Source organism: Lasioglossum baleicum, unplaced genomic scaffold, assembly GCF_051020765.1.
Source record: "Lasioglossum baleicum unplaced genomic scaffold, iyLasBale1 scaffold0029, whole genome shotgun sequence".
NCBI lineage: Eukaryota > Metazoa > Arthropoda > Insecta > Hymenoptera > Halictidae > Lasioglossum > Lasioglossum baleicum.
The window spans coordinates 1,460,786-1,604,964 of NW_027469089.1; positions in this window are offsets into that span (position 1 = coordinate 1,460,786).

The following is a 144,179-nucleotide window of genomic DNA, read 5'->3' on the forward strand; positions in this document are numbered from 1 at the left end:
TACGCTGGAAGAATGTCCAGCGTGGTCGGCACCGCGCAGAGACCTAAGGGGCGTTATTGGGATGGATCTCCCGTTGCCGGTCGTGGTCGACCACATGATCGGCAGCGAGAGGTCAAGAGCAGCGATTGCCTCCTTCTGCGAGATTGTGATAACGCAGAAGGAGGCAGCGGAGAGGGAGAGGGAAGCCGACCCGCTCTCCGACAGGAGGCTAGCATCGGCGGGGCAACCCCCACGAGGCCGACGGCCCTCGTAATGGGCCTCAGACGTAATGGCGGCGGTGGTACTACTTAGTACTTCCACCGCCGCCAAGGGGGGCTGGCCGTTATGGCGCCCCCGAGGTGGACAGGTCGCGGGGGGCGTGGTGGAGCAATAATCCCCTCCCCCCCTCTACAAAGATGCGACCTGCCGGTCGAACCCCCTCCTTTTATTTTATAATATTTCATTTTACTCTATATTATAAATTTTATCTTTATCTTTTATTCCCCTTTATTTTGGCCCCCCTTCTTATGTTTGTTGTGTTTTGTCCATTGTATTTATTTACTTGTTATTATTTATTTATTTATTGACTTTTATTTTATCTATACACCTTTTCATTTACTGATTTTATCTTTTATTTGATCATATTTTTAAGTTTTATGCGGGTTGACCAGGGGGGTGGGACGGGGGGAGGGGGCAGACGCGAGCCGGAACTCGCCTCTGTCCCCTCCTTGTCGCGTGCGGAAAAAATGCAATGCAGCGTGTACGAGTATTTGCACATGTATAAAAATCGGATGGCGCGGTAACAAAAATTCTAAATTATACAGCGCAAGTTGCAGCAATGCATGCGCATAAGTTAAATTACCTGCATACAGCCGTTTCCTCATACAGTGTGTTCATAACTGGCACTAGGAGGATCGCAGTGCCACCACTGCGAGGAGGCCCAGGACTCTGCGCGGCATACGCTGGAAGAATGTCCAGCGTGGTCGGCACCGCGCAGAGACCTAAGGGGCGTTATTGGGATGGATCTCCCGTTGCCGGTCGTGGTCGACCACATGATCGGCAGCGAGAGGTCAAGAGCAGCGATTGCCTCCTTCTGCGAGATTGTGATAACGCAGAAGGAGGCAGCGGAGAGGGAGAGGGAAGCCGACCCGCTCTCCGACAGGAGGCTAGCATCGGCGGGGCAACCCCCACGAGGCCGACGGCCCTCGTAATGGGCCTCAGACGTAATGGCGGCGGTGGTACTACTTAGTACTTCCACCGCCGCCAAGGGGGGCTGGCCGTTATGGCGCCCCCGAGGTGGACAGGTCGCGGGGGGCGTGGTGGAGCAATAATCCCCTCCCCCCCTCTACAAAGATGCGACCTGCCGGTCGAACCCCCTCCTTTTATTTTATAATATTTCATTTTACTCTATATTATAAATTTTATCTTTATCTTTTATTCCCCTTTATTTTGGCCCCCCTTCTTATGTTTGTTGTGTTTTGTCCATTGTATTTATTTACTTGTTATTATTTATTTATTTATTGACTTTTATTTTATCTATACACCTTTTCATTTACTGATTTTATCTTTTATTTGATCATATTTTTAAGTTTTATGCGGGTTGACCAGGGGGGTGGGACGGGGGGAGGGGGCAGACGCGAGCCGGTACTCGCCTCTGTCCCCTCCTTGTCGCGTGCGGAAAAAATGCAATGCAGCGTGTACGAGTATTTGCACATGTATAAAAATCGGATGGCGCGGTAACAAAAATTCTAAATTATACAGCGCAAGTTGCAGCAATGCATGCGCATAAGTTAAATTACCTGCATACAGCCGTTTCCTCATACAGTGTGTTCATAACTGGCACTAGGAGGATCGCAGTGCCACCACTGCGAGGAGGCCCAGGACTCTGCGCGGCATACGCTGGAAGAATGTCCAGCGTGGTCGGCACCGCGCAGAGACCTAAGGGGCGTTATTGGGATGGATCTCCCGTTGCCGGTCGTGGTCGACCACATGATCGGCAGCGAGAGGTCAAGAGCAGCGATTGCCTCCTTCTGCGAGATTGTGATAACGCAGAAGGAGGCAGCGGAGAGGGAGAGGGAAGCCGACCCGCTCTCCGACAGGAGGCTAGCATCGGCGGGGCAACCCCCACGAGGCCGACGGCCCTCGTAATGGGCCTCAGACGTAATGGCGGCGGTGGTACTACTTAGTACTTCCACCGCCGCCAAGGGGGGCTGGCCGTTATGGCGCCCCCGAGGTGGACAGGTCGCGGGGGGCGTGGTGGAGCAATAATCCCCTCCCCCCCCTCTACAAAGATGCGACCTGCCGGTCGAACCCCCTCCTTTTGTTTTATAATATTTCATTTTACTCTATATTATAAATTTTATCTTTATCTTTTATTCCCCTTTATTTTGGCCCCCCTTCTTATGTTTGTTGTGTTTTGTCCATTGTATTTATTTACTTGTTATTATTTATTTATTTATTGACTTTTTTTTTATCTATACACCTTTTCATTTACTGATTTTATCTTTTATTTGATCATATTTTTAAGTTTTATGCGGGTTGACCAGGGGGGTGGGACGGGGGGAGGGGGCAGACGCGAGCCGGAACTCGCCTCTGTCCCCTCCTTGTCGCGTGCGGAAAAAATGCAATGCAGCGTGTACGAGTATTTGCACATGTATAAAAATCGGATGGCGCGGTAACAAAAATTCTAAATTATACAGCGCAAGTTGCAGCAATGCATGCGCATAAGTTAAATTACCTGCATACAGCCGTTTCCTCATACAGTGTGTTCATAACTGGCACTAGGAGGATCGCAGTGCCACCACTGCGAGGAGGCCCAGGACTCTGCGCGGCATACGCTGGAAGAATGTCCAGCGTGGTCGGCACCGCGCAGAGACCTAAGGGGCGTTATTGGGATGGATCTCCCGTTGCCGGTCGTGGTCGACCACATGATCGGCAGCGAGAGGTCAAGAGCAGCGATTGCCTCCTTCTGCGAGATTGTGATAACGCAGAAGGAGGCAGCGGAGAGGGAGAGGGAAGCCGACCCGCTCTCCGACAGGAGGCTAGCATCGGCGGGGCAACCCCCACGAGGCCGACGGCCCTCGTAATGGGCCTCAGACGTAATGGCGGCGGTGGTACTACTTAGTACTTCCACCGCCGCCAAGGGGGGCTGGCCGTTATGGCGCCCCCGAGGTGGACAGGTCGCGGGGGGCGTGGTGGAGCAATAATCCCCTCCCCCCCTCTACAAAGATGCGACCTGCCGGTCGAACCCCCTCCTTTTATTTTATAATATTTCATTTTACTCTATATTATAAATTTTATCTTTATCTTTTATTCCCCTTTATTTTGGCCCCCCTTCTTATGTTTGTTGTGTTTTGTCCATTGTATTTATTTACTTGTTATTATTTATTTATTTATTGACTTTTATTTTATCTATACACCTTTTCATTTACTGATTTTATCATTTATTTGATCATATTTTTAAGTTTTATGCGGGTTGACCAGGGGGGTGGGACGGGGGGAGGGGGCAGACGCGAGCCGGAACTCGCCTCTGTCCCCTCCTTGTCGCGTGCGGAAAAAATGCAATGCAGCGTGTACGAGTATTTGCACATGTATAAAAATCGGATGGCGCGGTAACAAAAATTCTAAATTATACAGCGCAAGTTGCAGCAATGCATGCGCATAAGTTAAATTACCTGCATACAGCCGTTTCCTCATACAGTGTGTTCATAACTGGCACTAGGAGGATCGCAGTGCCACCACTGCGAGGAGGCCCAGGACTCTGCGCGGCATACGCTGGAAGAATGTCCAGCGTGGTCGGCACCGCGCAGAGACCTAAGGGGCGTTATTGGGATGGATCTCCCGTTGCCGGTCGTGGTCGACCACATGATCGGCAGCGAGAGGTCAAGAGCAGCGATTGCCTCCTTCTGCGAGATTGTGATAACGCAGAAGGAGGCAGCGGAGAGGGAGAGGGAAGCCGACCCGCTCTCCGACAGGAGGCTAGCATCGGCGGGGCAACCCCCACGAGGCCGACGGCCCTCGTAATGGGCCTCAGACGTAATGGCGGCGGTGGTACTACTTAGTACTTCCACCGCCGCCAAGGGGGGCTGGCCGTTATGGCGCCCCCGAGGTGGACAGGTCGCGGGGGGCGTGGTGGAGCAATAATCCCCTCCCCCCTCTACAAAGATGCGACCTGCCGGTCGATCCCCCTCCTTTTGTTTTATAATATTTCATTTTACTCTATATTATAAATTTTATCTTTATCTTTTATTCCCCTTTATTCTGGCCCCCCTTCTTATGTTTGTTGTGTTTTGTCCATTGTATTTATTTACTTGTTATTATTTATTTATTTATTGACTTTTATTTTATCTATACACCTTTTCATTTACTGATTTTATCTTTTATTTTATCATATTTTTAAGTTTTATGCGGGTTGACCAGGGGGGTGGGACGGGGGGAGGGGGCAGACGCGAGCCGGAACTCGCCTCTGTCCCCTCCTTGTCGCGTGCGGAAAAATGCAATGCAGCGTGTACGAGTATTTGCACATGTATAAAAATCGGATGGCGTGGTAACAAAAATTCTAAATTATACAGCACAAGTTGCAGCAATGCATGCGCATAAGTGAAATTACCTGCATACCGCCGTTTCCTCAAACTGTGTGTTCATAACTGGCACTAGGAGGATCGCAGTGCCACCACTGCGAGGAGGCCCAGGACTCTGCGCGGCATACGCTGGAAGAATGTCCAGCGTGGTCGGCACCGCGCAGAGACCTAAGGGGCGTTATTGGGATGGATCTCCCGTTGCCGGTCGTGGTCGACCACATGATCGGCAGCGAGAGGTCAAGAGCAGCGATTGCCTCCTTCTGCGAGATTGTGATAACGCAGAAGGAGGCAGCGGAGAGGGAGAGGGAAGCCGACCCGCTCTCCGACAGGAGGCTAGCATCGGCGGGGCAACCCCCACGAGGCCGACGGCCCTCGTAATGGGCCTCAGACGTAATGGCGGCGGTGGCACTACTTAGTACTTCCACCGCCGCCAAGGGGGGCTGGCCGTTATGGCGCCCCCGAGGTGGACAGGTCGCGGGGGGCGTGGTGGAGCAATAATCCCCTCCCCCCCTCTACAAAGATGCGACCTGCCGGTCGAACCCCCTCCTTTTATTTTATAATATTTCATTTTACTCTATATTATAAATTTTATCTTTATCTTTTATTCCCCTTTATGTTGGCCCCCCTTCTTATGTTTGTTGTGTTTTGTCCATTGTATTTATTTACTTGTTATTATTTATTTATTTATTGACTTTTATTTTATCTATACACCTTTTCATTTACTGATTTTATCTTTTATTTTATCATATTTTTAAGTTTTATGCGGGTTGACCAGGGGGGTGGGACGGGGGGAGGGGGCAGACGCGAGCCGGAACTCGCCTCTGTCCCCTCCTTGTCGCGTGCGGAAAAAATGCAATGCAGCGTGTACGAGTATTTGCACATGTATAAAAATCGGATGGCGCGGTAACAAAAATTCTAAATTATACAGCGCAAGTTGCAGCAATGCATGCGCATAAGTTAAATTACCTGCATACAGCCGTTTCCTCATACAGTGTGTTCATAACTGGCACTAGGAGGATCGCAGTGCCACCACTGCGAGGAGGCCCAGGACTCTGCGCGGCATACGCTGGAAGAATGTCCAGCGTGGTCGGCACCGCGCAGAGACCTAAGGGGCGTTATTGGGATGGATCTCCCGTTGCCGGTCGTGGTCGACCACATGATCGGCAGCGAGAGGTCAAGAGCAGCGATTGCCTCCTTCTGCGAGATTGTGATAACGCAGAAGGAGGCAGCGGAGAGGGAGAGGGAAGCCGACCCGCTCTCCGACAGGAGGCTAGCATCGGCGGGGCAACCCCCACGAGGCCGACGGCCCTCGTAATGGGCCTCAGACGTAATGGCGGCGGTGGTACTACTTAGTACTTCCACCGCCGCCAAGGGGGGCTGGCCGTTATGGCGCCCCCGAGGTGGACAGGTCGCGGGGGGCGTGGTGGAGCAATAATCCCCTCCCCCCCTCTACAAAGATGCGACCTGCCGGTCGAACCCCCTCCTTTTATTTTATAATATTTCATTTTACTCTATATTATAAATTTTATCTTTATCTTTTATTCCCCTTTATTTTGGCCCCCCTTCTTATGTTTGTTGTGTTTTGTCCATTGTATTTATTTACTTGTTATTATTTATTTATTTATTGACTTTTTTTTTATCTATACACCTTTTCATTTACTGATTTTATCTTTTATTTTATCATATTTTTAAGTTTTATGCGGGTTGACCAGGGGGGTGGGACGGGGGGAGGGGGCAGACGCGAGCCGGAACTCGCCTCTGTCCCCTCCTTGTCGCGTGCGGAAAAAATGCAATGCAGCGTGTACGAGTATTTGCACATGTATAAAAATCGGATGGCGCGGTAACAAAAATTCTAAATTATACAGCGCAAGTTGCAGCAATGCATGCGCATAAGTTAAATTACCTGCATACAGCCGTTTCCTCATACAGTGTGTTCATAACTGGCACTAGGAGGATCGCAGTGCCACCACTGCGAGGAGGCCCAGGGCTCTGCGCGGCATACGCTGGAAGAATGTCCAGCGTGGTCGGCACCGCGCAGAGACCTAAGGGGCGTTATTGGGATGGACCTCCCGTTGCCGGTCGTGGTCGACCACATGATCGGCAGCGAGAGGTCAAGAGCAGCGATTGCCTCCTTCTGCGAGATTGTGATAATGCAGAAGGAGGCAGCGGAGAGGGAGAGGGAAGCCGACCCGCTCTCCGACAGGAGGCTAGCATCGGCGGGGCAACCCCCACGAGGCCGACGGCCCTCGTAATGGACCTCAGACGTAATGGCGGCGGTGGTACTACTTAGTACTTCCACCGCCGCCAAGGAGGGCTGGCCGTTATGGCGCCCCCGAGGTGGACAGGTCGCGGGGGGCGTGGTGGAGCAATAATCCCCTCCCCCCTCTACAAAGATGCGACCTGCCGGTCGAACCCCCTCCTTTTGTTTTATAATATTTCATTTTACTCTATATTATAAATTTTATCTTTATCTTTTATTCCCCTTTATTCTGGCCCCCCTTCTTATGTTTGTTGTGTTTTGTCCATTGTATTTATTTACTTGTTATTATTTATTTATTTATTGACTTTTATTTTATCTATACACCTTTTCATTTACTGATTTTATCTTTTATTTTATCATATTTTTAAGTTTTATGCGGGTTGACCAGGGGGGTGGGACGGGGGGAGGGGGCAGACGCGAGCCGGAACTCGCCTCTGTCCCCTCCTTGTCGCGTGCGGAAAAAATGCAATGCAGCGTGTACGAGTATTTGCACATGTATAAAAATCGGATGGCGTGGTAACAAAAATTCTAAATTATACAGCACAAGTTGCAGCAATGCATGCGCATAAGTGAAATTACCTGCATACCGCCGTTTCCTCAAACTGTGTGTTCATAACTGGCACTAGGAGGATCGCAGTGCCACCACTGCGAGGAGGCCCAGGACTCTGCGCGGCATACGCTGGAAGAATGTCCAGCGTGGTCGGCACCGCGCAGAGACCTAAGGGGCGTTATTGGGATGGATCTCCCGTTGCCGGTCGTGGTCGACCACATGATCGGCAGCGAGAGGTCAAGAGCAGCGATTGCCTCCTTCTGCGAGATTGTGATAACGCAGAAGGAGGCAGCGGAGAGGGAGAGGGAAGCCGACCCGCTCTCCGACAGGAGGCTAGCATCGGCGGGGCAACCCCCACGAGGCCGACGGCCCTCGTAATGGGCCTCAGACGTAATGGCGGCGGTGGCACTACTTAGTACTTCCACCGCCGCCAAGGGGGGCTGGCCGTTATGGCGCCCCCGAGGTGGACAGGTCGCGGGGGGCGTGGTGGAGCAATAATCCCCTCCCCCCCTCTACAAAGATGCGACCTGCCGGTCGAACCCCCTCCTTTTATTTTATAATATTTCATTTTACTCTATATTATAAATTTTATCTTTATCTTTTATTCCCCTTTATGTTGGCCCCCCTTCTTATGTTTGTTGTGTTTTGTCCATTGTATTTATTTACTTGTTATTATTTATTTATTTATTGACTTTTATTTTATCTATACACCTTTTCATTTACTGATTTTATCTTTTATTTTATCATATTTTTAAGTTTTATGCGGGTTGACCAGGGGGGTGGGACGGGGGGAGGGGACAGACGCGAGCCGGAACTCGCCTCTGTCCCCTCCTTGTCGCGTGCGGAAAAAATGCAATGCAGCGTGTACGAGTATTTGCACATGTATAAAAATCGGATGGCGCGGTAACAAAAATTCTAAATTATACAGCGCAAGTTGCAGCAATGCATGCGCATAAGTTAAATTACCTGCATACAGCCGTTTCCTCATACAGTGTGTTCATAACTGGCACTAGGAGGATCGCAGTGCCACCACTGCGAGGAGGCCCAGGACTCTGCGCGGCATACGCTGGAAGAATGTCCAGCGTGGTCGGCACCGCGCAGAGACCTAAGGGGCGTTATTGGGATGGATCTCCCGTTGCCGGTCGTGGTCGACCACATGATCGGCAGCGAGAGGTCAAGAGCAGCGATTGCCTCCTTCTGCGAGATTGTGATAACGCAGAAGGAGGCAGCGGAGAGGGAGAGGGAAGCCGACCCGCTCTCCGACAGGAGGCTAGCATCGGCGGGGCAACCCCCACGAGGCCGACGGCCCTCGTAATGGGCCTCAGACGTAATGGCGGCGGTGGTACTACTTAGTACTTCCACCGCCGCCAAGGGGGGCTGGCCGTTATGGCGCCCCCGAGGTGGACAGGTCGCGGGGGGCGTGGTGGAGCAATAATCCCCTCCCCCCCTCTACAAAGATGCGACCTGCCGGTCGAACCCCCTCCTTTTATTTTATAATATTTCATTTTACTCTATATTATAAATTTTATCTTTATCTTTTATTCCCCTTTATTTTGGCCCCCCTTCTTATGTTTGTTGTGTTTTGTCCATTGTATTTATTTACTTGTTATTATTTATTTATTTATTGACTTTTTTTTTATCTATACACCTTTTCATTTACTGATTTTATCTTTTATTTTATCATATTTTTAAGTTTTATGCGGGTTGACCAGGGGGGTGGGACGGGGGGAGGGGGCAGACGCGAGCCGGAACTCGCCTCTGTCCCCTCCTTGTCGCGTGCGGAAAAAATGCAATGCAGCGTGTACGAGTATTTGCACATGTATAAAAATCGGATGGCGCGGTAACAAAAATTCTAAATTATACAGCGCAAGTTGCAGCAATGCATGCGCATAAGTTAAATTACCTGCATACAGCCGTTTCCTCATACAGTGTGTTCATAACTGGCACTAGGAGGATCGCAGTGCCACCACTGCGAGGAGGCCCAGGGCTCTGCGCGGCATACGCTGGAAGAATGTCCAGCGTGGTCGGCACCGCGCAGAGACCTAAGGGGCGTTATTGGGATGGACCTCCCGTTGCCGGTCGTGGTCGACCACATGATCGGCAGCGAGAGGTCAAGAGCAGCGATTGCCTCCTTCTGCGAGATTGTGATAACGCAGAAGGAGGCAGCGGAGAGGGAGAGGGAAGCCGACCCGCTCTCCGACAGGAGGCTAGCATCGGCGGGGCAACCCCCACGAGGCCGACGGCCCTCGTAATGGGCCTCAGACGTAATGGCGGCGGTGGTACTACTTAGTACATCCACCGCCGCCAAGGAGGGCTGGCCGTTATGGCGCCCCCGAGGTGGACAGGTCGCGGGGGGCGTGGTGGAGCAATAATCCCCTCCCCCCCTCTACAAAGATGCGACCTGCCGGTCGAACCCCCTCCTTTTATTTTATAATATTTCATTTTACTCTATATTATAAATTTTATCTTTATCTTTTATTCCCCTTTATTTTGGCCCCCCTTCTTATGTTTGTTGTGTTTTGTCCATTGTATTTATTTACTTGTTATTATTTATTTATTTATTGACTTTTTTTTTATCTATACACCTTTTCATTTACTGATTTTATCTTTTATTTTATCATATTTTTAAGTTTTATGCGGGTTGACCAGGGGGGTGGGACGGGGGGAGGGGGCAGACGCGAGCCGGAACTCGCCTCTGTCCCCTCCTTGTCGCGTGCGGAAAAAATGCAATGCAGCGTGTACGAGTATTTGCACATGTATAAAAATCGGATGGCGCGGTAACAAAAATTCTAAATTATACAGCGCAAGTTGCAGCAATGCATGCGCATAAGTTAAATTACCTGCATACAGCCGTTTCCTCATACAGTGTGTTCATAACTGGCACTAGGAGGATCGCAGTGCCACCACTGCGAGGAGGCCCAGGACTCTGCGCGGCATACGCTGGAAGAATGTCCAGCGTGGTCGGCACCGCGCAGAGACCTAAGGGGCGTTATTGGGATGGATCTCCCGTTGCCGGTCGTGGTCGACCACATGATCGGCAGCGAGAGGTCAAGAGCAGCGATTGCCTCCTTCTGCGAGATTGTGATAACGCAGAAGGAGGCAGCGGAGAGGGAGAGGGAAGCCGACCCGCTCTCCGACAGGAGGCTAGCATCGGCGGGGCAACCCCCACGAGGCCGACGGCCCTCGTAATGGGCCTCAGACGTAATGGCGGCGGTGGTACTACTTAGTACTTCCACCGCCGCCAAGGGGGGCTGGCCGTTATGGCGCCCCCGAGGTGGACAGGTCGCGGGGGGCGTGGTGGAGCAATAATCCCCTCCCCCCTCTACAAAGATGCGACCTGCCGGTCGAACCCCCTCCTTTTATTTTATAATATTTCATTTTACTCTATATTATAAATTTTATCTTTATCTTTTATTCCCCTTTATTTTGGCCCCCCTTCTTATGTTTGTTGTGTTTTGTCCATTGTATTTATTTACTTGTTATTATTTATTTATTTATTGACTTTTATTTTATCTATACACCTTTTCATTTACTGATTTTATCTTTTATTTGATCATATTTTTAAGTTTTATGCGGGTTGACCAGGGGGGTGGGACGGGGGGAGGGGGCAGACGCGAGCCGGAACTCGCCTCTGTCCCCTCCTTGTCGCGTGCGGAAAAAATGCAATGCAGCGTGTACGAGTATTTGCACATGTATAAAAATCGGATGGCGCGGTAACAAAAATTCTAAATTATACAGCGCAAGTTGCAGCAATGCATGCGCATAAGTTAAATTACCTGCATACAGCCGTTTCCTCATACAGTGTGTTCATAACTGGCACTAGGAGGATCGCAGTGCCACCACTGCGAGGAGGCCCAGGACTCTGCGCGGCATACGCTGGAAGAATGTCCAGCGTGGTCGGCACCGCGCAGAGACCTAAGGGGCGTTATTGGGATGGATCTCCCGTTGCCGGTCGTGGTCGACCACATGATCGGCAGCGAGAGGTCAAGAGCAGCGATTGCCTCCTTCTGCGAGATTGTGATAACGCAGAAGGAGGCAGCGGAGAGGGAGAGGGAAGCCGACCCGCTCTCCGACAGGAGGCTAGCATCGGCGGGGCAACCCCCACGAGGCCGACGGCCCTCGTAATGGGCCTCAGACGTAATGGCGGCGGTGGTACTACTTAGTACTTCCACCGCCGCCAAGGGGGGCTGGCCGTTATGGCGCCCCCGAGGTGGACAGGTCGCGGGGGGCGTGGTGGAGCAATAATCCCCTCCCCCCCTCTACAAAGATACGACCTGCCGGTCGAACCCCCTCCTTTTATTTTATAATATTTCATTTTACTCTATATTATAAATTTTATCTTTATCTTTTATTCCCCTTTATTTTGGCCCCCCTTCTTATGTTTGTTGTGTTTTGTCCATTGTATTTATTTACTTGTTATTATTTATTTATTTATTGACTTTTATTTTATCTATACACCTTTTCATTTACTGATTTTATCTTTTATTTGATCATATTTTTAAGTTTTATGCGGGTTGACCAGGGGGGTGGGACGGGGGGAGGGGGCAGACGCGAGCCGGAACTCGCCTCTGTCCCCTCCTTGTCGCGTGCGGAAAAAATGCAATGCAGCGTGTACGAGTATTTGCACATGTATAAAAATCGGATGGCGCGGTAACAAAAATTCTAAATTATACAGCGCAAGTTGCAGCAATGCATGCGCATAAGTTAAATTACCTGCATACAGCCGTTTCCTCATACAGTGTGTTCATAACTGGCACTAGGAGGATCGCAGTGCCACCACTGCGAGGAGGCCCAGGACTCTGCGTGGCATACGCTGGAAGAATGTCCAGCGTGGTCGGCACCGCGCAGAGACCTAAGGGGCGTTATTGGGATGGATCTCCCGTTGCCGGTCGTGGTCGACCACATGATCGGCAGCGAGAGGTCAAGAGCAGCGATTGCCTCCTTCTGCGAGATTGTGATAACGCAGAAGGAGGCAGCGGAGAGGGAGAGGGAAGCCGACCCGCTCTCCGACAGGAGGCTAGCATCGGCGGGGCAACCCCCACGAGGCCGACGGCCCTCGTAATGGGCCTCAGACGTAATGGCGGCGGTGGTACTACTTAGTACTTCCACCGCCGCCAAGGGAGGCTGGCCGTTATGGCGCCCCCGAGGTGGACAGGTCGCGGGGGGCGTGGTGGAGCAATAATCCCCTCCCCCCCCTCTACAAAGATGCGACCTGCCGGTCGAACCCCCTCCTTTTGTTTTATAATATTTCATTTTACTCTATATTATAAATTTTATCTTTATCTTTTATTCCCCTTTATTTTGGCCCCCCTTCTTATGTTTGTTGTGTTTTGTCCATTGTATTTATTTACTTGTTATTATTTATTTATTTATTGACTTTTTTTTTATCTATACACCTTTTCATTTACTGATTTTATCTTTTATTTTATCATATTTTTAAGTTTTATGCGGGTTGACCAGGGGGGTGGGACGGGGGGAGGGGGCAGACGCGAGCCGGAACTCGCCTCTGTCCCCTCCTTGTCGCGTGCGGAAAAAATGCAATGCAGCGTGTACGAGTATTTGCACATGTATAAAAATCGGATGGCGCGGTAACAAAAATTCTAAATTATACAGCGCAAGTTGCAGCAATGCATGCGCATAAGTTAAATTACCTGCATACAGCCGTTTCCTCATACAGTGTGTTCATAACTGGCACTAGGAGGATCGCAGTGCCACCACTGCGAGGAGGCCCAGGGCTCTGCGCGGCATACGCTGGAAGAATGTCCAGCGTGGTCGGCACCGCGCAGAGACCTAAGGGGCGTTATTGGGATGGACCTCCCGTTGCCGGTCGTGGTCGACCACATGATCGGCAGCGAGAGGTCAAGAGCAGCGATTGCCTCCTTCTGCTACATTGTGATAACGCAGAAGGAGGCAGCGTAGAGGGAGAGGGAAGCCGACCCGCTCGCCGCCAGGAGGCTAGCATCGGCGGGGCAACCCCGACGAGGCCGACGGCCCCCGTAAGGGGCCGCAGACGTAATGGCGGCGGTGGCACTACTTAGTACTTCCACCGCCGCCAAGGGGGGCTGGCCGTTAAGGCGCCCCCGAGGTGGACAGGTCGCGGGGGGCGAGGTGGCGCAATAATCCCCTCTCCCCCCTCTACAAAGATGCGACCTGCCGGTCGACCACCCTCCTTTTATTTTATAATATTTCATTTTACTCTATATTATAAATTTTATCTTTATCTTTTATTCCCCTTTATTTTGCCCCCCTTCTTATGTTTGTTGTGTTTTGTCCATTGTATTTATTGACTTTTATTTTATCTATTTTATGTATACACCTTTTCAATTATTGATTTTATTTTTTATTTTATCATATTTTAAGTTTTTTTGCGGGTCGACGTGGGGGGTGGGACTGAGGGAGGGGACAGACGCGAGCCGGAACTCGCCTCTGTCCCCTCCTTGTCGCGTGCGGAAAAAAATAAATGCAGCGTGTACGAGTATTTGCACGTGTATAAAAATCGGATGGCGCGGTAACAAAAATTCAAAATTATACAGCACAGGTTGCAGCAATGCATGCGCATAAGTTAAATTACCTGCATACCTCCGTTTCCTCAAACTGTGTGTTCATAACTGGCATTGGGAGGATCGCAGTGCCACCACTGCGAGGAGGCCCAGGACTCTGCGCGGCATACGCTGGAAGAATGTCCAGCGTGGTCGGCACCGCGCAGAGACTTAAGGGGCGTTATTGGGATGGACCTCCCGTTGCCGGTCGTGGTCGACCACATGATCGGCAGCGAGAGGTCAAGAGCAGCGATTGCCTCCTTCTGCTAGATTGTGATAACGCAGAAGGAGGCAGCGGAGAGGGAGAGGGAAGCCGACCCGCTCTCCGCCAGGAGGCTAGCATCGGCGGGGCAACCCCGACGAGGCCGACGGCCCCCGTAAGGGGCCGCAGGCGCAATGGCGGCGGTGGTACTACTTAGTACTTCCACCGCCGCCAAGGGGGGCTGGCCGTTGAGGCGCCCCCGAGGTGGACAGGTCGCGGGGGGCGAGGTGGAGCAATAATCCCCTTCCCCCCCTCTCTACAAAGATGCGACCTACCGGTCGACCCCCTCCTTTTATTGTATAATATTTCATTTTACTCTATATTATAAATTTTATCTTTATCTTTTATTCCCCTTTATTTTGCCCCCCTTCTTATGTTTGTTGTGTTTTGTCCATTGTATTTATTTACTTATTATTATTTATTTATTTAATGACTTTTATTTTATCTATTCACCTTTTCATTTACTGATTTTATCTTTTATTTTATCATATTTTTAAGTTTTATGCGGGTTGACAGGGGGGTGGGTCGGGGGGAGGGGACAGACGCGAGCCGGAACTCGCCTCTGTCCCCTCCTTGTCGCGTACGGAATAAAATACAATGCAGCGTGTACGAGTATTTGCACATGTATAAAAATCGGATGGCGCGGTAACAAAAATTCTAAATTATACAGCACAAGTTGCAGCAATGCATGCGCATAAGTGAAATTACCTGCATACCGCCGTTTCCTCAAACTGTGTGTTCATAACTGGCACTAGGAGGATCGCAGTGCCACCACTGCGAGGAGGCCCAGGACTCTGCGCGGCATACGCTGGAAGAATGTCCAGCGTGGTCGACACCGCGCAGAGACCTAAGGGGCGTTATTGGGATGGACCTCCCGTTGCCGGTCGTGGTCGACCACATGATCGGCAGCGAGAGGTCAAGAGCAGCGATTGCCTCCTTCTGCTAGATTGTGATAACGCAGAAGGAGGCAGCGGAGAGGGAGAGGGAAGCCGACCCGCTCCCTGCCAGGAGGCTAGCATCGGCGGGGCAACCCCGACGAGGCCGACGGCCCCCGTAAGGGGCCGCAGACGTAATGGCGGCGGTGGTACTACTTAGTACTTCCACCGCCGCCAAGGGGGCTGGCCGTTAAGACGCCCCCGAGGTGGACAGGTCGCGGGGGGCGAGGTGGAGCAATAATCCCCTCCCCCCCTCTACATTGATGCGACCTGCCGGTCGACCCCCCTCCTTTTATTTTATAATTTTTCATTTTACTCTATATTATAAATTTTATCTTTATCTTTTATTCCCCTTTATTTTGCCCCCTTCTTATGTTTGTTGTGTTTTGTCCATTGTATTTATTGACTTTTATTTTATCTATTTTATGTATACACCTTTTCAATTATTGATTTTATTTTTTATTTTATCATATTTTAAGTTTTATGCGGGTCGACGTGGGGGGTGGGACTGGGGGAGGGGACAGACGCGAGCCGGAACTCGCCTCTGTCCCCTCCTTGTCGCGTGCGGAAAAAAATACAATGCAGCGTGTACGAGTATTTGCACGTGTATAAAAATCGGATGGCGCGGTAACAAAAATTCTAAATTATACAGCACAGGTTGCAGCAATGCATGCGCATAAGTTAAATTACCTGCATACCTCCGTTTCCTCAAACTGTGTGTTCATAACTGGCATTGGGAGGATCGCAGTGGCACCACTGCGAGGAGGCCCAGGACTCTGCGCGGCATACGCTGGAAGAATGTCCAGCGTGGTCGGCACCGCGCAGAGACCTAAGGGGCGTTATTGGGATGGACCTCCCGTTGCCGGTCGTGGTCGACCACATGATCGGCAGCGAGAGGTCAAGAGCAGCGATTGCCTCCTTCTGCGAGATTGTGATAACGCAGAAGGAGGCAGCGGAGAGGGAGAGGGAAGCCGACCCGCTCTCCGCCAGGAGGCTAGCATCGGCGGGGCAACCCCGACGAGGCCGACGGCCCCCGTAAGGGGCCGCAGACGTAATGGCGGCGGTGGTACTACTTAGTACTTCCACCGCCGCCAAGGGGGGCTGGCCGGTAAGGCGCCCCCGAGGTGGACAGGTCGCGGGGGGCGAGGTGGCGCAATAATCCCCTCCCCCCCTCTCTACAAAGATGCGACCTGCCGGTCCACCCCCCTCCTTTCATTTTGTAATATTTCATTTCACTCTATATTATAAATTTTATCTGTATCTTTTATTCCCCTTTATTTTGCCACCCTTCTTATGTTTGTTGTGTTTTGTCCATTGTATTTATTGACTTTTATTTTATCTATTTTATGTATACACCTTTTCAATTATTGATTTTATTTTTTATTTTATCATATTTTAAGTTTTATGCGGGTCGACGTGGGGGGTGGGACTGGGGGAGGGGACAGACGCGAGCCGGAACTCGCCTCTGTCCCCTCCTTGTCGCGTGCGGAAAAAAATACAATGCAGCGTGTACGAGTATTTGCACGTGTATAAAAATCGGATGGCGCGGTAACAAAAATTCTAAATTATACAGCACAGGTTGCAGCAATGCATGCGCATAAGTTAAATTACCTGCATACCTCCGTTTCCTCAAACTGTGTGTTCATAACTGGCATTGGGAGGATCGCAGTGGCACCACTGCGAGGAGGCCCAGGACTCTGCGCGGCATACGCTGGAAGAATGTCCAGCGTGGTCGGCACCGCGCAGAGACCTAAGGGGCGTTATTGGGATGGACCTCCCGTTGCCGGTCGTGGTCGACCACATGATCGGCAGCGAGAGGTCAAGAGCAGCGATTGCCTCCTTCTGCGAGATTGTGATAACGCAGAAGGAGGCAGCGGAGAGGGAGAGGGAAGCCGACCCGCTCTCCGCCAGGAGGCTAGCATCGGCGGGGCAACCCCGACGAGGCCGACGGCCCCCGTAAGGGGCCGCAGACGTAATGGCGGCGGTGGTACTACTTAGTACTTCCACCGCCGCCAAGGGGGGCTGGCCGGTAAGGCGCCCCCGAGGTGGACAGGTCGCGGGGGGCGAGGTGGCGCAATAATCCCCTCCCCCCCTCTCTACAAAGATGCGACCTGCCGGTCCACCCCCCTCCTTTCATTTTGTAATATTTCATTTCACTCTATATTATAAATTTTATCTGTATCTTTTATTCCCCTTTATTTTGCCACCCTTCTTATGTTTGTTGTGTTTTGTCCATTGTATTTATTGACTTTTATTTTATCTATTTTATCTATACACCTTTTCATTTACTGATTTTATCTTATATTTTATCATATTTTTAAGTTTTATGCGGGTTGACCAGGGGGGTGGGACGGGGGGAGGGGACAGACGCGAGCCGGAACTCGCCTCTGTCCCCTCCTTGTCGCGTGCGGAAAAAAATACAATGCAGCGTGTACGAGTATTTGCACATGTATAAAAATCGGATGGCGCGGTAACAAAAATTCTAAATTATACAGCACAAGTTGCAGCAATGCATGCGCATAAGTTAAATTACCTGCATACCGCCGTTTCCTCAAACTGTGTGTTCATAACTGGCACTAGGAGGATCGCAGTGCCACCACTGCGAGGAGGCCCAGGACTCTGCGCGGCATACGCTGGAAGAATGTCCAGCGTGGTCGGCACCGCGCAGAGACCCAAGGGGCGTTATTGGGATGGACCTCCCGTTGCCGGTCGTGGTCGACCACATGATCGGCAGCGAGAGGTCAAGAGCAGCGATTGCCTCCTTCTGCTAGATTGTGATAACGCAGAAGGAGGCAGCGGAGAGGAAGAGGGAAGCCGACCCGCTCTCCGACAGGAGGCTAGCATCGGCGGGGCAACCCCCACGAGGCCGACGGCCCTCGTAATGGGCCTCAGACGTAACGGCGGCGGTGGTACTACTTAGTACTTCCACCGCCGCCAAGGGGGGCTGGCCGTTATGGCGCCCCCGAGGTGGACAGGTCGCGGGGGGCGTGGTGGAGCAATAATCCCCTCCCCCCCTCTACAAAGATGCGACCTGCCGGTCGAACCCCCTCCTTTTGTTTTATAATATTTCATTTTCCTCTATATTATAAATTTTATCTTTATCTTTTATTCCCCTTTATTTTGCCACCCTTCTTATGTTTGTTGTGTTTTGTCCATTGTATTTATTTACTTGTTATTATTTATTTATTTATTGACTTTTATTTTATCTATACACCTTTTCATTTACTGATTTTATCTTTTATTTTATCATATTTTCAAGTTTTATGCGGGTTGACCAGGGGGGTGGGACGGGGGGAGGGGGCAGACGCGAGCCGGAACTCGCCTCTGTCCCCTCCTTGTCGCGTGCGGAAAAAATGCAATGCAGCGTGTACGAGTATTTGCACATGTATAAAAATCGGATGGCGCGGTAACAAAAATTCTAAATTATACAGCGCAAGTTGCAGCAATGCATGCGCATAAGTTAAATTACCTGCATACAGCCGTTTCCTCATACAGTGTGTTCATAACTGGCACTAGGAGGATCGCAGTGCCACCACTGCGAGGAGGCCCAGGACTCTGCGCGGCATACGCTGGAAGAATGTCCAGGGTGGTCGGCACCGCGCAGAGACCTAAGGGGCGTTATTGGGATGGACCTCCCGTTGCCGGTCGTGGTCGACCACATGATCGGCAGCGAGAGGTCAAGAGCAGCGATTGCCTCCTTCTGCTAGATTGTGATAACGCAGAAGGAGGCAGCGGAGAGGGAGAGGGAAGCCGACCCGCTCTCCGCCAGGAGGCTAGCATCGGCGGGGCAACACCGACGAGGCCGACGGCCCCCGTAAGGGGCCGCAGACGTAATGGCGGCGGTGGTACTACTTAGTACTTCCACCGCCGCCAAGGGGGGCTGGCCGTTAAGGCGCCCCCGAGGTGGACAGGTCGCGGGGGGCGAGGTGGAGCAATAATCCCCTCCCCCCCTCTACAAAGATGCGACCTGCCGGTCGACCACCCTCCTTTTATTTTATAATATTTCATTTTCCTCTATATTATAAATTTTATCTTTATCTTTTATTCCCCTTTATTTTGCCACCCTTCTTATGTTTGTTGTGTTTTGTCCATTGTATTTATTTACTTATTATTATTTATTTATTTAATGACTTTTATTTTATCTATACACCTTTTCATTTACTGATTTTATCTTTTATTTTATCATATTTTTAAGTTTTATGCGGGTTGACCAGGGTGGTGGGACGGGGGGAGGGGACAGACGCGTGCCGGAACTCGCCTCTGTCCCCTCCTTGTCGCGTGCGGAAAAAAATACAATGCAGCGTGTACGAGTATTTGCACTGTGACGTGGCAGTTTTGCCAACGTCACCCGATGCCGGTTATCGGAAGACCGGGTCACCCTCTGGCAGCCTAATACGCGAGAGGCGCCGTGGCGAGCGCTCGCCCTGGGCGCGAACGAGACCCATGGGCGAGCACTTATATTTTTGAGCGTCGCGCCAATTGCGCGACGCGTGTCTGCAGGACCGTAGTCGGGCCCCAAGGGGGGACCCGAAGCACCTCTCCCGCCGAGAAACGGAAAAAGGATCGGCGTCGGCGAAAACTCCGACCCCGAGGAAGCGAGGGATCAACGTGGCCCAGGATAGACAACCTGGAGGCGCCGACGAGGACATGCGATGTCAAGCCAGGGATCTCAGCTGTCTCGCCGTCGCCTCATCCGGAGAGAAACCTGGCCAGTTGCCGGATTGGCTCGCGTCGATCGACTCTGAGGGAAGCGGCGAATCAACGAGCATCGCTGCCGGAGAACCAACGGAACGCCGGACGCCAGGGGCCGTCGCGCAGGGCTAGGCCCCGTACGAAAATCTGTTAGCGATAGGTCGAACTGCGTGCGGGGGGACGAGAGCGGCAAGGGGGGGACGCTCCGCTTCCGCGTTCCCGAGTCACACCGTCAGAGATCACTTCTTCGTTGGCTTTAGCGAAAACTAGTTGCGAATTTCGAACCTTAATCATTGCATAAGAACTATGGTATTTGCGAAGCGAGCTGCCGGACACAGAGGGACGAGAATGTGAGACCATCCATCGTTGCCCTGGGTAAGCTTCTGTCAGTTCTCCTTTCGATAAAGTGATCTTTCTCGCGTTGGCTCGGTAGTGTGTCGTGTCCGCGATCGCGTCGTCGAATCACCGACGTGGCTTCGTGGCTGCCGGTATTTGTGAAGGATAAGATTCCATTCGCGAACGGGAGGAACCCGTCGGTCAACGGACGTGCGAAGAGAATATATTTCGCGGGCGTTATTAGTCTCCACAAAGGTCAGACGTAGGGATCCGCGATATCTGGACCTTGGTAGGCGCGGTGACGGTGTTAGCGTGAGACGAGCCACAATTCTTTTAGTGAACTTCGCGCGCCGTTGTCGTATTCACGCGAACCTCGAGTCGTCCCACGGTGCGACGCCGCCACGTGCTCTCGTCGTATCTGCGCGATTCGTTCTGCCGACGAGAAGATTGTAAGAACGCGCATTCCATCCGAATCCGGACGTAGAACGCGAAGATCGCGTGGGCCGACATTAAAATCATGTCGCTGCCGGATTCGTAGCGTAAAGAGAAGGACCGGAAAAGGTCGAAGCGCGCGTACAACGAATTGTCGTTGCCGATCACCTGTTGCGCGTCGGTTAACCTCGAAACGCTGCCGGGCGCTGCCGGCATCGTTGTTGTAACATCGGAACAATAAATTCTGTTAACCAAGATCGCCAGAGAGTGTTTATTGTGTGAGAAACCTTCCCGCCGCGGGGAATGCCTCGTGTTCGACCCGCGTAGAACCCTGCGACCATTAGTAAACATCTTCGCGTAATTTCGACTGTCGCAGGCTCGTAAGTCGGTCTCTCTCTCTCTCTCGAGGTGATTAGTAGCGGATTTCGCGTGGCACCTTCTGTGCCTGGCGCCCGAGCTTCACGTAAGATATCTTGAGAGACGACGAGCCTGCGTACACTTTTTGTCCCGAGTGGACCACGTTTCGCGCGGCCGAACGTGGCCCGGCGGAAACGCCTGTAAATACTCGGTGTCGCTATCGTTTCGTGAGAAACGAGAAACGACGTGACAAATTTGGCGCCCGAACAGGGACCTCTCGCTGAAAGAGCGACTTGTAAAAGGGCTGTTTCGAAAGAGATACGCGGAACGACGCGAGGCTCTCACGTAAATTTTCATTTGCTTCTCGTCGAACGAACAAAGTCGGGACGCGAGCGAGGCCGTACAGGCGTCGAAAAACAAACACCCGTTCCGACCGTGAAATTTCTACGACTTTCGCAGAGCCAACGAAGCGAGCACATTTCTTATGTCACCTTGTCCTCAATGGAATGTATTTCGTTTGTTGTGGTAGTGGCTGAATTTAATTTCGGATGTAAATTTCCGAAATTGATTTCAACTACAGCTGCCGGTTTTGATTGGGTATTATTGCATTTGATTGTTCGATTGAATTCATTTATTATATGATACTTGAAATATTTTTTTTTTTTGCTGTGTAATTTTGCGGTGGAACGCACATCGAGCTGAGAATAACTAGAAACGCGATCAGTTGTCTCAGGCGCAATTCTGCTCAAGGAGAATGGTAAACTGTTCTCTGTAAGAGGAGATTGGGCATGCGACTTCGGTGAGAGGGTTCTAGTAGATTCCATGATGTTCGGTGTGGAAATGAACAATTTTGACTTCATTTATTATCTGACATTTTGATTAATTCGGTCTTCCCCGTGCTACTCGTGTATTGGTCAGTCGATTATTTATTCAATTTTGATATTTATTTTCCTCTATTTATTCGCGTTATTTATTCCTTCTGGTTCTTGTCTCTATTTATTACGGTAATTTTTTTTTCGTACGTTCGTGTCTAAATTGTAAATATTATAAATTGTAAATATTCTTTGTTTTATTTGTTGTGATATCTAATTTATTCCGTGTAGTTTAGTTAATTTTTTTGTAATATTTACTTAGTGATCGGGTAAACTAAAAAATTTTTTTTATTATTCTATCCCTCGTTAATTTCTGCGGCTCAGACGCGTTCGAGCCCCAGTAATAGCACCGGGGAGACCCCATATTATGTGAACATTTTCAAATTATTGCTGAATCCTGTGTATATTTTTTATTGTGTGTGGTTCCTCTGGTACGGAGGGACCCGATATAAACTGTGGTGATGGACGGGGCGTGTTAAGGAGCTGTGCCGTCGTAGAGAGTAACGTCACGTGTCGTTTTGTTATCATCGTTAGAATAATACTACGCTCACAAAATTAAAATTCTTTTGCGATACGGGCTAATAGCTGCCGGAAGGAGCGGCCCTTTGCGATCACCTGAGGGTGATAAAATTATTTGCGGAACGATATCTTACTGCCGGTTTGGAAAGCTGCCGGGCAGAAGCGTTCATTAGCGAGATCGTTGAACGATCATCAAATTTGTTTTGCGATAGATATTTGCGGGTCAAAACTGTACGGTTTTTGTGAAAATTGCTGGGGAGGACGCGAACCGAATTAAAGATAGATTCGCGCTGCCGGGATAGGAAATCGTTTAGGCCACCCGGTATAGTATTTGAAGTAGTCGAAAATTTTTTTTTCGTAAGCGCGAGTTGTTAGCGAAACGCGGTCGGGATCAGGGCCCTTTTGCTCGTAGGTAGTGAAGCGAGACCGGGGAAAGGAATTATCTCACCCGGTTACGACCGACAACATAAACAGTATGGGAGGGATGTTCGACAGATTAGTGCCGCCTTGGCCGGAGAAAAAGGAGGTAAATCGGGCCTATTATCGGGAAAATTGAAACGTAATCTGAAGCCGTCGGAGATGGCTCATCCGACATTCGCGTATGACCCCAATCGCCATACCTCTCACAAACAACCGGGGAGAGGGAGGACCGTGCAGGTAGAATACGCGAACGCGATAGCTGCCGGTAGTGGCGAATCGAGTGACCAACCCCCCCCACCCCCGCACATGGAGAACACCGTTTCGGGACGGGCAAACGGGACTCTTTAGCACCGTGCGCGAAAAATTTTTTCAGCTGCCGGGCGAAGGGAATCGGGGTACCGGGCCGAGACGAAGGATCGATCGTATAAGTCCCCACCTGGTAAACCGAAAGAAACCGCAAACACCGATTGGCGAACTAAACCGACGCGCGACAAACAACGCGCGGCCGGGGGTTCGTCGTTCAAGTGTTGGAACTGTCGAAAGATCGGACAGAGGTCGCGGAATTGCTGGGAAAGTCCGCGAGTACATTGTTACGGGTGTGGGGCGCCGGGCATAACCCTTCAGAACTGCCGGAGGTGCGAAAGATCGTCGGGAAACGGGGGGAGGAGTCACTCGAGTGGGCCAGAGACACTTTGCCGGAATTAGTATCGGCCCGAGTAATTACTTTCGGAAATAAAAAGAGACCGCCTCTATTAACCGTCGAAGTATTGGTTGGAGAGCTGCCGGTTCGCGTCCTGGTAGACCCAGGTTTGTCGATCACATTGGATAGTCGCGATGTAATAGATCGGGTGGCGACAGAGTCGTATCGATAGAAAATACAGGGAAAACCTGCTATTTCCTCCTGGCCACGGGGACGATCGTTCGAGCAGCCGAGTGTGCCCACTTTGCGATAAAAATGGGGAAAAGGAACACCGGATCTCGACACGCGTATTAGATCACCGAGAATGGGCCGAGAATGTGTCAAAATTCAGATTCGCGTACGAGACGGCGCATCATTCGGAATTGCGAACTTCCCCAGCAGTTTAGTATTTCGGGCGAGATTCGCGGTAGGCAAATGGCGCGTGGGCGTACAGCGAGCCGCCATTAGATCTCGAATTAGCATCAGCGGAAAAATTTCCGGAGCGAGGTCCTAGACCTGATTCGAGGGGGAGGAGGAAGATAAAACGTCAGGACGTCCTCTCATCCGTAGCACAACATTTGGCAGACTAACATTGGCGTCAAAGTTTGTCGCCTCAGGGGAAGGCATCACGAAGTCATCGACCATCTATGACCTGTTCGTGCAGGAGGGTCGAGGTTCCGGAAAGGCGCACACAGGCAATCTGAAAGCGTACCTTTCGATTCGCGAAAGGAGGGACCAGGACTACCACCTACAGGCCTCTTCCTACGGATACTTCGCTGCCGTGCTGCCGGACTGAGGAACTCGCCCTACCAATCAAAGGGGTGATAAATCCACTGACGGAGCAAGGAAAGGTCTCGCCAAGGTGAACACCTCCGAAGGTTAACAGGAGGTCGGGAAGGAGCTCGGAGAGCACCTGGCTCATGTTCAGGGATGTCAACGGCGTACCATCGCCACCCAGACCTGGCGACACACCTTACTGCTGCCGCAGCGGTCACCAAGAAGCCACCAATCCCACCAGAGGCTGAAATGGAGGCGATAAAAGAGGCCGAAGGGAACGAGACCGCCAAATACTTCCCTACCAATGAAATAATACCATCGGAAAAAGGGATAGGGGAGAAGCTGCGGACCTCACTGGTATCATCGACGATCAAGTCGAAGACTTGGCGGAGGACGGGCCAACTGACGCTGTCGACCCGGACGGGAAGGCCGATACCTCGCCGTGACGAGCCGGTCACCCGGCCAGGGTAGGCCGATCCAACCGGCCGAATAGAAGACTGCTGCCGGTACCAAGTCGATTGAGAAGACCGCTTCATCCCACTCCTACCACCTCCCTCGAATAAAGTCGCGCGTGACTGTCGGTTCGCGCAAAAATTTCAGATAGCTGCCGGTTGCGTAAGAAGTCTCGCCCGAACCATTGTACAAGTGAGCGTAGGTATTCGTTTTGGTTATTGTCTGGGTATTGGTGAACGGTCGTAGTGTTTGTCAGAATCCCGGGGAACGACCGAGGTCGAGCGTTCGCTACCGGGCCGCTGGAGATCTGACAGAGGTTGCCCACGGGTATGACCCGGTCTCCCCTGAGGGGGGAGGAGTTGTGACGTGGCAGTTTTGCCAACGTCACCCGATGCCGGTTATCGGAAGACCGGGTCACCCTCTGGCAGCCTAATACGCGAGAGGCGCCGTGGCGAGCGCTCGCCCTGGGCGCGAACGAGACCCATGGGCGAGCACTTATATTTTTGAGCGTCGCGCCAATTGCGCGACGCGTGTCTGCAGGACCGTAGTCGGGCCCCAAGGGGGGACCCGAAGCACCTCTCCCGCCGAGAAACGGAAAAAGGATCGGCGTCGGCGAAAACTCCGACCCCGAGGAAGCGAGGGATCAACGTGGCCCAGGATAGACAACCTGGAGGCGCCGACGAGGACATGCGATGTCAAGCCAGGGATCTCAGCTGTCTCGCCGTCGCCTCATCCGGAGAGAAACCTGGCCAGTTGCCGGATTGGCTCGCGTCGATCGACTCTGAGGGAAGCGGCGAATCAACGAGCATCGCTGCCGGAGAACCAACGGAACGCCGGACGCCAGGGGCCGTCGCGCAGGGCTAGGCCCCGTACGAAAATCTGTTAGCGATAGGTCGAACTGCGTGCGGGGGGACGAGAGCGGCAAGGGGGGGACGCTCCGCTTCCGCGTTCCCGAGTCACACCGTCAGAGATCACTTCTTCGTTGGCTTTAGCGAAAACTAGTTGCGAATTTCGAACCTTAATCATTGCATAAGAACTATGGTATTTGCGAAGCGAGCTGCCGGACACAGAGGGACGAGAATGTGAGACCATCCATCGTTGCCCTGGGTAAGCTTCTGTCAGTTCTCCTTTCGATAAAGTGATCTTTCTCGCGTTGGCTCGGTAGTGTGTCGTGTCCGCGATCGCGTCGTCGAATCACCGACGTGGCTTCGTGGCTGCCGGTATTTGTGAAGGATAAGATTCCATTCGCGAACGGGAGGAACCCGTCGGTCAACGGACGTGCGAAGAGAATATATTTCGCGGGCGTTATTAGTCTCCACAAAGGTCAGACGTAGGGATCCGCGATATCTGGACCTTGGTAGGCGCGGTGACGGTGTTAGCGTGAGACGAGCCACAATTCTTTTAGTGAACTTCGCGCGCCGTTGTCGTATTCACGCGAACCTCGAGTCGTCCCACGGTGCGACGCCGCCACGTGCTCTCGTCGTATCTGCGCGATTCGTTCTGCCGACGAGAAGATTGTAAGAACGCGCATTCCATCCGAATCCGGACGTAGAACGCGAAGATCGCGTGGGCCGACATTAAAATCATGTCGCTGCCGGATTCGTAGCGTAAAGAGAAGGACCGGAAAAGGTCGAAGCGCGCGTACAACGAATTGTCGTTGCCGATCACCTGTTGCGCGTCGGTTAACCTCGAAACGCTGCCGGGCGCTGCCGGCATCGTTGTTGTAACATCGGAACAATAAATTCTGTTAACCAAGATCGCCAGAGAGTGTTTATTGTGTGAGAAACCTTCCCGCCGCGGGGAATGCCTCGTGTTCGACCCGCGTAGAACCCTGCGACCATTAGTAAACATCTTCGCGTAATTTCGACTGTCGCAGGCTCGTAAGTCGGTCTCTCTCTCTCTCTCGAGGTGATTAGTAGCGGATTTCGCGTGGCACCTTCTGTGCCTGGCGCCCGAGCTTCACGTAAGATATCTTGAGAGACGACGAGCCTGCGTACACTTTTTGTCCCGAGTGGACCACGTTTCGCGCAGCCGAACGTGGCCCGGCGGAAACGCCTGTAAATACTCGGTGTCGCTATCGTTTCGTGAGAAACGAGAAACGACGTGACAGCACATGTATAAAAATCGGATGGCGTGGTAAACAAAAATTCTAAATTATACAGCACAAGTTGCAGCAATGCATGCGCATAAGTGAAATTACCTGCATACCGCCGTTTCCTCAAACTGTGTGTTCATAACTGGCACTAGGAGGATCGCAGTGCCACCACTGCGAGGAGGCCCAGGACTCTGCGCGGCATACGCTGGAAGAATGTCCAGCGTGGTCGGCACCGCGCAGAGACCTAAGGGGCGTTATTGGGATGGATCTCCCGTTGCCGGTCGTGGTCGACCACATGATCGGCAGCGAGAGGTCAAGAGCAGCGATTGCCTCCTTCTGCGAGATTGTGATAACGCAGAAGGAGGCAGCGGAGAGGGAGAGGGAAGCCGACCCGCTCTCCGACAGGAGGCTAGCATCGGCGGGGCAACCCCCACGAGGCCGACGGCCCTCGTAATGGGCCTCAGACGTAATGGCGGCGGTGGCACTACTTAGTACTTCCACCGCCGCCAAGGGGGGCTGGCCGTTATGGCGCCCCCGAGGTGGACAGGTCGCGGGGGGCGTGGTGGAGCAATAATCCCCTCCCCCCCTCTACAAAGATGCGACCTGCCGGTCGAACCCCCTCCTTTTATTTTATAATATTTCATTTTACTCTATATTATAAATTTTATCTTTATCTTTTATTCCCCTTTATTTTGGCCCCCCTTCTTATGTTTGTTGTGTTTTGTCCATTGTATTTATTTACTTGTTATTATTTATTTATTTATTGACTTTTATTTTATCTATACACCTTTTCATTTACTGATTTTATCTTTTATTTTATCATATTTTTAAGTTTTATGCGGGTTGACCAGGGGGGTGGGACGGGGGGAGGGGGCAGACGCGAGCCGGAACTCGCCTCTGTCCCCTCCTTGTCGCGTGCGGAAAAAATGCAATGCAGCGTGTACGAGTATTTGCACATGTATAAAAATCGGATGGCGCGGTAACAAAAATTCTAAATTATACAGCGCAAGTTGCAGCAATGCATGCGCATAAGTTAAATTACCTGCATACAGCCGTTTCCTCATACAGTGTGTTCATAACTGGCACTAGGAGGATCGCAGTGCCACCACTGCGAGGAGGCCCAGGACTCTGCGCGGCATACGCTGGAAGAATGTCCAGCGTGGTCGGCACCGCGCAGAGACCTAAGGGGCGTTATTGGGATGGACCTCCCGTTGCCGGTCGTGGTCGACCACATGATCGGCAGCGAGAGGTCAAGAGCAGCGATTGCCTCCTTCTGCTACATTGTGATAACGCAGAAGGAGGCAGCGGAGAGGGAGAGGGAAGCCGACCCGCTCGCCGCCAGGAGGCTAGCATCGGCGGGGCAACCCCGACGAGGCCGACGGCCCCCGTAAGGGGCCGCAGACGTAATGGCGGCGGTGGCACTACTTAGTACTTCCACCGCCGCCAAGGGGGGCTGGCCGTTAAGGCGCCCCCGAGGTGGACAGGTCGCGGGGGGCGAGGTGGCGCAATAATCCCCTCTCCCCCCTCTACAAAGATGCGACCTGCCGGTCGACCACCCTCCTTTTATTTTATAATATTTCATTTTACTCTATATTATAAATTTTATCTTTATCTTTTATTCCCCTTTATTTTGCCCCCCTTCTTATGTTTGTTGTGTTTTGTCCATTGTATTTATTGACTTTTATTTTATCTATTTTATGTATACACCTTTTCAATTATTGATTTTATTTTTTATTTTATCATATTTTAAGTTTTATGCGGGTCGACGTGGGGGGTGGGACTGAGGGAGGGGACAGACGCGAGCCGGAACTCGCCTCTGTCCCCTCGTCGCGTGCGGAAAAAAATACAATGCAGCGTGTACGAGTATTTGCACGTGTATAAAAATCGGATGGCGCGGTAACAAAAATTCTAAATTATACAGCACAGGTTGCAGCAATGCATGCGCATAAGTTAAATTACCTGCATACCTCCGTTTCCTCAAACTGTGTGTTCATAACTGGCATTGGGAGGATCGCAGTGCCACCACTGCGAGGAGGCCCAGGACTCTGCGCAGCATACGCTGGAAGAATGTCCAGCGTGGTCGGCACCGCGCAGAGACCTAAGGGGCGTTATTGGGATGGACCTCCCGTTGCCGGTCGTGGTCGACCACATGATCGGCAGCGAGAGGTCAAGAGCAGCGATTGCCTCCTTCTGCTAGATTGTGATAACGCAGAAGGAGGCAGCGGAGAGGGAGAGGGAAGCCGACCCGCTCTCCGCCAGGAGGCTAGCATCGGCGGGGCAACCCTGACGAGGCCGACGGCCCCCGTAAGGGGCCGCAGACGTAATGGCGGCGGTGGTACTACTTAGTACTTCCACCGCCGCCAAGGGGGGCTGGCCGTTATGGCGCCCCCGAGGTGGACAGGTCGCGGGGGGCGTGGTGGAGCAATAATCCCCTCCCCCCCTCTACAAAGATGCGACCTGCCGGTCGAACCCCCTCCTTTTATTTTATAATATTTCATTTTACTCTATATTATAAATTTTATCTTTATCTTTTATTCCCCTTTATTTTGGCCCCCCTTCTTATGTTTGTTGTGTTTTGTCCATTGTATTTATTTACTTGTTATTATTTATTTATTTATTGACTTTTATTTTATCTATACACCTTTTCATTTACTGATTTTATCTTTTATTTGATCATATTTTTAAGTTTTATGCGGGTTGACCAGGGGGGTGGGACGGGGGGAGGGGGCAGACGCGAGCCGGAACTCGCCTCTGTCCCCTCCTTGTCGCGTGCGGAAAAAATGCAATGCAGCGTGTACGAGTATTTGCACATGTATAAAAATCGGATGGCGCGGTAACAAAAATTCTATATTATACAGCGCAAGTTGCAGCAATGCATGCGCATAAGTTAAATTACCTGCATACAGCCGTTTCCTCATACAGTGTGTTCATAACTGGCACTAGGAGGATCGCAGTGCCACCACTGCGAGGAGGCCCAGGACTCTGCGCGGCATACGCTGGAAGAATGTCCAGCGTGGTCGGCACCGCGCAGAGACCTAAGGGGCGTTATTGGGATGGACCTCCCGTTGCCGGACGTGGTCGACCACATGATCGGCAGCGAGAGGTCAAGAGCAGCGATTGCCTCCTTCTGCTACATTGTGATAACGCAGAAGGAGGCAGCGGAGAGGGAGAGGGAAGCCGACCCGCTCTCCGACAGGAGGCTAGCATCGGCGGGGCAACCCCCACGAGGCCGACGGCCCTCGTAATGGGCCTCAGACGTAATGGCGGCGGTGGTACTACTTAGTACTTCCACCGCCGCCAAGGGGGGCTGGCCGTTATGGCGCCCCCGAGGTGGACAGGTCGCGGGGGGCGTGGTGGAGCAATAATCCCCTCCCCCCTCTACAAAGATGCGACCTGCCGGTCGAACCCCCTCCTTTTGTTTTATAATATTTCATTTTACTCTATATTATAAATTTTATCTTTTTCTTTTATTCCCCTTTATTTTGGCCCCCCTTCTTATGTTTGTTGTGTTTTGTCCATTGTATTTATTTACTTGTTATTATTTATTTATTTATTGACTTTTATTTTATCTATACACCTTTTCATTTACTGATTTTATCTTTTATTTTATCATATTTTTAAGTTTTATGCGGGTTGACCAGGGGGGTGGGACGGGGGGAGGGGGCAGACGCGAGCCGGAACTCGCCTCCGTCCCCTCCTTGTCGCGTGCGGAAAAAATGCAATGCAGCGTGTACGAGTATTTGCACATGTATAAAAATCGGATGGCGTGGTAACAAAAATTCTAAATTATACAGCACAAGTTGCAGCAATGCATGCGCATAAGTGAAATTACCTGCATACCGCCGTTTCCTCAAACTGTGTGTTCATAACTGGCACTAGGAGGATCGCAGTGCCACCACTGCGAGGAGGCCCAGGACTCTGCGCGGCATACGCTGGAAGAATGTCCAGCGTGGTCGGCACCGCGCAGAGACCTAAGGGGCGTTATTGGGATGGATCTCCCGTTGCCGGTCGTGGTCGACCACATGATCGGCAGCGAGAGGTCAAGAGCAGCGATTGCCTCCTTCTGCGAGATTGTGATAACGCAGAAGGAGGCAGCGGAGAGGGAGAGGGAAGCCGACCCGCTCTCCGACAGGAGGCTAGCATCGGCGGGGCAACCCCCACGAGGCCGACGGCCCTCGTAATGGGCCTCAGACGTAAAGGCGGCGGTGGTACTACTTAGTACTTCCACCGCCTCCAAGGGGGGCTGGCCGTTATGGCACCCCCGAGGTGGACAGGTCGCGGGGGGCGTGGTGGAGCAATAATCCCCTCCCCCCCTCTACAAAGATGCGACCTGCCGGTCGAACCCCCTCCATTTATTTTATAATATTTCATTTTACTCTATATTATGAATTTTATCTTTATCTTTTATTCCCCTTTATTTTGGCCCCCCTTCTTATGTTTGTTGTGTTTTGTCCATTGTATTTATTTACTTGTTATTATTTATTTATTTATTGACTTTTATTTTATCTATACACCTTTTCATTTACTGATTTTATCTTTTATTTGATCATATTTTTAAGTTTTATGCGCGTTGACCAGGGGGGTGGGACGGGGGGAGGGGGCAGACGCGAGCCGGAACTCGCCTGTGTCCCCTCCTTGTCGCGTGCGGAAAAAATGCAATGCAGCGTGTACGAGTATTTGCACATGTATAAAAATCGGATGGCGCGGTAACAAAAATTCTAAATTATACAGCGCAAGTTGCAGCAATGCATGCGCATAAGTTAAATTACCTGCATACAGCCGTTTCCTCATACAGTGTGTTCATAACTGGCACTAGGAGGATCGCAGTGCCACCACTGCGAGGAGGCCCAGGACTCTGCGCGGCATACGCTGGAAGAATGTCCAGCGTGGTCGGCACCGCGCAGAGACCTAAGGGGCGTTATTGGGATGGATCTCCCGTTGCCGGTCGTGGTCGACCACATGATCGGCAGCGAGAGGTCAAGAGCAGCGATTGCCTCCTTCTGCGAGATTGTGTTAACGCAGAAGGAGGCAGCGGAGAGGGAGAGGGAAGCCGACCCGCTCTCCGCCAGGAGGCTAGCATCGGCGGGGCAACCCCCACGAGGCCGACGGCCCTCGTAATGGGCCTCAGACGTAATGGCGGCGGTGGTACTACTTAGTACTTCCACCGCCGCCAAGGGGGGCTGGCCGTTATGGCGCCCCCGAGGTGGACAGGTCGCGGGGGGCGTGGTGGAGCAATAATCCCCTTCCCCCCTCTACAAAGATGCGACCTGCCGGTCGAACCCCCTCCTTTTATTTTATAATATTTCATTTTACTCTATATTATAAATTTTATCTTTATCTTTTATTCCCCTTTATTTTGGCCCCCCTTCTTATGTTTGTTGTGTTTTGTCCATTGTATTTATTTACTTGTTATTATTTATTTATTTATTGACTTTTATTTTATCTATACACCTTTTCATTTACTGATTTTATCTTTTATTTTATCATATTTTTAAGTTTTATGCGGGTTGACCAGGGGGTGGGACGGGGGGAGGGGACACACGCGAGCCGGAACTCGCCTCTGTCCCCTCCTTGTCGCGTGCGGAAAAAAATACAATGCAGCGTGTACGAGTATATGCACATGTATAAAAATCGGATGGCGCGGTAACAAAAATTCTAAATTATACAGCACAAGTTGCAGCAATGCATGCGCATAAGTTAAATTACCTGCATACCTCCGTTTCCTCAAACTGTGTGTTCATAACTGGCATTGGGAGGATCGCAGTGCCACCACTGCGAGGAGGCCCAGGACTCTGCGCGGCATACGCTGGAAGAATGTCCAGCGTGGTCGGCACCGCGCAGAGACCTAAGGGGCGTTATTGGGATGGACCTCCCGTTGCCGGTCGTGGTCGACCACATGATCGGCAGCGAGAGGTCAAGAGCAGCGATTGCCTCCTTCTGCTAGATTGTGATAACGCAGAAGGAGGCAGCGGAGAGGGAGAGGGAAGCCGACCCGCTCTCCGCCAGGAGGCTAGCATCGGCGGGGCAAACCCGACGAGGCCGACGGCCCCCGTGAGGGGCCGCAGACGTAATGGCGGCGGTGGTACTTCTTAGTACTTCCACCGCCGCCAAGGGGGGCTGGCCGTTAAGGCGCCCCCGAGGTGGACAGGTCGCGGGGGGCGAGGTGGAGCAATAATCCCCTTCCCCCCTCTACAAAGATGCGACCTGCCGGTCGACCACCCTCCTTTTATTTTATAATATTTCATTTTACTCTATATTATAAATTTTATCTTTATCTTTTATTCCCCTTTACTTTGCCACCCTTCTTATGTTTGTTGTGTTTTGTCCATTGTATTTATTTACTTATTTTTATTTATTTATTTATTGACTTTTATTTTATCTATTTTATCTATACACCTTTTCATTTACTGATTTTGTCTTTTATTTTATCATATTTTTAAGTTTTATGCGGGTTGACCAGGGTGGTGGGACGGGGGGAGGGGACAGACGCGAGCCGGAACTCGCCTCTGTCCCCTCCTTGTCGCGTGCGGAAAAAAATACAATGCAGCGTGTACGAGTTTTTGCACATGTATAAAAATCGGATGGCGCGGTAACAAAAATTCTAAATTATACAGCACAAGTTGCAGCAATGCATGCGCATAAGTTAAATTACCTGCATACCGCCGTTTCCTCAAACTGTGTGTTCATAACTGGCATTGGGAGGATCGCAGTGCCACCACTGCGAGGAGGCCCAGGACTCTGCGCGGCATACGCTGGAAGAATGTCCAGCGTGGTCGGCACCGCGCAGAGACCTAAGGGGCGTTATTGGGATGGACCTCCCGTTGCCGGTCGTGGTCGACCTCATGATCGGCAGCGAGAGGTCAAGAGCAGCGATTGCCTCCTTCTGCTACATTGTGATAACGCAGAAGAAGGCAGCGGAGAGGGAGAGGGAAGCCGACCCGCTCGCCGCCAGGAGGCTAGCATCGGCGGGGCAACCCCGACTAGGCCGACGGCCCCCGTAAGGGGCCGCAGACGTAATGGCGGCGGTGGCACTACTTAGTACTTCCACCGCCGCCAAGGGGGGCTGGCCGTTAAGGCGCCCCCGAAGTGGACAGGTCGCGGGGGGCGAGGTGGCGCAATAATCCCCTCCCCCCCCTCTACAAAGATGCGACCTGCCGGTCGACCACCCTCCTTTTATTTTATAATATTTCATTTTACTCTATATTATAAATTTTATCTTTATCTTTTATTCCCCTTTATTTTGCCCCCCTTCTTATGTTTGTTGTGTTTTGTCCATTGTATTTATTGACTTTTATTTTATCTATTTTATGTATACACCTTTTCAATTATTGATTTTATTTTTTATTTTATCATATTTTAAGTTTTATGCGGGTCGACGTGGGGGGTGGGACTGAGGGAGGGGACAGACGCGAGCCGGAACTCGCCTCTGTCCCCTCCTTGTCGCGTGCGGAAAAAAATACAATGCAGCGTGTACGAGTATTTGCACGTGTATAAAAATCGGATGGCGCGGTAACAAAAATTCTAAATTATACAGCACAGGTTGCAGCAATGCATGCGCATAAGTTAAATTACCTGCATACCTCCGTTTCCTCAAACTGTGTGTTCATAACTGGCATTGGGAGGATCGCAGTGCCACCACTGCGAGGAGGCCCAGGACTCTGCGCGGCATACGCTGGAAGAATGTCCAGCGTGGTCGGCACCGCGCAGAGACCTAAGGGGCGTTATTGGGATGGACCTCCCGTTGCCGGTCGTGGTCGACCACATGATCGGCAGCGAGAGGTCAAGAGCAGCGATTGCCTCCTTCTGCTAGATTGTGATAACGCAGAAGGAGGCAGCGGAGAGGGAGAGGGAAGCCGACCCGCTCTCCGCCAGAAGGCTAGCATCGGCGGGGCAACCCCGACGAGGCCGACGGCCCCCGTGAGGGGCCGCAGACGTAATGGCGGCGGTGGCACTACTTAGTACTTCCACCGCCGCCAAGGGGGGCTGGCCGTTAAGGCGCCCCCGAGGTGGACAGGTCGCGGGGGGCGAGGTGGCGCAATAATCCCCTCCCCCCCCTCTCTACAAAGATGCGACCTGCCGGTCCACCCCCCTCCTTTCATTTTATAATATTTCATTTTACTCTATATTATAAATTTTATCTTTATCTTTTATTCCCCTTTATTTTGCCACCCTTCTTATGTTTGTTGTGTTTTGTCCATTGTATTTATTTACTTATTATTATTTATTTATTTATTGACTTTTATTTTATCTATTTTATCTATACACCTTTTCATTTACTGATTTTATCTTTTATTTTATCATATTTTTAAGTTTTATGCGGGTTGACCAGGGTGGTGGGACGGGGGGAGGGGACAGACGCGAGCCGGAACTCGCCTCTGTCCCCTCCTTGTCGCGTGCGGAAAAAAATACAATGCAGCGTGTACGAGTATTTGCACATGTATAAAAATCGGATGGCGCGGTAACAAAAATTCTAAATTATACAGCACAGGTTGCAGCAATGCATGCGCATAAGTTAAATTACCTGCATACCTCCGTTTCCTCAAACTGTGTGTTCATAACTGGCATTGGGAGGATCGCAGTGCCACCACTGCGAGGAGGCCCAGGACTCTGCGCGGCATACGCTGGAAGAATGTCCAGCCTGGTCGGCACCGCGTAGAGACCTAAGGGGAGTTATTGGGATGGACCTCCCGTTGCCGGTCGTGGTCGACCACATGATGGGCAGCGAGAGGTCAAGAGCAGCGATTGCCTCCTTCTGTGAGATTGTGATAACGCAGAAGGAGGCAGCGGAGAGGGAGAGGGAAGCCGACCCGCTCTCCGCCAGGAGGCTAGCATCGGCGGGGCAAACCCGACGAGGCCGACGGCCCCCGTGAGGGGCCGCAGACGTAATGGCGGCGGTGGTACTTCTTAGTACTTCCACCGCCGCCAAGGGGGGCTGGCCGTTAAGGCGCCCCCGAGGTGGACAGGTCGCGGGGGGCGAGGTGGAGCAATAATCCCCTTCCCCCCTCTACAAAGATGCGACCTGCCGGTCGACCACCCTCCTTTTATTTTATAATATTTCATTTTACTCTATATTATAAATTTTATCTTTATCTTTTATTCCCCTTTACTTTGCCACCCTTCTTATGTTTGTTGTGTTTTGTCCATTGTATTTATTTACTTATTATTATTTATTTATTTATTGACTTTTATTTTATCTATTTTATCTATACACCTTTTCATTTACTGATTTTGTCTTTTATTTTATCATATTTTTAAGTTTTATGCGGGTTGACCAGGGTGGTGGGACGGGGGGAGGGGACAGACGCGAGCCGGAACTCGCCTCTGTCCCCTCCTTGTCGCGTGCGGAAAAAAATACAATGCAGCGTGTACGAGTTTTTGCACATGTATAAAAATCGGATGGCGCGGTAACAAAAATTCTAAATTATACAGCACAAGTTGCAGCAATGCATGCGCATAAGTTAAATTACCTGCATACCGCCGTTTCCTCAAACTGTGTGTTCATAACTGGCATTGGGAGGATCGCAGTGCCACCACTGCGAGGAGGCCCAGGACTCTGCGCGGCATACGCTGGAAGAATGTCCAGCGTGGTCGGCACCGCGCAGAGACCTAAGGGGCGTTATTGGGATGGACCTCCCGTTGCCGGTCGTGGTCGACCTCATGATCGGCAGCGAGAGGTCAAGAGCAGCGATTGCCTCCTTCTGCTACATTGTGATAACGCAGAAGAAGGCAGCGGAGAGGGAGAGGGAAGCCGACCCGCTCGCCGCCAGGAGGCTAGCATCGGCGGGGCAACCCCGACTAGGCCGACGGCCCCCGTAAGGGGCCGCAGACGTAATGGCGGCGGTGGCACTACTTAGTACTTCCACCGCCGCCAAGGGGGGCTGGCCGTTAAGGCGCCCCCGAAGTGGACAGGTCGCGGGGGGCGAGGTGGCGCAATAATCCCCTCCCCCCCCTCTACAAAGATGCGACCTGCCGGTCGACCACCCTCCTTTTATTTTATAATATTTCATTTTACTCTATATTATAAATTTTATCTTTATCTTTTATTCCCCTTTATTTTGCCCCCCTTCTTATGTTTGTTGTGTTTTGTCCATTGTATTTATTGACTTTTATTTTATCTATTTTATGTATACACCTTTTCAATTATTGATTTTATTTTTTATTTTATCATATTTTAAGTTTTATGCGGGTCGACGTGGGGGGTGGGACTGAGGGAGGGGACAGACGCGAGCCGGAACTCGCCTCTGTCCCCTCCTTGTCGCGTGCGGAAAAAAATACAATGCAGCGTGTACGAGTATTTGCACGTGTATAAAAATCGGATGGCGCGGTAACAAAAATTCTAAATTATACAGCACAGGTTGCAGCAATGCATGCGCATAAGTTAAATTACCTGCATACCTCCGTTTCCTCAAACTGTGTGTTCATAACTGGCATTGGGAGGATCGCAGTGCCACCACTGCGAGGAGGCCCAGGACTCTGCGCGGCATACGCTGGAAGAATGTCCAGCGTGGTCGGCACCGCGCAGAGACCTAAGGGGCGTTATTGGGATGGACCTCCCGTTGCCGGTCGTGGTCGACCACATGATCGGCAGCGAGAGGTCAAGAGCAGCGATTGCCTCCTTCTGCTAGATTGTGATAACGCAGAAGGAGGCAGCGGAGAGGGAGAGGGAAGCCGACCCGCTCTCCGCCAGAAGGCTAGCATCGGCGGGGCAACCCCGACGAGGCCGACGGCCCCCGTGAGGGGCCGCAGACGTAATGGCGGCGGTGGCACTACTTAGTACTTTCACCGCCGCCAAGGGGGGCTGGCCGTTAAGGCGCCCCCGAGGTGGACAGGTCGCGGGGGGCGAGGTGGCGCAATAATCCCCTCCCCCCCCTCTCTACAAAGATGCGACCTGCCGGTCCACCCCCCTCCTTTCATTTTATAATATTTCATTTTACTCTATATTATAAATTTTATCTTTATCTTTTATTCCCCTTTATTTTGCCACCCTTCTTATGTTTGTTGTGTTTTGTCCATTGTATTTATTTACTTATTATTATTTATTTATTTATTGACTTTTATTTTATCTATTTTATCTATACACCTTTTCATTTACTGATTTTATCTTTTATTTTATCATATTTTTAAGTTTTATGCGGGTTGACCAGGGTGGTGGGACGGGGGGAGGGGACAGACGCGAGCCGGAACTCGCCTCTGTCCCCTCCTTGTCGCGTGCGGAAAAAAATACAATGCAGCGTGTACGAGTTTTTGCACATGTATAAAAATCGGATGGCGCGGTAACAAAAATTCTAAATTATACAGCACAAGTTGCAGCAATGCATGCGCATAAGTTAAATTACCTGCATACCGCCGTTTCCTCAAACTGTGTGTTCATAACTGGCATTGGGAGGATCGCAGTGCCACCACTGCGAGGAGGCCCAGGACTCTGCGCGGCATACGCTGGAAGAATGTCCAGCGTGGTCGGCACCGCGCAGAGACCTAAGGGGCGTTATTGGGATGGACCTCCCGTTGCCGGTCGTGGTCGACCTCATGATCGGCAGCGAGAGGTCAAGAGCAGCGATTGCCTCCTTCTGCTACATTGTGATAACGCAGAAGAAGGCAGCGGAGAGGGAGAGGGAAGCCGACCCGCTCGCCGCCAGGAGGCTAGCATCGGCGGGGCAACCCCGACTAGGCCGACGGCCCCCGTAAGGGGCCGCAGACGTAATGGCGGCGGTGGCACTACTTAGTACTTCCACCGCCGCCAAGGGGGGCTGGCCGTTAAGGCGCCCCCGAAGTGGACAGGTCGCGGGGGGCGAGGTGGCGCAATAATCCCCTCCCCCCCCTCTACAAAGATGCGACCTGCCGGTCGACCACCCTCCTTTTATTTTATAATATTTCATTTTACTCTATATTATAAATTTTATCTTTATCTTTTATTCCCCTTTATTTTGCCCCCCTTCTTATGTTTGTTGTGTTTTGTCCATTGTATTTATTGACTTTTATTTTATCTATTTTATGTATACACCTTTTCAATTATTGATTTTATTTTTTATTTTATCATATTTTAAGTTTTATGCGGGTCGACGTGGGGGGTGGGACTGAGGGAGGGGACAGACGCGAGCCGGAACTCGCCTCTGTCCCCTCCTTGTCGCGTGCGGAAAAAAATAAATGCAGCGTGTACGAGTATTTGCACGTGTATAAAAATCGGATGGCGCGGTAACAAAAATTCTAAATTATACAGCACAGGTTGCAGCAATGCATGCGCATAAGTTAAATTACCTGCATACCTCCGTTTCCTCAAACTGTGTGTTCATAACTGGCATTGGGAGGATCGCAGTGCCACCACTGCGAGGAGGCCCAGGACTCTGCGCGGCATACGCTGGAAGAATGTCCAGCGTGGTCGGCACCGCGCAGAGACCTAAGGGGCGTTATTGGGATGGACCTCCCGTTGCCGGTCGTGGTCGACCACATGATCGGCAGCGAGAGGTCAAGAGCAGCGATTGCCTCCTTCTGCTAGATTGTGATAACGCAGAAGGAGGCAGCGGAGAGGGAGAGGGAAGCCGACCCGCTCTCCGCCAGGAGGCTAGCATCGGCGGGGCAACCCCGACGAGGCCGACGGCCCCTGTAAGGGGCCGCAGGCGCAATGGCGGCGGTGGTACTACTTAGTACTTCCACCGCCGCCAAGGGGGGCTGGCCGTTGAGGCGCCCCCGAGGTGGACAGGTCGCGGGGGGCGAGGTGGAGCAATAATCCCCTTCCCCCCCTCTCTACAAAGATGCGACCTGCCGGTCGACCCCCCTCCTTTTATTGTATAATATTTCATTTTACTCTATATTATAAATTTTATCTTTATCTTTTATTCCCCTTTATTTTGCCCCCCTTCTTATGTTTGTTGTGTTTTGTCCATTGTATTTATTTACTTATTATTATTTATTTATTTAATGACTTTTATTTTATCTATACACCTTTTCATTTACTGATTTTATCTTTTATTTTGTCATATTTTTAAGTTTTATGCGGGTTGACCAGGGTGGTGGGACGGGGGGAGGGGACAGACGCGTGCCGGAACTCGCCTCTGTCCCCTCCTTGTCGCGTGCGGAAAAAAATACAATGCAGCGTGTACGAGTATTTGCACATGTATAAAAATCGGATGGCGTGGTAACAAAAATTCTAAATTATACAGCACAAGTTGCAGCAATGCATGCGCATAAGTGAAATTACCTGCATACCGCCGTTTCCTCAAACTGTGTGTTCATAACTGGCACTAGGAGGATCGCAGTGCCACCACTGCGAGGAGGCCCAGGACTCTGCGCGGCATACGCTGGAAGAATGTCCAGCGTGGTCGGCACCGCGCAGAGACCTAAGAGGCGTTATTGGGATGGATCTCCCGTTGCCGGTCGTGGTCGACCACATGATCGGCAGCGAGAGGTCAAGAGCAGCGATTGCCTCCTTCTGCGAGATTGTGTTAACGCAGAAGGAGGCAGCGGAGAGGGAGAGGGAAGCCGACCCGCTCTCCGCCAGGAGGCTAGCATCGGCGGGGCAACCCCCACGAGGCCGACGGCCCTCGTAATGGGCCTCAGACGTAATGGCGGCGGTGGCACTACTTAGTACTTCCACCGCCGCCAAGGGGGGCTGGCCGTTATGGCGCCCCCGAGGTGGACAGGTCGCGGGGGGCGTGGTGGAGCAATAATCCCCTTCCCCCCTCTACAAAGATGCGACCTGCCGGTCGAACCCCCTCCTTTTATTTTATAATATTTCATTTTACTCTATATTATAAATTTTATCTTTATCTTTTATTCCCCTTTATTTTGGCCCCCCTTCTTATGTTTGTTGTGTTTTGTCCATTGTATTTATTTACTTGTTATTATTTATTTATTTATTGACTTTTATTTTATCTATACACCTTTTCATTTACTGATTTTATCTTTTATTTTATCATATTTTTAAGTTTTATGCGGGTTGACCAGGGGGTGGGACGGGGGGAGGGGACACACGCGAGCCGGAACTCGCCTCTGTCCCCTCCTTGTCGCGTGCGGAAAAAAATACAATGCAGCGTGTACGAGTATATGCACATGTATAAAAATCGGATGGCGCGGTAACAAAAATTCTAAATTATACAGCACAAGTTGCAGCAATGCATGCGCATAAGTTAAATTACCTGCATACCGCCGTTTCCTCAAACTGTGTGTTCATAACTGGCATTGGGAGGATCGCAGTGCCACCACTGCGAGGAGGCCCAGGACTCTGCGCGGCATACGCTGGAAGAATGTCCAGCGTGGTCGGCACCGCGCAGAGACCTAAGGGGCGTTATTGGGATGGACCTCCCGTTGCCGGTCGTGGTCGACCTCATGATCGGCAGCGAGAGGTCAAGAGCAGCGATTGCCTCCTTCTGCTACATTGTGATAACGCAGAAGAAGGCAGCGGAGAGGGAGAGGGAAGCCGACCCGCTCGCCGCCAGGAGGCTAGCATCGGCGGGGCAACCCCGACTAGGCCGACGGCCCCCGTAAGGGGCCGCAGACGTAATGGCGGCGGTGGCACTACTTAGTACTTCCACCGCCGCCAAGGGGGGCTGGCCGTTAAGGCGCCCCCGAAGTGGACAGGTCGCGGGGGGCGAGGTGGCGCAATAATCCCCTCCCCCCCCTCTACAAAGATGCGACCTGCCGGTCGACCACCCTCCTTTTATTTTATAATATTTCATTTTACTCTATATTATAAATTTTATCTTTATCTTTTATTCCCCTTTATTTTGCCCCCCTTCTTATGTTTGTTGTGTTTTGTCCATTGTATTTATTTACTTATTATTATTTATTTTATGTATACACCTTTTCAATTATTGATTTTATTTTTTATTTTATCATATTTTAAGTTTTATGCGGGTCGACGTGGGGGGTGGGACTGAGGGAGGGGACAGACGCGAGCCGGAACTCGCCTCTGTCCCCTCCTTGTCGCGTGCGGAAAAAAATACAATGCAGCGTGTACGAGTATTTGCACGTGTATAAAAATCGGATGGCGCGGTAACAAAAATTCTAAATTATACAGCACAGGTTGCAGCAATGCATGCGCATAAGTTAAATTACCTGCATACCACCGTTTCCTCAAACTGTGTGTTCATAACTGGCATTGGGAGGATCGCAGTGCCACCACTGCGAGGAGGCCCAGGACTCTGCGCGGCATACGCTGGAAGAATGTCCAGCGTGGTCGGCACCGCGCAGAGACCTAAGGGGCGTTATTGGGATGGACCTCCCGTTGCCGGTCGTGGTCGACCACATGATCGGCAGCGAGAGGTCAAGAGCAGCGATTGCCTCCTTCTGCTAGATTGTGATAACGCAGAAGGAGGCAGCGGAGAGGGAGAGGGAAGCCGACCCGCTCTCCGCCAGAAGGCTAGCATCGGCGGGGCAACCCCGACGAGGCCGACGGCCCCCGTGAGGGGCCGCAGACGTAATGGCGGCGGTGGCACTACTTAGTACTTCCACCGCCGCCAAGGGGGGCTGGCCGTTAAGGCGCCCCCGAGGTGGACAGGTCGCGGGGGGCGAGGTGGCGCAATAATCCCCTCCCCCCCTCTCTACAAAGATGCGACCTGCCGGTCCACCCCCCTCCTTTCATTTTATAATATTTCATTTTACTCTATATTATAAATTTTATCTTTATCTTTTATTCCCCTTTATTTTGCCACCCTTCTTATGTTTGTTGTGTTTTGTCCATTGTATTTATTTACTTATTATTATTTATTTATTTATTGACTTTTATTTTATCTATTTTATCTATACACCTTTTCATTTACTGATTTTATCTTTTATTTTATCATATTTTTAAGTTTTATGCGGGTTGACCAGGGTGGTGGGACGGGGGGAGGGGACAGACGCGAGCCGGAACTCGCCTCTGTCCCCTCCTTGTCGCGTGCGGAAAAAAATACAATGCAGCGTGTACGAGTATTTGCACATGTATAAAAATCGGATGGCGCGGTAACAAAAATTCTAAATTATACAGCACAGGTTGCAGCAATGCATGCGCATAAGTTAAATTACCTGCATACCTCCGTTTCCTCAAACTGTGTGTTCATAACTGGCATTGGGAGGATCGCAGTGCCACCACTGCGAGGAGGCCCAGGACTCTGCGCGGCATACGCTGGAAGAATGTCCAGCCTGGTCGGCACCGCGTAGAGACCTAAGGGGAGTTATTGGGATGGACCTCCCGTTGCCGGTCGTGGTCGACCACATGATCGGCAGCGAGAGGTCAAGAGCAGCGATTGCCTCCTTCTGTGAGATTGTGATAACGCAGAAGGAGGCAGCGGAGAGGGAGAGGGAAGCGGGTCGCTCTCCGCCAGAAGGCTAGCATCGGCGGGGCAACCCCGACGAGGCCGACGGCCCCCGTAAGGGGCCGCAGGCGTAATGGCGGCGGTGGTACTACTTAGTACTTCTACCGCCGCCAAGGGGGGCTGGCCGTTAAGGCGCCCCCGAGGTGGACAGGTCGCGGGGGGCGAGGTGGAGCAATAATCCCCTTCCCCCCCTCTCTACAAAGATGCGACCTGCCGGTCGACCCCCCTCCTTTTATTGTATAATATTTCATTTTACTCTATATTATAAATTTTATCTTTATCTTTTATTCCCCTTTATTTTGCCCCCCTTCTTATGTTTGTTGTGTTTTGTCCATTGTATTTATTTACTTATTATTATTTATTTATTTAATGACTTTTATTTTATCTATACACCTTTTCATTTACTGATTTTATCTTTTATTTTATCATATTTTTAAGTTTTATGCGGGTTGACCAGGGGGGTGGGACAGGGGGAGGGGCAGACGCGAGCCGGAACTCGCCTCTGTCCCCTCCTTGTCGCGTGCGGAAAAAATGCAATGCAGCGTGTACGAGTATTAGCACATGTATAAAAATCGGATGGCGCGGTAACAAAAATTCTAAATTATACAGCGCAAGTTGCAGCAATGCATGCGCATAAGTTAAATTACCTGCATACAGCCGTTTCCTCAAACTGTGTGTTCATAACTGGCACTGGGAGGATCGCAGTGCCACCACTGCGAGGAGGCCAAGGACTCTGCGCGGCATACGCTGGAAGAATGTCCAGCGTGGTCGGCACCGCGCAGAGACCTGAGGGGCGTTATTGGGATGGACCTCTCGTTGCCGGTCGTGGTCGACCACATGATCGGCAGCGAGAGGTCAAGAGCAGCGTTTGCCTCCTTCTGCGAGATTGTGATAACGCAGAAGGAGGCAGCGGGGAGGGAGAGGGAAGCCGACCCGCTCTCCGCCAGGAGGCTAGCATCGGCGGGGCAACCCCCTACGAGGCCGACGGCCCCCGTAATGGGCCTCAGACGTAATGGCGGCAGTGGTACTACTTAGTACTTCCACCGCCGCCAAAGGGGGCTGGCCGTTATGGCGCCCCCGAGGTGGACAGGTCGCGGGGGGCGTGGTGGAGCAATAATCCCCTCCCCCCCTCTACAAAGATGCGACCTGCCGGTCGACCCCCCTCCTTTTATTTTATAATATTTCATTTTACTCTATATTATAAATTTTATCTTTATCTTTTATTCCCCTTTATTTTGGCCCCCCTTCTTATGTTTGTTGTGTTTTGTCCATTGTATTTATTTACTTATTATTATTTATTTATTTATTGACTTTTATTTTATCTATTTTATCTATACACCTTTTTATTTACTGATTTTATCTTATATTTTATCATATTTTTAAGTTTTATGCGGGTTGACCAGGGTGGTGGGACGGGGGGGGGGACAGACGCGAGCCGGAACTCGCCTCTGTCCACTCCTTGTCGCGTGCGGAAAAAAATACAATGCAGCGTGTACGAGTATTTGCACATGTATAAAAATCGGATGGCGCGGTAACAAAAATTCTAAATTATACAGCACAAGTTGCAGCAATGCATGCGCATAAGTTAAATTACCTGCATACCGCCGTTTCCTCAAACTGTGTGTTCATAACTGGCATTGGGAGGATCGCAGTGCCACCACTGCGAGGAGGCCCAGGACTCTGCGCGGCATACGCTGGAAGAATGTCCAGCGTGGTCGGCACCGCGCAGAGACCTAAGGGGCGTTATTGGGATGGACCTCCCGTTGCCGGTCGTGGTCGACCACATGATCGGCAGCGAGAGGTCAAGAGCAGCGATTGCCTCCTTCTGCTAGATTGTGATAACGCAGAAGGAGGCAGCGGAGAGGGAGAGGGAAGCCGACCCGCTCTCCGCCAGGAGGCTAGCATCGGCGGGGCAACCCCGACGAGGCCGACGGCCCCCGTAAGGGGCCGCAGGCGTAATGGCGGCGGTGGTACTACTTAGTACTTCCACCGCCGCCAAGGGGGGCTGGCCGTTAAGGCGCCCCCGAGGTGGACAGGTCGCGGGGGGCGAGGTGGAGCAATAATCCCCTTCCCCCCCTCTCTACAAAGATGCGACCTGCCGGTCGACCCCCCTCCTTTTATTGTATAATATTTCATTTTACTCTATATTATAAATTTTATCTTTATCTTTTATTCCCGTTTATTTTGCCCCCCTTCTTATGTTTGTTGTGTTTTGTCCATTGTATTTATTTACTTATTATTATTTATTTATTTAATGACTTTTATTTTATCTATTTTATCTATACACCTTTTCATTTACTGATTTTATCTTTTATTTTATCATATTTTTAAGTTTTATGCGGGTTGACCAGGGGGGTGGGACAGGGGGAGGGGCAGACGCGAGCCGGAACTCGCCTCTGTCCCCTCCTTGTCGCGTGCGGAAAAAATGCAATGCAGCGTGTACGAGTATTTGCACATGTATAAAAATCGGATGGCGCGGTAACAAAAATTCTAAATTATACAGCACAAGTTGCAGCAATGCATGCGCATAAGTTAAATTACCTGCATACCGCCGTTTCCTCAAACTGTGTGTTCATAACTGGCACTAGGAGGATCGCCGTGCCACCACTGCGAGGAGGCCCAGGACTCTGCGCGGCATACGCTGGAAGAATGTCCAGCGTGGTCGGCACCGCGCAGAGACCTAAGGGGCGTTATTGGGATGGATCTCCCGTTGCCGGTCGTGGTCGACCACATGATCGGCAGCGAGAGGTCAAGAGCAGCGATTGCCTCCTTCTGCTAGATTGTGATAACGCAGAAGGAGGCAGCGGAGAGGGAGAGGGAAGCCGACCCGCTCTCCGCCAGGAGGCTAGCATCGGCGGGGCAAACCTGACGAGGCCGACGGCCCCCGTGAGGGGCCGCAGACGTAATGGCGGCGGTGGTACTTCTTAGTACTTCCACCGCCGCCAAGGGGGGCTGGCCGTTAAGGCGCCCCCGAGGTGGACAGGTCGCGGGGGGCGAGGTGGAGCAATAATCCCCTCCCCCCCCTCTACAAAGATGCGACCTGCCGGTCGACCACCCTCCTTTTATTTTATAATATTTCATTTTACTCTATATTATAAATTTTATCTTTATCTTTTATTCCCCTTTATTTTGCCACCCTTCTTATGTTTGTTGTGTTTTGTCCATTGTATTTATTTACTTATTATTATTTATTTATTTATTGACTTTTATTTTATCTATTTTATCTATACACCTTTTCATTTACTGATTTTATCTTTTATTTTATCATATTTTTAAGTTTTATGCGGGTTGACCAGGGGGGTGGGACGGGGGGAGGGGACAGACGCGAGCCGGAACTCGCCTCTGTCCCCTCCTTGTCGCGTGCGGAAAAAAATACAATGCAGCGTGTACGAGTTTTTGCACATGTATAAAAATCGGATGGCGCGGTAACAAAAATTCTAAATTATACAGCACAAGTTGCAGCAATGCATGCGCATAAGTTAAATTACCTGCATATAGCCGTTTCCTCAAACTGTGTGTTCATAACTGGCACTGGGAGGATCGCAGTGCCACCACTGCGAGGAGGCCCAGGACTCTGCGCGGCATACGCTGGAAGAATGTCCAGCGTGGTCGGCACCGCGCAGAGACCTAAGGGGCGTTATTGGGATGGACCTCCCGTTGCCGGTCGTGGTCGACCTCATGATCGGCAGCGAGAGGTCAAGAGCAGCGATTGCCTCCTTCTGCTACATTGTGATAACGCAGAAGAAGGCAGCGGAGAGGGAGAGGGAAGCCGACCCGCTCGCCGCCAGGAGGCTAGCATCGGCGGGGCAACCCCGACTAGGCCGACGGCCCCCGTAAGGGGCCGCAGACGTAATGGCGGCGGTGGCACTACTTAGTACTTCCACCGCCGCCAAGGGGGGCTGGCCGTTAAGGCGCCCCCGAAGTGGACAGGTCGCGGGGGGCGAGGTGGCGCAATAATCCCCTCCCCCCCCTCTACAAAGATGCGACCTGCCGGTCGACCACCCTCCTTTTATTTTATAATATTTCATTTTACTCTATATTATAAATTTTATCTTTATCTTTTATTCCCCTTTATTTTGCCCCCCTTCTTATGTTTGTTGTGTTTTGTCCATTGTATTTATTGACTTTTATTTTATCTATTTTATGTATACACCTTTTCAATTATTGATTTTATTTTTTATTTTATCATATTTTAAGTTTTATGCGGGTCGACGTGGGGGGTGGGACTGGGGGAGGGGACAGACGCGAGCCGGAACTCGCCTCTGTCCCCTCCTTGTCGCGTGCGGAAAAAAATACAATGCAGCGTGTACGAGTATTTGCACGTGTATAAAAATCGGATGGCGCGGTAACAAAAATTCTAAATTATACAGCACAGGTTGCAGCAATGCATGCGCATAAGTTAAATTACCTGCATACCTCCGTTTCCTCAAACTGTGTGTTCATAACTGGCATTGGGAGGATCGCAGTGCCACCACTGCGAGGAGGCCCAGGACTCTGCGCGGCATACGCTGGAAGAATGTCCAGCGTGGTCGGCACCGCGCAGAGACCTAAGGGGCGTTATTGGGATGGACCTCCCGTTGCCGGTCGTGGTCGACCACATGATCGGCAGCGAGAGGTCAAGAGCAGCGATTGCCTCCTTCTGCTAGATTGTGATAACGCAGAAGGAGGCAGCGGAGAGGGAGAGGGAAGCCGACCCGCTCTCCGCCAGAAGGCTAGCATCGGCGGGGCAACCCCGACGAGGCCGACGGCCCCCGTGAGGGGCCGCAGACGTAATGGCGGCGGTGGCACTACTTAGTACTTCCACCGCCGCCAAGGGGGGCTGGCCGTTAAGGCGCCCCCGAGGTGGACAGGTCGCGGGGGGCGAGGTGGCGCAATAATCCCCTCCCCCCCTCTCTACAAAGATGCGACCTGCCGGTCCACCCCCCTCCTTTCATTTTATAATATTTCATTTTACTCTATATTATAAATTTTATCTTTATCTTTTATTCCCCTTTATTTTGCCACCCTTCTTATGTTTGTTGTGTTTTGTCCATTGTATTTATTTACTTATTATTATTTATTTATTTATTGACTTTTATTTTATCTATTTTATCTATACACCTTTTCATTTACTGATTTTATCTTTTATTTTATCATATTTTTAAGTTTTATGCGGGTTGACCAGGGTGGTGGGACGGGGGGAGGGGACAGACGCGAGCCGGAACTCGCCTCTGTCCCCTCCTTGTCGCGTGCGGAAAAAAATACAATGCAGCGTGTACGAGTATTTGCACATGTATAAAAATCGGATGGCGCGGTAACAAAAATTCTAAATTATACAGCACAGGTTGCAGCAATGCATGCGCATAAGTTAAATTACCTGCATACCTCCGTTTCCTCAAACTGTGTGTTCATAACGGGCATTGGGAGGATCGCAGTGCCACCACTGCGAGGAGGCCCAGGACTCTGCGCGGCATACGCTGGAAGAATGTCCAGCCTGGTCGGCACCGCGTAGAGACCTAAGGGGAGTTATTGGGATGGACCTCCCGTTGCCGGTCGTGGTCGACCACATGATCGGCAGCGAGAGGTCAAGAGCAGCGATTGCCTCCTTCTGTGAGATTGTGATAACGCAGAAGGAGGCAGCGGAGAGGGAGAGGGAAGCGGGTCGCTCTCCGCCAGAAGGCTAGCATCGGCGGGGCAACCCCGACGAGGCCGACGGCCCCCGTAAGGGGCCGCAGGCGTAATGGCGGCGGTGGTACTACTTAGTACTTCTACCGCCGCCAAGGGGGGCTGGCCGTTATGGCGCCCCCGAGGTGGACAGGTCGCGGGGGGCGAGGTGGAGCAATAATCCCCTTCCCCCCCTCTCTACAAAGATGCGACCTGCCGGTCGACCCCCCTCCTTTTATTGTATAATATTTCATTTTACTCTATATTATAAATTTTATCTTTATCTTTTATTCCCCTTTATTTTGCCCCCCTTCTTATGTTTGTTGTGTTTTGTCCATTGTATTTATTTACTTATTATTATTTATTTATTTAATGACTTTTATTTTATCTATACACCTTTTCATTTACTGATTTTATCTTTTATTTTATCATATTTTTAAGTTTTATGCGGGTTGACCAGGGGGGTGGGACAGGGGGAGGGGCAGACGCGAGCCGGAACTCGCCTCTGTCCCCTCCTTGTCGCGTGCGGAAAAAATGCAATGCAGCGTGTACGAGTATTTGCACATGTATAAAAATCGGATGGCGCGGTAACAAAAATTCTAAATTATACAGCGCAAGTTGCAGCAATGCATGCGCATAAGTTAAATTACCTGCATACAGCCGTTTCCTCAAACTGTGTGTTCATAACTGGCACTGGGAGGATCGCAGTGCCACCACTGCGAGGAGGCCCAGGACTCTGCGCGGCATACGCTGGAAGAATGTCCAGCGTGGTCGGCACCGCGCAGAGACCTGAGGGGCGTTATTGGGATGGACCTCTCGTTGCCGGTCGTGGTCGACCACATGATCGGCAGCGAGAGGTCAAGAGCAGCGTTTGCCTCCTTCTGCGAGATTGTGATAACGCAGAAGGAGGCAGCGGGGAGGGAGAGGGAAGCCGACCCGCTCTCCGCCAGGAGGCTAGCATCGGCGGGGCAACCCCCTACGAGGCCGACGGCCCCCGTAATGGGCCTCAGACGTAATGGCGGCAGTGGTACTACTTAGTACTTCCACCGCCGCCAAAGGGGGCTGGCCGTTATGGCGCCCCCGAGGTGGACAGGTCGCGGGGGGCGTGGTGGAGCAATAATCCCCTCCCCCCCTCTACAAAGATGCGACCTGCCGGTCGACCCCCCTCCTTTTATTTTATAATATTTCATTTTACTCTATATTATAAATTTTATCTTTATCTTTTATTCCCCTTTATTTTGGCCCCCCTTCTTATGTTTGTTGTGTTTTGTCCATTGTATTTATTTACTTATTATTATTTATTTATTTATTGACTTTTATTTTATCTATTTTATCTATACACCTTTTTATTTACTGATTTTATCTTATATTTTATCATATTTTTAAGTTTTATGCGGGTTGACCAGGGTGGTGGGACGGGGGGGGGGACAGACGCGAGCCGGAACTCGCCTCTGTCCACTCCTTGTCGCGTGCGGAAAAAAATACAATGCAGCGTGTACGAGTATATGCACATGTATAAAAATCGGATGGCGCGGTAACAAAAATTCTAAATTATACAGCACAAGTTGCAGCAATGCATGCGCATAAGTTAAATTACCTGCATACAGCCGTTTCCTCAAACTGTGTGTTCATAACTGGCACTGGGAGGATCGCAGTGCCACCACTGCGAGGAGGCCCAGGACTCTGCGCGGCATACGCTGGAAGAATGTCCAGCGTGGTCGGCACCGCGCAGAGACCTGAGGGGCGTTATTGGGATGGACCTCTCGTTGCCGGTCGTGGTCGACCACATGATCGGCAGCGAGAGGTCAAGAGCAGCGTTTGCCTCCTTCTGCGAGATTGTGATAACGCAGAAGGAGGCAGCGGGGAGGGAGAGGGAAGCCGACCCGCTCTCCGCCAGGAGGCTAGCATCGGCGGGGCAACCCCCTACGAGGCCGACGGCCCCCGTAATGGGCCTCAGACGTAATGGCGGCAGTGGTACTACTTAGTACTTCCACCGCCGCCAAAGGGGGCTGGCCGTTATGGCGCCCCCGAGGTGGACAGGTCGCGGGGGGCGTGGTGGAGCAATAATCCCCTCCCCCCCTCTACAAAGATGCGACCTGCCGGTCGACCCCCCTCCTTTTATTTTATAATATTTCATTTTACTCTATATTATAAATTTTATCTTTATCTTTTATTCCCCTTTATTTTGCCACCCTTCTTATTTTTGTTGTGTTTTGTCCATTGTATTTATTTACTTATTATTATTTATTTATTTATTGACTTTTATTTTATCTATTTTATCTATACACCTTTTCATTTACTGATTTTATCTTTTATTTTATCATATTTTTAAGTTTTATGCGGGTTGACCAGGGGGTGGGACGGGGGGAGGGGACAGACGCGAGCCGGAACTCGCCTCTGTCCCTTCCTTGTCGCTTGCGGAAAAAAATACAATGCAGCGTGTACGAGTATATGCACATGTATAAAAATCGGATGGCGCGGTAACAAAAATTCTAAATTATACAGCACAAGTTGCAGCAATGCATGCGCATAAGTTAAATTACCTGCATACCTCCGTTTCCTCAAACTGTGTGTTCATAACTGGCATTGGGAGGATCGCAGTGCCACCACTGCGAGGAGGCCCAGGACTCTGCGCGGCATACGCTGGAAGAATGTCCAGCCTGGTCGGCACCGCGTAGAGACCTAAGGGGAGTTATTGGGATGGACCTCCCGTTGCCGGTCGTGGTCGACCACATGATCGGCAGCGAGAGGTCAAGAGCAGCGATTGCCTCCTTCTGTGAGATTGTGATAACGCAGAAGGAGGCAGCGGAGTGGGAGAGGGAAGCGGGTCGCTCTCCGCCAGAAGGCTAGCATCGGCGGGGCAACCCCGACGAGGCCGACGGCCCCCGTAAGGGGCCGCAGGCGTAATGGCGGCGGTGGTACTACTTAGTACTTCCACCGCCGCCAAGGGGGGCTGGCCGTTAAGGCGCCCCCGAGGTGGACAGGTCGCGGGGGGCGAGGTGGAGCAATAATCCCCTTCCCCCCCTCTCTACAAAGATGCGACCTGCCGGTCGACCCCCCTCCTTTTATTGTATAATATTTCATTTTACTCTATATTATAAATTTTATCTTTATCTTTTATTCCCCTTTATTTTGCCCCCCTTCTTATGTTTGTTGTGTTTTGTCCATTGTATTTATTTACTTATTATTATTTATTTATTTAATGACTTTTATTTTATCTACACACCTTTTCATTTACTGATTTTATCTTTTATTTTATCATATTTTTAAGTTTTATGCGGGTTGACCAGGGGGGTGGGACAGGGGGAGGGGCAGACGCGAGCCGGAACTCGCCTCTGTCCCCTCCTTGTCGCGTGCGGAAAAAATGCAATGCAGCGTGTACGAGTATTTGCACATGTATAAAAATCGGATGGCGCGGTAACAAAAATTCTAAATTATACAGCGCAAGTTGCAGCAATGCATGCGCATAAGTTAAATTACCTGCATACAGCCGTTTCCTCAAACTGTGTGTTCATAACTGGCATTGGGAGGATCGCAGTGCCACCACTGCGAGGAGGCCCAGGACTCTGCGCGGCATACGCTGGAAGAATGTTCAGCGTGGTCGGCACCGCGCAGAGACCTATGGGGCGTTATTGGGATGGGCCTCCTGTTGCCGGTCGTGGTCGACCACATGATCGGCAGCGAGAGGTCAAGAGCAGCGATTGCCTCCTTCTGCGAGATTGTGATAACGCAGAAGGAGGCAGCGGAGAGGGAGAGGGAAGCCGACCCGCTCTCCGCCAGGAGGCTAACATCGGCGGGGCAACCCCGACGAGGCCGACGGCCCCCGTAAGGGGCCGCAGACGTAATGGCGGCGGTGGCACTACTTAGTACTTCCACCGCCGCCAAGGGGGGCTGGCCGTTAAGGCGCCCCCGAGGTGGACAGGTCGCGGGGGGCGAGGTGGAGCAATAATCCCCTCCCCCCTCTACAAAGATGCGACCTGCCGGTCGTCCCCCCTCCTTTTATTTTATAATATTTCATTTTACACTATATTATAAATTTTATCTTTATCTTTTATTCCCCTTTATTTTGCCCCCCTTCTTATGTTTGTTGTGTTTTGTCCATTGTATTTATTTACTTATTATTATTTATTTATTTAATGACTTTTATTTTATCTATTTTATCTATACACCTTTACATTTACTGATTTTATCTTTTATTTTATCATATTTTTAAGTTTTATGCGGGTTGACCAGGGGGGTGGGACGGGGGAGGGGACAGACGCGTGCCGGAACTCGCCTCTGTCCCCTCCTTGTCGCGTGCGGAAAAAAATACAATGCAGCGTGTACGAGTATTTGCACATGTATAAAAATCGGATGGCGTGGTAACAAAAATTCTAAATTATACAGCACAAGTTGCAGCAATGCATGCGCATAAGTGAAATTACCTGCATACCGCCGTTTCCTCAAACTGTGTGTTCATAACTGGCACTAGGAGGATCGCAGTGCCACCACTGCGAGGAGGCCCAGGACTCTGCGCGGCATACGCTGGAAGAATGTCCAGCGTGGTCGGCACCGCGCAGAGACCTAAGGGGCGTTATTGGGATGGATCTCCCGTTGCCGGTCGTGGTCGACCACATGATCGGCAGCGAGTGGTCAAGAGCAGCGATTGCTTCCTTCTGCGAGATTGTGATAACGCAGAAGGAGGCAGCGGAGAGGGAGTGGGAAGCCGACCCGCTGTCCGCCAGGAGGCTAGCATCGGCGGGGCAACCCCCACGAGGCCGACGGCCCTCGTAATGGGCCTCAGACGTAATGGCGGCGGTGGTACTACTTAGTACTTCCACCGCCGCCAAGGGGGGCTGGCCGTTATGGCGCCCCCGAGGTGGACAGGTCGCGGGGGGCGTGGTGGAGCAATAATCCCCTCCCCCCCTCTACAAAGATGCGATCTGCCGGTCGACCCCCCTCCTTTTATTTTATAATATTTCATTTTACTCTATATTATAAATTTTATCTTTATCTTTTATTCCCCTTTATTTTGCCACCCTTCTTATGTTTGTTGTGTTTTGTCCATTGTATTTATTTACTTATTATTATTTATTTATTTATTGACTCTTATTTTATCTATACACCTTTTCATTTACTGATTTTATCTTTTATTTTATCATATTTTTAAGTTTTATGCGGGTTGACCAGGGGGGTGGGACGGGGGGAGGGGGCAGACGCGAGCCGGAACTCGCCTCTGTCCCCTCCTTGTCGCGTGCGGAAAAAAATACAATGCAGCCTGTACGAGTATTTGCACATGTATAAAAAACGGATGGCGCGGTAACAAAAATTCTAAATTATACAGCACAGGTTGCAGCAATGCATGCGCATAAGTTAAATTACCTGCATACCTCCGTTTCCTCAAACTGTGTGTTCATAACTGGCACTAGGAGGATCGCAGTGCCACCACTGCGAGGAGGCCCAGGACTCTGCGCGGCATACGCTGGAAGAATGTCCAGCCTGGTCGGCACCGCGTAGAGACCTAAGGGGAGTTATTGGGATGGACCTCCCGTTGCCGGTCGTGGTCGACCACATGATCGGCAGCGAGAGGTCAAGAGCAGCGATTGCCTCCTTCTGCGAGATAGTGATAACGCAGAAGGAGGCAGCGGAGAGGGAGAGGGAAGCCGACCCGCTCTCCGCCAGAAGGCTAGCATCGGCGGGGCAACCCCGACGAGGCCGACGGCCCCCGTAAGGGGCCGCAGGCGTAATGGCGGCGGTGGTACTACTTAGTACTTCCACCGCCGCCAAGGGGGGCTGGCCGTTAAGGCGCCCCCGAGGTGGACAGGTCGCGGGGGGCGAGGTGGAGCAATAATCCCCTTCCCCCCTCTCTACAAAGATGCGACCTGCCGGTCGACCCCCCTCCTTTTATTGTATAATATTTCATTTTACTCTATATTATAAATTTTATCTTTATCTTTTATTCCCCTTTATTTTGCCCCCCTTCTTATGTTTGTTGTGTTTTGTCCATTGTATTTATTTACTTATTATTATTTATTTATTTAATGACTTTTATTTTATCTATACACCTTTTCATTTACTGATTTTATCTTTTATTTTATCATATTTTTAAGTTTTATGCGGGTTGACAGGGGGGCGGGACGGGGGGAGGGGACAGACGCGAGCCGGAACTCGCCTCTGTCCCCTCCTTGTCGCGTGCGGAAAAAAATACAATGCAGCGTGTACGAGTATTTGCACATGTATAAAAATCGGATGGCGCGGTAACAAAAATTCTAAATTATACAGCACAGGTTGCAGCAATGCATGCGCATAAGTTAAATTACCTGCATACCTCCGTTTCCTCAAACTGTGTGTTCATAACTGGCATTGGGAGGATCGCAGTGCCACCACTGCGAGGAGGCCCAGGACTCTGCGCGGCATACGCTGGAAGAATGTCCAGCCTGGTCGGCACCGCGTAGAGACCTAAGGGGAGTTATTGGGATGGACCTCCCGTTGCCGGTCGTGGTCGACCACATGATCGGCAGCGAGAGGTCAAGAGCAGCGATTGCCTCCTTCTGTGAGATTGTGATAACGCAGAAGGAGGCAGCGGAGAGGGAGAGGGAAGCGGGTCGCTCTCCGCCAGAAGGCTAGCATCGGCGGGGCAACCCCGACGAGGCCGACGGCCCCCGTAAGGGGCCGCAGGCGTAATGGCGGCGGTGGTACTACTTAGTACTTCCACCGCCGCCAAGGGGGGCTGGCCGTTAAGGCGCCCCCGAGGTGGACAGGTCGCGGGGGGCGAGGTGGAGCAATAAACCCCTTCCCCCCCTCTCTACAAAGATGCGACCTGCCGGTCGACCCCCCTCCTTTTATTGTATAATATTTCATTTTACTCTATATTATAAATTTTATCTTTATCTTTTATTCCCCTTTATTTTGCCCCCCTTCTTATGTTTGTTGTGTTTTGTCCATTGTATTTATTTACTTATTATTATTTATTTATTTAATGACTTTTATTTTATCTATACACCTTTTCATTTACTGATTTTATCTTTTATTTTATCATATTTTTAAGTTTTATGCGGGTTGACCAGGGGGGTGGGACAGGGGGAGGGGCAGACGCGAGCCGGAACTCGCCTCTGTCCCCTCCTTGTCGCGTGCGGAAAAAATGCAATGCAGCGTGTACGAGTATTTGCACATGTATAAAAATCGGATGGCGCGGTAACAAAAATTCTAAATTATACAGCGCAAGTTGCAGCAATGCATGCGCATAAGTTAAATTACCTGCATACAGCCGTTTCCTCAAACTGTGTGTTCATAACTGGCACTGGGAGGATCGCAGTGCCACCACTGCGAGGAGGCCCAGGACTCTGCGCGGCATACGCTGGAAGAATGTCCAGCGTGGTCGGCACCGCGCAGAGACCTAAGGGGCGTTATTGGGATGGACCTCTCGTTGCCGGTCGTGGTCGACCACATGATCGGCAGCGAGAGGTCAAGAGCAGCGTTTGCCTCCTTCTGCGAGATTGTGATAACGCAGAAGGAGGCAGCGGGGAGGGAGAGGGAAGCCGACCCGCTCTCCGCCAGGAGGCTAGCATCGGCGGGGCAACCCCCACGAGGCCGACGGCCCCCGTAATGGGCCTCAGACGTAATGGCGGCAGTGGTACTACTTAGTACTTCCACCGCCGCCAAGGGGGGCTGGCCGTTATGGCGCCCCCGAGGTGGACAGGTCGCGGGGGGCGTGGTGGAGCAATAATCCCCTCCCCCCCCTCTACAAAGATGCGACCTGCCGGTCGACCCCCCTCCTTTTATTTTATAATATTTCATTTTACTCTATATTATAAATTTTATCTTTATGTTTTATTCCCCTTTATTTTGGCCCCCCTTCTTATGTTTGTTGTGTTTTGTCCATTGTATTTATTTACTTATTATTATTTATTTATTTATTGACTTTTATTTTATCTATTTTATGTATACACCTTTTCATTTACTGATTTTATCTTTTATTTTATCATATTTTTAAGTTTTATGCGGGTTGACCAGGGTGGTGGGACGGGGGGAGGGGACAGACGCGAGCCGGAACTCGCCTCTGTCCCCTCCTTGTCGCGTGCGGAAAAAAATACAATGCAGCGTGTACGAGTATTTGCACATGTATAAAAATCGGATGGCGCGGTAACAAAAATTCTAAATTATACAGCACAAGTTGCAGCAATGCATGCGCATAAGTTAAATTACCTGCATACCGCCGTTTCCTCAAACTGTGTGTTCATAACTGGCACTAGGAGGATCGCAGTGCCACCACTGCAAGGAGGCCCAGGACTCTGCGCGGCATACGCTGGAAGAATGTCCAGCGTGGTCGGCACCGCGCAGAGACCTAAGGGGCGTTATTGGGATGGACCTCCCATTGCCGGTCGTGGTCGACCACATGATCGGCAGCGAGAGGTCAACAGCAGCGATTGCCTCCTACTGCGAGATTGTGATAACGCAGAAGGAGGCAGCGGAGAGGGAGAGGGAAGCCGACCCGCTCTCCGCCAGGAGGCTAGCATCGGCGGGGCAACCCCGACGAGGCCGACGGCCCCCGTAAGGGGCCGCAGACGTAATGGCGGCGGTGGCACTACTTAGTACTTCCACCGCCGCCAAGGGGGGCTGGCCGTTAAGGCGCCCCCGAGGTGGACAGGTCGCGGGGGGCGAGGTGGAGCAATAATCCCCTCCCCCCTCTACAAAGATGCGACCTGCCGGTCGTCCCCCCTCCTTTTATTTTATAATATTTCATTTTACACTATATTATAAATTTTATCTTTATCTTTTATTCCCCTTTATTTTGCCCCCCTTCTTATGTTTGTTGTGTTTTGTCCATTGTATTTATTTACTTATTATTATTTATTTATTTAATGACTTTTATTTTATCTATTTTATCTATACACCTTTACATTTACTGATTTTATCTTTTATTTTATCATATTTTTAAGTTTTATGCGGGTTGACCAGGGGGGTGGGACGGGGGAGGGGACAGACGCGTGCCGGAACTCGCCTCTGTCCCCTCCTTGTCGCGTGCGGAAAAAAATACAATGCAGCGTGTACGAGTATTTGCACATGTATAAAAATCGGATGGCGTGGTAACAAAAATTCTAAATTATACAGCACAAGTTGCAGCAATGCATGCGCATAAGTGAAATTACCTGCATACCGCCGTTTCCTCAAACTGTGTGTTCATAACTGGCACTAGGAGGATCGCAGTGCCACCACTGCGAGGAGGCCCAGGACTCTGCGCGGCATACGCTGGAAGAATGTCCAGCGTGGTCGGCACCGCGCAGAGACCTAAGGGGCGTTATTGGGATGGATCTCCCGTTGCCGGTCGTGGTCGACCACATGATCGGCAGCGAGTGGTCAAGAGCAGCGATTGCTTCCTTCTGCGAGATTGTGATAACGCAGAAGGAGGCAGCGGAGAGGGAGTGGGAAGCCGACCCGCTGTCCGCCAGGAGGCTAGCATCGGCGGGGCAACCCCCACGAGGCCGACGGCCCTCGTAATGGGCCTCAGACGTAATGGCGGCGGTGGTACTACTTAGTACTTCCACCGCCGCCAAGGGGGGCTGGCCGTTATGGCGCCCCCGAGGTGGACAGGTCGCGGGGGGCGTGGTGGAGCAATAATCCCCTCCCCCCCTCTACAAAGATGCGATCTGCCGGTCGACCCCCCTCCTTTTATTTTATAATATTTCATTTTACTCTATATTATAAATTTTATCTTTATCTTTTATTCCCCTTTATTTTGCCACCCTTCTTATGTTTGTTGTGTTTTGTCCATTGTATTTATTTACTTATTATTATTTATTTATTTATTGACTCTTATTTTATCTATACACCTTTTCATTTACTGATTTTATCTTTTATTTTATCATATTTTTAAGTTTTATGCGGGTTGACCAGGGGGGTGGGACGGGGGGAGGGGGCAGACGCGAGCCGGAACTCGCCTCTGTCCCCTCCTTGTCGCGTGCGGAAAAAAATACAATGCAGCCTGTACGAGTATTTGCACATGTATAAAAAACGGATGGCGCGGTAACAAAAATTCTAAATTATACAGCACAGGTTGCAGCAATGCATGCGCATAAGTTAAATTACCTGCATACCTCCGTTTCCTCAAACTGTGTGTTCATAACTGGCACTAGGAGGATCGCAGTGCCACCACTGCGAGGAGGCCCAGGACTCTGCGCGGCATACGCTGGAAGAATGTCCAGCCTGGTCGGCACCGCGTAGAGACCTAAGGGGAGTTATTGGGATGGACCTCCCGTTGCCGGTCGTGGTCGACCACATGATCGGCAGCGAGAGGTCAAGAGCAGCGATTGCCTCCTTCTGCGAGATAGTGATAACGCAGAAGGAGGCAGCGGAGAGGGAGAGGGAAGCCGACCCGCTCTCCGCCAGAAGGCTAGCATCGGCGGGGCAACCCCGACGAGGCCGACGGCCCCCGTAAGGGGCCGCAGGCGTAATGGCGGCGGTGGTACTACTTAGTACTTCCACCGCCGCCAAGGGGGGCTGGCCGTTAAGGCGCCCCCGAGGTGGACAGGTCGCGGGGGGCGAGGTGGAGCAATAATCCCCTTCCCCCCTCTCTACAAAGATGCGACCTGCCGGTCGACCCCCCTCCTTTTATTGTATAATATTTCATTTTACTCTATATTATAAATTTTATCTTTATCTTTTATTCCCCTTTATTTTGCCCCCCTTCTTATGTTTGTTGTGTTTTGTCCATTGTATTTATTTACTTATTATTATTTATTTATTTAATGACTTTTATTTTATCTATACACCTTTTCATTTACTGATTTTATCTTTTATTTTATCATATTTTTAAGTTTTATGCGGGTTGACAGGGGGGCGGGACGGGGGGAGGGGACAGACGCGAGCCGGAACTCGCCTCTGTCCCCTCCTTGTCGCGTGCGGAAAAAAATACAATGCAGCGTGTACGAGTATTTGCACATGTATAAAAATCGGATGGCGCGGTAACAAAAATTCTAAATTATACAGCACAGGTTGCAGCAATGCATGCGCATAAGTTAAATTACCTGCATACCTCCGTTTCCTCAAACTGTGTGTTCATAACTGGCATTGGGAGGATCGCAGTGCCACCACTGCGAGGAGGCCCAGGACTCTGCGCGGCATACGCTGGAAGAATGTCCAGCCTGGTCGGCACCGCGTAGAGACCTAAGGGGAGTTATTGGGATGGACCTCCCGTTGCCGGTCGTGGTCGACCACATGATCGGCAGCGAGAGGTCAAGAGCAGCGATTGCCTCCTTCTGTGAGATTGTGATAACGCAGAAGGAGGCAGCGGAGAGGGAGAGGGAAGCGGGTCGCTCTCCGCCAGAAGGCTAGCATCGGCGGGGCAACCCCGACGAGGCCGACGGCCCCCGTAAGGGGCCGCAGGCGTAATGGCGGCGGTGGTACTACTTAGTACTTCCACCGCCGCCAAGGGGGGCTGGCCGTTAAGGCGCCCCCGAGGTGGACAGGTCGCGGGGGGCGAGGTGGAGCAATAAACCCCTTCCCCCCCTCTCTACAAAGATGCGACCTGCCGGTCGACCCCCCTCCTTTTATTGTATAATATTTCATTTTACTCTATATTATAAATTTTATCTTTATCTTTTATTCCCCTTTATTTTGCCCCCCTTCTTATGTTTGTTGTGTTTTGTCCATTGTATTTATTTACTTATTATTATTTATTTATTTAATGACTTTTATTTTATCTATACACCTTTTCATTTACTGATTTTATCTTTTATTTTATCATATTTTTAAGTTTTATGCGGGTTGACCAGGGGGGTGGGACAGGGGGAGGGGCAGACGCGAGCCGGAACTCGCCTCTGTCCCCTCCTTGTCGCGTGCGGAAAAAATGCAATGCAGCGTGTACGAGTATTTGCACATGTATAAAAATCGGATGGCGCGGTAACAAAAATTCTAAATTATACAGCGCAAGTTGCAGCAATGCATGCGCATAAGTTAAATTACCTGCATACAGCCGTTTCCTCAAACTGTGTGTTCATAACTGGCACTGGGAGGATCGCAGTGCCACCACTGCGAGGAGGCCCAGGACTCTGCGCGGCATACGCTGGAAGAATGTCCAGCGTGGTCGGCACCGCGCAGAGACCTAAGGGGCGTTATTGGGATGGACCTCTCGTTGCCGGTCGTGGTCGACCACATGATCGGCAGCGAGAGGTCAAGAGCAGCGTTTGCCTCCTTCTGCGAGATTGTGATAACGCAGAAGGAGGCAGCGGGGAGGGAGAGGGAAGCCGACCCGCTCTCCGCCAGGAGGCTAGCATCGGCGGGGCAACCCCCACGAGGCCGACGGCCCCCGTAATGGGCCTCAGACGTAATGGCGGCAGTGGTACTACTTAGTACTTCCACCGCCGCCAAGGGGGGCTGGCCGTTATGGCGCCCCCGAGGTGGACAGGTCGCGGGGGGCGTGGTGGAGCAATAATCCCCTCCCCCCCCTCTACAAAGATGCGACCTGCCGGTCGACCCCCCTCCTTTTATTTTATAATATTTCATTTTACTCTATATTATAAATTTTATCTTTATGTTTTATTCCCCTTTATTTTGGCCCCCCTTCTTATGTTTGTTGTGTTTTGTCCATTGTATTTATTTACTTATTATTATTTATTTATTTATTGACTTTTATTTTATCTATTTTATGTATACACCTTTTCATTTACTGATTTTATCTTTTATTTTATCATATTTTTAAGTTTTATGCGGGTTGACCAGGGTGGTGGGACGGGGGGAGGGGACAGACGCGAGCCGGAACTCGCCTCTGTCCCCTCCTTGTCGCGTGCGGAAAAAAATACAATGCAGCGTGTACGAGTATTTGCACATGTATAAAAATCGGATGGCGCGGTAACAAAAATTCTAAATTATACAGCACAAGTTGCAGCAATGCATGCGCATAAGTTAAATTACCTGCATACCGCCGTTTCCTCAAACTGTGTGTTCATAACTGGCACTAGGAGGATCGCAGTGCCACCACTGCAAGGAGGCCCAGGACTCTGCGCGGCATACGCTGGAAGAATGTCCAGCGTGGTCGGCACCGCGCAGAGACCTAAGGGGCGTTATTGGGATGGACCTCCCATTGCCGGTCGTGGTCGACCACATGATCGGCAGCGAGAGGTCAACAGCAGCGATTGCCTCCTACTGCGAGATTGTGATAACGCAGAAGGAGGCAGCGGAGAGGGAGAGGGAAGCCGACCCGCTCTCCGCCAGGAGGCTAGCATCGGCGGGGCAACCCCGACGAGGCCGACGGCCCCCGTAAGGGGCCGCAGACGTAATGGCGGCGGTGGTACTACTTAGTACTTCCACCGCCGCCAAGGGGGGCTGGCCGTTAAGGCGCCCCCTAGGTGGACAGGTCGCGGGGGGGGCGAGGTGGAGCAATAATCCTCTCCCCCCCTCTCTACAAAGATGCGACCTGCCGGTCGACCCCCCTCCTTTTTTTTTATAATATTTCATTTTACTCTATATTATAAATTTTATCTTTATCTTTTATTCCCCTTTATTTTGCCCCCCTTCTTATGTTTGTTGTGTTTTGTCCATTGTATTTATTTACTTATTATTATTTATTTATTTATTGACTTTTATTTTATCTATTTTATCTATACACCTTTTCATTTACTGATTTTATCTTTTATTTTATCATATTTTTAAGTTTTATGCGGGTTGACCAGGGTGGTGGGACGGGGGGAGGGGACAGACGCGAGCCGGAACTCGCCTCTGTCCCCTCCTTGTCGCGTGCGGAAAAAAATACAATGCAGCGTGTACGAGTATTTGCCCATGTATAAAAATCGGATGGCGCGGTAACAAAAATTCTAAATTATACAGCACAAGTTGTAGCAATGCATGCGCATAAGTTAATTTACCTGCATACCGCCGTTTCCTCAAACAGTGTGTTCATAACTGGCACTAGGAGGATCGCAGTGCCACCACTGCGAGGAGGCCCAGGACTCTGCGCGGCATACGCTGGAAGAATGTCCAGCGTGGTCGGCACCGCGCAGAGACCTAAGGGGCGTTATTGGGATGGATCTCCCGTTGCCGGTCGTGGTCGACCACATGATCGGCAGCGAGAGGTCAAGAGCAGCGATTGCCTCCTTCTGCGAGATTGTGTTAACGCAGAAGGAGGCAGCGGAGAGGGAGAGGGAAGCCGACCCGCTCTCCGCCAGGAGGCTAGCATCGGCGGGGCAACCCCCACGAGGCCGACGGCCCTCGTAATGGGCCTCAGACGTAATGGCGGCGGTGGTACTACTTAGTACTTCCACCGCCGGCAAGGGGGGCTGGCCGTTATAGCGCCCCCGAGGTGGACAGGTCGCGGGGGGCGTGGTGGAGCAATAATCCCCTCCCCCCCTTTACAAAGATGCGACCTGCCGGTCGAACCCCCTCCTTTTATTTTATAATATTTCATTTTACTCTATATTATAAATTTTATCTTTATCTTTTATTCCCCTTTATTTTGGCCCCCCTTCTTATGTTTGTTGTGTTTTGTCCATTGTATTTATTTACTTGTTATTATTTATTTATTTATTGACTTTTATTTTATCTATACACCTTTTCATTTACTGATTTTATCTTTTATTTTATCATATTTTTAAGTTTTACGCGGGTAGACCAGGGGGGTGGGACGGGGGGAGGGGGCAGACGCGAGCCGGAACTCGCCTCTGTCCCCTCCTTGTCGCGTGCGGAAAAAATGCAATGCAGCGTGTACGAGTATTTGCACATGTATAAAAATCGGATGGCGCGGTAACAAAAATTCTAAATTATACAGCGCAAGTTGCAGCAATGCATGCGCATAAGTTAAATTACCTGCATACAGCCGTTTCCTCATACAGTGTGTTCATAACTGGCACTAGGAGGATCGCAGTGCCACCACTGCGAGGAGGCCCAGGACTCTGCGCGGCATACGCTGGAAGAATGTCCAGCGTGGTCGGCACCGCGCAGAGACCTAAGGGGCGTTATTGGGATGGATCTCCCGTTGCCGGTCGTGGTCGACCACATGATCGGCAGCGAGAGGTCAAGAGCAGCGATTGCCTCCTTCTGCGAGATTGTGATAACGCAGAAGGAGGCAGCGGAGAGGGAGAGGGAAGCCGACCCGCTCTCCGACAGGAGGCTAGCATCGGCGGGGCAACCCCCACGAGGCCGACGGCCCTCGTAATGGGCCTCAGACGTAATGGCGGCGGTGGTACTACTTAGTACTTCCACCGCCGCCAAGGGGGGCTGGCCGTTATGGCGCCCCCGAGGTGGACAGGTCGCGGGGGGCGTGGTGGAGCAATAATCCCCTCCCCCCCTCTACAAAGATACGACCTGCCGGTCGAACCCCCTCCTTTTATTTTATAATATTTCATTTTACTCTATATTATAAATTTTATCTTTATCTTTTATTCCCCTTTATTTTGGCCCCCCTTCTTATGTTTGTTGTGTTTTGTCCATTGTATTTATTTACTTGTTATTATTTATTTATTTATTGACTTTTATTTTATCTATACACCTTTTCATTTACTGATTTTATCTTTTATTTGATCATATTTTTAAGTTTTATGCGGGTTGACCAGGGGGGTGGGACGGGGGGAGGGGGCAGACGCGAGCCGGAACTCGCCTCTGTCCCCTCCTTGTCCCGTGCGGAAAAAATGCAATGCAGCGTGTACGAGTATTTGCACATGTATAAAAATCGGATGGCGCGGTAACAAAAATTCTAAATTATACAGCGCAAGTTGCAGCAATGCATGCGCATAAGTTAAATTACCTGCATACAGCCGTTTCCTCATACAGTGTGTTCATAACTGGCACTAGGAGGATCGCAGTGCCACCACTGCGAGGAGGCCCAGGACTCTGCGTGGCATACGCTGGAAGAATGTCCAGCGTGGTCGGCACCGCGCAGAGACCTAAGGGGCGTTATTGGGATGGACCTCCCGTTGCCGGTCGTGGTCGACCACATGATCGGCAGCGAGAGGTCAAGAGCAGCGATTGCCTCCTTCTGCTAGATTGTGATAACGCAGAAGGAGGCAGCGGAGAGGGAGAGGGAAGCCGACCCGCTCTCCGCCAGGAGGCTAGCATCGGCGGGGCAAACCCGACGAGGCCGACGGCCCCCGTGAGGGGCCGCAGACGTAATGGCGGCGGTGGTACTTCTTAGTACTTCCACCGCCGCCAAGGGGGGCTGGCCGTTAAGGCGCCCCCGAGGTGGACAGGTCGCGGGGGGCGAGGTGGAGCAATAATCCCCTCCCCCCCCTCTACAAAGATGCGACCTGCCGGTCGACCACCCTCCTTTTATTTTATAATATTTCATTTTACTCTATATTATAAATTTTATCTTTATCTTTTATTCCCCTTTACTTTGCCACCCTTCTTATGTTTGTTGTGCTTTGTCCATTGTATTTATTTACTTATTATTATTTATTTATTTATTGACTTTTATTTTATCTATTTTATCTATACACCTTTTCATTTACTGATTTTGTCTTTTATTTTATCATATTTTTAAGTTTTATGCGGGTTGACCAGGGTGGTGGGACGGGGGGAGGGGACAGACGCGAGCCGGAACTCGCCTCTGTCCCCTCCTTGTCGCGTGCGGAAAAAATACAATGCAGCGTGTACGAGTTTTTGCACATGTATAAAAATCGGATGGCGCGGTAACAAAAATTCTAAATTATACAGCACAAGTTGCAGCAATGCATGCGCATAAGTTAAATTACCTGCATACCGCCGTTTCCTCAAACTGTGTGTTCATAACTGGCATTGGGAGGATCGCAGTGCCACCACTGCGAGGAGGCCCAGGACTCTGCGCGGCATACGCTGGAAGAATGTCCAGCGTGGTCGGCACCGCGCAGAGACCTAAGGGGCGTTATTGGGATGGACCTCCCGTTGCCGGTCGTGGTCGACCTCATGATCGGCAGCGAGAGGTCAAGAGCAGCGATTGCCTCCTTCTGCTACATTGTGATAACGCAGAAGAAGGCAGCGGAGAGGGAGAGGGAAGCCGACCCGCTCGCCGCCAGGAGGCTAGCATCGGCGGGGCAACCCCGACTAGGCCGACGGCCCCCGTAAGGGGCCGCAGACGTAATGGCGACGGTGGCACTACTTAGTACTTCCACCGCCGCCAAGGGGGGCTGGCCGTTAAGGCGCCCCCGAAGTGGACAGGTCGCGGGGGGCGAGGTGGCGCAATAATCCCCTCCCCCCCCTCTACAAAGATGCGACCTGCCGGTCGACCACCCTCCTTTTATTTTATAATATTTCATTTTACTCTATATTATAAATTTTATCTTTATCTTTTATTCCCCTTTATTTTGCCCCCCTTCTTATGTTTGTTGTGTTTTGTCCATTGTATTTATTTACTTATTATTATTTATTTATTTAATGACTTTTATTTTATCTATTCACCTTTTCATTTACTGATTTTATCTTTTATTTTATCATATTTTTAAGTTTTATGCGGGTTGTCAGGGGGGCGGGTCGGGGGGAGGGGACAGACGCGAGCCGGAACTCGCCTCTGTCTCCTCCTTGTCGCGTACGGAAAAAAATACAATGCAGCGTGTACGAGTATTTGCACATGTATAAAAATCGGATGGCGCGGTAACAAAAATTCTAAATTATACAGCACAAGTTGCAGCAATGCATGCGCATAAGTTAAATTACCTGCATACCTCCGTTTCCTCAAACTGTGTGTTCATAACTGGCATTGGGAGGATCGCAGTGCCACCACTGCGAGGAGGCCCAGGACTCTGCGCGGCATACGCTGGAAGAATGTCCAGCGTGGTCGGCACCGCGCAGAGACCTAAGGGGCGTTATTGGGATGGACCTCCCGTTGCCGGTCGTGGTCGACCACATGATCGGCAGCGAGAGGTCAAGAGCAGCGATTGCCTCCTTCTGCTACATTGTGATAACGCAGAAGGAGGCAGCGGAGAGGGAGAGGGAAGCCGACCCGCTCGCCGCCAGGAGGCTAGCATCGGCGGGTCAACCCCGACGAGGCCGACGGCCCCCGTAAGGGGCCGCAGATGTAATGGCGGCGGTGGCACTACTTAGTACTTCCACCGCCGCCAAGGGGGGCTGGCCGTTAAGGCGCCCCCGAGGTGGACAGGTCGCGGGGGGCGAGGTGGAGCAATAATCCCCTCCCCCCCTCTCTACAAAGATGCGACCTGCCGGTCGACCCCCCTCCTTTTATTTTATAATATTTCATTTTACTCTATATTATAAATTTTATCTTTATCTTTTATTCCCCTTTATTTTGCCCCCCTTCTTATGTTTGTTGTGTTTTGTCCATTGTATTTATTTACTTATTATTATTTATTTATTTATTGACTTTTATTTTATCTATTTTATCTATACACCTTTTCATTTACTGATTTTATCTTTTATTTTATCATATTTTTAAGTTTTATGCGGGTTGACCAGGGTGGTGGGACGGGGGGAGGGGACAGACGCGAGCCGGAACTCGCCTCTGTCCCCTCCTTGTCGCGTGCGGAAAAAAATACAATGCAGCGTGTACGAGTATTTGCCCATGTATAAAAATCGGATGGCGCGGTAACAAAAATTCTAAATTATACAGCACAAGTTGTAGCAATGCATGCGCATATGTTAATTTACCTGCATACCGCCGTTTCCTCAAACAGTGTGTTCATAACTGGCACTAGGAGGATCGCAGTGCCACCACTGCGAGGAGGCCCAGGACTCTGCGCGGCATACGCTGGAAGAATGTCCAGCGTGGTCGGCACCGCGCAGAGACCTAAGGGGCGTTATTGGGATGGATCTCCCGTTGCCGGTCGTGGTCGACCACATGATCGGCAGCGAGAGGTCAAGAGCAGCGATTGCCTCCTTCTGCGAGATTGTGTTAACGCAGAAGGAGGCAGCGGAGAGGGAGAGGGAAGCCGACCCGCTCTCCGCCAGGAGGCTAGCATCGGCGGGGCAACCCCCACGAGGCCGACGGCCCTCGTAATGGGCCTCAGACGTAATGGCGGCGGTGGTACTACTTAGTACTTCCACCGCCGGCAAGGGGGGCTGGCCGTTATGGCGCCCCCGAGGTGGACAGGTCGCGGGGGGCGTGGTGGAGCAATAATCCCCTCCCCCCCTCTACAAAGATGCGACCTGCCGGTCGAACCCCCTCCTTTTATTTTATAATATTTCATTTTACTCTATATTATAAATTTTATCTTTATCTTTTATTCCCCTTTAATTTGGCCCCCCTTCTTATGTTTGTTGTGTTTTGTCCATTGTATTTATTTACTTGTTATTATTTATTTATTTATTGACTTTTATTTTATCTATACACCTTTTCATTTACTGATTTTATCTTTTATTTTATCATATTTTTAAGTTTTATGCGGGTTGACCAGGGGGTGGGACGGGGGGAGGGGACACACGCGAGCCGGAACTCGCCTCTGTCCCCTCCTTGTCGCGTGCGGAAAAAAATACAATGCAGCGTGTACGAGTATATGCACATGTATAAAAATCGGATGGCGCGGTAACAAAAATTCTAAATTATACAGCACAAGTTGCAGCAATGCATGCGCATAAGTTAAATTACCTGCATACCTCCGTTTCCTCAAACTGTGTGTTCATAACTGGCATTGGGAGGATCGCAGTGCCACCACTGCGAGGAGGCCCAGGACTCTGCGCGGCATACGCTGGAAGAATGTCCAGCGTGGTCGGCACCGCGCAGAGACCTAAGGGGCGTTATTGGGATGGACCTCCCGTTGCCGGTCGTGGTCGACCACATGATCGGCAGCGAGAGGTCAAGAGCAGCGATTGCCTCCTTCTGCTAGATTGTGATAACGCAGAAGGAGGCAGCGGAGAGGGAGAGGGAAGCCGACCCGCTCTCCGCCAGGAGGCTAGCATCGGCGGGGCAAACCCGACGAGGCCGACGGCCCCCGTGAGGGGCCGCAGACGTAATGACGGCGGTGGTACTTCTTAGTACTTCCACCGCCGCCAAGGGGGGCTGGCCGTTAAGGCGCCCCCGAGGTGGACAGGTCGCGGGGGGCGAGGTGGAGCAATAATCCCCTCCCCCCCCTCTACAAAGATGCGACCTGCCGGTCGACCACCCTCCTTTTATTTTATAATATTTCATTTTACTCTATATTATAAATTTTATCTTTATCTTTTATTCCCCTTTACTTTGCCACCCTTCTTATGTTTGTTGTGTTTTGTCCATTGTATTTATTTACTTATTATTATTTATTTATTTATTGACTTTTATTTTATCTATTTTATCTATACACCTTTTCATTTACTGATTTTGTCTTTTATTTTATCATATTTTTAAGTTTTATGCGGGTTGACCAGGGTGGTGGGACGGGGGGAGGGGACAGACGCGAGCCGGAACTCGCCTCTGTCCCCTCCTTGTCGCGTGCGGAAATAAATACAATGCAGCGTGTACGAGTTTTTGCACATGTATAAAAATCGGATGGCGCGGTAACAAAAATTCTAAATTATACAGCACAAGTTGCAGCAATGCATGCGCATAAGTTAAATTACCTGCATACCGCCGTTTCCTCAAACTGTGTGTTCATAACTGGCATTGGGAGGATCGCAGTGCCACCACTGCGAGGAGGCCCAGGACTCTGCGCGGCATACGCTGGAAGAATGTCCAGCGTGGTCGGCACCGCGCAGAGACCTAAGGGGCGTTATTGGGATGGACCTCCCGTTGCCGGTCGTGGTCGACCTCATGATCGGCAGCGAGAGGTCAAGAGCAGCGATTGCCTCCTTCTGCTACATTGTGATAACGCAGAAGAAGGCAGCGGAGAGGGAGAGGGAAGCCGACCCGCTCGCCGCCAGGAGGCTAGCATCGGCGGGGCAACCCCGACTAGGCCGACGGCCCCCGTAAGGGGCCGCAGACGTAATGGCGGCGGTGGCACTACTTAGTACTTCCACCGCCGCCAAGGGGGGCTGGCCGTTAAGGCGCCCCCGAAGTGGACAGGTCGCGGGGGGCGAGGTGGCGCAATAATCCCCTCCCCCCCCTCTACAAAGATGCGACCTGCCGGTCGACCACCCTCCTTTTATTTTATAATATTTCATTTTACTCTATATTATAAATTTTATCTTTATCTTTTATTCCCCTTTATTTTGCCCCCCTTCTTATGTTTGTTGTGTTTTGTCCATTGTATTTATTGACTTTTATTTTATCTATTTTATGTATACACCTTTTCAATTATTGATTTTATTTTTTATTTTATCATATTTTAAGTTTTATGCGGGTCGACGTGGGGGGTGGGACTGGGGGAGGGGACAGACGCGAGCCGGAACTCGCCTCTGTCCCCTCCTTGTCGCGTGCGGAAAAAAATACAATGCAGCGTGTACGAGTATTTGCACGTGTATAAAAATCGGATGGCGCGGTAACAAAAATTCTAAATTATACAGCACAGGTTGCAGCAATGCATGCGCATAAGTTAAATTACCTGCATACCTCCGTTTCCTCAAACTGTGTGTTCATAACTGGCATTGGGAGGATCGCAGTGCCACCACTGCGAGGAGGCCCAGGACTCTGCGCGGCATACGCTGGAAGAATGTCCAGCGTGGTCGGCACCGCGCAGAGACCTAAGGGGCGTTATTGGGATGGACCTCCCGTTGCCGGTCGTGGTCGACCACATGATCGGCAGCGAGAGGTCAAGAGCAGCGATTGCCTCCTTCTGCTAGATTGTGATAACGCAGAAGGACGCAGCGGAGAGGGAGAGGGAAGCCGACCCGCTCTCCGCCAGGAGGCTAGCATCGGCGGGGCAACCCCGACGAGGCCGACGGCCCCCGTAAGGGGCCGCAGGCGTAATGGCGGCGGTGGTACTACTTAGTACTTCCACCGCCGCCAAGGGGGGCTGGCCGTTAAGGCGCCCCCGAGGTGGACAGGTCGCGGGGGGCGAGGTGGAGCAATAATCCCCTTCCCCCTCTCTACAAAGATGCGACCTGCCGGTCGACCCCCCTCCTTTTATTGAATAATATTTCATTTTACTCTATATTATAAATTTTATCTTTATCTTTTATTCCCCTTTATTTTGCCCCCCTTCTTATGTTTGTTGTGTTTTGTCCATTGTATTTATTTACTTATTATTATTTATTTATTTAATGACTTTTATTTTATCTATTCACCTTTTCATTTACTGATTTTATCTTTTATTTTATCATATTTTTAAGTTTTATGCGGGTTGACAGGGGGGCGGGTCGGGGGGAGGGGACAGACGCGAGCCGGAACTCGCCTCTGTCCCCTCCTTGTCGCGTGCGGAAATAATGCAATGCAGCGTGTACGAGTATTTGCACATGTATAAAAATCGGATGGCGCGGTAACAAAAATTCTAAATTATACAGCGCAAGTTGCAGCAATGCATGCGCATAAGTTAAATTACCTGCATACAGCCGTTTCCTCAAACTGTGTGTTCATAACTGGCATTGGGAGGATCGCAGTGCCACCACTGCGAGGAGGCCCAGGACTCTGCGCGGCATACGCTGGAAGAATGTCCAGCGTGGTCGGCACCGCGCAGAGACCTAAGGGGCGTTATTGGGATGGACCTCTCGTTGCCGGTCGTGGTCGACCACATGATCGGCAGCGAGAGGTCAAGAGCAGCGTTTGCCTCCTTCTGCGAGATTGTGATAACGCAGAAGGAGGCAGCGGGGAGGGAGAGGGAAGCCGACTCGCTCTCCGCCAGGAGGCTAGCATCGGCGGGGCAACCCCCTACGAGGCCGACGGCCCCCGTAATGGGCCTCAGACGTAATGGCGGCAGTGGTACTACTTAGTACTTCCACCGCCGCCAAAGGGGGCTGGCCGTTATGGCGCCCCCGAGGTGGACAGGTCGCGGGGGGCGTGGTGGAGCAATAATCCCCTCCCCCCCTCTACAAAGATGCGACCTGCCGGTCGACCCCCCTCCTTTTATTTTATAATATTTCATTTTACTCTATATTATAAATTTTATCTTTATCTTTTATTCCCCTTTATTTTGGCCCCCCTTCTTATGTTTGTTGTGTTTTGTCCATTGTATTTATTTACTTATTATTATTTATTTATTTATTGACTTTTATTTTATCTATTTTATCTATACACCTTTTCATTTACTGATTTTATCTTATATTTTATCATATTTTTAAGTTTTATGCGGGTTGACCAGGGTGGTGGGGCGGGGGGGGGGCAGACGCGAGCCGGAACTCGCCTCTGTCCCCTCCTTGTCGCGTGCGGAAAAAAATACAATGCAGCGTGTACGAGTATTTGCACATGTATAAAAATCGGATGGCGCGGTAACAAAAATTCTAAATTATACAGCACAAGTTGCAGCAATCATGCGCATAAGTTAAATTACCTGCATACCGCCGTTTCCTCATACAGTGTGTTCATAACTGGCACTAGGAGGATCGCAGTGCCACCACTGCGAGGAGGCCCAGGACTCTGCGCGGCATACGCTGGAAGAATGTTCAGCGTGGTCGGCACCGCGCAGAGACCTAAGGGGCGTTATTGGGATGGGCCTCCTGTTGCCGGTCGTGGTCGACCAAATGATCGGCAGCGAGAGGTCAAGAGCAGCGATTGCCTCCTTCTGCGAGATTGTGATAACGCAGAAGGAGGCAGCGGAGAGGGAGAGGGAAGCCGACCCGCTCTCCGCCAGGAGGCTAACATCGGCGGGGCAACCCCGACGAGGCCGACGGCCCCCGTAAGGGGCCGCAGACGTAATGGCGGCGGTGGCACTACTTAGTACTTCCACCGCCGCCAAGGGGGGCTGGCCGTTAAGGCGCCCCCGAGGTGGACAGGTCGCGGGGGGCGAGGTGGAGCAATAATCCCCTCCCCCCTCTACAAAGATGCGACCTGCCGGTCGTCCCCCCTCCTTTTATTTTATAATATTTCATTTTACACTATATTATAAATTTTATCTTTATCTTTTATTCCCCTTTATTTTGCCCCCCTTCTTATGTTTGTTGTGTTTTGTCCATTGTATTTATTTACTTATTATTATTTATTTATTTAATGACTTTTATTTTATCTATTTTATCTATACACCTTTACATTTACTGATTTTATCTTTTATTTTATCATATTTTTAAGTTTTATGCGGGTTGACCGGGGGGGTGGGACGGGGGAGGGGACAGACGCGTGCCGGAACTCGCCTCTGTCCCCTCCTTGTCGCGTGCGGAAAAAAATACAATGCAGCGTGTACGAGTATTTGCACATGTATAAAAATCGGATGGCGTGGTAACAAAAATTCTAAATTATACAGCACAAGTTGCAGCAATGCATGCGCATAAGTGAAATTACCTGCATACCGCCGTTTCCTCAAACTGTGTGTTCATAACTGGCACTAGGAGGATCGCAGTGCCACCACTGCGAGGAGGCCCAGGACTCTGCGCGGCATACGCTGGAAGAATGTCCAGCGTGGTCGGCACCGCGCAGAGACCTAAGGGGCGTTATTGGGATGGATCTCCCGTTGCCGGTCGTGGTCGACCACATGATCGGCAGCGAGTGGTCAAGAGCAGCGATTGCTTCCTTCTGCGAGATTGTGATAACGCAGAAGGAGGCAGCGGAGAGGGAGTGGGAAGCCGACCCGCTGTCCGCCAGGAGGCTAGCATCGGCGGGGCAACCCCCACGAGGCCGACGGCCCTCGTAATGGGCCTCAGACGTAATGGCGGCGGTGGTACTACTTAGTACTTCCACCGCCGCCAAGGGGGGCTGGCCATTATGGCGCCCCCGAGGTGGACAGGTCGCGGGGGGCGTGGTGGAGCAATAATCCCCTCCCCCCCTCTACAAAGATGCGACCTGCCGGTCGACCCCCCTCCTTTTATTTTATAATATTTCATTTTACTCTATATTATAAATTTTATCTTTATCTTTTATTCCCCTTTATTTTGCCACCCTTCTTATGTTTGTTGTGTTTTGTCCATTGTATTTATTTACTTATTATTATTTATTTATTTATTGACTCTTATTTTATCTATACACCTTTTCATTTACTGATTTTATCTTTTATTTTATCATATTTTTAAGTTTTATGCGGGTTGACCAGGGGGGTGGGACGGGGGGAGGGGGCAGACGCGAGCCGGAACTCGCCTCTGTCCCCTCCTTGTCGCGTGCGGAAAATTAGAATGCAGCGTGTACGAGTATTTGCACATGTATAAAAAACGGATGGCGCGGTAACAAAAATTCTAAATTATACAGCGCAAGTTGCAGCAATGCATGCGCATAAGTTAAATTACCTGCATACCTCCGTTTCCTCAAACTGTGTGTTCATAACTGGCACTAGGAGGATCGCAGTGCCACCACTGCGAGGAGGCCCAGGACTCTGCGCGGCATACGCTGGAAGAATGTCCAGCCTGGTCGGCACCGCGTAGAGACCTAAGGGGAGTTATTGGGATGGACCGCCCGTTGCCGGTCGTGGTCGACCACATGATCGGCAGCGAGAGGTCAAGAGCAGCGATTGCCTCCTTCTGCGAGATTGTGATAACGCAGAAGGAGGCAGCGGGGAGGGAGAGGGAAGCCGACTCGCTCTCCGCCAGGAGGCTAGCATCGGCGGGGCAACCCCCTACGAGGCCGACGGCCCCCGTAATGGGCCTCAGACGTAATGGCGGCAGTGGTACTACTTAGTACTTCCACCGCCGCCAAAGGGGGCTGGCCGTTATGGCGCCCCCGAGGTGGACAGGTCGCGGGGGGCGTGGTGGAGCAATAATCCCCTCCCCCCCTCTACAAAGATGCGACCTGCCGGTCGACCCCCCTCCTTTTATTTTATAATATTTCATTTTACTCTATATTATAAATTTTATCTTTATCTTTTATTCCCCTTTATTTTGCCCCCCTTCTTATGTTTGTTGTGTTTTGTCCATTGTATTTATTTACTTATTATTATTTATTTATTTAATGACTTTTATTTTATCTATACACCTTTTCATTTACTGATTTTATCTTTTATTTATCATATTTTTAAGTTTTATGCGGGTTGACCAGGGTGGTGGGACGGGGGGGGACAGACGCGAGCCGGAACTCGCCTCTGTCCCCTCCTTGTCGCGTGCGGAAAAAAATACAATGCAGCGTGTACGAGTATTTGCACATGTATAAAAATCGGATGGCGCGGTAACAAAAATTCTAAATTATACAGCACAAGTTGCAGCAATCATGCGCATAAGTTAAATTACCTGCATACCGCCGTTTCCTCATACAGTGTGTTCATAACTGGCACTAGGAGGATCGCAGTGCCACCACTGCGAGGAGGCCCAGGACTCTGCGCGGCATACGCTGGAAGAATGTTCAGCGTGGTCGGCACCGCGCAGAGACCTAAGGGGCGTTATTGGGATGGGCCTCCTGTTGCCGGTCGTGGTCGACCAAATGATCGGCAGCGAGAGGTCAAGAGCAGCGATTGCCTCCTTCTGCGAGATTGTGATAACGCAGAAGGAGGCAGCGGAGAGGGAGAGGGAAGCCGACCCGCTCTCCGCCAGGAGGCTAACATCGGCGGGGCAACCCCGACGAGGCCGACGGCCCCCGTAAGGGGCCGCAGACGTAATGGCGGCGGTGGCACTACTTAGTACTTCCACCGCCGCCAAGGGGGGCTGGCCGTTAAGGCGCCCCCGAGGTGGACAGGTCGCGGGGGGCGAGGTGGAGCAATAATCCCCTCCCCCCTCTACAAAGATGAGACCTGCCGGTCGTCCCCCCTCCTTTTATTTTATAATATTTCATTTTACACTATATTATAAATTTCATCTTTATCTTTTATTCCCCTTTATTTTGCCCCCCTTCTTATGTTTGTTGTGTTTTGTCCATTGTATTTATTTACTTATTATTATTTATTTATTTAATGACTTTTATTTTATCTATTTTATCTATACACCTTTACATTTACTGATTTTATCTTTTATTTTATCATATTTTTAAGTTTTATGCGGGTTGACCAGGGGGGTGGGACGGGGGAGGGGACAGACGCGTGCCGGAACTCGCCTCTGTCCCCTCCTTGTCGCGTGCGGAAAAAAATACAATGCAGCGTGTACGAGTATTTGCACATGTATAAAAATCGGATGGCGTGGTAACAAAAATTCTAAATTATACAGCACAAGTTGCAGCAATGCATGCGCATAAGTGAAATTACCTGCATACCGCCGTTTCCTCAAACTGTGTGTTCATAACTGGCACTAGGAGGATCGCAGTGCCACCACTGCGAGGAGGCCCAGGACTCTGCGCGGCATACGCTGGAAGAATGTCCAGCGTGGTCGGCATCGCGCAGAGACCTAAGGGGCGTTATTGGGATGGATCTCCCGTTGCCGGTCGTGGTCGACCACATGATCGGCAGCGAGTGGTCAAGAGCAGCGATTGCTTCCTTCTGCGAGATTGTGATAACGCAGAAGGAGGCAGCGGAGAGGGAGTGGGAAGCCGACCCGCTGTCCGCCAGGAGGCTAGCATCGGCGGGGCAACCCCCACGAGGCCGACGGCCCTCGTAATGGGCCTCAGACGTAATGGCGGCGGTGGTACTACTTAGTACTTCCACCGCCGCCAAGGGGGGCTGGCCGTTATGGCGCCCCCGAGGTGGACAGGTCGCGGGGGGCGTGGTGGAGCAATAATCCCCTCCCCCCCTCTACAAAGATGCGACCTGCCGGTCGACCCCCCTCCTTTTATTTTATAATATTTCATTTTACTCTATATTATAAATTTTATCTTTATCTTTTATTCCCCTTTATTTTGCCACCCTTCTTATGTTTGTTGTGTTTTGTCCATTGTATTTATTTACTTATTATTATTTATTTATTTATTGACTCTTATTTTATCTATACACCTTTTCATTTACTGATTTTATCTTTTATTTTATCATATTTTTAAGTTTTATGCGGGTTGACCAGGGGGGTGGGACGGGGGGAGGGGGCAGACGCGAGCCGGAACTCGCCTCTGTCCCCTCCTTGTCGCGTGCGGAAAAAAATACAATGCAGCGTGTACGAGTATTTGCACATGTATAAAAAACGGATGGCGCGGTAACAAAAATTCTAAATTATACAGCACAGGTTGCAGCAATGCATGCGCATAAGTTAAATTACCTGCATACCTCCGTTTCCTCAAACTGTGTGTTCATAACTGGCACTAGGAGGATCGCAGTGCCACCACTGCGAGGAGGCCCAGGACTCTGCGCGGCATACGCTGGAAGAATGTCCAGCCTGGTCGGCACCGCGTAGAGACCTAACGGGAGTTATTGGGATGGACCTCCCGTTGCCGGTCGTGGTCGACCACATGATCGGCAGCGAGAGGTCAAGAGCAGCGATTGCCTCCTTCTGCGAGATAGTGATAACGCAGAAGGAGGCAGCGGAGAGGGAGAGGGAAGCCGACCCGCTCTCCGCCAGAAGGCTAGCATCGGCGGGGCAACCCCGACGAGGCCGACGGCCCCCGTAAGGGGCCGCAGGCGTAATGGCGGCGGTGGTACTACTTAGTACTTCCACCGCCGCCAAGGGGGGCTGGCCGTTATGGCGCCCCCGAGGTGGACAGGTCGCGGGGGGCGTGGTGGAGCAATAATCCCCTCCCCCCCTCTACAAAGATGCGACCTGCCGGTCGACCCCCCTCCTTTTATTTTATAATATTTCATTTTACTCTATATTATAAATTTTATCTTTATCTTTTATTCCCCTTTATTTTGCCACCCTTCTTATGTTTGTTGTGTTTTGTCCATTGTATTTATTTACTTATTATTATTTATTTATTTATTGACTCTTATTTTATCTATACACCTTTTCATTTACTGATTTTATCTTTTATTTTATCATATTTTTAAGTTTTATGCGGGTTGACCAGGGGGGTGGGACGGGGGGAGGGGGCAGACGCGAGCCAGAACTCGCCTCTGTCCCCTCCTTGTCGCGTGCGGAAAAAAATACAATGCAGCGTGTACGAGTATTTGCACATGTATAAAAAACGGATGGCGCGGTAACAAAAATTCTAAATTATACAGCACAGGTTGCAGCAATGCATGCGCATAAGTTAAATTACCTGCATACCTCCGTTTCCTCAAACTGTGTGTTCATAACTGGCACTAGGAGGATCGCAGTGCCACCACTGCGAGGAGGCCCAGGACACTGCGCGGCATACGCTGGAAGAATGTCCAGCCTGGTCGGCACCGCGTAGAGACCTAACGGGAGTTATTGGGATGGACCTCCCGTTGCCGGTCGTGGTCGACCACATGATCGGCAGCGAGAGGTCAAGAGCAGCGATTGCCTCCTTCTGCGAGATAGTGATAACGCAGAAGGAGGCAGCGGAGAGGGAGAGGGAAGCCGACCCGCTCTCCGCCAGAAGGCTAGCATCGGCGGGGCAACCCCGACGAGGCCGACGGCCCCCGTAAGGGGCCGCAGGCGTAATGGCGGCGGTGGTACTACTTAGTACTTCCACCGCCGCCAAGGGGGGCTGGCCGTTAAGGCGCCCCCGAGGTGGACAGGTCGCGGGGGGCGAGGTGGAGCAATAATCCCCTTCCCCCCTCTCTACAAAGATGCGACCTGTCGGTCGACCCCCCTCCTTTTATTGTATAATATTTCATTTTACTCTATATTATAAATTTTATCTTTATCTTTTATTCCCCTTTATTTTTCCCCCCTTCTTATGTTTGTTGTGTTTTGTCCATTGTATTTATTTACTTATTATTATTTATTTATTTAATGACTTTTATTTTATCTATACACCTTTTCATTTACTGATTTTATCTTTTATTTTATCATATTTTTAAGTTTTATGCGGGTTGACAGGGGGGCGGGACGGGGGGAGGGGACAGACGCGAGCCGGAACTCGCCTCTGTCCCCTCCTTGTCGCGTGCGGAAAAAAATTCAATGCAGCGTGTACGAGTATTTGCACACGTATAAAAATCGGATGGCGCGGTAACAAAAATTCTAAATTATACAGCACAGGTTGCAGCAATGCATGCGCATAAGTTAAATTACCTGCATACCTCCGTTTCCTCAAACTGTGTGTTCATAACTGGCATTGGGAGGATCGCAGTGCCACCACTGCGAGGAGGCCCAGGACTCTGCGCGGCATACGCTGGAAGAATGTCCAGCCTGGTCGGCACCGCGTAGAGACCTAAGGGGAGTTATTGGGATGGACCTCCCGTTGCCGGTCGTGGTCGACCACATGATCGGCAGCGAGAGGTCAAGAGCAGCGATTGCCTCCTTCTGTGAGATTGTGATAACGCAGAAGGAGGCAGCGGAGAGGGAGAGGGAAGCGGGTCGCTCTCCCCCAGAAGGCTAGCATCGGCGGGGCAACCCCGACGAGGCCGACGGCCCCCGTAAGGGGCCGCAGGCGTAATGGCGGCGGTGGTACTACTTAGTACTTCCACCGCCGCCAAGGGGGGCTGGCCGTTAAGGCGCCCCCGAGGTGGACAGGTCGCGGGGGGCGAGGTGGAGCAATAAACCCCTTCCCCCCCTCTCTACAAAGATGCGACCTGCCGGTCGACCCCCCTCCTTTTATTGTATAATATTTCATTTTACTCTATATTATAAATTTTATCTTTATCTTTTATTCCCCTTTATTTTGCCCCCCTTCTTATGTTTGTTGTGTTTTGTCCATTGTATTTATTTACTTATTATTATTTATTTATTTAATGACTTTTATTTTATCTATACACCTTTTCATTTACTGATTTTATCTTTTATTTATCATATTTTTAAGTTTTATGCGGGTTGACCAGGGTGGTGGGACGGGGGGGGACAGACGCGAGCCGGAACTCGCCTCTGTCCCCTCCTTGTCGCGTGCGGAAAAAAATACAATGCAGCGTGTACGAGTATTTGCACATGTATAAAAATCGGATGGCGCGGTAACAAAAATTCTAAATTATACAGCACAAGTTGCAGCAATGCATGCGCATAAGTTAAATTACCTGCATACCGCCGTTTCCTCAAACTGTGTGTTCATAACTGGCATTGGGAGGATCGCAGTGCCACCACTGCGAGGAGGCCCAGGACTCTGCGCGGCATACGCTGGAAGAATGTCCAGCCTGGTCGGCACCGCGTAGAGACCTAAGGGGAGTTATTGGGATGGACCTCCCGTTGCCGGTCGTGGTCGACCACATGATCGGCAGCGAGAGGTCAAGAGCAGCGATTGCCTCCTTCTGTGAGACTGTGATAACGCAGAAGGAGGCAGCGGAGAGGGAGAGGGAAGCGGGTCGCTCTCCGCCAGAAGGCTAGCATCGGCGGGGCAACCCCCACGAGGCCGACGGCCCTCGTAATGGGCCTCAGACGTAATGGCGGCGGTGGTACTACTTAGTACTTCCACCGCCGCCAAGGGGGGCTGGCCGTTATGGCGCCCCCGAGGTGGACAGGTCGCGGGGGGCGTGGTGGAGCAATAATCCCCTCCCCCCCTCTACAAAGATGCGACCTGCCGGTCGACCCCCCTCCTTTTATTTTATAATATTTCATTTTACTCTATATTATAAATTTTATCTTTATCTTTTATTCCCCTTTATTTTGCCACCCTTCTTATGTTTGTTGTGTTTTGTCCATTGTATTTATTTACTTATTATTATTTATTTATTTATTGACTCTTATTTTATCTATACACCTTTTCATTTACTGATTTTATCTTTTATTTTATCATATTTTTAAGTTTTATGCGGGTTGACCAGGGGGGTGGGACGGGGGGAGGGGGCAGACGCGAGCCGGAACTCGCCTCTGTCCCCTCCTTGTCGCGTGCGGAAAAAAATACAATGCAGCGTGTACGAGTATTTGCACATGTATAAAAAACGGATGGCGCGGTAACAAAAATTCTAAATTATACAGCACAGGTTGCAGCAATGCATGCGCATAAGTTAAATTACCTGCATACCTCCGTTTCCTCAAACTGTGTGTTCATAACTGGCACTAGGAGGATCGCAGTGCCACCACTGCGAGGAGGCCCAGGACTCTGCGCGGCATACGCTGGAAGAATGTCCAGCCTGGTCGGCACCGCGTAGAGACCTAACGGGAGTTATTGGGATGGACCTCCCGTTGCCGGTCGTGGTCGACCACATGATCGGCAGCGAGAGGTCAAGAGCAGCGATTGCCTCCTTCTGCGAGATAGTGATAACGCAGAAGGAGGCAGCGGAGAGGGAGAGGGAAGCCGACCCGCTCTCCGCCAGAAGGCTAGCATCGGCGGGGCAACCCCGACGAGGCCGACGGCCCCCGTAAGGGGCCGCAGGCGTAATGGCGGCGGTGGTACTACTTAGTACTTCCACCGCCGCCAAGGGGGGCTGGCCGTTATGGCGCCCCCGAGGTGGACAGGTCGCGGGGGGCGTGGTGGAGCAATAATCCCCTCCCCCCCTCTACAAAGATGCGACCTGCCGGTCGACCCCCCTCCTTTTATTTTATAATATTTCATTTTACTCTATATTATAAATTTTATCTTTATCTTTTATTCCCCTTTATTTTGCCACCCTTCTTATGTTTGTTGTGTTTTGTCCATTGTATTTATTTACTTATTATTATTTATTTATTTATTGACTCTTATTTTATCTATACACCTTTTCATTTACTGATTTTATCTTTTATTTTATCATAGTTTTAAGTTTTATGCGGGTTGACCAGGGGGGTGGGACGGGGGGAGGGGGCAGACGCGAGCCAGAACTCGCCTCTGTCCCCTCCTTGTCGCGTGCGGAAAAAAATACAATGCAGCGTGTACGAGTATTTGCACATGTATAAAAAACGGATGGCGCGGTAACAAAAATTCTAAATTATACAGCACAGGTTGCAGCAATGCATGCGCATAAGTTAAATTACCTGCATACCTCCGTTTCCTCAAACTGTGTGTTCATAACTGGCACTAGGAGGATCGCAGTGCCACCACTGCGAGGAGGCCCAGGACTCTGCGCGGCATACGCTGGAAGAATGTCCAGCCTGGTCGGCACCGCGTAGAGACCTAACGGGAGTTATTGGGATGGACCTCCCGTTGCCGGTCGTGGTCGACCACATGATCGGCAGCGAGAGGTCAAGAGCAGCGATTGCCTCCTTCTGCGAGATAGTGATAACGCAGAAGGAGGCAGCGGAGAGGGAGAGGGAAGCCGACCCGCTCTCCGCCAGAAGGCTAGCATCGGCGGGGCAACCCCGACGAGGCCGACGGCCCCCGTAAGGGGCCGCAGGCGTAATGGCGGCGGTGGTACTACTTAGTACTTCCACCGCCGCCAAGGGGGGCTGGCCGTTAAGGCGCCCCCGAGGTGGACAGGTCGCGGGGGGCGAGGTGGAGCAATAATCCCCTTCCCCCCTCTCTACAAAGATGCGACCTGTCGGTCGACCCCCCTCCTTTTATTGTATAATATTTCATTTTACTCTATATTATAAATTTTATCTTTATCTTTTATTCCCCTTTATTTTTCCCCCCTTCTTATGTTTGTTGTGTTTTGTCCATTGTATTTATTTACTTATTATTATTTATTTATTTAATGACTTTTATTTTATCTATACACCTTTTCATTTACTGATTTTATCTTTTATTTTATCATATTTTTAAGTTTTATGCGGGTTGACAGGGGGGCGGGACGGGGGGAGGGGACAGACGCGAGCCGGAACTCGCCTCTGTCCCCTCCTTGTCGCGTGCGGAAAAAAATACAATGCAGCGTGTACGAGTATTTGCACACGTATAAAAATCGGATGGCGCGGTAACAAAAATTCTAAATTATACAGCACAGGTTGCAGCAATGCATGCGCATAAGTTAAATTACCTGCATACCTCCGTTTCCTCAAACTGTGTGTTCATAACTGGCATTGGGAGGATCGCAGTGCCACCACTGCGAGGAGGCCCAGGACTCTGCGCGGCATACGCTGGAAGAATGTCCAGCCTGGTCGGCACCGCGTAGAGACCTAAGGGGAGTTATTGGGATGGACCTCCCGTTGCCGGTCGTGGTCGACCACATGATCGGCAGCGAGAGGTCAAGAGCAGCGATTGCCTCCTTCTGTGAGATTGTGATAACGCAGAAGGAGGCAGCGGAGAGGGAGAGGGAAGCGGGTCGCTCTCCCCCAGAAGGCTAGCATCGGCGGGGCAACCCCGACGAGGCCGACGGCCCCCGTAAGGGGCCGCAGGCGTAATGGCGGCGGTGGTACTACTTAGTACTTCCACCGCCGCCAAGGGGGGCTGGCCGTTAAGGCGCCCCCGAGGTGGACAGGTCGCGGGGGGCGAGGTGGAGCAATAAACCCCTTCCCCCCCTCTCTACAAAGATGCGACCTGCCGGTCGACCCCCCTCCTTTTATTGTATAATATTTCATTTTACTCTATATTATAAATTTTATCTTTATCTTTTATTCCCCTTTATTTTGCCCCCCTTCTTATGTTTGTTGTGTTTTGTCCATTGTATTTATTTACTTATTATTATTTATTTATTTAATGACTTTTATTTTATCTATACACCTTTTCATTTACTGATTTTATCTTTTATTTATCATATTTTTAAGTTTTATGCGGGTTGACCAGGGTGGTGGGACGGGGGGGGACAGACGCGAGCCGGAACTCGCCTCTGTCCCCTCCTTGTCGCGTGCGGAAAAAAATACAATGCAGCGTGTACGAGTATTTGCACATGTATAAAAATCGGATGGCGCGGTAACAAAAATTCTAAATTATACAGCGCAAGTTGCAGCAATGCATGCGCATAAGTTAAATTACCTGCATACAGCCGTTTCCTCAAACTGTGTGTTCATAACTGGCACTAGGAGGATCGCAGTGCCACCACTGCAAGGAGGCCCAGGACTCTGCGCGGCATACGCTGGAAGAATGTCCAGCGTGGTCGGCACCGCGCAGAGACCTAAGGGGCGTTATTGGGATGGACCTCCCATTGCCGGTCGTGGTCGACCACATGATCGGCAGCGAGAGGTCAACAGCAGCGATTGCCTCCTACTGCGAGATTGTGATAACGCAGAAGGAGGCAGCGGAGAGGGAGAGGGAAGCCGACCCGCTCTCCGCCAGGAGGCTAGCATCGGCGGGGCAACCCCGACGAGGCCGACGGCCCCCGTAAGGGGCCGCAGACGTAATGGCGGCGGTGGTACTACTTAGTACTTCCACCGCCGCCAAGGGGGGCTGGCCGTTAAGGCGCCCCCTAGGTGGACAGGTCGCGGGGGGGGCGAGGTGGAGCAATAATCCTCTCCCCCCCTCTCTACAAAGATGCGACCTGCCGGTCGACCCCCCTCCTTTTTTTTTATAATATTTCATTTTACTCTATATTATAAATTTTATCTTTATCTTTTATTCCCCTTTATTTTGCCCCCCTTCTTATGTTTGTTGTGTTTTGTCCATTGTATTTATTTACTTATTATTATTTATTTATTTATTGACTTTTATTTTATCTATTTTATCTATACACCTTTTCATTTACTGATTTTATCTTTTATTTTATCATATTTTTAAGTTTTATGCGGGTTGACCAGGGTGGTGGGACGGGGGGAGGGGACAGACGCGAGCCGGAACTCGCCTCTGTCCCCTCCTTGTCGCGTGCGGAAAAAAATACAATGCAGCGTGTACGAGTATTTGCCCATGTATAAAAATCGGATGGCGCGGTAACAAAAATTCTAAATTATACAGCACAAGTTGCAGCAATGCATGCGCATAAGTTAAATTACCTGCATACCGCCGTTTCCTCAAACTGTGTGTTCATAACTGGCATTGGGAGGATCGCAGTGCCACCACTGCGAGGAGGCCCAGGACTCTGCGCGGCATACGCTGGAAGAATGTCCAGCCTGGTCGGCACCGCGTAGAGACCTAAGGGGAGTTATTGGGATGGACCTCCCGTTGCCGGTCGTGGTCGACCACATGATCGGCAGCGAGAGGTCAAGAGCAGCGATTGCCTCCTTCTGTGAGATTGTGATAACGCAGAAGGAGGCAGCGGAGAGGGAGAGGGAAGCGGGTCGCTCTCCGCCAGAAGGCTAGCATCGGCGGGGCAACCCCGACGAGGCCGACGGCCCCCGTAAGGGGCCGCAGGCGTAATGGCGGCGGTGGTACTACTTAGTACTTCCACCGCCGCCAAGGAGGGCTGGCCGTTATGGCGCCCCCGAGGTGGACAGGTCGCGGGGGGCGTGGTGGAGCAATAATCCCCTCCCCCCTCTACAAAGATGCGACCTGCCGGTCGAACCCCCTCCTTTTGTTTTATAATATTTCATTTTACTCTATATTATAAATTTTATGTTTATCTTTTATTCCCCTTTATTTTGCCCCCCTTCTTATGTTTGTTGTGTTTTGTCCATTGTATTTATTTACTTATTATTATTTATTTATTTAATGACTTTTATTTTATCTATACACCTTTTCATTTACTGATTTTATCTTTTATTTTATCATATTTTTAAGTTTTATGCGGGTTGACCAGGGGGGTGGGACAGGGGGAGGGGCAGACGCGAGCCGGAACTCGCCTCTGTCCCCTCCTTGTCGCGTGCGGAAAAAATGCAATGCAGCGTGTACGAGTATTTGCACATGTATAAAAATCGGATGGCGCGGTAACAAAAATTCTAAATTATACAGCGCAAGTTGCAGCAATGCATGCGCATAAGTTAAATTACCTGCATACAGCCGTTTCCTCAAACTGTGTGTTCATAACTGGCACTGGGAGGATCGCAGTGCCACCACTGCGAGGAGGCCCAGGACTCTGCGCGGCATACGCTGGAAGAATGTCCAGCGTGGTCGGCACCGCGCAGAGACCTAAGGGGCGTTATTGGGATGGACCTCTCGTTGCCGGTCGTGGTCGACCACATGATCGGCAGCGAGAGGTCAAGAGCAGCGTTTGCCTCCTTCTGCGAGATTGTGATAACGCAGAAGGAGGCAGCGGGGAGGGAGAGGGAAGCCGACCCGCTCTCCGCCAGGAGGCTAGCATCGGCGGGGCAACCCCCTACGAGGCCGACGGCCCCCGTAATGGGCCTCAGACGTAATGGCGGCAGTGGTACTACTTAGTACTTCCACCGCCGCCAAAGGGGGCTGGCCGTTATGGCGCCCCCGAGGTGGACAGGTCGCGGGGGGCGTGGTGGAGCAATAATCCCCTCCCCCCCTCTACAAAGATGCGACCTGCCGGTCGACCCCCCTCCTTTTATTTTATAATATTTCATTTTACTCTATATTATAAATTTTATCTTTATCTTTTATTCCCCTTTATTTTGGCCCCCCTTCTTATGTTTGTTGTGTTTTGTCCATTGTATTTATTTACTTATTATTATTTATTTATTTATTGACTTTTATTTTATCTATTTTATCTATACACCTTTTCATTTACTGATTTTATCTTATATTTTATCATATTTTTAAGATTTATGCGGGTTGACCAGGGTGGTGGGACGGGGGGGGGGACAGACGCGAGCCGGAACTCGCCTCTGTCCCCTCCTTGTCGCGTGCGGAAAAAAATACAATGCAGCGTGTACGAGTATTTGCACATGTATAAAAATCGGATGGCGCGGTAACAAAAATTCTAAATTATACAGCACAAGTTGCAGCAATCATGCGCATAAGTTAAATTACCTGCATACCGCCGTTTCCTCATACAGTGTGTTCATAACTGGCACTAGGAGGATCGCAGTGCCACCACTGCGAGGAGGCCCAGGACTCTGCGCGGCATACGCTGGAAGAATGTTCAGCGTGGTCGGCACCGCGCAGAGACCTAAGGGGCGTTATTGGGATGGACCTCCTGTTGCCGGTCGTGGTCGACCACATGATCGGCAGCGAGAGGTCAAGAGCAGCGATTGCCTCCTTCTGCGAGATTGTGATAACGCAGAAGGAGGCAGCGGAGAGGGAGAGGGAAGCCGACCCGCTCTCCGCCAGGAGGCTAACATCGGCGGGGCAACCCCGACGAGGCCGACGGCCCCCGTAAGGGGCCGCAGACGTAATGGCGGCGGTGGCACTACTTAGTACTTCCACCGCCGCCAAGGGGGGCTGGCCGTTAAGGCGCCCCCGAGGTGGACAGGTCGCGGGGGGCGAGGTGGAGCAATAATCCCCTCCCCCCTCTACAAAGATGCGACCTGCCGGTCGTCCCCCCTCCTTTTATTTTATAATATTTCATTTTACACTATATTATAAATTTTATCTTTATCTTTTATTCCCCTTTATTTTGCCCCCCTTCTTATGTTTGTTGTGTTTTGTCCATTGTATTTATTTACTTATTATTATTTATTTATTTAATGACTTTTATTTTATCTATTTTATCTATACACCTTTACATTTACTGATTTTATCTTTTATTTTATCATATTTTTAAGTTTTATGCGGGTTGACCAGGGGGGTGGGACGGGGGAGGGGACAGACGCGTGCCGGAACTCGCCTCTGTCCCCTCCTTGTCGCGTGCGGAAAAAAATACAATGCAGCGTGTACGAGTATTTGCACATGTATAAAAATCGGATGGCGTGGTAACAAAAATTCTAAATTATACAGCACAAGTTGCAGCAATGCATGCGCATAAGTTAAATTACCTGCATACCTCCGTTTCCTCAAACTGTGTGTTCATAACTGACACTAGGAGGATCGCAGTGCCACCACTGCGAGGAGGCCCAGGACTCTGCGCGGCATACGCTGGAAGAATGTCCAGCCTGGTCGGCACCGCGTAGAGACCTAAGGGGAGTTATTGGGATGGACCTCCCGTTGCCGGTCGTGGTCGACCACATGATCGGCAGCGAGAGGTCAAGAGCAGCGATTGCCTCCTTCTGCGAGATTGTGATAACGCAGAAGGAGGCAGCGGAGAGGGAGAGGGAAGCCGACCCGCTCTCCGCCAGAAGGCTAGCATCGGCGGGGCAACCCCGACGAGGCCGACGGCCCCCGTAAGGGGCCGCAGGCGTAATGGCGGCGGTGGTACTACTTAGTACTTCCACCGCCGCCAAGGGGGGCTGGCCGTTAAGGCGCCCCCGAGGTGGACAGGTCGCGGGGGGCGAGGTGGAGCAATAATCCCCTTCCCCCCTCTCTACAAAGATGCGACCTGTCGGTCGACCCCCCTCCTTTTATTGTATAATATTTCATTTTACTCTATATTATAAATTTTATATTTATCTTTTATTCCCCTTTATTTTTCCCCCCTTCTTATGTTTGTTGTGTTTTGTCCATTGTATTTATTTACTTATTTAATGACTTTTATTTTATCTATACACCTTTTCATTTACTGATTTTATCTTTTATTTTATTATATTTTTAAGTTTTATGCGGGTTGACAGGGGGGCGGGACGGGGGGAGGGGACAGACGCGAGCCGGAACTCGCCTCTGTCCCCTCCTTGTCGCGTGCGGAAAAAAATACAATGCAGCGTGTACGAGTATTTGCACATGTATAAAAATCGGATGGCGCGGTAACAAAAATTCTAAATTATACAGCACAGGTTGCAGCAATGCATGCGCATAAGTTAAATTACCTGCATACCTCCGTTTCCTCAAACTGTGTGTTCATAACTGGCATTGGGAGGATCGCAGTGCCACCACTGCGAGGAGGCCCAGGACTCTGCGCGGCATACGCTGGAAGAATGTCCAGCCTGGTCGGCACCGCGTAGAGACCTAAGGGGAGTTATTGGGATGGACCTCCCGTTGCCGGTCGTGGTCGACCACATGATCGGCAGCGAGAGGTCAAGAGCAGCGATTGCCTCCTTCTGTGAGATTGTGATAACGCAGAAGGAGGCAGCGGAGAGGGAGAGGGAAGCGGGTCGCTCTCCGCCAGAAGGCTAGCATCGGCGGGGCAACCCCGACGAGGCCGACGGCCCCCGTAAGGGGCCGCAGGCGTAATGGCGGCGGTGGTACTACTTAGTACTTCCACCGCCGCCAAGGAGGGCTGGCCGTTATGGCGCCCCCGAGGTGGACAGGTCGCGGGGGGCGTGGTGGAGCAATAATCCCCTCCCCCCCTCTACAAAGATGCGACCTGCCGGTCGACCCCCCTCCTTTTATTGTATAATATTTCATTTTACTCTATATTATAACTTTTATCTTTATCTTTTATTCCCCTTTATTTTGCCAACCTTCTTATGTTTGTTGTGTTTTGTCCATTGTATTTATTTACTTATTATTATTTATTTATTTATTGACTTTTATTTTATCTATTTTATCTATACACCTTTCTATTTACTGATTTTATCTTATATTTTATCATATTTTTAAGTTTTATGCGGGTTGACCAGGGTGGTGGGACGGGGGGGGGGACAGACGCGAGCCGGAACTCGCCTCTGTCCCCTCCTTGTCGCGTGCGGAAAAAAATACAATGCAGCGTGTACGAGTATTTGCACATGTATAAAAATCGGATGGCGCGGTAACAAAAATTCTAAATTATACAGCACAAGTTGCAGCAATCATGCGCATAAGTTAAATTACCTGCATACCGCCGTTTCCTCATACAGTGTGTTCATAACTGGCACTAGGAGGATAGCAGTGCCACCACTGCGAGGAGGCCCAGGACTCTGCGCGGCATACGCTGGAAGAATGTCCAGCGTGGTCGGCACCGCGCAGAGACCTAAGGGGCGTTATTGGGATGGATCTCCCGTTGCCGGTCGTGGTCGACCACATGATCGGCAGCGAGTGGTCAAGAGCAGCGATTGCTTCCTTCTGCGAGATTGTGATAACGCAGAAGGAGGCAGCGGAGAGGGAGTGGGAAGCCGACCCGCTGTCCGCCAGGAGGCTAGCATCGGCGGGGCAACCCCCACGAGGCCGACGGCCCTCGTAATGGGCCTCAGACGTAATGGCGGCGGTGGTACTACTTAGTACTTCCACCGCCGCCAAGGGGGGCTGGCCGTTATGGCGCCCCCGAGGTGGACAGGTCGCGGGGGGCGAGGTGGAGCAATAATCCCCTCCCCCCTCTACAAAGATGCGACCTGCCGGTCGTCCCCCCTCCTTTTATTTTATAATATTTCATTTTACACTATATTATAAATTTTATCTTTATCTTTTATTCCCCTTTATTTTGCCCCCCTTCTTATGTTTGTTGTGTTTTGTCCATTGTATTTATTTACTTATTATTATTTATTTATTTAATGACTTTTATTTTATCTATTTTATCTATACACCTTTACATTTACTGATTTTATCTTTTATTTTATCATATTTTTAAGTTTTATGCGGGTTGACCAGGGGGGTGGGACGGGGGAGGGGACAGACGCGTGCCGGAACTCGCCTCTGTCCCCTCCTTGTCGCGTGCGGAAAAAAATACAATGCAGCGTGTACGAGTATTTGCACATGTATAAAAATCGGATGGCGTGGTAACAAAAATTCTAAATTATACAGCACAAGTTGCAGCAATGCATGCGCATAAGTGAAATTACCTGCATACCGCCGTTTCCTCAAACTGTGTGTTCATAACTGGCACTAGGAGGATAGCAGTGCCACCACTGCGAGGAGGCCCAGGACTCTGCGCGGCATACGCTGGAAGAATGTCCAGCGTGGTCGGCACCGCGCAGAGACCTAAGGGGCGTTATTGGGATGGATCTCCCGTTGCCGGTCGTGGTCGACCACATGATCGGCAGCGAGAGGTCAAGAGCAGCGATTGCCTCCTTCTGCGAGATTGTGATAACGCAGAAGGAGGCAGCGGAGAGGGAGAGGGAAGCGGGTCGCTCTCCGCCAGAAGGCTAGCATCGGCGGGGCAACCCCGACGAGGCCAACGGCCCCCGTAAGGGGCCGCAGGCGTAATGGCGGCGGTGGTACTACTTAGTACTTCCACCGCCGCCAAGGGGGGCTGGCCGTTATGGCGCCCCCGAGGTGGACAGGTCGCGGGGGGCGAGGTGGAGCAATAATCCCCTCCCCCCTCTACAAAGATGCGACCTGCCGGTCGTCCCCCCTCCTTTTATTTTATAATATTTCATTTTACACTATATTATAAATTTTATCTTTATCTTTTATTCCCCTTTATTTTGCCCCCCTTCTTATGTTTGTTGTGTTTTGTCCATTGTATTTATTTACTTATTATTATTTATTTATTTAATGACTTTTATTTTATCTATTTTATCTATACACCTTTACATTTACTGATTTTATCTTTTATTTTATCATATTTTTAAGTTTTATGCGGGTTGACCAGGGGGGCGGGACGGGGGGAGGGGACAGACGCGAGCCGGAACTCGCCTCTGTCCCCTCCTTGTCGCGTGCGGAAAAAAATACAATGCAGCGTGTACGAGTATTTGCACACGTATAAAAATCGGATGGCGCGGTAACAAAAATTCTAAATTATACAGCACAGGTTGCAGCAATGCATGCGCATAAGTTAAATTACCTGCATACCTCCGTTTCCTCAAACTGTGTGTTCATAACTGGCATTGGGAGGATCGCAGTGCCACCACTGCGAGGAGGCCCAGGACTCTGCGCGGCATACGCTGGAAGAATGTCCAGCCTGGTCGGCACCGCGTAGAGACCTAAGGGGAGTTATTGGGATGGACCTCCCGTTGCCGGTCGTGGTCGACCACATGATCGGCAGCGAGAGGTCAAGAGCAGCGATTGCCTCCTTCTGTGAGATTGTGATAACGCAGAAGGAGGCAGCGGAGAGGGAGAGGGAAGCGGGTCGCTCTCCCCCAGAAGGCTAGCATCGGCGGGGCAACCCCGACGAGGCCGACGGCCCCCGTAAGGGGCCGCAGGCGTAATGGCGGCGGTGGTACTACTTAGTACTTCCACCGCCGCCAAGGGGGGCTGGCCGTTAAGGCGCCCCCGAGGTGGACAGGTCGCGGGGGGCGAGGTGGAGCAATAAACCCCTTCCCCCCCTCTCTACAAAGATGCGACCTGCCGGTCGACCCCCCTCCTTTTATTGTATAATATTTCATTTTACTCTATATTATAAATTTTATCTTTATCTTTTATTCCCCTTTATTTTGCCCCCCTTCTTATGTTTGTTGTGTTTTGTCCATTGTATTTATTTACTTATTATTATTTATTTATTTAATGACTTTTATTTTATCTATACACCTTTTCATTTACTGATTTTATCTTTTATTTATCATATTTTTAAGTTTTATGCGGGTTGACCAGGGTGGTGGGACGGGGGGGGACAGACGCGAGCCGGAACTCGCCTCTGTCCCCTCCTTGTCGCGTGCGGAAAAAAATACAATGCAGCGTGTACGAGTATTTGCACATGTATAAAAATCGGATGGCGCGGTAACAAAAATTCTAAATTATACAGCACAAGTTGCAGCAATGCATGCGCATAAGTTAAATTACCTGCATACCGCCGTTTCCTCAAACTGTGTGTTCATAACTGGCATTGGGAGGATCGCAGTGCCACCACTGCGAGGAGGCCCAGGACTCTGCGCGGCATACGCTGGAAGAATGTCCAGCCTGGTCGGCACCGCGTAGAGACCTAACGGGAGTTATTGGGATGGACCTCCCGTTGCCGGTCGTGGTCGACCACATGATCGGCAGCGAGAGGTCAAGAGCAGCGATTGCCTCCTTCTGTGAGACTGTGATAACGCAGAAGGAGGCAGCGGAGAGGGAGAGGGAAGCGGGTCGCTCTCCGCCAGAAGGCTAGCATCGGCGGGGCAACCCCGACGAGGCCGACGGCCCCCGTAAGGAGCCGCAGGCGTAATGGCGGCGGTGGTACTACTTAGTACTTCCACCGCCGCCAAGGGGGGCTGGCCGTTAAGGCGCCCCCGAGGTGGACAGGTCGCGGGGGGCGAGGTGGAGCAATAATCCCCTTCCCCCCTCTCTACAAAGATGCGACCTGTCGGTCGACCCCCCTCCTTTTATTGTATAATATTTCATTTTACTCTATATTATAAATTTTATCTTTATCTTTTATTCCCCTTTATTTTGCCACCCTTCTTATGTTTGTTGTGTTTTGTCCATTGTATTTATTTACTTATTATTATTTATTTATTTATTGACTCTTATTTTATCTATACACCTTTTCATTTACTGATTTTATCTTTTATTTTATCATATTTTTAAGTTTTATGCGGGTTGACCAGGGGGGTGGGACGGGGGGAGGGGGCAGACGCGAGCCGGAACTCGCCTCTGTCCCCTCCTTGTCGCGTGCGGAAAAAAATACAATGCAGCGTGTACGAGTATTTGCACATGTATAAAAAACGGATGGCGCGGTAACAAAAATTCTAAATTATACAGCACAGGTTGCAGCAATGCATGCGCATAAGTTAAATTACCTGCATACCTCCGTTTCCTCAATCTGTGTGTTCATAACTGGCATTGGGAGGATCGCAGTGCCACCACTGCGAGGAGGCCCAGGACTCTGCGCGGCATACGCTGGAAGAATGTCCAGCCTGGTCGGCACCGCGTAGAGACCTAAGGGGAGTTATTGGGATGGACCTCCCGTTGCCGGTCGTGGTCGACCACATGATCGGCAGCGAGAGGTCAAGAGCAGCGATTGCCTCCTTCTGTGAGATTGTGATAACGCAGAAGGAGGCAGCGGAGAGGGAGAGGGAAGCGGGTCGCTCTCCGCCAGAAGGCTAGCATCGGCGGGGCAACCCCGACGAGGCCGACGGCCCCCGTAAGGGGCCGCAGGCGTAATGGCGGCGGTGGTACTACTTAGTACTTCCACCGCCGCCAAGGAGGGCTGGCCGTTATGGCGCCCCCGAGGTGGACAGGTCGCGGGGGGCGTGGTGGAGCAATAATCCCCTCCCCCCTCTACAAAGATGCGACCTGCCGGTCGAACCCCCTCCTTTTGTTTTATAATATTTCATTTTACTCTATATTATAAATTTTATGTTTATCTTTTATTCCCCTTTATTTTGCCCCCCTTCTTATGTTTGTTGTGTTTTGTCCATTGTATTTATTTACTTATTATTATTTATTTATTTAATGACTTTTATTTTATCTATACACCTTTTCATTTACTGATTTTATCTTTTATTTTATCATATTTTTAAGTTTTATGCGGGTTGACCAGGGGGGTGGGACAGGGGGAGGGGCAGACGCGAGCCGGAACTCGCCTCTGTCCCCTCCTTGTCGCGTGCGGAAAAAATGCAATGCAGCGTGTACGAGTATTTGCACATGTATAAAAATCGGATGGCGCGGTAACAAAAATTCTAAATTATACAGCGCAAGTTGCAGCAATGCATGCGCATAAGTTAAATTACCTGCATACAGCCGTTTCCTCAAACTGTGTGTTCATAACTGGCACTGGGAGGATCGCAGTGCCACCACTGCGAGGAGGCCCAGGACTCTGCGCGGCATACGCTGGAAGAATGTCCAGCGTGGTCGGCACCGCGCAGAGACCTAAGGGGCGTTATTGGGATGGACCTCTCGTTGCCGGTCGTGGTCGACCACATGATCGGCAGCGAGAGGTCAAGAGCAGCGTTTGCCTCCTTCTGCGAGATTGTGATAACGCAGAAGGAGGCAGCGGGGAGGGAGAGGGAAGCCGACCCGCTCTCCGCCAGGAGGCTAGCATCGGCGGGGCAACCCCCTACGAGGCCGACGGCCCCCGTAATGGGCCTCAGACGTAATGGCGGCAGTGGTACTACTTAGTACTTCCACCGCCGCCAAAGGGGGCTGGCCGTTATGGCGCCCCCGAGGTGGACAGGTCGCGGGGGGCGTGGTGGAGCAATAATCCCCTCCCCCCCTCTACAAAGATGCGACCTGCCGGTCGACCCCCCTCCTTTTATTTTATAATATTTCATTTTACTCTATATTATAAATTTTATCTTTATCTTTTATTCCCCTTTATTTTGGCCCCCCTTCTTATGTTTGTTGTGTTTTGTCCATTGTATTTATTTACTTATTATTATTTATTTATTTATTGACTTTTATTTTATCTATTTTATCTATACACCTTTTCATTTACTGATTTTATCTTATATTTTATCATATTTTTAAGATTTATGCGGGTTGACCAGGGTGGTGGGACGGGGGGGGGGGACAGACGCGAGCCGGAACTCGCCTCTGTCCCCTCCTTGTCGCGTGCGGAAAAAAATACAATGCAGCGTGTACGAGTATTTGCACATGTATAAAAATCGGATGGCGCGGTAACAAAAATTCTAAATTATACAGCACAAGTTGCAGCAATCATGCGCATAAGTTAAATTACCTGCATACCGCCGTTTCCTCATACAGTGTGTTCATAACTGGCACTAGGAGGATCGCAGTGCCACCACTGCGAGGAGGCCCAGGACTCTGCGCGGCATACGCTGGAAGAATGTTCAGCGTGGTCGGCACCGCGCAGAGACCTAAGGGGCGTTATTGGGATGGACCTCCTGTTGCCGGTCGTGGTCGACCACATGATCGGCAGCGAGAGGTCAAGAGCAGCGATTGCCTCCTTCTGCGAGATTGTGATAACGCAGAAGGAGGCAGCGGAGAGGGAGAGGGAAGCCGACCCGCTCTCCGCCAGGAGGCTAACATCGGCGGGGCAACCCCGACGAGGCCGACGGCCCCCGTAAGGGGCCGCAGACGTAATGGCGGCGGTGGCACTACTTAGTACTTCCACCGCCGCCAAGGGGGGCTGGCCGTTAAGGCGCCCCCGAGGTGGACAGGTCGCGGGGGGCGAGGTGGAGCAATAATCCCCTCCCCCCTCTACAAAGATGCGACCTGCCGGTCGTCCCCCCTCCTTTTATTTTATAATATTTCATTTTACACTATATTATAAATTTTATCTTTATCTTTTATTCCCCTTTATTTTGCCCCCCTTCTTATGTTTGTTGTGTTTTGTCCATTGTATTTATTTACTTATTATTATTTATTTATTTAATGACTTTTATTTTATCTATTTTATCTATACACCTTTACATTTACTGATTTTATCTTTTATTTTATCATATTTTTAAGTTTTATGCGGGTTGACCAGGGGGGTGGGACGGGGGAGGGGACAGACGCGTGCCGGAACTCGCCTCTGTCCCCTCCTTGTCGCGTGCTGAAAAAAATACAATGCAGCGTGTACGAGTATTTGCACATGTATAAAAATCGGATGGCGTGGTAACAAAAATTCTAAATTATACAGCACAAGTTGCAGCAATGCATGCGCATAAGTTAAATTACCTGCATACCTCCGTTTCCTCAAACTGTGTGTTCATAACTGACACTAGGAGGATCGCAGTGCCACCACTGCGAGGAGGCCCAGGACTCTGCGCGGCATACGCTGGAAGAATGTCCAGCCTGGTCGGCACCGCGTAGAGACCTAAGGGGAGTTATTGGGATGGACCTCCCGTTGCCGGTCGTGGTCGACCACATGATCGGCAGCGAGAGGTCAAGAGCAGCGATTGCCTCCTTCTGCGAGATTGTGATAACGCAGAAGGAGGCAGCGGAGAGGGAGAGGGAAGCCGACCCGCTCTCCGCCAGAAGGCTAGCATCGGCGGGGCAACCCCGACGAGGCCGACGGCCCCCGTAAGGGGCCGCAGGCGTAATGGCGGCGGTGGTACTACTTAGTACTTCCACCGCCGCCAAGGGGGGCTGGCCGTTAAGGCGCCCCCGAGGTGGACAGGTCGCGGGGGGCGAGGTGGAGCAATAATCCCCTTCCCCCCTCTCTACAAAGATGCGACCTGTCGGTCGACCCCCCTCCTTTTATTGTATAATATTTCATTTTACTCTATATTATAAATTTTATCTTTATCTTTTATTCCCCTTTATTTTTCCCCCCTTCTTATGTTTGTTGTGTTTTGTCCATTGTATTTATTTACTTATTTAATGACTTTTATTTTATCTATACACCTTTTCATTTACTGATTTTATCTTTTATTTTATTATATTTTTAAGTTTTATGCGGGTTGACAGGGGGGCGGGACGGGGGGAGGGGACAGACGCGAGCCGGAACTCGCCTCTGTCCCCTCCTTGTCGCGTGCGGAAAAAAATACAATGCAGCGTGTACGAGTATTTGCACATGTATAAAAATCGGATGGCGCGGTAACAAAAATTCTAAATTATACAGCACAGGTTGCAGCAATGCATGCGCATAAGTTAAATTACCTGCATACCTCCGTTTCCTCAAACTGTGTGTTCATAACTGGCATTGGGAGGATCGCAGTGCCACCACTGCGAGGAGGCCCAGGACTCTGCGCGGCATACGCTGGAAGAATGTCCAGCCTGGTCGGCACCGCGTAGAGACCTAAGGGGAGTTATTGGGATGGACCTCCCGTTGCCGGTCGTGGTCGACCACATGATCGGCAGCGAGAGGTCAAGAGCAGCGATTGCCTCCTTCTGTGAGATTGTGATAACGCAGAAGGAGGCAGCGGAGAGGGAGAGGGAAGCGGGTCGCTCTCCGCCAGAAGGCTAGCATCGGCGGGGCAACCCCGACGAGGCCGACGGCCCCCGTAAGGGGCCGCAGGCGTAATGGCGGCGGTGGTACTACTTAGTACTTCCACCGCCGCCAAGGAGGGCTGGCCGTTATGGCGCCCCCGAGGTGGACAGGTCGCGGGGGGCGTGGTGGAGCAATAATCCCCTCCCCCCCTCTACAAAGATGCGACCTGCCGGTCGACCCCCCTCCTTTTATTTTATAATATTTCATTTTACTCTATATTATAACTTTTATCTTTATCTTTTATTCCCCTTTATTTTGCCAACCTTCTTATGTTTGTTGTGTTTTGTCCATTGTATTTATTTACTTATTATTATTTATTTATTTATTGACTTTTATTTTATCTATTTTATCTATACACCTTTCTATTTACTGATTTTATCTTATATTTTATCATATTTTTAAGTTTTATGCGGGTTGACCAGGGTGGTGGGACGGGGGGGGGGACAGACGCGAGCCGGAACTCGCCTCTGTCCCCTCCTTGTCGCGTGCGGAAAAAAATACAATGCAGCGTGTACGAGTATTTGCACATGTATAAAAATCGGATGGCGTGGTAACAAAAATTCTAAATTATACAGCACAAGTTGCAGCAATGCATGCGCATAAGTGAAATTACCTGCATACCGCCGTTTCCTCAAACTGTGTGTTCATAACTGGCACTAGGAGGATAGCAGTGCCACCACTGCGAGGAGGCCCAGGACTCTGCGCGGCATACGCTGGAAGAATGTCCAGCGTGGTCGGCACCGCGCAGAGACCTAAGGGGCGTTATTGGGATGGATCTCCCGTTGCCGGTCGTGGTCGACCACATGATCGGCAGCGAGAGGTCAAGAGCAGCGATTGCCTCCTTCTGCGAGATTGTGATAACGCAGAAGGAGGCAGCGGAGAGGGAGAGGGAAGCGGGTCGCTCTCCGCCAGAAGGCTAGCATCGGCGGGGCAACCCCGACGAGGCCAACGGCCCCCGTAAGGGGCCGCAGGCGTAATGGCGGCGGTGGTACTACTTAGTACTTCCACCGCCGCCAAGGGGGGCTGGCCGTTATGGCGCCCCCGAGGTGGACAGGTCGCGGGGGCGAGGTGGAGCAATAATCCCCTCCCCCCTCTACAAAGATGCGACCTGCCGGTCGTCCCCCCTCCTTTTATTTTATAATATTTCATTTTACACTATATTATAAATTTTATCTTTATCTTTTATTCCCCTTTATTTTGCCCCCCTTCTTATGTTTGTTGTGTTTTGTCCATTGTATTTATTTACTTATTATTATTTATTTATTTAATGACTTTTATTTTATCTATTTTATCTATACACCTTTACATTTACTGATTTTATCTTTTATTTTATCATATTTTTAAGTTTTATGCGGGTTGACCAGGGGGGTGGGACGGGGGAGGGGACAGACGCGTGCCGGAACTCGCCTCTGTCCCCTCCTTGTCGCGTGCGGAAAAAAATACAATGCAGCGTGTACGAGTATTTGCACATGTATAAAAATCGGATGGCGTGGTAACAAAAATTCTAAATTATACAGCACAAGTTGCAGCAATGCATGCGCATAAGTGAAATTACCTGCATACCGCCGTTTCCTCAAACTGTGTGTTCATAACTGGCACTAGGAGGATAGCAGTGCCACCACTGCGAGGAGGCCCAGGACTCTGCGCGGCATACGCTGGAAGAATGTCCAGCGTGGTCGGCACCGCGCAGAGACCTAAGGGGCGTTATTGGGATGGATCTCCCGTTGCCGGTCGTGGTCGACCACATGATCGGCAGCGAGTGGTCAAGAGCAGCGATTGCTTCCTTCTGCGAGATTGTGATAACGCAGAAGGAGGCAGCGGAGAGGGAGTGGGAAGCCGACCCGCTGTCCGCCAGGAGGCTAGCATCGGCGGGGCAACCCCCACGAGGCCGACGGCCCTCGTAATGGGCCTCAGACGTAATGGCGGCGGTGGTACTACTTAGTACTTCCACCGCCGCCAAGGGGGGCTGGCCGGTATGGCGCCCCCGAGGTGGACAGGTCGCGGGGGGCGTGGTGGAGCAATAATCCCCTCCCCCCCTCTACAAAGATGCGACCTGCCGGTCGACCCCCCTCCTTTTATTTTATAATATTTCATTTTACTCTATATTATAACTTTTATCTTTATCTTTTATTCCCCTTTATTTTGCCAACCTTCTTATGTTTGTTGTGTTTTGTCCATTGTATTTATTTACTTATTATTATTTATTTATTTATTGACTTTTATTTTATCTATACACCTTTTCATTTACTGATTTTATCTTTTATTTTATCATATTTTTAAGTTTTATGCGGGTTGACCAGGGGGGTGGGACGGGGGGAGGGGGCAGACGCGAGCCGGAACTCGCCTCTGTCCCCTCCTTGTCGCGTGCGGAAAAAAATACAATGCAGCGTGTACGAGTATTTGCACATGTATAAAAAACGGATGGCGCGGTAACAAAAATTCTAAATTATACAGCACAGGTTGCAGCAATGCATGCGCATAAGTTAAATTACCTGCATACCTCCGTTTCCTCAAACTGTGTGTTCATAACTGGCACTAGGAGGATCGCAGTGCCACCACTGCGAGGAGGCCCAGGACTCTGCGCGGCATACGCTGGAAGAATGTCCAGCCTGGTCGGCACCGCGTAGAGACCTAACGGGAGTTATTGGGATGGACCTCCCGTTGCCGGTCGTGGTCGACCACATGATCGGCAGCGAGAGGTCAAGAGCAGCGATTGCCTCCTTCTGCGAGATAGTGATAACGCAGAAGGAGGCAGCGGAGAGGGAGAGGGAAGCCGACCCGCTCTCCGCCAGAAGGCTAGCATCGGCGGGGCAACCCCGACGAGGCCGACGGCCCCCGTAAGGGGCCGCAGGCGTAATGGCGGCGGTGGTACTACTTAGTACTTCCACCGCCGCCAAGGGGGGCTGGCCGTTAAGGCGCCCCCGAGGTGGACAGGTCGCGGGGGGCGAGGTGGAGCAATAATCCCCTTCCCCCCTCTCTACAAAGATGCGACCTGTCGGTCGACCCCCCTCCTTTTATTGTATAATATTTCATTTTACTCTATATTATAAATTTTATCTTTATCTTTTATTCCCCTTTATTTTTCCCCCCTTCTTATGTTTGTTGTGTTTTGTCCATTGTATTTATTTACTTATTATTATTTATTTATTTAATGACTTTTATTTTATCTATACACCTTTTCATTTACTGATTTTATCTTTTATTTTATCATATTTTTAAGTTTTATGCGGGTTGACAGGGGGGCGGGACGGGGGGAGGGGACAGACGCGAGCCGGAACTCGCCTCTGTCCCCTCCTTGTCGCGTGCGGAAAAAAATACAATGCAGCGTGTACGAGTATTTGCACACGTATAAAAATCGGATGGCGCGGTAACAAAAATTCTAAATTATACAGCACAGGTTGCAGCAATGCATGCGCATAAGTTAAATTACCTGCATACCTCCGTTTCCTCAAACTGTGTGTTCATAACTGGCATTGGGAGGATCGCAGTGCCACCACTGCGAGGAGGCCCAGGACTCTGCGCGGCATACGCTGGAAGAATGTCCAGCCTGGTCGGCACCGCGTAGAGACCTAAGGGGAGTTATTGGGATGGACCTCCCGTTGCCGGTCGTGGTCGACCACATGATCGGCAGCGAGAGGTCAAGAGCAGCGATTGCCTCCTTCTGTGAGATTGTGATAACGCAGAAGGAGGCAGCGAAGAGGGAGAGGGAAGCGGGTCGCTCTCCCCCAGAAGGCTAGCATCGGCGGGGCAACCCCGACGAGGCCGACGGCCCCCGTAAGGGGCCGCAGGCGTAATGGCGGCGGTGGTACTACTTAGTACTTCCACCGCCGCCAAGGGGGGCTGGCCGTTAAGGCGCCCCCGAGGTGGACAGGTCGCGGGGGGCGAGGTGGAGCAATAAACCCCTTCCCCCCCTCTCTACAAAGATGCGACCTGCCGGTCGACCCCCCTCCTTTTATTGTATAATATTTCATTTTACTCTATATTATAAATTTTATCTTTATCTTTTATTCCCCTTTATTTTGCCCCCCTTCTTATGTTTGTTGTGTTTTGTCCATTGTATTTATTTACTTATTATTATTTATTTATTTAATGACTTTTATTTTATCTATACACCTTTTCATTTACTAATTTTATCTTTTATTTTATCATATTTTTAAGTTTTATGCGGGTTGACAGGGGGGCGGGACGGGGGGAGGGGACAGACGCGAGCCGGAACTCGCCTCTGTCCCCTCCTTGTCGCGTGCGGAAAAAAATACAATGCAGCGTGTACGAGTATTTGCACATGTATAAAAAACGGATGGCGCGGTAACAAAAATTCTAAATTATACAGCACAGGTTGCAGCAATGCATGCGCATAAGTTAAATTACCTGCATACCTCCGTTTCCTCAAACTGTGTGTTCATAACTGGCACTAGGAGGATCGCAGTGCCACCACTGCGAGGAGGCCCAGGACTCTGCGCGGCATACGCTGGAAGAATGTCCAGCCTGGTCGGCACCGCGTAGAGACCTAACGGGAGTTATTGGGATGGACCTCCCGTTGCCGGTCGTGGTCGACCACATGATCGGCAGCGAGAGGTCAAGAGCAGCGATTGCCTCCTTCTGCGAGATAGTGATAACGCAGAAGGAGGCAGCGGAGAGGGAGAGGGAAGCCGACCCGCTCTCCGCCAGAAGGCTAGCATCGGCGGGGCAACCCCGACGAGGCCGACGGCCCCCGTAAGGGGCCGCAGGCGTAATGGCGGCGGTGGTACTACTTAGTACTTCCACCGCCGCCAAGGGGGGCTGGCCGTTAAGGCGCCCACGAGGTGGACAGGTCGCGGGGGGCGAGGTGGAGCAATAAACCCCTTCCCCCCCTCTCTACAAAGATGCGACCTGCCGGTCGACCCCCCTCCTTTTATTGTATAATATTTCATTTTACTCTATATTATAAATTTTATCTTTATCTTTTATTCCCCTTTATTTTGCCCCCCTTCTTATGTTTGTTGTGTTTTGTCCATTGTATTTATTTACTTATTATTATTTATTTATTTAATGACTTTTATTTTATCTATACACCTTTTCATTTACTGATTTTATCTTTTATTTATCATATTTTTAAGTTTTATGCGGGTTGACCAGGGTGGTGGGACGGGGGGGGACAGACGCGAGCCGGAACTCGCCTCTGTCCCCTCCTTGTCGCGTGCGGAAAAAAATACAATGCAGCGTGTACGAGTATTTGCACATGTATAAAAATCGGATGGCGCGGTAACAAAAATTCTAAATTATACAGCACAAGTTGCAGCAATGCATGCGCATAAGTTAAATTACCTGCATACCGCCGTTTCCTCAAACTGTGTGTTCATAACTGGCATTGGGAGGATCGCAGTGCCACCACTGCGAGGAGGCCCAGGACTCTGCGCGGCATACGCTGGAAGAATGTCCAGCCTGGTCGGCACCGCGTAGAGACCTAAGGGGAGTTATTGGGATGGACCTCCCGTTGCCGGTCGTGGTCGACCACATGATCGGCAGCGAGAGGTCAAGAGCAGCGATTGCCTCCTTCTGTGAGACTGTGATAACGCAGAAGGAGGCAGCGGAGAGGGAGAGGGAAGCGGGTCGCTCTCCGCCAGAAGGCTAGCATCGGCGGGGCAACCCCGACGAGGCCGACGGCCCCCGTAAGGAGCCGCAGGCGTAATGGCGGCGGTGGTACTACTTAGTACTTCCACCGCCGCCAAGGGGGGCTGGCCGTTAAGGCGCCCCCGAGGTGGACAGGTCGCGGGGGGCGAGGTGGAGCAATAATCCCCTTCCCCCCTCTCTACAAAGATGCGACCTGTCGGTCGACCCCCCTCCTTTTATTGTATAATATTTCATTTTACTCTATATTATAAATTTTATCTTTATCTTTTATTCCCCTTTATTTTGCCACCCTTCTTATGTTTGTTGTGTTTTGTCCATTGTATTTATTTACTTATTATTATTTATTTATTTATTGACTCTTATTTTATCTATACACCTTTTCATTTACTGATTTTATCTTTTATTTTATCATATTTTTAAGTTTTATGCGGGTTGACCAGGGGGGTGGGACGGGGGGAGGGGGCAGACGCGAGCCGGAACTCGCCTCTGTCCCCTCCTTGTCGCGTGCGGAAAAAAATACAATGCAGCGTGTACGAGTATTTGCACATGTATAAAAAACGGATGGCGCGGTAACAAAAATTCTAAATTATACAGCACAGGTTGCAGCAATGCATGCGCATAAGTTAAATTACCTGCATACCTCCGTTTCCTCAAACTGTGTGTTCATAACTGGCATTGGGAGGATCGCAGTGCCACCACTGCGAGGAGGCCCAGGACTCTGCGCGGCATACGCTGGAAGAATGTCCAGCCTGGTCGGCACCGCGTAGAGACCTAAGGGGAGTTATTGGGATGGACCTCCCGTTGCCGGTCGTGGTCGACCACATGATCGGCAGCGAGAGGTCAAGAGCAGCGATTGCCTCCTTCTGTGAGATTGTGATAACGCAGAAGGAGGCAGCGGAGAGGGAGAGGGAAGCGGGTCGCTCTCCGCCAGAAGGCTAGCATCGGCGGGGCAACCCCGACGAGGCCGACGGCCCCCGTAAGGGGCCGCAGGCGTAATGGCGGCGGTGGTACTACTTAGTACTTCCACCGCCGCCAAGGAGGGCTGGCCGTTATGGCGCCCCCGAGGTGGACAGGTCGCGGGGGGCGTGGTGGAGCAATAATCCCCTCCCCCCTCTACAAAGATGCGACCTGCCGGTCGAACCCCCTCCTTTTGTTTTATAATATTTCATTTTACTCTATATTATAAATTTTATGTTTATCTTTTATTCCCCTTTATTTTGCCCCCCTTCTTATGTTTGTTGTGTTTTGTCCATTGTATTTATTTACTTATTATTATTTATTTATTTAATGACTTTTATTTTATCTATACACCTTTTCATTTACTGATTTTATCTTTTATTTTATCATATTTTTAAGTTTTATGCGGGTTGACCAGGGGGGTGGGACAGGGGGAGGGGCAGACGCGAGCCGGAACTCGCCTCTGTCCCCTCCTTGTCGCGTGCGGAAAAAAATACAATGCAGCGTGTACGAGTATTTGCACATGTATAAAAAACGGATGGCGCGGTAACAAAAATTCTAAATTATACAGCACAGGTTGCAGCAATGCATGCGCATAAGTTAAATTACCTGCATACCTCCGTTTCCTCAAACTGTGTGTTCATAACTGGCACTAGGAGGATCGCAGTGCCACCACTGCGAGGAGGCCCAGGACTCTGCGCGGCATACGCTGGAAGAATGTCCAGCCTGGTCGGCACCGCGTAGAGACCTAACGGGAGTTATTGGGATGGACCTCCCGTTGCCGGTCGTGGTCGACCACATGATCGGCAGCGAGAGGTCAAGAGCAGCGATTGCCTCCTTCTGCGAGATAGTGATAACGCAGAAGGAGGCAGCGGAGAGGGAGAGGGAAGCCGACCCGCTCTCCGCCAGAAGGCTAGCATCGGCGGGGCAACCCCGACGAGGCCGACGGCCCCCGTAAGGGGCCGCAGGCGTAATGGCGGCGGTGGTACTACTTAGTACTTCCACCGCCGCCAAGGGGGGCTGGCCGTTAAGGCGCCCCCGAGGTGGACAGGTCGCGGGGGGCGAGGTGGAGCAATAAACCCCTTCCCCCCCTCTCTACAAAGATGCGACCTGCCGGTCGACCCCCCTCCTTTTATTGTATAATATTTCATTTTACTCTATATTATAAATTTTATCTTTATCTTTTATTCCCCTTTATTTTGCCCCCCTTCTTATGTTTGTTGTGTTTTGTCCATTGTATTTATTTACTTATTATTATTTATTTATTTAATGACTTTTATTTTATCTATACACCTTTTCATTTACTGATTTTATCTTTTATTTATCATATTTTTAAGTTTTATGCGGGTTGACCAGGGTGGTGGGACGGGGGGGGACAGACGCGAGCCGGAACTCGCCTCTGTCCCCTCCTTGTCGCGTGCGGAAAAAAATACAATGCAGCGTGTACGAGTATTTGCACATGTATAAAAATCGGATGGCGCGGTAACAAAAATTCTAAATTATACAGCACAAGTTGCAGCAATGCATGCGCATAAGTTAAATTACCTGCATACCGCCGTTTCCTCAAACTGTGTGTTCATAACTGGCATTGGGAGGATCGCAGTGCCACCACTGCGAGGAGGCCCAGGACTCTGCGCGGCATACGCTGGAAGAATGTCCAGCCTGGTCGGCACCGCGTAGAGACCTAAGGGGAGTTATTGGGATGGACCTCCCGTTGCCGGTCGTGGTCGACCACATGATCGGCAGCGAGAGGTCAAGAGCAGCGATTGCCTCCTTCTGTGAGACTGTGATAACGCAGAAGGAGGCAGCGGAGAGGGAGAGGGAAGCGGGTCGCTCTCCGCCAGAAGGCTAGCATCGGCGGGGCAACCCCGACGAGGCCGACGGCCCCCGTAAGGAGCCGCAGGCGTAATGGCGGCGGTGGTACTACTTAGTACTTCCACCGCCGCCAAGGGGGGCTGGCCGTTAAGGCGCCCCCGAGGTGGACAGGTCGCGGGGGGCGAGGTGGAGCAATAATCCCCTTCCCCCCTCTCTACAAAGATGCGACCTGTCGGTCGACCCCCCTCCTTTTATTGTATAATATTTCATTTTACTCTATATTATAAATTTTATCTTTATCTTTTATTCCCCTTTATTTTGCCACCCTTCTTATGTTTGTTGTGTTTTGTCCATTGTATTTATTTACTTATTATTATTTATTTATTTATTGACTCTTATTTTATCTATACACCTTTTCATTTACTGATTTTATCTTTTATTTTATCATATTTTTAAGTTTTATGCGGGTTGACCAGGGGGGTGGGACGGGGGGAGGGGGCAGACGCGAGCCGGAACTCGCCTCTGTCCCCTCCTTGTCGCGTGCGGAAAAAAATACAATGCAGCGTGTACGAGTATTTGCACATGTATAAAAAACGGATGGCGCGGTAACAAAAATTCTAAATTATACAGCACAGGTTGCAGCAATGCATGCGCATAAGTTAAATTACCTGCATACCTCCGTTTCCTCAAACTGTGTGTTCATAACTGGCATTGGGAGGATCGCAGTGCCACCACTGCGAGGAGGCCCAGGACTCTGCGCGGCATACGCTGGAAGAATGTCCAGCCTGGTCGGCACCGCGTAGAGACCTAAGGGGAGTTATTGGGATGGACCTCCCGTTGCCGGTCGTGGTCGACCACATGATCGGCAGCGAGAGGTCAAGAGCAGCGATTGCCTCCTTCTGTGAGATTGTGATAACGCAGAAGGAGGCAGCGGAGAGGGAGAGGGAAGCGGGTCGCTCTCCGCCAGAAGGCTAGCATCGGCGGGGCAACCCCGACGAGGCCGACGGCCCCCGTAAGGGGCCGCAGGCGTAATGGCGGCGGTGGTACTACTTAGTACTTCCACCGCCGCCAAGGGGGGCTGGCCGTTAAGGCGCCCCCGAGGTGGACAGGTCGCGGGGGGCGAGGTGGAGCAATAAACCCCTTCCCCCCCTCTCTACAAAGATGCGACCTGCCGGTCGACCCCCCTCCTTTTATTGTATAATATTTCATTTTACTCTATATTATAAATTTTATCTTTATCTTTTATTCCCCTTTATTTTGCCCCCCTTCTTATGTTTGTTGTGTTTTGTCCATTGTATTTATTTACTTATTATTATTTATTTATTTAATGACTTTTATTTTATCTATACACCTTTTCATTTACTGATTTTATCTTTTATTTATCATATTTTTAAGTTTTATGCGGGTTGACCAGGGTGGTGGGACGGGGGGGGACAGACGCGAGCCGGAACTCGCCTCTGTCCCCTCCTTGTCGCGTGCGGAAAAAAATACAATGCAGCGTGTACGAGTATTTGCACATGTATAAAAATCGGATGGCGCGGTAACAAAAATTCTAAATTATACAGCACAAGTTGCAGCAATGCATGCGCATAAGTTAAATTACCTGCATACCGCCGTTTCCTCAAACTGTGTGTTCATAACTGGCATTGGGAGGATCGCAGTGCCACCACTGCGAGGAGGCCCAGGACTCTGCGCGGCATACGCTGGAAGAATGTCCAGCCTGGTCGGCACCGCGTAGAGACCTAAGGGGAGTTATTGGGATGGACCTCCCGTTGCCGGTCGTGGTCGACCACATGATCGGCAGCGAGAGGTCAAGAGCAGCGATTGCCTCCTTCTGTGAGACTGTGATAACGCAGAAGGAGGCAGCGGAGAGGGAGAGGGAAGCGGGTCGCTCTCCGCCAGAAGGCTAGCATCGGCGGGGCAACCCCGACGAGGCCGACGGCCCCCGTAAGGAGCCGCAGGCGTAATGGCGGCGGTGGTACTACTTAGTACTTCCACCGCCGCCAAGGGGGGCTGGCCGTTAAGGCGCCCCCGAGGTGGACAGGTCGCGGGGGGCGAGGTGGAGCAATAATCCCCTTCCCCCCTCTCTACAAAGATGCGACCTGTCGGTCGACCCCCCTCCTTTTATTGTATAATATTTCATTTTACTCTATATTATAAATTTTATCTTTATCTTTTATTCCCCTTTATTTTGCCACCCTTCTTATGTTTGTTGTGTTTTGTCCATTGTATTTATTTACTTATTATTATTTATTTATTTATTGACTCTTATTTTATCTATACACCTTTTCATTTACTGATTTTATCTTTTATTTTATCATATTTTTAAGTTTTATGCGGGTTGACCAGGGGGGTGGGACGGGGGGAGGGGGCAGACGCGAGCCGGAACTCGCCTCTGTCCCCTCCTTGTCGCGTGCGGAAAAAAATACAATGCAGCGTGTACGAGTATTTGCACATGTATAAAAAACGGATGGCGCGGTAACAAAAATTCTAAATTATACAGCACAGGTTGCAGCAATGCATGCGCATAAGTTAAATTACCTGCATACCTCCGTTTCCTCAAACTGTGTGTTCATAACTGGCATTGGGAGGATCGCAGTGCCACCACTGCGAGGAGGCCCAGGACTCTGCGCGGCATACGCTGGAAGAATGTCCAGCCTGGTCGGCACCGCGTAGAGACCTAAGGGGAGTTATTGGGATGGACCTCCCGTTGCCGGTCGTGGTCGACCACATGATCGGCAGCGAGAGGTCAAGAGCAGCGATTGCCTCCTTCTGTGAGATTGTGATAACGCAGAAGGAGGCAGCGGAGAGGGAGAGGGAAGCGGGTCGCTCTCCGCCAGAAGGCTAGCATCGGCGGGGCAACCCCGACGAGGCCGACGGCCCCCGTAAGGGGCCGCAGGCGTAATGGCGGCGGTGGTACTACTTAGTACTTCCACCGCCGCCAAGGAGGGCTGGCCGTTATGGCGCCCCCGAGGTGGACAGGTCGCGGGGGGCGTGGTGGAGCAATAATCCCCTCCCCCCTCTACAAAGATGCGACCTGCCGGTCGAACCCCCTCCTTTTGTTTTATAATATTTCATTTTACTCTATATTATAAATTTTATGTTTATCTTTTATTCCCCTTTATTTTGCCCCCCTTCTTATGTTTGTTGTGTTTTGTCCATTGTATTTATTTACTTATTATTATTTATTTATTTAATGACTTTTATTTTATCTATACACCTTTTCATTTACTGATTTTATCTTTTATTTTATCATATTTTTAAGTTTTATGCGGGTTGACCAGGGGGGTGGGACAGGGGGAGGGGCAGACGCGAGCCGGAACTCGCCTCTGTCCCCTCCTTGTCGCGTGCGGAAAAAATGCAATGCAGCGTGTACGAGTATTTGCACATGTATAAAAATCGGATGGCGCGGTAACAAAAATTCTAAATTATACAGCGCAAGTTGCAGCAATGCATGCGCATAAGTTAAATTACCTGCATACAGCCGTTTCCTCAAACTGTGTGTTCATAACTGGCACTGGGAGGATCGCAGTGCCACCACTGCGAGGAGGCCCAGGACTCTGCGCGGCATACGCTGGAAGAATGTCCAGCGTGGTCGGCACCGCGCAGAGACCTAAGGGGCGTTATTGGGATGGACCTCTCGTTGCCGGTCGTGGTCGACCACATGATCGGCAGCGAGAGGTCAAGAGCAGCGTTTGCCTCCTTCTGCGAGATTGTGATAACGCAGAAGGAGGCAGCGGGGAGGGAGAGGGAAGCCGACCCGCTCTCCGCCAGGAGGCTAGCATCGGCGGGGCAACCCCCTACGAGGCCGACGGCCCCCGTAATGGGCCTCAGACGTAATGGCGGCAGTGGTACTACTTAGTACTTCCACCGCCGCCAAAGGGGGCTGGCCGTTATGGCGCCCCCGAGGTGGACAGGTCGCGGGGGGCGTGGTGGAGCAATAATCCCCTCCCCCCCTCTACAAAGATGCGACCTGCCGGTCGACCCCCCTCCTTTTATTTTATAATATTTCATTTTACTCTATATTATAACTTTTATCTTTATCTTTTATTCCCCTTTATTTTGCCAACCTTCTTATGTTTGTTGTGTTTTGTCCATTGTATTTATTTACTTATTATTATTTATTTATTTATTGACTTTTATTTTATCTATACACCTTTTCATTTACTGATTTTATCTTTTATTTTATCATATTTTTAAGTTTTATGCGGGTTGACCAGGGGGGTGGGACGGGGGGAGGGGGCAGACGCGAGCCGGAACTCGCCTCTGTCCCCTCCTTGTCGCGTGCGGAAAAAAATACAATGCAGCGTGTACGAGTATTTGCACATGTATAAAAAACGGATGGCGCGGTAACAAAAATTCTAAATTATACAGCACAGGTTGCAGCAATGCATGCGCATAAGTTAAATTACCTGCATACCTCCGTTTCCTCAAACTGTGTGTTCATAACTGGCACTAGGAGGATCGCAGTGCCACCACTGCGAGGAGGCCCAGGACTCTGCGCGGCATACGCTGGAAGAATGTCCAGCCTGGTCGGCACCGCGTAGAGACCTAACGGGAGTTATTGGGATGGACCTCCCGTTGCCGGTCGTGGTCGACCACATGATCGGCAGCGAGAGGTCAAGAGCAGCGATTGCCTCCTTCTGCGAGATAGTGATAACGCAGAAGGAGGCAGCGGAGAGGGAGAGGGAAGCCGACCCGCTCTCCGCCAGAAGGCTAGCATCGGCGGGGCAACCCCGACGAGGCCGACGGCCCCCGTAAGGGGCCGCAGGCGTAATGGCGGCGGTGGTACTACTTAGTACTTCCACCGCCGCCAAGGGGGGCTGGCCGTTAAGGCGCCCCCGAGGTGGACAGGTCGCGGGGGGCGAGGTGGAGCAATAATCCCCTTCCCCCCTCTCTACAAAGATGCGACCTGTCGGTCGACCCCCCTCCTTTTATTGTATAATATTTCATTTTACTCTATATTATAAATTTTATCTTTATCTTTTATTCCCCTTTATTTTTCCCCCCTTCTTATGTTTGTTGTGTTTTGTCCATTGTATTTATTTACTTATTATTATTTATTTATTTAATGACTTTTATTTTATCTATACACCTTTTCATTTACTGATTTTATCTTTTATTTTATCATATTTTTAAGTTTTATGCGGGTTGACCAGGGGGGTGGGACAGGGGGAGGGGCAGACGCGAGCCGGAACTCGCCTCTGTCCCCTCCTTGTCGCGTGCGGAAAAAATGCAATGCAGCGTGTACGAGTATTTGCACATGTATAAAAATCGGATGGCGCGGTAACAAAAATTCTAAATTATACAGCGCAAGTTGCAGCAATGCATGCGCATAAGTTAAATTACCTGCATACAGCCGTTTCCTCAAACTGTGTGTTCATAACTGGCACTGGGAGGATCGCAGTGCCACCACTGCGAGGAGGCCCAGGACTCTGCGCGGCATACGCTGGAAGAATGTCCAGCGTGGTCGGCACCGCGCAGAGACCTAAGGGGCGTTATTGGGATGGACCTCTCGTTGCCGGTCGTGGTCGACCACATGATCGGCAGCGAGAGGTCAAGAGCAGCGTTTGCCTCCTTCTGCGAGATTGTGATAACGCAGAAGGAGGCAGCGGGGAGGGAGAGGGAAGCCGACCCGCTCTCCGCCAGGAGGCTAGCATCGGCGGGGCAACCCCCTACGAGGCCGACGGCCCCCGTAATGGGCCTCAGACGTAATGGCGGCAGTGGTACTACTTAGTACTTCCACCGCCGCCAAAGGGGGCTGGCCGTTATGGCGCCCCCGAGGTGGACAGGTCGCGGGGGGCGTGGTGGAGCAATAATCCCCTCCCCCCCTCTACAAAGATGCGACCTGCCGGTCGACCCCCCTCCTTTTATTTTATAATATTTCATTTTACTCTATATTATAACTTTTATCTTTATCTTTTATTCCCCTTTATTTTGCCAACCTTCTTATGTTTGTTGTGTTTTGTCCATTGTATTTATTTACTTATTATTATTTATTTATTTATTGACTTTTATTTTATCTATACACCTTTTCATTTACTGATTTTATCTTTTATTTTATCATATTTTTAAGTTTTATGCGGGTTGACCAGGGGGGTGGGACGGGGGGAGGGGGCAGACGCGAGCCGGAACTCGCCTCTGTCCCCTCCTTGTCGCGTGCGGAAAAAAATACAATGCAGCGTGTACGAGTATTTGCACATGTATAAAAAACGGATGGCGCGGTAACAAAAATTCTAAATTATACAGCACAGGTTGCAGCAATGCATGCGCATAAGTTAAATTACCTGCATACCTCCGTTTCCTCAAACTGTGTGTTCATAACTGGCACTAGGAGGATCGCAGTGCCACCACTGCGAGGAGGCCCAGGACTCTGCGCGGCATACGCTGGAAGAATGTCCAGCCTGGTCGGCACCGCGTAGAGACCTAACGGGAGTTATTGGGATGGACCTCCCGTTGCCGGTCGTGGTCGACCACATGATCGGCAGCGAGAGGTCAAGAGCAGCGATTGCCTCCTTCTGCGAGATAGTGATAACGCAGAAGGAGGCAGCGGAGAGGGAGAGGGAAGCCGACCCGCTCTCCGCCAGAAGGCTAGCATCGGCGGGGCAACCCCGACGAGGCCGACGGCCCCCGTAAGGGGCCGCAGGCGTAATGGCGGCGGTGGTACTACTTAGTACTTCCACCGCCGCCAAGGGGGGCTGGCCGTTAAGGCGCCCCCGAGGTGGACAGGTCGCGGGGGGCGAGGTGGAGCAATAATCCCCTTCCCCCCTCTCTACAAAGATGCGACCTGTCGGTCGACCCCCCTCCTTTTATTGTATAATATTTCATTTTACTCTATATTATAAATTTTATCTTTATCTTTTATTCCCCTTTATTTTTCCCCCCTTCTTATGTTTGTTGTGTTTTGTCCATTGTATTTATTTACTTATTATTATTTATTTATTTAATGACTTTTATTTTATCTATACACCTTTTCATTTACTGATTTTATCTTTTATTTTATCATATTTTTAAGTTTTATGCGGGTTGACAGGGGGGCGGGACGGGGGGAGGGGACAGACGCGAGCCGGAACTCGCCTCTGTCCCCTCCTTGTCGCGTGCGGAAAAAAATACAATGCAGCGTGTACGAGTATTTGCACACGTATAAAAATCGGATGGCGCGGTAACAAAAATTCTAAATTATACAGCACAGGTTGCAGCAATGCATGCGCATAAGTTAAATTACCTGCATACCTCCGTTTCCTCAAACTGTGTGTTCATAACTGGCATTGGGAGGATCGCAGTGCCACCACTGCGAGGAGGCCCAGGACTCTGCGCGGCATACGCTGGAAGAATGTCCAGCCTGGTCGGCACCGCGTAGAGACCTAAGGGGAGTTATTGGGATGGACCTCCCGTTGCCGGTCGTGGTCGACCACATGATCGGCAGCGAGAGGTCAAGAGCAGCGATTGCCTCCTTCTGTGAGATTGTGATAACGCAGAAGGAGGCAGCGGAGAGGGAGAGGGAAGCGGGTCGCTCTCCCCCAGAAGGCTAGCATCGGCGGGGCAACCCCGACGAGGCCGACGGCCCCCGTAAGGGGCCGCAGGCGTAATGGCGGCGGTGGTACTACTTAGTACTTCCACCGCCGCCAAGGGGGGCTGGCCGTTAAGGCGCCCCCGAGGTGGACAGGTCGCGGGGGGCGAGGTGGAGCAATAAACCCCTTCCCCCCCTCTCTACAAAGATGCGACCTGCCGGTCGACCCCCCTCCTTTTATTGTATAATATTTCATTTTACTCTATATTATAAATTTTATCTTTATCTTTTATTCCCCTTTATTTTGCCCCCCTTCTTATGTTTGTTGTGTTTTGTCCATTGTATTTATTTACTTATTATTATTTATTTATTTAATGACTTTTATTTTATCTATACACCTTTTCATTTACTGATTTTATCTTTTATTTTATCATATTTTTAAGTTTTATGCGGGTTGACAGGGGGGCGGGACGGGGGGAGGGGACAGACGCGAGCCGGAACTCGCCTCTGTCCCCTCCTTGTCGCGTGCGGAAAAAAATACAATGCAGCGTGTACGAGTATTTGCACATGTATAAAAAACGGATGGCGCGGTAACAAAAATTCTAAATTATACAGCACAGGTTGCAGCAATGCATGCGCATAAGTTAAATTACCTGCATACCTCCGTTTCCTCAAACTGTGTGTTCATAACTGGCACTAGGAGGATCGCAGTGCCACCACTGCGAGGAGGCCCAGGACTCTGCGCGGCATACGCTGGAAGAATGTCCAGCCTGGTCGGCACCGCGTAGAGACCTAACGGGAGTTATTGGGATGGACCTCCCGTTGCCGGTCGTGGTCGACCACATGATCGGCAGCGAGAGGTCAAGAGCAGCGATTGCCTCCTTCTGCGAGATAGTGATAACGCAGAAGGAGGCAGCGGAGAGGGAGAGGGAAGCCGACCCGCTCTCCGCCAGAAGGCTAGCATCGGCGGGGCAACCCCGACGAGGCCGACGGCCCCCGTAAGGGGCCGCAGGCGTAATGGCGGCGGTGGTACTACTTAGTACTTCCACCGCCGCCAAGGGGGGCTGGCCGTTAAGGCGCCCCCGAGGTGGACAGGTCGCGGGGGGCGAGGTGGAGCAATAATCCCCTTCCCCCCTCTCTACAAAGATGCGACCTGTCGGTCGACCCCCCTCCTTTTATTGTATAATATTTCATTTTACTCTATATTATAAATTTTATCTTTATCTTTTATTCCCCTTTATTTTTCCCCCCTTCTTATGTTTGTTGTGTTTTGTCCATTGTATTTATTTACTTATTATTATTTATTTATTTAATGACTTTTATTTTATCTATACACCTTTTCATTTACTGATTTTATCTTTTATTTTATCATATTTTTAAGTTTTATGCGGGTTGACAGGGGGGCGGGACGGGGGGAGGGGACAGACGCGAGCCGGAACTCGCCTCTGTCCCCTCCTTGTCGCGTGCGGAAAAAAATACAATGCAGCGTGTACGAGTATTTGCACACGTATAAAAATCGGATGGCGCGGTAACAAAAATTCTAAATTATACAGCACAGGTTGCAGCAATGCATGCGCATAAGTTAAATTACCTGCATACCTCCGTTTCCTCAAACTGTGTGTTCATAACTGGCATTGGGAGGATCGCAGTGCCACCACTGCGAGGAGGCCCAGGACTCTGCGCGGCATACGCTGGAAGAATGTCCAGCCTGGTCGGCACCGCGTAGAGACCTAAGGGGAGTTATTGGGATGGACCTCCCGTTGCCGGTCGTGGTCGACCACATGATCGGCAGCGAGAGGTCAAGAGCAGCGATTGCCTCCTTCTGTGAGATTGTGATAACGCAGAAGGAGGCAGCGGAGAGGGAGAGGGAAGCGGGTCGCTCTCCCCCAGAAGGCTAGCATCGGCGGGGCAACCCCGACGAGGCCGACGGCCCCCGTAAGGGGCCGCAGGCGTAATGGCGGCGGTGGTACTACTTAGTACTTCCACCGCCGCCAAGGGGGGCTGGCCGTTAAGGCGCCCCCGAGGTGGACAGGTCGCGGGGGGCGAGGTGGAGCAATAAACCCCTTCCCCCCCTCTCTACAAAGATGCGACCTGCCGGTCGACCCCCCTCCTTTTATTGTATAATATTTCATTTTACTCTATATTATAAATTTTATCTTTATCTTTTATTCCCCTTTATTTTGCCCCCCTTCTTATGTTTGTTGTGTTTTGTCCATTGTATTTATTTACTTATTATTATTTATTTATTTAATGACTTTTATTTTATCTATACACCTTTTCATTTACTGATTTTATCTTTTATTTATCATATTTTTAAGTTTTATGCGGGTTGACCAGGGTGGTGGGACGGGGGGGGACAGACGCGAGCCGGAACTCGCCTCTGTCCCCTCCTTGTCGCGTGCGGAAAAAAATACAATGCAGCGTGTACGAGTATTTGCACATGTATAAAAATCGGATGGCGCGGTAACAAAAATTCTAAATTATACAGCACAAGTTGCAGCAATGCATGCGCATAAGTTAAATTACCTGCATACCGCCGTTTCCTCAAACTGTGTGTTCATAACTGGCATTGGGAGGATCGCAGTGCCACCACTGCGAGGAGGCCCAGGACTCTGCGCGGCATACGCTGGAAGAATGTCCAGCCTGGTCGGCACCGCGTAGAGACCTAAGGGGAGTTATTGGGATGGACCTCCCGTTGCCGGTCGTGGTCGACCACATGATCGGCAGCGAGAGGTCAAGAGCAGCGATTGCCTCCTTCTGTGAGACTGTGATAACGCAGAAGGAGGCAGCGGAGAGGGAGAGGGAAGCGGGTCGCTCTCCGCCAGAAGGCTAGCATCGGCGGGGCAACCCCGACGAGGCCGACGGCCCCCGTAAGGAGCCGCAGGCGTAATGGCGGCGGTGGTACTACTTAGTACTTCCACCGCCGCCAAGGGGGGCTGGCCGTTAAGGCGCCCCCGAGGTGGACAGGTCGCGGGGGGCGAGGTGGAGCAATAATCCCCTTCCCCCCTCTCTACAAAGATGCGACCTGTCGGTCGACCCCCCTCCTTTTATTGTATAATATTTCATTTTACTCTATATTATAAATTTTATCTTTATCTTTTATTCCCCTTTATTTTGCCACCCTTCTTATGTTTGTTGTGTTTTGTCCATTGTATTTATTTACTTATTATTATTTATTTATTTATTGACTCTTATTTTATCTATACACCTTTTCATTTACTGATTTTATCTTTTATTTTATCATATTTTTAAGTTTTATGCGGGTTGACCAGGGGGGTGGGACGGGGGGAGGGGGCAGACGCGAGCCGGAACTCGCCTCTGTCCCCTCCTTGTCGCGTGCGGAAAAAAATACAATGCAGCGTGTACGAGTATTTGCACATGTATAAAAAACGGATGGCGCGGTAACAAAAATTCTAAATTATACAGCACAGGTTGCAGCAATGCATGCGCATAAGTTAAATTACCTGCATACCTCCGTTTCCTCAAACTGTGTGTTCATAACTGGCATTGGGAGGATCGCAGTGCCACCACTGCGAGGAGGCCCAGGACTCTGCGCGGCATACGCTGGAAGAATGTCCAGCCTGGTCGGCACCGCGTAGAGACCTAAGGGGAGTTATTGGGATGGACCTCCCGTTGCCGGTCGTGGTCGACCACATGATCGGCAGCGAGAGGTCAAGAGCAGCGATTGCCTCCTTCTGTGAGATTGTGATAACGCAGAAGGAGGCAGCGGAGAGGGAGAGGGAAGCGGGTCGCTCTCCGCCAGAAGGCTAGCATCGGCGGGGCAACCCCGACGAGGCCGACGGCCCCCGTAAGGGGCCGCAGGCGTAATGGCGGCGGTGGTACTACTTAGTACTTCCACCGCCGCCAAGGAGGGCTGGCCGTTATGGCGCCCCCGAGGTGGACAGGTCGCGGGGGGCGTGGTGGAGCAATAATCCCCTCCCCCCTCTACAAAGATGCGACCTGCCGGTCGAACCCCCTCCTTTTGTTTTATAATATTTCATTTTACTCTATATTATAAATTTTATGTTTATCTTTTATTCCCCTTTATTTTGCCCCCCTTCTTATGTTTGTTGTGTTTTGTCCATTGTATTTATTTACTTATTATTATTTATTTATTTAATGACTTTTATTTTATCTATACACCTTTTCATTTACTGATTTTATCTTTTATTTTATCATATTTTTAAGTTTTATGCGGGTTGACCAGGGGGGTGGGACAGGGGGAGGGGCAGACGCGAGCCGGAACTCGCCTCTGTCCCCTCCTTGTCGCGTGCGGAAAAAATGCAATGCAGCGTGTACGAGTATTTGCACATGTATAAAAATCGGATGGCGCGGTAACAAAAATTCTAAATTATACAGCGCAAGTTGCAGCAATGCATGCGCATAAGTTAAATTACCTGCATACAGCCGTTTCCTCAAACTGTGTGTTCATAACTGGCACTGGGAGGATCGCAGTGCCACCACTGCGAGGAGGCCCAGGACTCTGCGCGGCATACGCTGGAAGAATGTCCAGCGTGGTCGGCACCGCGCAGAGACCTAAGGGGCGTTATTGGGATGGACCTCTCGTTGCCGGTCGTGGTCGACCACATGATCGGCAGCGAGAGGTCAAGAGCAGCGTTTGCCTCCTTCTGCGAGATTGTGATAACGCAGAAGGAGGCAGCGGGGAGGGAGAGGGAAGCCGACCCGCTCTCCGCCAGGAGGCTAGCATCGGCGGGGCAACCCCCTACGAGGCCGACGGCCCCCGTAATGGGCCTCAGACGTAATGGCGGCAGTGGTACTACTTAGTACTTCCACCGCCGCCAAAGGGGGCTGGCCGTTATGGCGCCCCCGAGGTGGACAGGTCGCGGGGGGCGTGGTGGAGCAATAATCCCCTCCCCCCCTCTACAAAGATGCGACCTGCCGGTCGACCCCCCTCCTTTTATTTTATAATATTTCATTTTACTCTATATTATAAATTTTATCTTTATCTTTTATTCCCCTTTATTTTGGCCCCCCTTTTATGTTTGTTGTGTTTTGTCCATTGTATTTATTTACTTATTATTATTTATTTATTTATTGACTTTTATTTTATCTATTTTATCTATACACCTTTTCATTTACTGATTTTATCTTATATTTTATCATATTTTTAAGATTTATGCGGGTTGACCAGGGTGGTGGGACGGGGGGGGGGGACAGACGCGAGCCGGAACTCGCCTCTGTCCCCTCCTTGTCGCGTGCGGAAAAAAATACAATGCAGCGTGTACGAGTATTTGCACATGTATAAAAATCGGATGGCGCGGTAACAAAAATTCTAAATTATACAGCACAAGTTGCAGCAATCATGCGCATAAGTTAAATTACCTGCATACCGCCGTTTCCTCATACAGTGTGTTCATAACTGGCACTAGGAGGATCGCAGTGCCACCACTGCGAGGAGGCCCAGGACTCTGCGCGGCATACGCTGGAAGAATGTTCAGCGTGGTCGGCACCGCGCAGAGACCTAAGGGGCGTTATTGGGATGGACCTCCTGTTGCCGGTCGTGGTCGACCACATGATCGGCAGCGAGAGGTCAAGAGCAGCGATTGCCTCCTTCTGCGAGATTGTGATAACGCAGAAGGAGGCAGCGGAGAGGGAGAGGGAAGCCGACCCGCTCTCCGCCAGGAGGCTAACATCGGCGGGGCAACCCCGACGAGGCCGACGGCCCCCGTAAGGGGCCGCAGACGTAATGGCGGCGGTGGCACTACTTAGTACTTCCACCGCCGCCAAGGGGGGCTGGCCGTTAAGGCGCCCCCGAGGTGGACAGGTCGCGGGGGGCGAGGTGGAGCAATAATCCCCTCCCCCCTCTACAAAGATGCGACCTGCCGGTCGTCCCCCCTCCTTTTATTTTATAATATTTCATTTTACACTATATTATAAATTTTATCTTTATCTTTTATTCCCCTTTATTTTGCCCCCCTTCTTATGTTTGTTGTGTTTTGTCCATTGTATTTATTTACTTATTATTATTTATTTATTTAATGACTTTTATTTTATCTATTTTATCTATACACCTTTACATTTACTGATTTTATCTTTTATTTTATCATATTTTTAAGTTTTATGCGGGTTGACCAGGGGGGTGGGACGGGGGAGGGGACAGACGCGTGCCGGAACTCGCCTCTGTCCCCTCCTTGTCGCGTGCGGAAAAAAATACAATGCAGCGTGTACGAGTATTTGCACATGTATAAAAATCGGATGGCGTGGTAACAAAAATTCTAAATTATACAGCACAAGTTGCAGCAATGCATGCGCATAAGTTAAATTACCTGCATACCTCCGTTTCCTCAAACTGTGTGTTCATAACTGACACTAGGAGGATCGCAGTGCCACCACTGCGAGGAGGCCCAGGACTCTGCGCGGCATACGCTGGAAGAATGTCCAGCCTGGTCGGCACCGCGTAGAGACCTAAGGGGAGTTATTGGGATGGACCTCCCGTTGCCGGTCGTGGTCGACCACATGATCGGCAGCGAGAGGTCAAGAGCAGCGATTGCCTCCTTCTGCGAGATTGTGATAACGCAGAAGGAGGCAGCGGAGAGGGAGAGGGAAGCCGACCCGCTCTCCGCCAGAAGGCTAGCATCGGCGGGGCAACCCCGACGAGGCCGACGGCCCCCGTAAGGGGCCGCAGGCGTAATGGCGGCGGTGGTACTACTTAGTACTTCCACCGCCGCCAAGGGGGGCTGGCCGTTAAGGCGCCCCCGAGGTGGACAGGTCGCGGGGGGCGAGGTGGAGCAATAATCCCCTTCCCCCCTCTCTACAAAGATGCGACCTGTCGGTCGACCCCCCTCCTTTTATTGTATAATATTTCATTTTACTCTATATTATAAATTTTATCTTTATCTTTTATTCCCCTTTATTTTTCCCCCCTTCTTATGTTTGTTGTGTTTTGTCCATTGTATTTATTTACTTATTTAATGACTTTTATTTTATCTATACACCTTTTCATTTACTGATTTTATCTTTTATTTTATCATATTTTTAAGTTTTATGCGGGTTGACCAGGGGGGTGGGACGGGGGAGGGGACAGACGCGTGCCGGAACTCGCCTCTGTCCCCTCCTTGTCGCGTGCGGAAAAAAATACAATGCAGCGTGTACGAGTATTTGCACATGTATAAAAATCGGATGGCGTGGTAACAAAAATTCTAAATTATACAGCACAAGTTGCAGCAATGCATGCGCATAAGTTAAATTACCTGCATACCTCCGTTTCCTCAAACTGTGTGTTCATAACTGACACTAGGAGGATCGCAGTGCCACCACTGCGAGGAGGCCCAGGACTCTGCGCGGCATACGCTGGAAGAATGTCCAGCCTGGTCGGCACCGCGTAGAGACCTAAGGGGAGTTATTGGGATGGACCTCCCGTTGCCGGTCGTGGTCGACCACATGATCGGCAGCGAGAGGTCAAGAGCAGCGATTGCCTCCTTCTGCGAGATTGTGATAACGCAGAAGGAGGCAGCGGAGAGGGAGAGGGAAGCCGACCCGCTCTCCGCCAGAAGGCTAGCATCGGCGGGGCAACCCCGACGAGGCCGACGGCCCCCGTAAGGGGCCGCAGGCGTAATGGCGGCGGTGGTACTACTTAGTACTTCCACCGCCGCCAAGGGGGGCTGGCCGTTAAGGCGCCCCCGAGGTGGACAGGTCGCGGGGGGCGAGGTGGAGCAATAATCCCCTTCCCCCCTCTCTACAAAGATGCGACCTGTCGGTCGACCCCCCTCCTTTTATTGTATAATATTTCATTTTACTCTATATTATAAATTTTATCTTTATCTTTTATTCCCCTTTATTTTTCCCCCCTTCTTATGTTTGTTGTGTTTTGTCCATTGTATTTATTTACTTATTTAATGACTTTTATTTTATCTATACACCTTTTCATTTACTGATTTTATCTTTTATTTTATTATATTTTTAAGTTTTATGCGGGTTGACAGGGGGGCGGGACGGGGGGAGGGGACAGACGCGAGCCGGAACTCGCCTCTGTCCCCTCCTTGTCGCGTGCGGAAAAAAATACAATGCAGCGTGTACGAGTATTTGCACATGTATAAAAATCGGATGGCGCGGTAACAAAAATTCTAAATTATACAGCACAGGTTGCAGCAATGCATGCGCATAAGTTAAATTACCTGCATACCTCCGTTTCCTCAAACTGTGTGTTCATAACTGGCATTGGGAGGATCGCAGTGCCACCACTGCGAGGAGGCCCAGGACTCTGCGCGGCATACGCTGGAAGAATGTCCAGCCTGGTCGGCACCGCGTAGAGACCTAAGGGGAGTTATTGGGATGGACCTCCCGTTGCCGGTCGTGGTCGACCACATGATCGGCAGCGAGAGGTCAAGAGCAGCGATTGCCTCCTTCTGTGAGATTGTGATAACGCAGAAGGAGGCAGCGGAGAGGGAGAGGGAAGCGGGTCGCTCTCCGCCAGAAGGCTAGCATCGGCGGGGCAACCCCGACGAGGCCGACGGCCCCCGTAAGGGGCCGCAGGCGTAATGGCGGCGGTGGTACTACTTAGTACTTCCACCGCCGCCAAGGAGGGCTGGCCGTTATGGCGCCCCCGAGGTGGACAGGTCGCGGGGGGCGTGGTGGAGCAATAATCCCCTCCCCCCCTCTACAAAGATGCGACCTGCCGGTCGACCCCCCTCCTTTTATTTTATAATATTTCATTTTACTCTATATTATAACTTTTATCTTTATCTTTTATTCCCCTTTATTTTGCCAACCTTCTTATGTTTGTTGTGTTTTGTCCATTGTATTTATTTACTTATTATTATTTATTTATTTATTGACTTTTATTTTATCTATTTTATCTGTACACCTTTCTATTTACTGATTTTATCTTATATTTTATCATATTTTTAAGTTTTATGCGGGTTGACCAGGGTGGTGGGACGGGGGGGGGGACAGACGCGAGCCGGAACTCGCCTCTGTCCCCTCCTTGTCGCGTGCGGAAAAAAATACAATGCAGCGTGTACGAGTATTTGCACATGTATAAAAATCGGATGGCGCGGTAACAAAAATTCTAAATTATACAGCACAAGTTGCAGCAATCATGCGCATAAGTTAAATTACCTGCATACCGCCGTTTCCTCATACAGTGTGTTCATAACTGGCACTAGGAGGATAGCAGTGCCACCACTGCGAGGAGGCCCAGGACTCTGCGCGGCATACGCTGGAAGAATGTCCAGCGTGGTCGGCACCGCGCAGAGACCTAAGGGGCGTTATTGGGATGGATCTCCCGTTGCCGGTCGTGGTCGACCACATGATCGGCAGCGAGAGGTCAAGAGCAGCGATTGCCTCCTTCTGCGAGATAGTGATAACGCAGAAGGAGGCAGCGGAGAGGGAGAGGGAAGCCGACCCGCTCTCCGCCAGAAGGCTAGCATCGGCGGGGCAACCCCGACGAGGCCGACGGCCCCCGTAAGGGGCCGCAGGCGTAATGGCGGCGGTGGTACTACTTAGTACTTCCACCGCCGCCAAGGGGGGCTGGCCGTTAAGGCGCCCCCGAGGTGGACAGGTCGCGGGGGGCGAGGTGGAGCAATAATCCCCTTCCCCCCTCTCTACAAAGATGCGACCTGTCGGTCGACCCCCCTCCTTTTATTGTATAATATTTCATTTTACTCTATATTATAAATTTTATCTTTATCTTTTATTCCCCTTTATTTTTCCCCCCTTCTTATGTTTGTTGTGTTTTGTCCATTGTATTTATTTACTTATTATTATTTATTTATTTAATGACTTTTATTTTATCTATACACCTTTTCATTTACTGATTTTATCTTTTATTTTATCATATTTTTAAGTTTTATGCGGGTTGACAGGGGGGCGGGACGGGGGGAGGGGACAGACGCGAGCCGGAACTCGCCTCTGTCCCCTCCTTGTCGCGTGCGGAAAAAAATACAATGCAGCGTGTACGAGTATTTGCACACGTATAAAAATCGGATGGCGCGGTAACAAAAATTCTAAATTATACAGCACAGGTTGCAGCAATGCATGCGCATAAGTTAAATTACCTGCATACCTCCGTTTCCTCAAACTGTGTGTTCATAACTGGCATTGGGAGGATCGCAGTGCCACCACTGCGAGGAGGCCCAGGACTCTGCGCGGCATACGCTGGAAGAATGTCCAGCCTGGTCGGCACCGCGTAGAGACCTAAGGGGAGTTATTGGGATGGACCTCCCGTTGCCGGTCGTGGTCGACCACATGATCGGCAGCGAGAGGTCAAGAGCAGCGATTGCCTCCTTCTGTGAGATTGTGATAACGCAGAAGGAGGCAGCGGAGAGGGAGAGGGAAGCGGGTCGCTCTCCCCCAGAAGGCTAGCATCGGCGGGGCAACCCCGACGAGGCCGACGGCCCCCGTAAGGGGCCGCAGGCGTAATGGCGGCGGTGGTACTACTTAGTACTTCCACCGCCGCCAAGGGGGGCTGGCCGTTAAGGCGCCCCCGAGGTGGACAGGTCGCGGGGGGCGAGGTGGAGCAATAAACCCCTTCCCCCCCTCTCTACAAAGATGCGACCTGCCGGTCGACCCCCCTCCTTTTATTGTATAATATTTCATTTTACTCTATATTATAAATTTTATCTTTATCTTTTATTCCCCTTTATTTTGCCCCCCTTCTTATGTTTGTTGTGTTTTGTCCATTGTATTTATTTACTTATTATTATTTATTTATTTAATGACTTTTATTTTATCTATACACCTTTTCATTTACTGATTTTATCTTTTATTTATCATATTTTTAAGTTTTATGCGGGTTGACCAGGGTGGTGGGACGGGGGGGGACAGACGCGAGCCGGAACTCGCCTCTGTCCCCTCCTTGTCGCGTGCGGAAAAAAATACAATGCAGCGTGTACGAGTATTTGCACATGTATAAAAATCGGATGGCGCGGTAACAAAAATTCTAAATTATACAGCACAAGTTGCAGCAATGCATGCGCATAAGTTAAATTACCTGCATACCGCCGTTTCCTCAAACTGTGTGTTCATAACTGGCATTGGGAGGATCGCAGTGCCACCACTGCGAGGAGGCCCAGGACTCTGCGCGGCATACGCTGGAAGAATGTCCAGCCTGGTCGGCACCGCGTAGAGACCTAAGGGGAGTTATTGGGATGGACCTCCCGTTGCCGGTCGTGGTCGACCACATGATCGGCAGCGAGAGGTCAAGAGCAGCGATTGCCTCCTTCTGTGAGACTGTGATAACGCAGAAGGAGGCAGCGGAGAGGGAGAGGGAAGCGGGTCGCTCTCCGCCAGAAGGCTAGCATCGGCGGGGCAACCCCGACGAGGCCGACGGCCCCCGTAAGGAGCCGCAGGCGTAATGGCGGCGGTGGTACTACTTAGTACTTCCACCGCCGCCAAGGGGGGCTGGCCGTTAAGGCGCCCCCGAGGTGGACAGGTCGCGGGGGGCGAGGTGGAGCAATAATCCCCTTCCCCCCTCTCTACAAAGATGCGACCTGTCGGTCGACCCCCCTCCTTTTATTGTATAATATTTCATTTTACTCTATATTATAAATTTTATCTTTATCTTTTATTCCCCTTTATTTTGCCACCCTTCTTATGTTTGTTGTGTTTTGTCCATTGTATTTATTTACTTATTATTATTTATTTATTTATTGACTCTTATTTTATCTATACACCTTTTCATTTACTGATTTTATCTTTTATTTTATCATATTTTTAAGTTTTATGCGGGTTGACCAGGGGGGTGGGACGGGGGGAGGGGGCAGACGCGAGCCGGAACTCGCCTCTGTCCCCTCCTTGTCGCGTGCGGAAAAAAATACAATGCAGCGTGTACGAGTATTTGCACATGTATAAAAAACGGATGGCGCGGTAACAAAAATTCTAAATTATACAGCACAGGTTGCAGCAATGCATGCGCATAAGTTAAATTACCTGCATACCTCCGTTTCCTCAAACTGTGTGTTCATAACTGGCATTGGGAGGATCGCAGTGCCACCACTGCGAGGAGGCCCAGGACTCTGCGCGGCATACGCTGGAAGAATGTCCAGCCTGGTCGGCACCGCGTAGAGACCTAAGGGGAGTTATTGGGATGGACCTCCCGTTGCCGGTCGTGGTCGACCACATGATCGGCAGCGAGAGGTCAAGAGCAGCGATTGCCTCCTTCTGTGAGATTGTGATAACGCAGAAGGAGGCAGCGGAGAGGGAGAGGGAAGCGGGTCGCTCTCCGCCAGAAGGCTAGCATCGGCGGGGCAACCCCGACGAGGCCGACGGCCCCCGTAAGGGGCCGCAGGCGTAATGGCGGCGGTGGTACTACTTAGTACTTCCACCGCCGCCAAGGAGGGCTGGCCGTTATGGCGCCCCCGAGGTGGACAGGTCGCGGGGGGCGTGGTGGAGCAATAATCCCCTCCCCCCTCTACAAAGATGCGACCTGCCGGTCGAACCCCCTCCTTTTGTTTTATAATATTTCATTTTACTCTATATTATAAATTTTATGTTTATCTTTTATTCCCCTTTATTTTGCCCCCCTTCTTATGTTTGTTGTGTTTTGTCCATTGTATTTATTTACTTATTATTATTTATTTATTTAATGACTTTTATTTTATCTATACACCTTTTCATTTACTGATTTTATCTTTTATTTTATCATATTTTTAAGTTTTATGCGGGTTGACCAGGGGGGTGGGACAGGGGGAGGGGCAGACGCGAGCCGGAACTCGCCTCTGTCCCCTCCTTGTCGCGTGCGGAAAAAATGCAATGCAGCGTGTACGAGTATTTGCACATGTATAAAAATCGGATGGCGCGGTAACAAAAATTCTAAATTATACAGCGCAAGTTGCAGCAATGCATGCGCATAAGTTAAATTACCTGCATACAGCCGTTTCCTCAAACTGTGTGTTCATAACTGGCACTGGGAGGATCGCAGTGCCACCACTGCGAGGAGGCCCAGGACTCTGCGCGGCATACGCTGGAAGAATGTCCAGCGTGGTCGGCACCGCGCAGAGACCTAAGGGGCGTTATTGGGATGGACCTCTCGTTGCCGGTCGTGGTCGACCACATGATCGGCAGCGAGAGGTCAAGAGCAGCGTTTGCCTCCTTCTGCGAGATTGTGATAACGCAGAAGGAGGCAGCGGGGAGGGAGAGGGAAGCCGACCCGCTCTCCGCCAGGAGGCTAACATCGGCGGGGCAACCCCGACGAGGCCGACGGCTCCCGTAAGGGGCCGCAGACGTAATGGCGGCGGTGGCACTACTTAGTACTTCCACCGCCGCCAAGGGGGGCTGGCCGTTAAGGCGCCCCCGAGGTGGACAGGTCGCGGGGGGCGAGGTGGAGCAATAATCCCCTCCCCCCCTCTACAAAGATGCGACCTGCCGGTCGACCCCCCTCCTTTTATTTTATAATATTTCATTTTACTCTATATTATAAATTTTATCTTTATCTTTTATTCCCCTTTATTTTGGCCCCCCTTCTTATGTTTGTTGTGTTTTGTCCATTGTATTTATTTACTTATTATTATTTATTTATTTATTGACTTTTATTTTATCTATTTTATCTATACACCTTTTCATTTACTGATTTTATCTTATATTTTATCATATTTTTAAGATTTATGCGGGTTGACCAGGGTGGTGGGACGGGGGGGGGGGACAGACGCGAGCCGGAACTCGCCTCTGTCCCCTCCTTGTCGCGTGCGGAAAAAAATACAATGCAGCGTGTACGAGTATTTGCACATGTATAAAAATCGGATGGCGCGGTAACAAAAATTCTAAATTATACAGCACAAGTTGCAGCAATCATGCGCATAAGTTAAATTACCTGCATACCGCCGTTTCCTCATACAGTGTGTTCATAACTGGCACTAGGAGGATCGCAGTGCCACCACTGCGAGGAGGCCCAGGACTCTGCGCGGCATACGCTGGAAGAATGTTCAGCGTGGTCGGCACCGCGCAGAGACCTAAGGGGCGTTATTGGGATGGACCTCCTGTTGCCGGTCGTGGTCGACCACATGATCGGCAGCGAGAGGTCAAGAGCAGCGATTGCCTCCTTCTGCGAGATTGTGATAACGCAGAAGGAGGCAGCGGAGAGGGAGAGGGAAGCCGACCCGCTCTCCGCCAGGAGGCTAACATCGGCGGGGCAACCCCGACGAGGCCGACGGCCCCCGTAAGGGGCCGCAGACGTAATGGCGGCGGTGGCACTACTTAGTACTTCCACCGCCGCCAAGGGGGGCTGGCCGTTAAGGCGCCCCCGAGGTGGACAGGTCGCGGGGGGCGAGGTGGAGCAATAATCCCCTCCCCCCTCTACAAAGATGCGACCTGCCGGTCGTCCCCCCTCCTTTTATTTTATAATATTTCATTTTACACTATATTATAAATTTTATCTTTATCTTTTATTCCCCTTTATTTTGCCCCCCTTCTTATGTTTGTTGTGTTTTGTCCATTGTATTTATTTACTTATTATTATTTATTTATTTAATGACTTTTATTTTATCTATTTTATCTATACACCTTTACATTTACTGATTTTATCTTTTATTTTATCATATTTTTAAGTTTTATGCGGGTTGACCAGGGGGGTGGGACGGGGGAGGGGACAGACGCGTGCCGGAACTCGCCTCTGTCCCCTCCTTGTCGCGTGCGGAAAAAAATACAATGCAGCGTGTACGAGTATTTGCACATGTATAAAAATCGGATGGCGTGGTAACAAAAATTCTAAATTATACAGCACAAGTTGCAGCAATGCATGCGCATAAGTTAAATTACCTGCATACCTCCGTTTCCTCAAACTGTGTGTTCATAACTGGCATTGGGAGGATCGCAGTGCCACCACTGCGAGGAGGCCCAGGACTCTGCGCGGCATACGCTGGAAGAATGTCCAGCCTGGTCGGCACCGCGTAGAGACCTAAGGGGAGTTATTGGGATGGACCTCCCGTTGCCGGTCGTGGTCGACCACATGATCGGCAGCGAGAGGTCAAGAGCAGCGATTGCCTCCTTCTGCGAGATTGTGATAACGCAGAAGGAGGCAGCGGAGAGGGAGAGGGAAGCCGACCCGCTCTCCGCCAGGAGGCTAACATCGGCGGGGCAACCCCGACGAGGCCGACGGCCCCCGTAAGGGGCCGCAGACGTAATGGCGGCGGTGGCACTACTTAGTACTTCCACCGCCGCCAAGGGGGGCTGGCCGTTAAGGCGCCCCCGAGGTGGACAGGTCGCGGGGGGCGAGGTGGAGCAATAATCCCCTTCCCCCCTCTCTACAAAGATGCGACCTGTCGGTCGACCCCCCTCCTTTTATTGTATAATATTTCATTTTACTCTATATTATAAATTTTATCTTTATCTTTTATTCCCCTTTATTTTTCCCCCCTTCTTATGTTTGTTGTGTTTTGTCCATTGTATTTATTTACTTATTTAATGACTTTTATTTTATCTATACACCTTTTCATTTACTGATTTTATCTTTTATTTTATTATATTTTTAAGTTTTATGCGGGTTGACAGGGGGGCGGGACGGGGGGAGGGGACAGACGCGAGCCGGAACTCGCCTCTGTCCCCTCCTTGTCGCGTGCGGAAAAAAATACAATGCAGCGTGTACGAGTATTTGCACATGTATAAAAATCGGATGGCGCGGTAACAAAAATTCTAAATTATACAGCACAGGTTGCAGCAATGCATGCGCATAAGTTAAATTACCTGCATACCTCCGTTTCCTCAAACTGTGTGTTCATAACTGGCATTGGGAGGATCGCAGTGCCACCACTGCGAGGAGGCCCAGGACTCTGCGCGGCATACGCTGGAAGAATGTCCAGCCTGGTCGGCACCGCGTAGAGACCTAAGGGGAGTTATTGGGATGGACCTCCCGTTGCCGGTCGTGGTCGACCACATGATCGGCAGCGAGAGGTCAAGAGCAGCGATTGCCTCCTTCTGTGAGATTGTGATAACGCAGAAGGAGGCAGCGGAGAGGGAGAGGGAAGCGGGTCGCTCTCCGCCAGAAGGCTAGCATCGGCGGGGCAACCCCGACGAGGCCGACGGCCCCCGTAAGGGGCCGCAGGCGTAATGGCGGCGGTGGTACTACTTAGTACTTCCACCGCCGCCAAGGAGGGCTGGCCGTTATGGCGCCCCCGAGGTGGACAGGTCGCGGGGGGCGTGGTGGAGCAATAATCCCCTCCCCCCCTCTACAAAGATGCGACCTGCCGGTCGACCCCCCTCCTTTTATTTTATAATATTTCATTTTACTCTATATTATAACTTTTATCTTTATCTTTTATTCCCCTTTATTTTGCCAACCTTCTTATGTTTGTTGTGTTTTGTCCATTGTATTTATTTACTTATTATTATTTATTTATTTATTGACTTTTATTTTATCTATTTTATCTATACACCTTTCTATTTACTGATTTTATCTTATATTTTATCATATTTTTAAGTTTTATGCGGGTTGACCAGGGTGGTGGGACGGGGGGGGGGACAGACGCGAGCCGGAACTCGCCTCTGTCCCCTCCTTGTCGCGTGCGGAAAAAAATACAATGCAGCGTGTACGAGTATTTGCACATGTATAAAAATCGGATGGCGCGGTAACAAAAATTCTAAATTATACAGCACAAGTTGCAGCAATCATGCGCATAAGTTAAATTACCTGCATACCGCCGTTTCCTCATACAGTGTGTTCATAACTGGCACTAGGAGGATAGCAGTGCCACCACTGCGAGGAGGCCCAGGACTCTGCGCGGCATACGCTGGAAGAATGTCCAGCGTGGTCGGCACCGCGCAGAGACCTAAGGGGCGTTATTGGGATGGATCTCCCGTTGCCGGTCGTGGTCGACCACATGATCGGCAGCGAGTGGTCAAGAGCAGCGATTGCTTCCTTCTGCGAGATTGTGATAACGCAGAAGGAGGCAGCGGAGAGGGAGTGGGAAGCCGACCCGCTGTCCGCCAGGAGGCTAGCATCGGCGGGGCAACCCCCACGAGGCCGACGGCCCTCGTAATGGGCCTCAGACGTAATGGCGGCGGTGGTACTACTTAGTACTTCCACCGCCGCCAAGGGGGGCTGGCCGTTATGGCGCCCCCGAGGTGGACAGGTCGCGGGGGGCGAGGTGGAGCAATAATCCCCTCCCCCCTCTACAAAGATGCGACCTGCCGGTCGTCCCCCCTCCTTTTATTTTATAATATTTCATTTTACACTATATTATAAATTTTATCTTTATCTTTTATTCCCCTTTATTTTGCCCCCCTTCTTATGTTTGTTGTGTTTTGTCCATTGTATTTATTTACTTATTATTATTTATTTATTTAATGACTTTTATTTTATCTATTTTATCTATACACCTTTACATTTACTGATTTTATCTTTTATTTTATCATATTTTTAAGTTTTATGCGGGTTGACCAGGGGGGTGGGACGGGGGAGGGGACAGACGCGTGCCGGAACTCGCCTCTGTCCCCTCCTTGTCGCGTGCGGAAAAAAATACAATGCAGCGTGTACGAGTATTTGCACATGTATAAAAATCGGATGGCGTGGTAACAAAAATTCTAAATTATACAGCACAAGTTGCAGCAATGCATGCGCATAAGTGAAATTACCTGCATACCGCCGTTTCCTCAAACTGTGTGTTCATTACTGGCACTAGGAGGATAGCAGTGCCACCACTGCGAGGAGGCCCAGGACTCTGCGCGGCATACGCTGGAAGAATGTCCAGCGTGGTCGGCACCGCGCAGAGACCTAAGGGGCGTTATTGGGATGGATCTCCCGTTGCCGGTCGTGGTCGACCACATGATCGGCAGCGAGAGGTCAAGAGCAGCGATTGCCTCCTTCTGCGAGATTGTGATAACGCAGAAGGAGGCAGCGGAGAGGGAGAGGGAAGCGGGTCGCTCTCCGCCAGAAGGCTAGCATCGGCGGGGCAACCCCGACGAGGCCAACGGCCCCCGTAAGGGGCCGCAGGCGTAATGGCGGCGGTGGTACTACTTAGTACTTCCACCGCCGCCAAGGGGGGCTGGCCGTTATGGCGCCCCCGAGGTGGACAGGTCGCGGGGGGCGAGGTGGAGCAATAATCCCCTCCCCCCTCTACAAAGATGCGACCTGCCGGTCGTCCCCCCTCCTTTTATTTTATAATATTTCATTTTACACTATATTATAAATTTTATCTTTATCTTTTATTCCCCTTTATTTTGCCCCCCTTCTTATGTTTGTTGTGTTTTGTCCATTGTATTTATTTACTTATTATTATTTATTTATTTAATGACTTTTATTTTATCTATTTTATCTATACACCTTTACATTTACTGATTTTATCTTTTATTTTATCATATTTTTAAGTTTTATGCGGGTTGACCAGGGGGGTGGGACGGGGGAGGGGACAGACGCGTGCCGGAACTCGCCTCTGTCCCCTCCTTGTCGCGTGCGGAAAAAAATACAATGCAGCGTGTACGAGTATTTGCACATGTATAAAAATCGGATGGCGTGGTAACAAAAATTCTAAATTATACAGCACAAGTTGCAGCAATGCATGCGCATAAGTGAAATTGCCTGCATACCGCCGTTTCCTCAAACTGTGTGTTCATAACTGGCACTAGGAGGATAGCAGTGCCACCACTGCGAGGAGGCCCAGGACTCTGCGCGGCATACGCTGGAAGAATGTCCAGCGTGGTCGGCACCGCGCAGAGACCTAAGGGGCGTTATTGGGATGGATCTCCCGTTGCCGGTCGTGGTCGACCACATGATCGGCAGCGAGTGGTCAAGAGCAGCGATTGCTTCCTTCTGCGAGATTGTGATAACGCAGAAGGAGGCAGCGGAGAGGGAGTGGGAAGCCGACCCGCTGTCCGCCAGGAGGCTAGCATCGGCGGGGCAACCCCCACGAGGCCGACGGCCCTCGTAATGGGCCTCAGACGTAATGGCGGCGGTGGTACTACTTAGTACTTCCACCGCCGCCAAGGGGGGCTGGCCGGTATGGCGCCCCCGAGGTGGACAGGTCGCGGGGGGCGTGGTGGAGCAATAATCCCCTCCCCCCCTCTACAAAGATGCGACCTGCCGGTCGACCCCCCTCCTTTTATTTTATAATATTTCATTTTACTCTATATTATAACTTTTATCTTTATCTTTTATTCCCCTTTATTTTGCCAACCTTCTTATGTTTGTTGTGTTTTGTCCATTGTATTTATTTACTTATTATTATTTATTTATTTATTGACTTTTATTTTATCTATACACCTTTTCATTTACTGATTTTATCTTTTATTTTATCATATTTTTAAGTTTTATGCGGGTTGACCAGGGGGGTGGGACGGGGGGAGGGGGCAGACGCGAGCCGGAACTCGCCTCTGTCCCCTCCTTGTCGCGTGCGGAAAAAAATACAATGCAGCGTGTACGAGTATTTGCACATGTATAAAAAACGGATGGCGCGGTAACAAAAATTCTAAATTATACAGCACAGGTTGCAGCAATGCATGCGCATAAGTTAAATTACCTGCATACCTCCGTTTCCTCAAACTGTGTGTTCATAACTGACACTAGGAGGATCGCAGTGCCACCACTGCGAGGAGGCCCAGGACTCTGCGCGGCATACGCTGGAAGAATGTCCAGCCTGGTCGGCACCGCGTAGAGACCTAAGGGGAGTTATTGGGATGGACCTCCCGTTGCCGGTCGTGGTCGACCACATGATCGGCAGCGAGAGGTCAAGAGCAGCGATTGCCTCCTTCTGTGAGATTGTGATAACGCAGAAGGAGGCAGCGGAGAGGGAGAGGGAAGCGGGTCGCTCTCCGCCAGAAGGCTAGCATCGGCGGGGCAACCCCGACGAGGCCAACGGCCCCCGTAAGGGGCCGCAGGCGTAATGGCGGCGGTGGTACTACTTAGTACTTCCACCGCCGCCAAGGGGGGCTGGCCGTTAAGGCGCCCCCGAGGTGGACAGGTCGCGGGGGGCGAGGTGGAGCAATAATCCCCTTCCCCCCTCTCTACAAAGATGCGACCTGTCGGTCGACCCCCCTCCTTTTATTGTATAATATTTCATTTTACTCTATATTATAAATTTTATCTTTATCTTTTATTCCCCTTTATTTTTCCCCCCTTCTTATGTTTGTTGTGTTTTGTCCATTGTATTTATTTACTTATTTAATGACTTTTATTTTATCTATACACCTTTTCATTTACTGATTTTATCTTTTATTTTATTATATTTTTAAGTTTTATGCGGGTTGACAGGGGGGCGGGACGGGGGGAGGGGACAGACGCGAGCCGGAACTCGCCTCTGTCCCCTCCTTGTCGCGTGCGGAAAAAAATACAATGCAGCGTGTACGAGTATTTGCACATGTATAAAAATCGGATGGCGCGGTAACAAAAATTCTAAATTATACAGCACAGGTTGCAGCAATGCATGCGCATAAGTTAAATTACCTGCATACCTCCGTTTCCTCAAACTGTGTGTTCATAACTGGCATTGGGAGGATCGCAGTGCCACCACTGCGAGGAGGCCCAGGACTCTGCGCGGCATACGCTGGAAGAATGTCCAGCCTGGTCGGCACCGCGTAGAGACCTAAGGGGAGTTATTGGGATGGACCTCCCGTTGCCGGTCGTGGTCGACCACATGATCGGCAGCGAGAGGTCAAGAGCAGCGTTTGCCTCCTTCTGCGAGATTGTGATAACGCAGAAGGAGGCAGCGGGGAGGGAGAGGGAAGCCGACCCGCTCTCCGCCAGGAGGCTAGCATCGGCGGGGCAACCCCCTACGAGGCCGACGGCCCCCGTAATGGGCCTCAGACGTAATGGCGGCAGTGGTACTACTTAGTACTTCCACCGCCGCCAAAGGGGGCTGGCCGTTATGGCGCCCCCGAGGTGGACAGGTCGCGGGGGGCGTGGTGGAGCAATAATCCCCTCCCCCCCTCTACAAAGATGCGACCTGCCGGTCGACCCCCCTCCTTTTATTTTATAATATTTCATTTTACTCTATATTATAAATTTTATCTTTATCTTTTATTCCCCTTTATTTTGGCCCCCTTCTTATGTTTGTTGTGTTTTGTCCATTGTATTTATTTACTTATTATTATTTATTTATTTAATGACTTTTATTTTATCTATACACCTTTTCATTTACTGATTTTATCTTTTATTTATCATATTTTTAAGTTTTATGCGGGTTGACCAGGGTGGTGGGACGGGGGGGGGACAGACGCGAGCCGGAACTCGCCTCTGTCCCCTCCTTGTCGCGTGCGGAAAAAAATACAATGCAGCGTGTACGAGTATTTGCACATGTATAAAAATCGGATGGCGCGGTAACAAAAATTCTAAATTATACAGCACAAGTTGCAGCAATGCATGCGCATAAGTTAAATTACCTGCATACCGCCGTTTCCTCAAACTGTGTGTTCATAACTGGCACTAGGAGGATCGCAGTGCCACCACTGCGAGGAGGCCCAGGACTCTGCGCGGCATACGCTGGAAGAATGTCCAGCCTGGTCGGCACCGCGTAGAGACCTAAGGGGAGTTATTGGGATGGACCTCCCGTTGCCGGTCGTGGTCGACCACATGATCGGCAGCGAGAGGTCAAGAGCAGCGATTGCCTCCTTCTGCGAGATTGTGATAACGCAGAAGGAGGCAGCGGAGAGGGAGAGGGAAGCCGACCCGCTCTCCGGCAGAAGGCTAGCATCGGCGGGGCAACCCCGACGAGGCCGACGGCCCCCGTAAGGGGCCGCAGGCGTAATGGCGGCGGTGGTACTACTTAGTACTTCCACCGCCGCCAAGGGGGGCTGGCCGTTAAGGCGCCCCCGAGGTGGACAGGTCGCGGGGGGCGTGGTGGAGCAATAATCCCCTCCCCCCTCTACAAAGATGCGACCTGCCGGTCGAACCCCCTCCTTTTGTTTTATAATATTTCATTTTACTCTATATTATAAATTTTATGTTTATCTTTTATTCCCCTTTATTTTGCCCCCCTTCTTATGTTTGTTGTGTTTTGTCCATTGTATTTATTTACTTATTATTATTTATTTATTTAATGACTTTTATTTTATCTATACACCTTTTCATTTACTGATTTTATCTTTTATTTTATCATATTTTTAAGTTTTATGCGGGTTGACCAGGGGGGTGGGACAGGGGGAGGGGCAGACGCGAGCCGGAACTCGCCTCTGTCCCCTCCTTGTCGCGTGCGGAAAAAATGCAATGCAGCGTGTACGAGTATTTGCACATGTATAAAAATCGGATGGCGCGGTAACAAAAATTCTAAATTATACAGCGCAAGTTGCAGCAATGCATGCGCATAAGTTAAATTACCTGCATACAGCCGTTTCCTCAAACTGTGTGTTCATAACTGGCACTGGGAGGATCGCAGTGCCACCACTGCGAGGAGGCCCAGGACTCTGCGCGGCATACGCTGGAAGAATGTCCAGCGTGGTCGGCACCGCGCAGAGACCTAAGGGGCGTTATTGGGATGGACCTCTCGTTGCCGGTCGTGGTCGACCACATGATCGGCAGCGAGAGGTCAAGAGCAGCGTTTGCCTCCTTCTGCGAGATTGTGATAACGCAGAAGGAGGCAGCGGGGAGGGAGAGGGAAGCCGACCCGCTCTCCGCCAGGAGGCTAGCATCGGCGGGGCAACCCCCTACGAGGCCGACGGCCCCCGTAATGGGCCTCAGACGTAATGGCGGCAGTGGTACTACTTAGTACTTCCACCGCCGCCAAAGGGGGCTGGCCGTTATGGCGCCCCCGAGGTGGACAGGTCGCGGGGGGCGTGGTGGAGCAATAATCCCCTCCCCCCCTCTACAAAGATGCGACCTGCCGGTCGACCCCCCTCCTTTTATTTTATAATATTTCATTTTACTCTATATTATAAATTTTATCTTTATCTTTTATTCCCCTTTATTTTGGCCCCCCTTCTTATGTTTGTTGTGTTTTGTCCATTGTATTTATTTACTTATTATTATTTATTTATTTATTGACTTTTATTTTATCTATTTTATCTATACACCTTTTCATTTACTGATTTTATCTTATATTTTATCATATTTTTAAGTTTTATGCGGGTTGACCAGGGTGGTGGGACGGGGGGGGGGGGGACAGACGCGAGCCGGAACTCGCCTCTGTCCCCTCCTTGTCGCGTGCGGAAAAAAATACAATGCAGCGTGTACGAGTATTTGCACATGTATAAAAATCGGATGGCGCGGTAACAAAAATTCTAAATTATACAGCACAAGTTGCAGCAATCATGCGCATAAGTTAAATTACCTGCATACCGCCGTTTCCTCATACAGTGTGTTCATAACTGGCACTAGGAGGATCGCAGTGCCACCACTGCGAGGAGGCCCAGGACTCTGCGCGGCATACGCTGGAAGAATGTTCAGCGTGGTCGGCACCGCGCAGAGACCTAAGGGGCGTTATTGGGATGGATCTCCCGTTGCCGGTCGTGGTCGACCACATGATCGGCAGCGAGTGGTCAAGAGCAGCGATTGCTTCCTTCTGCGAGATTGTGATAACGCAGAAGGAGGCAGCGGAGAGGGAGTGGGAAGCCGACCCGCTGTCCGCCAGGAGGCTAGCATCGGCGGGGCAACCCCCACGAGGCCGACGGCCCTCGTAATGGGCCTCAGACGTAATGGCGGCGGTGGTACTACTTAGTACTTCCACCGCCGCCAAGGGGGGCTGGCCGTTATGGCGCCCCCGAGGTGGACAGGTCGCGGGGGGCGTGGTGGAGCAATAATCCCCTCCCCCCCTCTACAAAGATGCGACCTGCCGGTCGACCCCCCTCCTTTTATTTTATAATATTTCATTTTACTCTATATTATAAATTTTATCTTTATCTTTTATTCCCCTTTATTTTGCCAACCTTCTTATGTTTGTTGTGTTTTGTCCATTGTATTTATTTACTTATTATTATTTATTTATTTATTGACTTTTATTTTATCTATACACCTTTTCATTTACTGATTTTATCTTTTATTTTATCATATTTTTAAGTTTTATGCGGGTTGACCAGGGGGGTGGGACGGGGGGAGGGGGCAGACGCGAGCCGGAACTCGCCTCTGTCCCCTCCTTGTCGCGTGCGGAAAAAAATACAATGCAGCGTGTACGAGTATTTGCACATGTATAAAAAACGGATGGCGCGGTAACAAAAATTCTAAATTATACAGCACAGGTTGCAGCAATGCATGCGCATAAGTTAAATTACCTGCATACCTCCGTTTCCTCAAACTGTGTGTTCATAACTGACACTAGGAGGATCGCAGTGCCACCACTGCGAGGAGGCCCAGGACTCTGCGCGGCATACGCTGGAAGAATGTCCAGCCTGGTCGGCACCGCGTAGAGACCTAAGGGGAGTTATTGGGATGGACCTCCCGTTGCCGGTCGTGGTCGACCACATGATCGGCAGCGAGAGGTCAAGAGCAGCGATTGCCTCCTTCTGCGAGATAGTGATAACGCAGAAGGAGGCAGCGGAGAGGGAGAGGGAAGCCGACCCGCTCTCCGCCAGAAGGCTAGCATCGGCGGGGCAACCCCGACGAGGCCGACGGCCCCCGTAAGGGGCCGCAGGCGTAATGGCGGCGGTGGTACTACTTAGTACTTCCACCGCCGCCAAGGGGGGCTGGCCGTTAAGGCGCCCCCGAGGTGGACAGGTCGCGGGGGGCGTGGTGGAGCAATAATCCCCTCCCCCCTCTACAAAGATGCGACCTGCCGGTCGAACCCCCTCCTTTTGTTTTATAATATTTCATTTTACTCTATATTATAAATTTTATGTTTATCTTTTATTCCCCTTTATTTTGCCCCCCTTCTTATGTTTGTTGTGTTTTGTCCATTGTATTTATTTACTTATTATTATTTATTTATTTAATGACTTTTATTTTATCTATACACCTTTTCATTTACTGATTTTATCTTTTATTTTATCATATTTTTAAGTTTTATGCGGGTTGACCAGGGGGGTGGGACAGGGGGAGGGGCAGACGCGAGCCGGAACTCGCCTCTGTCCCCTCCTTGTCGCGTGCGGAAAAAATGCAATGCAGCGTGTACGAGTATTTGCACATGTATAAAAATCGGATGGCGTGGTAACAAAAATTCTAAATTATACAGCACAAGTTGCAGCAATGCATGCGCATAAGTGAAATTGCCTGCATACCGCCGTTTCCTCAAACTGTGTGTTCATAACTGGCACTAGGAGGATAGCAGTGCCACCACTGCGAGGAGGCCCAGGACTCTGCGCGGCATACGCTGGAAGAATGTCCAGCGTGGTCGGCACCGCGCAGAGACCTAAGGGGCGTTATTGGGATGGATCTCCCGTTGCCGGTCGTGGTCGACCACATGATCGGCAGCGAGTGGTCAAGAGCAGCGATTGCTTCCTTCTGCGAGATTGTGATAACGCAGAAGGAGGCAGCGGAGAGGGAGTGGGAAGCCGACCCGCTGTCCGCCAGGAGGCTAGCATCGGCGGGGCAACCCCCACGAGGCCGACGGCCCTCGTAATGGGCCTCAGACGTAATGGCGGCGGTGGTACTACTTAGTACTTCCACCGCCGCCAAGGGGGGCTGGCCGGTATGGCGCCCCCGAGGTGGACAGGTCGCGGGGGGCGTGGTGGAGCAATAATCCCCTCCCCCCCTCTACAAAGATGCGACCTGCCGGTCGACCCCCCTCCTTTTATTTTATAATATTTCATTTTACTCTATATTATAACTTTTATCTTTATCTTTTATTCCCCTTTATTTTGCCAACCTTCTTATGTTTGTTGTGTTTTGTCCATTGTATTTATTTACTTATTATTATTTATTTATTTATTGACTTTTATTTTATCTATACACCTTTTCATTTACTGATTTTATCTTTTATTTTATCATATTTTTAAGTTTTATGCGGGTTGACCAGGGGGGTGGGACGGGGGGAGGGGGCAGACGCGAGCCGGAACTCGCCTCTGTCCCCTCCTTGTCGCGTGCGGAAAAAAATACAATGCAGCGTGTACGAGTATTTGCACATGTATAAAAAACGGATGGCGCGGTAACAAAAATTCTAAATTATACAGCACAGGTTGCAGCAATGCATGCGCATAAGTTAAATTACCTGCATACCTCCGTTTCCTCAAACTGTGTGTTCATAACTGACACTAGGAGGATCGCAGTGCCACCACTGCGAGGAGGCCCAGGACTCTGCGCGGCATACGCTGGAAGAATGTCCAGCCTGGTCGGCACCGCGTAGAGACCTAAGGGGAGTTATTGGGATGGACCTCCCGTTGCCGGTCGTGGTCGACCACATGATCGGCAGCGAGAGGTCAAGAGCAGCGATTGCCTCCTTCTGTGAGATTGTGATAACGCAGAAGGAGGCAGCGGAGGGGGAGAGGGAAGCGGGTCGCTCTCCGCCAGAAGGCTAGCATCGGCGGGGCAACCCCGACGAGGCCAACGGCCCCCGTAAGGGGCCGCAGGCGTAATGGCGGCGGTGGTACTACTTAGTACTTCCACCGCCGCCAAGGGGGGCTGGCCGTTAAGGCGCCCCCGAGGTGGACAGGTCGCGGGGGGCGAGGTGGAGCAATAATCCCCTTCCCCCCTCTCTACAAAGATGCGACCTGTCGGTCGACCCCCCTCCTTTTATTGTATAATATTTCATTTTACTCTATATTATAAATTTTATCTTTATCTTTTATTCCCCTTTATTTTTCCCCCCTTCTTATGTTTGTTGTGTTTTGTCCATTGTATTTATTTACTTATTTAATGACTTTTATTTTATCTATACACCTTTTCATTTACTGATTTTATCTTTTATTTTATTATATTTTTAAGTTTTATGCGGGTTGACAGGGGGGCGGGACGGGGGGAGGGGACAGACGCGAGCCGGAACTCGCCTCTGTCCCCTCCTTGTCGCGTGCGGAAAAAAATACAATGCAGCGTGTACGAGTATTTGCACATGTATAAAAATCGGATGGCGCGGTAACAAAAATTCTAAATTATACAGCACAGGTTGCAGCAATGCATGCGCATAAGTTAAATTACCTGCATACCTCCGTTTCCTCAAACTGTGTGTTCATAACTGGCACTAGGAGGATCGCAGTGCCACCACTGCGAGGAGGCCCAGGACTCTGCGCGGCATACGCTGGAAGAATGTCCAGCCTGGTCGGCACCGCGTAGAGACCTAAGGGGAGTTATTGGGATGGACCTCCCGTTGCCGGTCGTGGTCGACCACATGATCGGCAGCGAGAGGTCAAGAGCAGCGATTGCCTCCTTCTGCGAGATTGTGATAACGCAGAAGGAGGCAGCGGAGAGGGAGAGGGAAGCCGACCCGCTCTCCGGCAGAAGGCTAGCATCGGCGGGGCAACCCCGACGAGGCCGACGGCCCCCGTAAGGGGCCGCAGGCGTAATGGCGGCGGTGGTACTACTTAGTACTTCCACCGCCGCCAAGGGGGGCTGGCCGTTAAGGCGCCCCCGAGGTGGACAGGTCGCGGGGGGCGTGGTGGAGCAATAATCCCCTCCCCCCTCTACAAAGATGCGACCTGCCGGTCGAACCCCCTCCTTTTGTTTTATAATATTTCATTTTACTCTATATTATAAATTTTATGTTTATCTTTTATTCCCCTTTATTTTGCCCCCCTTCTTATGTTTGTTGTGTTTTGTCCATTGTATTTATTTACTTATTATTATTTATTTATTTAATGACTTTTATTTTATCTATACACCTTTTCATTTACTGATTTTATCTTTTATTTTATCATATTTTTAAGTTTTATGCGGGTTGACCAGGGGGGTGGGACAGGGGGAGGGGCAGACGCGAGCCGGAACTCGCCTCTGTCCCCTCCTTGTCGCGTGCGGAAAAAATGCAATGCAGCGTGTACGAGTATTTGCACATGTATAAAAATCGGATGGCGCGGTAACAAAAATTCTAAATTATACAGCGCAAGTTGCAGCAATGCATGCGCATAAGTTAAATTACCTGCATACAGCCGTTTCCTCAAACTGTGTGTTCATAACTGGCACTGGGAGGATCGCAGTGCCACCACTGCGAGGAGGCCCAGGACTCTGCGCGGCATACGCTGGAAGAATGTCCAGCGTGGTCGGCACCGCGCAGAGACCTAAGGGGCGTTATTGGGATGGACCTCTCGTTGCCGGTCGTGGTCGACCACATGATCGGCAGCGAGAGGTCAAGAGCAGCGTTTGCCTCCTTCTGCGAGATTGTGATAACGCAGAAGGAGGCAGCGGGGAGGGAGAGGGAAGCCGACCCGCTCTCCGCCAGGAGGCTAGCATCGGCGGGGCAACCCCCTACGAGGCCGACGGCCCCCGTAATGGGCCTCAGACGTAATGGCGGCAGTGGTACTACTTAGTACTTCCACCGCCGCCAAAGGGGGCTGGCCGTTATGGCGCCCCCGAGGTGGACAGGTCGCGGGGGGCGTGGTGGAGCAATAATCCCCTCCCCCCCTCTACAAAGATGCGACCTGCCGGTCGACCCCCCTCCTTTTATTTTATAATATTTCATTTTACTCTATATTATAAATTTTATCTTTATCTTTTATTCCCCTTTATTTTGGCCCCCCTTCTTATGTTTGTTGTGTTTTGTCCATTGTATTTATTTACTTATTATTATTTATTTATTTATTGACTTTTATTTTATCTATTTTATCTATACACCTTTTCATTTACTGATTTTATCTTATATTTTATCATATTTTTAAGTTTTATGCGGGTTGACCAGGGTGGTGGGACGGGGGGGGGGGACAGACGCGAGCCGGAACTCGCCTCTGTCCCCTCCTTGTCGCGTGCGGAAAAAAATACAATGCAGCGTGTACGAGTATTTGCACATGTATAAAAATCGGATGGCGCGGTAACAAAAATTCTAAATTATACAGCACAAGTTGCAGCAATCATGCGCATAAGTTAAATTACCTGCATACCGCCGTTTCCTCATACAGTGTGTTCATAACTGGCACTAGGAGGATCGCAGTGCCACCACTGCGAGGAGGCCCAGGACTCTGCGCGGCATACGCTGGAAGAATGTTCAGCGTGGTCGGCACCGCGCAGAGACCTAAGGGGCGTTATTGGGATGGATCTCCCGTTGCCGGTCGTGGTCGACCACATGATCGGCAGCGAGTGGTCAAGAGCAGCGATTGCTTCCTTCTGCGAGATTGTGATAACGCAGAAGGAGGCAGCGGAGAGGGAGTGGGAAGCCGACCCGCTGTCCGCCAGGAGGCTAGCATCGGCGGGGCAACCCCCACGAGGCCGACGGCCCTCGTAATGGGCCTCAGACGTAATGGCGGCGGTGGTACTACTTAGTACTTCCACCGCCGCCAAGGGGGGCTGGCCGTTATGGCGCCCCCGAGGTGGACAGGTCGCGGGGGGCGTGGTGGAGCAATAATCCCCTCCCCCCCTCTACAAAGATGCGACCTGCCGGTCGACCCCCCTCCTTTTATTTTATAATATTTCATTTTACTCTATATTATAAATTTTATCTTTATCTTTTATTCCCCTTTATTTTGCCAACCTTCTTATGTTTGTTGTGTTTTGTCCATTGTATTTATTTACTTATTATTATTTATTTATTTATTGACTTTTATTTTATCTATACACCTTTTCATTTACTGATTTTATCTTTTATTTTATCATATTTTTAAGTTTTATGCGGGTTGACCAGGGGGGTGGGACGGGGGGAGGGGGCAGACGCGAGCCGGAACTCGCCTCTGTCCCCTCCTTGTCGCGTGCGGAAAAAAATACAATGCAGCGTGTACGAGTATTTGCACATGTATAAAAAACGGATGGCGCGGTAACAAAAATTCTAAATTATACAGCACAGGTTGCAGCAATGCATGCGCATAAGTTAAATTACCTGCATACCTCCGTTTCCTCAAACTGTGTGTTCATAACTGACACTAGGAGGATCGCAGTGCCACCACTGCGAGGAGGCCCAGGACTCTGCGCGGCATACGCTGGAAGAATGTCCAGCCTGGTCGGCACCGCGTAGAGACCTAAGGGGAGTTATTGGGATGGACCTCCCGTTGCCGGTCGTGGTCGACCACATGATCGGCAGCGAGAGGTCAAGAGCAGCGATTGCCTCCTTCTGCGAGATAGTGATAACGCAGAAGGAGGCAGCGGAGAGGGAGAGGGAAGCCGACCCGCTCTCCGCCAGAAGGCTAGCATCGGCGGGGCAACCCCGACGAGGCCGACGGCCCCCGTAAGGGGCCGCAGGCGTAATGGCGGCGGTGGTACTACTTAGTACTTCCACCGCCGCCAAGGGGGGCTGGCCGTTAAGGCGCCCCCGAGGTGGACAGGTCGCTGGGGGCGAGGTGGAGCAATAATCCCCTTCCCCCCTCTCTACAAAGATGCGACCTGTCGGTCGACCCCCCTCCTTTTATTGTATAATATTTCATTTTACTCTATATTATAAATTTTATCTTTATCTTTTATTCCCCTTTATTTTTCCCCCCTTCTTATGTTTGTTGTGTTTTGTCCATTGTATTTATTTACTTATTATTATTTATTTATTTAATGACTTTTATTTTATCTATACACCTTTTCATTTACTGATTTTATCTTTTATTTTATCATATTTTTAAGTTTTATGCGGGTTGACAGGGGGGCGGGACGGGGGGAGGGGACAGACGCGAGCCGGAACTCGCCTCTGTCCCCTCCTTGTCGCGTGCGGAAAAAAATACAATGCAGCGTGTACGAGTATTTGCACATGTATAAAAATCGGATGGCGCGGTAACAAAAATTCTAAATTATACAGCACAGGTTGCAGCAATGCATGCGCATAAGTTAAATTACCTGCATACCTCCGTTTCCTCAAACTGTGTGTTCATAACTGGCATTGGGAGGATCGCAGTTCCACCACTGCGAGGAGGCCCAGGACTCTGCGCGGCATACGCTGGAAGAATGTCCAGCCTGGTCGGCACCGCGTAGAGACCTAAGGGGAGTTATTGGGATGGACCTCCCGTTGCCGGTCGTGGTCGACCACATGATCGGCAGCGAGAGGTCAAGAGCAGCGATTGCCTCCTTCTGTGAGATTGTGATAACGCAGAAGGAGGCAGCGGAGAGGGAGAGGGAAGCGGGTCGCTCTCCGCCAGAAGGCTAGCATCGGCGGGGCAACCCCGACGAGGCCGACGGCCCCCGTAAGGGGCCGCAGGCGTAATGGCGGCGGTGGTACTACTTAGTACTTCCACCGCCGCCAAGGGGGGCTGGCCGTTAAGGCGCCCCCGAGGTGGACAGGTCGCGGGGGGCGAGGTGGAGCAATAATCCCCTTCCCCCCCTCTCTACAAAGATGCGACCTGCCGGTCGACCCCCCTCCTTTTATTGTATAATATTTCATTTTACTCTATATTATAAATTTTATCTTTATCTTTTATTCCCCTTTATTTTGCCCCCCTTCTTATGTTTGTTGTGTTTTGTCCATTGTATTTATTTACTTATTATTATTTATTTATTTAATGACTTTTATTTTATCTATACACCTTTTCATTTACTGATTTTATCTTTTATTTTATCATATTTTTAAGTTTTATGCGGTTTGACCAGGGGGGTGGGACAGGGGGAGGGGCAGACGCGAGCCGGAACTCGCCTCTGTCCCCTCCTTGTCGCGTGCGGAAAAAATGCAATGCAGCGTGTACGAGTATTTGCACATGTATAAAAATCGGATGGCGCGGTAACAAAAATTCTAAATTATACAGCGCAAGTTGCAGCAATGCATGCGCATAAGTTAAATTACCTGCATACAGCCGTTTCCTCAAACTGTGTGTTCATAACTGGCACTGGGAGGATCGCAGTGCCACCACTGCGAGGAGGCCCAGGACTCTGCGCG